Raw genomic sequence first — 113,220 nt, forward strand, 5'->3', positions numbered from 1 at the left:
AAGCCGCAAGCTTTAACGAATTTGGTGGGGAAACTTGCTACGGATTCGTAGAATGTATTCTACAGATACAATATACAAGGAAAAAATTTGTAGTTTATTAACGGAGGAATTTTCAATAAGAATTAAACAATAACACAAAACCCTTTCTGATACATATTTAAAAGACTAAAATACATAAAGGACATCTACATCTTTGCGAATATTCTTCCGATTCTTCAGCGGAATACCTTAAATGATTTGTAGATCGATTCGTCAATCTGCATCAAAATCTAGAAACAGTTTTTTTTTTAGATTTTTTGTCAAATTTTCTAGAGGGTCCCCTGCAAAATTTGGAAAGTACATGGAAATGCCATTATGACCCACAGTGAAGGCCATATATTTGCCAATATTCATCCGATTCTTCACCGGAATAGCTAAAACGATTTGTGGATCGATTCTTCATCAATCTGCATCAAAATCTAGAAACAATTTTTTTTTTGAGATTTTTTGTCAAATTTTCTAGAGGGTCCCCTGCAAAATTTGGAAAGTCCATGGAAATGCCATTATGACCCACAGTGAAAGCCATATCATTGTCAATATTGTTCCGATTCTTCAGCGGAATAGCTTAAACGATTTGTGGATCGATTTTTCATCAATCTGCATCAAAATCTAGAAACAATTTTTTTTTGAGAATTTTTGTCAAATTTTCTGGAGGTCCCCTGCAAAATTTGGAAAATGCATGGAAATGCCATTATGACCCACAGTGAAGGCCATATCTTTCTCAATATTGTTCCGATTCTTCAGCGGAATAGCTTAAACGATTTGTGGATCGATTCTTCATCAATCTGCATTAAAATCTAGAAACAATTTTTTTTTGAGAATTTTTGTCAAATTTTCTGGGGGTCCCCTGCAAAATTTGGAAAATGCATGGAAATGTCATTATGACCCACAGTGAAGGCCATATCTTTGTCAATATTGTTCCGATTCTTCAGCGGAATAGCTTAAACGATTTGTGGATCGATTCTTCATCAATCTGCATCAAAATCTAGAAACTATTTTTTTTTGAGAATTTTTGTCAAATTTTCTAGAGGGTCCCCTGCAAAATTTGGAAAATGCATGGAAATGCCATTATGACCCACAGTGAAGGCCATATCTTTGTCAATATTGTTCGGATTTTTCAGCGGAATAGCTTAAACGATTTGTGGATCGATTCTTCATCAATCTGCATCAAAATCTAGAAACAATTTTTTTTTGAGATTTTTTGTCAAATTTTCTAGAGGGTCCCCTGCAAAATTTGGAAAATGCATGGAAATGCCATTATGACCCACAGTGAAGGCCATATCTTTGTCAATATTGTTCCGATTCTTCAGCGGAATAGCTTAAATGATTCTCTCTGGAACGACATACTCCACAGTTCCTCTATATCTGTCATACCTAAAATGTTACACCTGTGAAATAGTTGGGCCAGGTTAGTTCTTTGTTTGTTTTCCCCTTTTCTCTTAGTGCATAAAACTGATAAATAAATATCAGACCGGGGCGCGTGCACTGTTTGTGAACTTTATCCATTAGCAATTAATCATTATTGAATTCGAAAAAGTATTACATTTGTCATCGTTTAATATGCTCCTTCCTTTTCAAATCGAATTACGAACGAACGATAAAAATCCAAAATATTTTTTAAAGTTTAATCAAGTGCACGATTTTTTTCTGAAGATAGCTATTTTTTTACAGAGTTCTGGAAACTCTGAGATTCTAGGTATTTACGGGAAACGGGATTCGCAAAGTCAGTACCACATTTTTTTTCTTTTATTTATTTTCTTATCGTTGTCGTGTTAACAAAACTAAAACAAATAAAAAGGGAAACAAGCTGAGTTAGCTACAAAAATCTATGGGAAGATAAGCTATTTATAGAAATGCAATCCAAAAAACGTGTTTTAGTTTACCCATTAACCAAATACGATGATCACTCACTCATTCTTAGGTATTTCTCATCTGAGTTTCATCTTTCGGTATAGCACGATCCAAAAAGTATCTTATTATATGTACTGGGAGGTAATTCAAATCCTTTTCAAATATGATATCTATATGAATTTTATATAAAAAACAGGGTCTTGAATTTATAGGTATACTTTCAGAACAAAATAATTTAAAAAATGTTAAGCCTAGGTTTCTTAGAAAAAGATTTCTATATTTATTATTTTTAGATTACCAAGTAATGTAGCTTTTGAAAAAGAATTCCCTACTCAGTTGCTGCAATCTATCTCGAACAAAAATTTGATGACCTATCACATTTTTGAAAAATTCCCAGAAACTTTAGCTTTGGGACTCGGATGAAAATATTATAGAATCAAGATTCTTATATTTTATTCGTTATGAAGAAAATCATTATTAGTAATACTTAATCAGGTTACTATGTATATTACGTTTGAAAAAGCAGTCACTCCTTAAGTGCATGGCTTTTCCGTGGTCATTCATGGCCCAAACGGTGGACGCGTGATTTTTGGATTTTCTTGGATTGTTTTTTAGCCTTTTTTTGGCGATCGGTTTTCCGCCGATTTCAGCAAAATGACGATGACGATGATGGAGTTCATTGAAAGCAGAAACCCTCAGGAGGGTGGAGAAGTGAAGGAACCCCCCCATACTACAATATTTTTATATGTGAACTTCTGTTTTGGTAGAGATTTGTTTTTATTTCATTTTTTTTTTATTATTATTGTTTCTTCTTCTCGTTTGTGTTATTTACGAACATTCTTTTTAGACACAAATACAAATACATACAATAATGTTTTCATCGATTCTTCTTCGTCTCATTTTTAAAAAACTACTACAAAAAATGTTTGTTGTTTGTTTGTTTGTTGTTGTTTTTGTTTGTTGTTGTGGTTTGCTATTAGCGCTTAAAGATCTACAACATATAGCATTCTAGAGCATACATATTATATAGGTATGTATGGGTTAAATATCTATATTGTATGTATATATCCATATAAAAAAATACAACAAATTTGCAATTCGTTTCACATTTAGTTTCGTCGTCGACTTCCATTGTTTTCATTTTTTTTTTTTTTTGTTTTCGTTCTTATTTTTTTTGTTTTTTATTGAAATTTAATTTTATTTTTTATTTTAATTCTCCTTGTTCCGGGCCTGGGCCGAAAAATGCAGACGCCAAGCAGAGAAAAGCGAGAAAAAAAATTCACAAATATTTCCATCTAACACTTAGGTATGGCAAAAAGTCATCATCATCATCTACATCATTATCATCAGTTATCAATTATAATTGATATATCGGATCAATCATATTTAGAATACATTTAATCTTTCACACATCTACTTGTTGGTTTTGTTTCTTTGTGTTTTCTTTTCTTTTATAATGTTTGAAACGCATATTACAAACTATATTTAAAACTTATAAATACTACAACGTACGAGATCCTCCGAAATCTCATAGAATTTAAGCAAAAATGAAACACACAAGTTACAGGTAAATAAATTAAATTAGAAGTTACACAATAAAGTATAGAATAATATTTTTTTTTGTTTTTTTTTTATACATATATATATATATTTAAATATATATGGTATTATAGAAATATCTGAAAGACGCGCCAGTGTTTTTTGTGTGTGTCTGGGTGTAAGTGTGATCGATTCGATATCGATTAGGGAGAATAATGCAAACAGGAAGCACGAAAAGTTTTCAACTCGCTTAGAACATTAGGGTGGCACAAGAGAACTATGTATTTGAAGCAAAACATTGGGGATACCCTTTCCCAAAAAAAAAGATTACAATAATATGATCGGCAAGCTAGTTTCGAAATTGCACAACTACTCTGTTAAATATTACTTATTAGTGAGTTTAGTTTGGTAAATTTTGGGAAAGGGTATCTTCCACAAAAAGAAAAAGCTGGTGGGTTAAACATGCACTCCTACATATAAATGTTAAATATCAGTTTTGTAAAAGAACTTAAGCAGCTTGATTTTTTTTTTTGCCTATTGCAGCAGGGGTTATATATATTTTTGTTTGTTGTATATAATGGTTTATATATGGGCAACTTTTTTGTCTTTTTTTCCTGTTTCTTTCCTTGTTTAAATTAACAAATGTTAAAAATTTAATTATTATATTTTCGATTGCACTTTGTTTTTGTTTTTTTTTTTTGCTTGTTGCTGTTTGAAGTTCTCTTGATTTTTAATTTTTTTTTTTTGTTTATATTTCCTTTGTACATTTATTTTTTCTTTGTTTAAACTCTGTGTGTGTGTGTGTGTTTTTGTGTATCTGAGGTGTTTCTTTTATGGAAATTAAGGCTTTCTCTTATTGTTGAAAAAAAAAAAAACATTGACAAAAAAAATTTAATGAAAATTACTATTTTAGCAACAATCAACTGATCACATCGAGTAAACGTACGTATTTCTTTTTTCACTTAGAACTACATTAAATCAATCATAATATAACAACAAATATTAGAGCAAGGGGTTGGGGTGGGGGGCCTAAGAGGGGGGTGGTGTGGGGCGGTTATCAAAACCTTAACCTGATTTCGCAAAAACGTATGCGGTTGCTCCTTTGTTTCGATTATTTTTTTTTCTTTCTTTTTAGAATATTTACATGAACACGACAAAATTGTGTTGAAGAAATGCAGAAAATTTCTTCACGATTTCCAGTCACACTCCTGCTCCTTTGTTAGCCACCTACTTTACCACCCACTCACCAACCCACCTCCCTTATGACAACGCGCAGCGTGATAACAATAATTGCAAGGGATGTGGGATGTGGGGCTTTTGGGGGGAGAGTGGAGTTGGAGCAGGTGTGGAGTTGGTACAACAACAGATAGATAGCTTGACTTATCAATTATCACGCGAAATGCATTATTACAAAGTATATAATATACACAGATATATGTATATACATATATACGTGTATGTGTATGTGTATGAATATAAAAAATTAATCGTAATTAATTAATAAGATTTCTTTCTCAATTAGAAAAAATTGTTTCGTTTCATTGACAAGGTGGCTTCTAGCAAGCCGCCATCATCATTTAACATTGATCACCCAAAAAAACATGTTACTCGTTATGTTTCATTTTTCCATTTCCGGTTTCCGGTATTCTAGTTTCCGGTTTCCGAAGCCTTCTGATTCTGAGGGGAAGGGCGCTGTTACTTTTGGACAGTTCAACTGCCAGCGCCATCCATATCATCACACACAAAATAGTTTTCAATAATTTTATGATCCACATACTGCGATTGCGGTCTAAATAATAGAAACTGCAAAACCGGATATTGCATTTAAGGTTTACGATATCTTTTTCAAAAGAAAATTTTTTTGAAAAACACTGGCTATGATGGGTAATATGTCTTAATTTTGATCAGAAACTGATTAGATTTTCAAGAATGATAGTTCTTCGATCATCAGAGATAGCTTTATAGTTTACAGTCTAAACTACCATTTGGACCGCATTCGCTGGTACAGATATCGAGAGATATATGTATATAGAGAGTTAGGGGGGGGGGGAGCAAGAGTTAGAGAGATAAGATAGCTAGCCTGAGGTGGAGGGCCTGGGGGAGATTGGGGGCGGGTCGGGGGCATCCTACTGCGAAGTGCTAAAGTTCGAGGGCGAAATGGAGGCGGGCGGTGTATCAGTTTCCTGGCTACCCGCCATACCATCCACCTGGTCGTGACTCGTCGTCCTGGACCGACTCGTCGGTATCGGAGCACTGCTGCTGCCCATCATCCCCAAGTGCGGCGGCATCAGGCTGGCCGCCTGCTCTCGCTCCAGCTCCGCCTCCTCCTGCAGCTGGGCCAGAATGTGCTGGGAGTTTTGCTCCCAGAACAGCACCGGCCAGCGCAGCGTCGTGGTCAGCGTGTCGTTGTGCTCCTCCAGTGAGTTGTTGGCATAGTGCTCCACCAACTTCTTCAGCGTTGGATAGATGTTGTACGGAGCAGCGAATCCATATCCAGTGGCTGTCTCATAAATGATGCAATGCTGCACCGTATTGGTATCCTTCACCGTGCAGGCAATGGACAGGGCATAGTTGCCGGCGTCCCTTACCCGGATGAGGAAAGTGCCGGGCGGTGCGTCCTTAAGCCGCTCTTCGGCATCCCGCCGCTTGGCATCCTTGAGTAGCCACAACGCCTCGTTGCTGTGCGGCTGATTGGAAGCCGTTTCATGGTGTCGCAGCCACTTGACAAAGCCCATCTCCAGGATCGTCTTCAGGTCGTCCTCCTTCAGATTGTGGTTCTTCAGACGTCTGGAATAAGGGAATAATTGAAAGTGGAGGTTAGTTAGGGTCGTTTAAAGGATATGAAGTGGTAATTACAAAAGGAATTTGTCCAAAAGAAGATGAGACAAGGAGCACATGCTGCCAGGAAGTTGGCTTTACGATTTGAAACTCACTTTATTTCACAATTATTTTTATTTTTTATTCTGAGGGGGGGGTTGGCGTACGTGACTTGAAAGGCGTGGCCCTCTGTTTAATTATTTTTAAAAAAGAGGTCCAAATATATTATATAGATATCTAGCAAGGTAGTTGAAACTTCTATTAAGTATGACGTGTCCAACAAGACCTCTTCCCTTGGGGTTACTGACGCATCTTAGAGGTGACTAGATGGCTACCTGGCTAACCAGTCATTAAATTCGATTTCTCCCGATAACCGAAGCAACTGCGTGCAATTTCATTTGGGGACGAAATCCACCCACCCCCCCTAACCACCCCCCAAACCACCACCCACCAGATAACTAAATGCGATCGCTTCCATCGGTTCGAGCCGCCAGCCGTTAGCCGCCGTTCGGTCTACGAGTGACTAGACCCGGAGGTTTCCTCATCACCCACCTCGGTGGCGATACCTACTCTCTTGCCACTTGGCTGGCCACCAGAACCGCTACCCTAAGCTTTCAAGCGCTATCTACGTGACTAAGTATCCCCCAAGAGCGATAACCTTTTTTTTGTTTTTTGCGGTAGTGGTGTGATATCATCATCAATCTTTAAGGCTGGGAATCATCATCACCAAGCAAGGCCTAATCGGTAATCGGTATACCAAGATATATCTTTATCACTATATCTCCCAGTAGTTTTGTTACAAAAAGAACCTTGGGGCAGCATAGAAAGTGTGTGTTTGCCAAAAAGCTCACCACCACACACTCTATAAAGTATGTATATATAGTCGTATATAGTCATATTTGTGGACTGAGGCAAGTATAGAAATATTAAGCACTCGGCATAATGCCTCCTGATAAGCGTGGCTATCTTGGGCAAGGCGCTAACCTTATCTGTTCGCTTCGGTGCTGGCTTTATTCCGCTTCCTCTATCACTTGCGATTTTTTGCGATTTTTTTAAGGTATAATGAAAGCCCGTAGAAACCAAAGAAGTAAACCCATCCAACAATGACGTATTCCAAGAATGTTTGTAACCCAGTTTGGTGCCCTGTTGCCAGGCAGGGTCTTAGATAGTCTCTCACCCATCCCCATGTGGTCGATTGCGTCGGGGCATAGGGGCAAGTTGTAAGAAAAATCCAAGAGAAGGTATTGGTAGATAGTTATAGATGTGAAAGCTATGGCATATCTTCCTTCAATGACCTTGAAGCTTGCCCCCTCCCCACGACCAATAAAAGTTATCCAAATATTTGAAAATATATTACTCAACAAATAATAATATATATTTGGCAATTCCTCGTTCTGGTGACCAAAATCCAGATAATTTCCTATAAGAAGGGGGGGTCTTATCACTGCCCCCCCACAACTCGAAGTGATATCTAGAGTAAGCTTTAAAATTGAAACAAACAGAGGCATTACTTGACGAATATTTGTCATGAGATTTGAAGTTTCTGACATATTTGGCTCCAACCTAGATCCCTCAGGGTCTTTAAGGAAAATCTATGGACATTTAATTTGGTCGGATGACTTCAGAATAGGTTTCTGGTTGGGAATCGGTGGTTTCTGGGAATAAGTTCCAACGAAATAGAGCTAGACTGCCAGCCGGGCACGTAGACGACCGGCTGGCGTGGCTAATGCGATGGCTAGGGGTTCCAGCAGAGGGGGTATAGCCACTAACAGTGTTATGCCATTATTATCGGTTTCGGTCGGCAGACGAGCTGCCGACAAGAACCCCCAACTGAAGAATGAACGATCAGCCGAGCGGGTTGCGTGTAAAATGAGCCAGAACCATGCGAGAAATTCTAAAAATTCCAGACTATGATGCACTTACTCAATGAATTTGTCCTTCCGAAACTGCAAAGCCTGAAGCTCCGGCTTGGTGGCATTGATCTGGCGTTCCAGCAACAGTTCATCCTTCTTCTTGCCCTCCATGTAGATGTTGAGGGCCTGCAGCTTGTTCTCAATGATCTCCAGTATCTGGAGCAGTCGATGCTGATTCTCCAAGAGACTGGACCGAGCCTGAACACCCTGGACATTGTCGCCGCCGGCCTCCGCCGACTTGGAGTCGTTGGCCGTTTTCATGAAGGATTCGTTAAGCTTGATCTGATTCCGTATCATCTTCTCGGCATTGATGAAGACGGTCTGGTGCATCTTCTTCTCCTGCAGCTCCTCGCGTATCGCATTGAACGAGTTGCGCTTCTGCTCCAGCGTCTGTTCCAAGGTCTGGAGCATCTTGGACACACGGATGAACTCGTCGCTGAGCAGCTTGAGGTCACCGTGCGGCTGGGAGTCGTCGTACTCGCAGGTTCGCACTATCGGATTACTCAGCGTTATGTCCAGCGCCTTGTTGTACATGCTCAGCGAGTTCTCCTTGTAGTAGTTGATCATCATCACCACCGAATTGAAGGTCATGGTGTCTATGAAGCCGTACTTGCGATCTATATGGCTGATCTTGATCAGCTTCTCGCTGCCGTCCTTCATCAGGGTGAGGGTGTATTCGCCCTTCTTGGAGAGGGCGTCGCGCACCAGGAAGCTGCCATCGGGCTTGCCGTGCAGTATGCCCTTGGCCTCCTCACGGGAGATGCGGCCCCAGTACCAGGGGGCCTGGAGTAGCTCCTCCTCGTTGGGATCGACCAGCGATCCGGGCGCTTGCGGCCGCATCGTTGAATAGTGAAGCGGTGAGGGTTGCACTAAAAATTAAAAAAATGGATTATTAATTAAGTTATTATTTGGGTTATAATTAGGGATTAGCTACTATCTTTCATACTAATTAGGTTATAATTGATAACTAATTATTTTTTTTTAAATGACTAAGAAGTCAAGATATTTGTTCTAATTTTAGCTTTTTTTTTTTGATAAAATATTATGGTTTTGAATTTAAAAACAAACATTAAAGCTGCTTCTTATCGTTTATTATTTACGTTTCTTTTTATTTTGTATATAAAGATAAAAAAAGTTATTTAAAATTTTATTTGAGAAAGAATTTAATTTTGAAATTCTATTTCCTGCCAGAAAGATATTCCTAAATGGGATTAAGATTTTAAACCAAATATGGTAAGATTTTTTTTAAGAATAAATATTACTTTTTTAAAATGTACTTTATCCTTATAGCCTCCCCTCTATATCCTCCCAAATCTGTTAATAGATATGGGCCATATATCCCCCACCAGCAATAATAGCAACAACAACTACCAACTGCTCTCTTGACACAAAACGAGCCATGTAATCGCTCGGCGTCCCGGCTCTCTCTCACTCTTGGCCTGCTAGCCTGCCTTGCCTGCTTGCCTGCTCTCTCTATCGCCCCGTCCCCCGCCACCCGCCACCCACACTGAACCCCCCCGCTCGCTCGCTCTCTATGGGTTTCTCGGGCCTGTTGCCAAGCGCTCTGAATCCGAAATTCGAATCTGAATCTGGGAGAAATACTTACTTTTGTTGGTCTTGGATTTAGCGGATTTGAAATTCCTGACGATGAACGGGGATGCTTCTATGATAATTCTCGGTTTCGGTCCTAGGGTGCTACTCGCTCGATTATATTCGCGTGTGTTAAATAGCTATAGCTATAGCTTATAGCCTATAGCTCGCACATCTTTCTATTCTCGATTTCGCACACACACACACACACATAAAAAACGCACATACGAACATACACGCAGCACACACGCACCAACACCACAATACGGTGGACACTACGACACACTGGTTTCAAAAAAATGGTTGGCTTGAGGTTCGGGATTTTAATGAATTTTGGTGCTTTTTGCGCTATTCTCGTATGCAGTTAATAACTAAATAGATTAACGATTTTGTCTCGGAATGGTTGGCGGCTTAAAACATTCTCGTACGGCACTTTTGGACGACAAAAAGGGAGTTAATCACAATCAGCACACCGTTTCCATTTCCATTTTCTCGGGAAGAAATCGTGCGGTGTTGGACAGCGCTGGTACTGTTGCTGTTGTTGCCATGCCACTTGCTGCCTGACTGCCAGCGTTGACCAGCACTGGACGCTTCCTGTGTTGGCCAGGGCCAAAAAGTACGTAAGGCCAGGCGAATGACGTAAGCACCAGCATCAGGGTAGCCAACTGGTTTCCAAATAGAATTAATCCTTTCAATAAACTGCGCAATTAGATAAAACGAGTTTAAATCTGTATTTTTTTTTCCTATATTCAAGTCAATACGAACAAAGTGGTAATGGGCAAGCTATCAACTAAATTTACTTCCTTAAATAATCCATTGCATTCCAAAAATGTTAAACAAATTGTAAATAAATTTATACATATTATATTTTTTTAGATAATATCAAAGAAAACATTTTTTTTTAATTTATAATTAAGATATTTTGTAAGAATCCTAAGCATATTATTTTAAGTTTACAAACTTTGGCTTGGAACCAAAGTCTTGGCAACACTGACAACGTAAGCGCCCGATTTGTTAGCCTAGTGTTGAAAACCGACAACTGCAAAACTTACCGCGCAATTCAAATGATAAACAAGCTTTCATACCATTCTTTGACTCATTTATTTTACATTCAAAATCTTATTTTAGAGCTAAGCTACAGCATAGTTATTGTAGTAAGAAAATAAGGACCTTGACGTTGGAGCCTACTCCATCCGTCTGCGTAAATCAACTAGGCAGACATGTATCAATGATTTTATATTCTCGTTTTTTTTTTAATAATTCTTTAGTTAGTTGTAGTTTATCGTCGTTCGGCGTTGAGGCGTTGCGATTTCTAAGGTAATAACGTTTTAGCATTAATTGTGGCCCGTTTCTTCGAAAAAACGATATTTAGTTAACCAGCTTAAAGTGCCATAAATTTTTGTATAATGCATAGTATCCGTTTTTTTTTTGTTTTTTGTCTCCTGAATGTTTATCAATATGGTTTTGTGTGTGTGTGGTGTGTGTGGGTGTGTGAGAGTGTGGGTGTTAGTGTGAGTGGAGTGCTTAGTGTAGCTGAATGATGCCCGATTCCAGCAGTTTCATTATCTTATCGGCGATGGCTGGATTCTGCAAATGGCTGCAAAATAAAGGTAAGGTTTTGTCGTTAATTAAAATTGAGTTCAACCACTTTGCAGCCCGGTACTCGTGCGGATAAGGGGTGTGTTCTATTTTCAAAAAGTATATTTCTATTATAAACAATCAAAACTCCCAAATATTCTTTCGTGTATCTGTCATTCACATGTTGATAAGGTTCTGGCTGCGCGCCTATACACCAGAAATCTTAAAATAGGCATAATAATCATAAAAAGTAATATGCTTTTGGGGTTCAATTTTGGTTAGATAAAAAAGTAGAAATTTTAAAATAAGGTATGTTCCTATTTCTAGAAGAAATATAAGTCAATATATCAGAAGCAAACTTCAAGAAAAACCAACATAATTGAAACAAGTTTTTCAAATATTTGAATTTTGTTCAAAGTCCCTATTACTAGTCCCCAAAAAGCCTGATTTACATAACCTTTTTGTTTTGGAACATGAAAGTTCTAGAACTTCTTCGGAGAACCCCTTAAAATTTCCACACTCGAGTATCGAACTGCCCTATGGATTTAAATTAATTTAAAAAATAATTAACTTACTCTTTCACCGCATTGGGCTCGTTCTGCATCTGTTCGAGGATCATTCGCATTGCCGGGTCTTTGAGGATTTGTTGAATCTCTGGATCGGACATGGCATTCTTGAGCACCTCCTGGGGATTGCGCTGGAAGTTCATTGAGCACTGACGGTAGCCTTCAATGGCCTCCGCATTGTTGGCATCGATTTCGAGAGCCTTCTGATAGGCCGACTGGGCTTTAGAAGTCTGCTGCATGCCCTGGAGAATTTTGCCTTTGCGAATGTAACCCTTGATGAATTTTTCATCCAGTTTGATGCAGGTCTCACAGTCCTTCAGACCGAGATCAAAGGCGGCCAACTTAGTGTAGCAGGCAGCCCGATTACTGTACAGCTTGGGATCATCAGGATTGCGCTTGATTGCCTCCGAATAGTGCTTGACAGCTGTGCTGTAGTCGCCCTTCTTGAAGTACTCGTTGCCCTTTTCCTTCTCCTCCTCGGCCTTCTCTGGATTGATGTACGCCATGCGCTCCTCCTCCTTGATCTTGGCCTCCACCTCGCTAAGAGAGGTTTTGATCTCCGGTGTGCGATGCTCGGACATGGCCTTCTCATAGTAGACCTTGGCCTGCTTGTAGTTCTCCAGCTTGCGGTAGGTGTTGCCGATGCGAGCAAATGACTTGGCAATCAGCTTGAAGTCTGAGCGATTCTCGCGACCTACTTCGATACCCTTCTCGCACTGCTTTATGCACTCTTCATACTCCTTCCGTTCGAAGTGCACGGCAGCAATGTTGTTGTAGAAGGTAATGTCGTTGGGATCGTGAGAGATGGCAGCATTGTAGTGTTTCAGAGCAGTCTCAAAGTCCTTTTTCTTGTATGCTGCATTGCCCAGCTCCTTCTCCTCTTTGGCAAAGTGCTTTTTTCGCTCCTCCTCTGTCATGTCCTCCACTCTCTTCTCAGCGGGCTGGGATGGCTGAGCCGGCTTGGAAGGGGGTGGAGAAGGTGCTCGCCTGGGGCGCGCCTGCGGATCAATGTCCATTGGGAAGTCGCCCTGCGATTGCATGTAGTTCAGCACGGAAGCAGTGATATCCTGCCGACCCCGCAGCAAGATCTCATTCTGAGGATCGTACTTAAGACCTGAGTTATAGCCAAAGTGAGGTTAGGTAATGCAGTTTTGATGATTCATTAAGGAGTGACCTACCCTCGTTGTAGGCTTCGAAGGCCTTCATAAAGTCCTGCAGTCCGGCAGCAGCTGCTCCCTTGCGGGAGTAACCTTTCGGCCATGAGGGATTTAATTTGATCGTCGTTTCTGCATCCTCCAGCGCCTCCTGGAATTTGCCGGCCTTGGCGTAGGCCGCGGAACGGTTGCTATACAGCACATGGTTTTGCCCGTCTAGTGTGATGGCTTCTGTGTAGGCTGCCACCGCCTCGTCGTACTTCTCGGCGTTCAGCGCCTGGTTGCCCTTTTCCTTAAGTTCGTTCACCTGCAGCGACCGCAAGGGTTAGAGCCCACGTTTTCCTTTGTCTCGGCCCCCAGGCCGCACGGTTTTTGCTCACCTTGTCCATATCTGCTGGTGGAGAAGCTAACTAGGGTTAAGAATTGCTCTTAATCTCGGTTAACTGCTGGTGGAATCACGCTATGCGCCTAGCCAGGTAAAGATGCAAAAAAATGCCGACTTTTCTAGAAGCAAAATCGCTGTCAAACAACGGTGTTACCAGACTCCTCGTTGAAATTGCAAATAGCGCTTACTGCGATATTTATTCTGGAAAAACATCGATAACTTCGATCGTTTTCAGTCAAACCGCCAAGTTTTCTTTTCATTTTAAGAGACATTTTGTTTCATTTTTAATTTTTATAAATCGTTTAGGATTTTTTAAACGTGAAGCTTGTTTAGTGTTTGTATCCCGATTTTTTGTTTACTTATCTATCCCTCTTATTAGACATCCCTGTATTTATTTCAAAAAATCTACACTCCTTCCTTACATAATTGCATTTTTTTTTTTTAATTTACTCTTAAAATAAAAAAGAACAATAAGAGATATAAGCATAATTGCTCAATAACCCCCCGAACACCGATATATCTCCAGCCCTGGGTCTAACCCTTAGCTACTATCGATAGCGGCGCTTGACAACCCTGTTTTAGAGCTGGCAACGCTGTGCAAAATACAACCAGACGCTGCTTTTTACGTGCGGCAAAACGAAAAATAGCCGAAAATTGGCAAAAATAGACAGAGCAAGCGCAATTCTGTGGCACGAAAGCGTCTGATAGGCGAACAGCGTGGAGCGAAGTTGAGCCCTTTGGCAATTAAACGCGCGCAAACTAGCCGAACTGCGCCACCATGGCCGAGTATTTGGCCTCCATTTTTGGCACAGAAAAGGACAAGTAAGTCGCATGGTTTTTGGGCACCCCATGGGTTAGTTTTTCCTTAATTACTGAGTTAACCGGTGTCGCGGGCAGAGTCAACTGCTCGTTTTACTTTAAGATTGGCGCCTGCCGCCACGGCGATCGGTGCTCTCGGATCCACAACAAACCGACCTTCTCGCAGACGGTACTGCTCCAAAATCTGTACGTCAACCCGCAGAATTCGGCCAAGTCTGCGGATGGATCGCATTTGGTGGCCAATGTCTCCGATGAGGAGATGCAGGAGCATTATGACAACTTCTTCGAGGATGTGTTCGTCGAGTGCGAAGACAAATATGGCGAAATTGAGGAGATGAATGTTTGCGATAATCTGGGTGACCACCTCGTAGGCAATGTGTACATCAAGTTCCGGAACGAGGCTGATGCAGAGAAGGCAGCGAATGATTTGAACAACCGCTGGTTCGGCGGCAGACCAGTATATTCCGAGTTGTCGCCCGTCACCGATTTCCGCGAGGCATGCTGCCGGCAGTACGAGATGGGCGAGTGCACCCGGTCTGGCTTTTGCAACTTTATGCACCTGAAGCCTATCTCTCGGGAGCTGCGGCGGTATTTGTATTCCCGCCGTCGCCGCGCCCGATCGCGTTCTCGCTCCCCCCGCTCGCGCCGTTCCCGCAGCAGATCGCGCTCTCCTTGGCGGCGACGTGATGGTCGAGGAGATGGAGTTGGTGGCGGAAACTACGGAGGTGGAAATGATCGTGGCAACGATCGTGACCGTCGCAAGGGTGGCGGCGGCGGCGGTGGTGGAGGCGGCGGAGGCGGCGGTGGTGGTGGAGGCGGCGGCGGCGGAGGAGGCGGTGGTGGTCGTTACTAATCTCCTGAATGATTTTCGATTCAGTGGCAATTCAGAAGACGGGATGATAAAAGAGAGAGAAACGGACAAGCAACTCCAAGTATCGTGTATTTTATTCTCGACGTTCATTTATCCTTTTATTAATCTCTTTTTTTTTATGGAGAAGAGTGGAGTAGAGGAGGAGTGGGGTGTTCCACCACCACCTATGTACAAACCCCCCGCTATATACTTTACCGAGCGCCCATTAGAATTGTAATTACTTATAACACACATTCGTAATAATAAAATTGAGTAATACTATATACAGATGACAAAGCATATTGGAGCTTTAAATGGAAAATGTAGTTTAAATATTAAAATATTTAAGAGTTTGTTCTTGGCCGGCAAACTAATCAGACCACGTGAAACTATGAAAATATTGCATACATTATGTACTTTTTAAAAAATATACAATATAAATTAAAGAAATCAATTAATGTGTATTTTGTGTATTTAAAAACTAATTCAAAATTTTAATTTACGCCAGACTATGTAAAAATATTTATCGGAATATGGTAAAAAATTATTGTTTTGAAATGTATTGCATTTTTTTAAACGCATTTAGATTTTTAATAAATTGATTAATGTTTAAAAAATATCTTCTTAAAATATTATCCGTTATATTATAAATGATTTTTTAACTTTATATTTATTTTAAAGCTTTTAATTTTAGTATATTTAGTGCAGATGTATTTTCTGTAGTTGTTTCAAACTTATTTTCCAATAACATGATCATTAAAATTCTAAATCAAGTAGAAAAGACATAACAAATGCAATATTTTAATCGCCAGACCATGATCTAGATTTGGGTTTGCATTTCAGATGAAATGGGATTCTCCAGCTCCAGCTGTGTTACAAATTTTGGGTAGTCTTTCCCAGAATCAGACATCTTCAGTGCTCGTCTTGACATTATCGTTGGCTGTCTCGTCCTCCGTCTGTGGAATAGCTTCTGCTGGTGCTTCGGATTCCTCTCCTGCCCCTGACAGCTGGTGAGGCGGATCCTGGCTTTTAGGAAGCTTCGCCTTTGGTAGTACACCTTTTGTGGCATCAGACTCCAGCTGGATGCTCTTGCGTGATGGTGTTTGGGTGGGTGGCAGGGGAGTGGTAGATGCATTTGTGGTATTGGATGACGAAGACACATTGGAGGTGGAAGCCTCCCTGGCCCTCAGTTGCTTGGTCATGTCAATCTGTTGCTGCAGCGTATAGGTGTTTTCGTGTTTCCGTCGCTGCTGACGCTCCACATCCCGCAGAACACCATCGTGGAGTTTTAACCTACAAGAACATTTATAGCTAATAGTTTCTTTTACAAATTTAGGGTAACCACTTACCGGTCAGCAGATTGTTTATAGTGCACATAACCTATGATGGCGGTGGAAACGGTGACTGCCAGGCCCAAAGTTATCCGCGAAGCTGCCGACATTACTGGGACTTGGAGTCCGAACGCAAACTGGACAACGTGACCTGATCCGGAAAGGCATATACTGCGAATTTGGATGTTTGTGGATCCTTTATTGTCGTACTGGGTTACGACATGTCCCCCGGTTTGAAACAAAAACAGTAGGGTTGTTGATATAAAAATATTCATATCGATATTTCTTTCGATATTTTATAATATTTTTACCGACAAAATATTGACGGCTAAAGATTAAACGGCTTTAAGTTGTGTATTAAAAATAATATTTATTAATTTTGACCACAAATATAAAAAATTTAATAATTTTTCAAATATTTAGCAATTTAACAACCCTGGCGCACGAGCCAGTGTGACCACCAAAAGCTTATATGTATAATGATTCGAACGGTCTTTTTGGCGGGAGAAGTTTAAATGTCTTTATAATTTAAACAGGAATATCTATATATTTATATGTATATTAATAAATATATAATATTTTGGTTTTGACTTAGTAATATTCAGAAAATGTATTTTGTTAGCTTTGAACAGAGGCGTATTCCAATTAAATTTCTAAAGTATTATCATTTTCAAAGAAGTTTTAAGTATTTTAATAATAAAATCAGTTCTTTAACATTATTCTGATTATTTCCTTATTTTCGAGAGCTTATTGACATCTTAGACTATTGTGGTGTTTTATAACTTTTTATAAAAAAAACTTAAAATAGTTTGAAGTTAATCTTTTGAAGGAAAATCGTTTAAAGGGAAATCTTTTCGAAAGCTTTTATCTATTAATTTAAGCTAAAAATAAACTTCAAGTAGTTCTTAGTTATATTTTACTCTATTAAGGTAAATATTCTTATCTTTGGTTTGACGCACTAGCAAGTGTACTCGCCAAAAATAACACAAGATGCTTATCATGACGCAGAATTATCTAAAATTGCAGGACCAGTGGGGCCTCTAATCTGTGCCTTTCTGTACAAAAGCAACAATACAAATAAGTGAATGGGCTGCAGAGTCGATTCATTCAGGTGATTGGTCATCAGGAACGCATAAGAACGGAGGCTCCCATCCGCCCGGATCCGCCATGTGGCATCCGGAATGCGAATTCTGGAATCCGGACATGCGCAGCACGCACCTGAAGCGAAACAACAGAGCACAACCGACACCACAAAACCGAAACCTGAAAAAAAAACCGAAAACCGAACCGAAACAGAAGCAACAGCACAAGTACGAGTACAATGCAAAAAAAAAAGCAAAAGAAAAAGCGTTAAGCACAAAAGCAAGACGGCAGGCAACGCGGCGTATGAGCGATATCCAGTACGACTCCAGTTTTCCATACGCTCTGTTGTGCCGCGGTAGTCTCTAGTAGGTGGGAAAGACCCGAAATTAAAATCGAAAATTGGTCAATCCTCTTGAGTAAAGAAAAATCAGGAATAAAAAAAAAACATACGTGCGTGTGCCGATTTGTTTAAAGAGTAAAAATCAAATGTGAAACAATCAACAATTTCTCTTTAAATGGCCATAAAAAACCATCAAATTATGAACATAATTTAATTATAAACATACGCAAAAGCCACGGGAGGATATTTAGGTTTAGATTTTATTGTTTTTGTTGTGGAATTTCCTGAGTTGCCTGAAGGAATGGGAAAGAGGGGCCCTTAAATATTTATGTCAGTGACGCAAATATTGATTTAAATTTAGTGCGCGCTTTGGGTTGACTTAACACGGAGACGGAGGTGTCTTGCCTCAAGAGGAAAAACACCTTGACAAAGTCTTTTTATGTACTTATTTTAGTACTACTATACTACACAGAAAGAAAATCACTTCATTTTGTAAAGAAAAATGTGAATTTAAAAAAAGGACATACCAGTAATAGTAGTATTCAGTTGGTTGAGGGTGTTAAAAAGTATCTCTTATTTATTTTTAAAGAATTAAAGAAATATGTTTTTAAAAAATATAGCCAAATCACTAATTTAATAACAAAAAACTGTCTATTTTTCTATAATTCCCCTCTGTGTTATCCCTTGGCTTTTGTTCGTGCAGGATTTTTGTGAGAAAAACAAAACTTCAAGATGACCAAAGTGGAGCTCTATAAGTCGCGTGTCTTTGTGACAATCATACACCTGTGCGCCCTGGGCCAGTTCGCCTACGGTCTCTACTACAGCTCCTTTGAGATCCAGCGTAGCTACAAGCTAAAGACCAGTCTGAATCGTCGCCTCGTCCCGGAATCGCTGCCCCAGAAAATTAAATTTCTGGCCTATTGGTCGCTGGTGAGTTGACGGATTTATGTTAAAGCCAATTGAAGGCATCACCAAAAGTATATGTATTGTGAATTATTACAAATTTAAAATCAAGGATGGAATTGCGGACAGATATCTGGGGAGCGGGTTTCAAGTGTGGAATATGGACATATGTACATATGTAAAAAAAAAATGAAGAAAATTATTCTTATTATTATGGCAGTGTATGTTGTTGTGTTCGCATTTATGTCTGCCATATGTTTGTTTATTTGTTGTCTGCTCGTTGGGGAATCCGGCGACCACACGGGTTCAACAACTGCAAGATACCGAGAGTATCTGATAGATACAGATAAAAATTCCATCGTTTGCACTGCACTTTTCCTTTTCCTGGTCGGTCCAGTGCATCCACTTGGTGTGCAGCTTCCCTCATTCTTCACTGATTATTCCCGATTTTTTTATTGTTCTCTCCAAGTATGATATTTATTTGCTCAGATGTTTGCGGTTTTTTTATTTTTAATTTTTTTTTTTGTGTGTGTGAATTCGCTTGCAAATTTATGGAACTGACGAATGCCAGATTATCTTATGGGCGCCAATGTAAATATGCCATACCGGGCAGTTGGCTTCGATTTGATTCGAGACACCATTTGGGTGATTTAACGAGGGGATTGGGAGGATCTGAGGTTGTTTTCTGGCCCAGCCACTGGCAGGCGTCACAACTCATTTACATATCGTTAAAATTGTTTAGAAAATCGATCGGCTATTGCATTTTTCTCGCAGCTACTTGGCAACTATTGAAAGCCAATGAAAACAATAGCAAATAACTTGAAGTGGTTGTCATCATGGAAAGGCGAATTTTTCATTCAGAGAATGGTAAATAAATACCAGATGAGATTTGACCTATAAACTGGGAAAATTTCCAACAAGAAACAGAGGAAAATGTTAATTATGCAAAAATAAATTATATGACACACATAAAAACCCATTACCTTATTACCACCTATTGAGAAAAATACCATCACCTTATAAACATTATTTTCATTTTATTGTAATGCCCTATAAACATATTTTAAAAAAACCATAATAATTTACCTTGAAAAACTCCATTAAAATTTAAAGCAATTATAAAATGAGATCAACAAAAATATGTAAACTACTTTCCTTAAATCTACTTGACCTCTTTAAATTACAAAATTTATGTCTTCATTAATGGTAAAGGATAAAATCCAAGTATGGTATTTATCTCGCAGATACTAAAATTCTTTAAAGAACATTTTTTTAAAATATGACAATTTTTTTAATCAATTTTTCCTCTCACAAGAACATACAAACATGTGTTGGTAATAATTAATGTACTTAAAATTTCCATTTCCGTGTGGCTTTTCCAGTGAAGACTTTTGGTTTATTATTGCACGACCTTGCGTGCCCTTGATTAATGCCGCCCACCGCCCATTGCCCACTGCCCACCTCTCACCTCCTACCACCCACCTTCCACTACTTTGATCTGGCTGGTGAGCATAAAGTGCTTTATATCTACAGATCTGCAATTGCTTCGATATTTTTTTCATTTATTCTTTGGCAAATTGCTTTTATGTAGAGCCACGAGTATTTTTCGGTGCCATCCGGTTCAATTGTTTTTGTTGCTGTTTTCCTCTTTTTTTTTTTAGTTAGTTGCCTTTCTTCAAGGCATTCCAAAGGCTTCCGTCAAGCAGTCGGATGGAGGGAAAATTGTTTATATCAGCACAATCAAAATAAAAAAATAAACTTCAACTATTTTCCGACAAACAATTGCATTGTGGAAACGTATGTTGGAAAATCTGTGTAGGTTCTCCAGTCTCACATTCATATACAATCTGTACAACAGATACTATATACTATATATTTATAAAAAAACGTCGATGTTTTTAGGTTGATCAGTTCGATTTTAGGTGATTTATTAGTGCTATTTTTTGGGTGATCATTTATCAAGCGCGTGATGCCAAAATTAAAAAAAAGACAATTGCTTTTAAAACTTTCTGGAAACAATAAAAAGTTTAATGAAATGTTTGAAAGATTTAATTTTAGAAGCATATTTAGGGAAACTTTTGAATATGTTTGTAGAATTTCCCTCCAATATCCTCTATAAAACCTATTTTTCACCAAATTTTTATTTAAAACATTTTTTATCTTAAATTATTGGCCAGAAATTTTCAATTTATGATTTCCTAATCTTAAAATATTGGTCAGAAATTCCCAACAATATTATCCATCAATGAAGACCATTTAAAATTCCGAAAGAATAAAAGATAAATCTAGTGGAAGATTTGTTTCCTCCATGTCTGTGTGATTTTGTTTACATCGGGCCGTGCCATTCATCTGGATCGATTTGGGTTGTTATCTGGAAATTATTTAGATTTTTGTGGAACGTTTAACGCCCCCAATTGAAGAGAAATGGCCTGACAAGTCACACAAATTCAGTTGAAATTCCGTTGTGTAGGCATCATGAGGTCGTTTCTCTGGCTATTTATCCCGATCCAGGTGGCTTGGGCCACCAAGTGGTACAGTGGCGGAATGGACTTCAACAGTCCCTCCTCGTGGGTGGATGATTACATGCCTTGTGCTGAAGATTTGATTGTTTTTCCGGAGCATTATCCTGCAGTGCTGCCTCTGCCAGAGGATATCTCCGTAGATGGTGTGGTTTTTCCCAAAGATGGGGCCATACTGTTGGCCGAGGAGTCCACAATAACCTTCGGTTCTAAAGAAACGAAATCCAACTGTGAAAGTGAGGAAAAGAAAGCCTATTTGAAGCCACCAAAGACCAGCAAATGGTATGATCCTGCCACCTGGACGATTAAATCCAAAGAAGTAGCCTTGTATGTGCCGGAGCTGGAGAGGATCCCCTGTGACAATGAGCAGGTTATAATCAAGGGTCATGGTCCCCTGGCCTTTGATCTGGAGAACGTGCAGCATCTTCGTTTAGGACAACTAATCCTGGCTGGATCTTCCATATCAAAGTACTATTTGGAGCAACTTCTCACCCAAGATATCGGACGGTTTTTGTTCCACAACTCGCAGGATGTCCAGGTGGAATACTATCGGGGTGAATTGTGTGGCTGTCACAAGAACTTCCAGCGCTTGGTGGAACCGGTGTGTCACAATGTCGAGGAAAAGTGTGAAATTCCCCACTGTCATTCCCCGATCCTTCCCTACGGATCCTGCTGCCTCATTTGTGGGGCCAAGTTCACCATACACAAGGATCACTGCATCGAAGCGGATAAAAAGAGCCTGGAGACTAAAATAAATAAGCTAATCAGGGAACACGATATGGAGGACCATCTGGAGGCCCATGTGTCCTTTGTGAGTGACCAGGGATTTTCGAATGCCCTACAAGCCGTGATTACAGATCGAAATGGTTATACTGAGAATAGATTTGAGTTCCTGCATAGTCTCATATCAGCAACTAAGGAGAAGGTATCCTTACAAGTATCTGGAAGTCATTACAATCCCAATGTGAGCTTTACTTCGGTTGTGATGATTCTGTTCTGCTTGGTCCTGGTTGGATTCGTCTCTGTGGTTATTTTGGCTCACTTTATGCCCGAGAATCCCTACTTGAATCGCGTTCCCCAGTGGATCCACGATCTCCGTCGCTGGCGGTGGCATCACTTGGGCGTTAGAATACGCCGGAATCTGCTTTTCAATAGATTCGATAATGCTGGAGCTGGAGCGACGGAGGGAGGATCCGTATCTGGCCTGGACCGTCTGGGCATTATGGCCTATGATCCCGAGAGTGGGGAGGTTCGAGAACGGCGGGCTTTCGATAATCCCATGTTCGAACAGGGAGCTGCTGTCGAAGAGGCGGCTGCATTGGATGCCAAGGAGCAGGACGAGAACCTAGTGGTGCCCAAAATGGAGACGGGTGACTTAGACGCACCTAGTCAACAGGATGAGCAGGAGCTAACTGAAATCAATTTGGGTGCTGGGGGAGAAGGAAGCGACCTTGAGGTGGAAACTATTGAATGAGTGATCTAAAGACAAAGTAAAACTAAATCTTTTAGAGTAATTTTAAATAAATTATATTGTTCCAAACTTCCCATTAAATCTTTTAAAAATCTTTGTTACTTATATTATATCCATAAAAAATTTACATAAGTTTAATTCCAAAAATACAAAAGCTGGAACGCCTACCAAATGATGACTATGACTCCCACCAATCCAGATGGTTTTATGAGCCATATAATGTTCTACATACCTCTCTAAAAGGTGGGCCTCTCAATGGGTATATAGGACTACCCGTCTTATGACGACATATTTCTGGACATTTCAACAAACATATCAATTATCCAAACGCATAATCGATAAATGACGTGTAACAAAAGCCCAAAAATAACAAAAACAAACAGAATACCTTGATAATGATATCCCGATAATGAGGTTAGTGGTGACTTTTGGGGGCGGTGGATGGCCTTTTGCCGTGACCTTCAAACGAATGACTCCTGGTGGGGGGGCCAGTGGAGGTGGTGGGAATCGATAGTTGCCATTAGCTGCGCAACATATTTCTGAGAGCCTTTGTCTCGGCTCATAAATATGAATGATGCCCGTGTATTCGCATCTATTCATAGAACAATCCTACTAGGTGGCATACACAGGGCACAGGGGTAGGGAAAGTGGGGCTTTAAAGGGGAGTGCCTGGTGGTGGGGCAGATGAGGGGGCAGTTCCGATGCGGATTATGCTCCCATTTCAGGCTTTTTTTTTGTAGCTTCTGCCAATTCATTCTCGAGTGGCTATACTTTGTACCACGGCGATAGATAAGGGGGCCTTATCAGGCTCAAAGTGAACGCAAAATACATACAGTGGGTACTTGAAAAAAAGGAAATGCAATTAGGAAATAAAATACTCTACTATTATCAGGTTTTAATCAACAAACAGATCCGACAAAGATTAAAATTGAAAGTAATTATGAGTATATATTTTCCAAACTCTAAACTTCCTAGTATATCCTATAGCTTTTAAAACAAAGCTTCACTCTTAATGACTACCCACTGTTATCATTAATACAAACATTCACATATAACTGCCGCTAGTGAGTGGACTCTGCCTATACTATAATCAGTACATATCTGGATCTGGTACTAGTAGGTTCATTATGGTCAAGCCCAAGACAAAGTCAAAGACCAAAGGCTCTACCTCGCCGGGTTTTAACAAGGCGGTGCAACTGTTGCTCCACTTTACGGCCGTATTGCAGTTCAACTATGGCGTCTACTATTTCTACCCCCTCGAAATGCCCAATACAGTGCCTTTTGCCGGAAAATGGAAATTCCTGACATTCATCTGTGCGGTAAGCCGGCAAGAGTATTTATATATATTCATACATATATGTGTATCAAAAATTATTAAGGAAAATTTGAGAAATATACGATTGTAGATTGTTGAGTCAGGTTACCCCACCCTTTAAGATCGCTGACATACAGACAGATAACTTAATCGCTCGGAAAAGTTTTATTATCGGTAACTTTTACCTTTAGACTGATTGGAGACATAAATGAAATATATATATAATATATGTCGATACATATATGCTTAAAAAAGATAAGAATTTGTTTTAAAAATATGAAAATATTTTTATGATAAGCTATTCGTTTTTACACTCATTTCTGTGAATTTAAATTTTTATTATGAGTAACTTTGAAATTATCTCGCTTTCGTTACTAATTCTTTTTAAGTAACGTTTTTTAAAATGTATGACTATTTTTGAAAACGGAAATATTCTGTACAATTTTTAAAACTTGAGAGAAATAGGAAAAGGTATTAAAAAAAATATTTTCCAAACAATAAAAAGAGTCTAGTTTAGAGTTGTCTCTAAACGTTGTAGCCATTTCCAAACCACTAATTCTTCTGTACAATTTTATCCATCACTTCGAAAAAATCTATTTAAACTCTAACTATCAAAAGAAACTATATTTTTAAATACACCAATTCCTTTTTTCTTAAATTTGTGTAATTTTTGTATTCAATAAATTTCTGTAAGACTCTTGAAAACTTGAAAAAAAACTAAGCAAGATCATGTTTTAGCTTTCACAAATATTGTAATTTTTAAATAGTGCGCTCTACTTGTCTGTGAAAGTTCCACATAAAACCCTGCTGAGTGAGATAAAAAATAATAATATCCAAAAAAAAATATTCTTCAATTTTCAAAAAACGCGCAACCCGTGTTGAAAATATTCTCTACATATCCACACACCTGGTATTCCCCGGTTCTCGAAACTTGTTCACACTGTTTCGTGGGCACTTTGGGGGTGGCTATAGCCTCTTCTCGCCGTACATATAGCCATTCAACGTTCCAACGGCCGAGGGACCGGTTTGTTTGTGTTTTGGTTTGGTTTTGGTGCCGCCGTGAAAAATCAATCGAGAGTCCGAGCAGCAGCTTCATCTGGGAAAAAATGGCATCGCCGCGCAAAGGAAACTCCGTGTACCAGGGTGTCTATGGAGCACTACGAACGCTGCTCCATCTGACAGCGGCCGTACAGTTCTCCTATGGTATATACTACGATTATACCTATGTCGAGTTTCCCACCACCGAGCCAGAGATGCGGCTGCACCACCCATGGGGGGGCAAATTCAAATATCTAACGTTCCTGGATGCGGTAATCTTTTACTCATTAGATACACGAACATATACTACGTAACTGTCGGGTTTAAAGTTCAAAATCAGTCTGTGTTGTTGTTGTTATTTTTATTCTTCGTTTATGCACGCTTCGTTTGTCTAACTGGTTTATACGCATCTATTCCACACTGAGATAAAATATCTCACGGGTCGGGTCGTTAATCTTTGACAGTGATTAGTGGAAACATGCTTCCAAACTTGCGGGAAATAAGTTACATTTTAAAAGCATATTTTACTACAAAAATGTATAAAAATAATTAAAGTATATAGGTACTTTTATTTAGAAGGTTTCTGCTAAGTTCTTAAAATAGCAAACACTCCCCAAAACTTAAATGAATCGCGTGCTTTGCATTCAAATTAAGCTTCAATAAGAATCTATTAGTTTAAAAGAGATATTGGTATTTGAAAACATTTGTTACTGTGTATTAATTCCTTCCACTTCAGTTGTATCCGATAGAACAACCCTTCAGCCACATTATCTGAAACACACGTCTCCTCTTCAACCTTTACAGATAATACAGGCCCTGTACTATATCGTTTCCCTGGTCAACGATTTTGTGGGTACCAATGAGCTGGCTCCCAAGAAGGCACCGGCTGTGCGTCGTTTCAAGGACTGGTTAATGGCCACTCTGGCCTTTCCGGTGGCCATTAATGTCGGTGTCACCTTCTGGACTCTGTACGCCATCGACCGTGAGCTCGTCTTCCCCAAGGTGCTGGATCCGGTCTTCCCTAGGTGAGATGATCTTCAAATTTTTTGATTTTTTTTCTGAGTGGAGTTCAAAGGGGGTATATAAGACATTTTGGATCTAAAAATAGCTCGAATCTAATGAAAACAAACATTTCTGAATGTTTATTTGTTTTGTTTATCTAGTCCTAAGGAAAGTATTCCCAGAATTTATTTTTCTAGTTAAAAGAACTTAAAATGGCAATAAACAAATCACTTTTTTTACGTTTTTGTTATATAATATTTGACCTAAAGAATGCTTTCTTATTAAAAAAATTATGGCGCTTAAAGCAGTTACTCCATAAACTCTGGAGTCAGCAATGAGTGACCTGAAATTCCATTGCCCTAATCCAGAAATGTTCAGCTTTTTTCGACAATTAAAAGCTGAAATTGTTGGCACATATTTAATTTTTTTTTTTTTGTTAAAATGTTTGCAAACGTTTCTCTGCGATGTGTTTGGCATACTAATTAGCAGTTGAAGCTTACAACATTTTTGTTAGAAAGCTTCAAAAAAACTTTGAATCCACTAGATACAAAAAAAAACATTTTAAAACATTATTTTAATAAAATATTTATCTTTTCATAGCTGGCTAAACCATGTCCTGCACACCAACATTGTGGTCTTCATCGTCCTGGAATTGTTCACCTCGTACCGTGCGTATCCCAAGCGTAGCCAGGGCTTGGCCGGACTGGCCACCTTTATGGGCGCCTACCTGGTGTGGATCCATGTGGTGAAGCACTATTCCGGTGTGTGGGTATACCCAGTGCTGGAGGTCCTGCAGTTGCCCCAACGCATCCTATTCTTTGTCGCCGTCATCGGATTTACACTGTCGCTGTATCTGCTGGGCGAGTTCCTCAACAACACCGTCTGGGCCAAGGAGGTTAAACTGGCCAAGCGCAAAACCAACTAAGATTAGGCTGTGACCCGTTTCTGTTCCGTGTAGTCGCGTTTAATTAGTCACAATATACAAGAAGAAAATGAAGGAAAGAAAGGACCTGCTGCGGTTTTTAAATTCACATAAGTTAGATGGGACTATATTTGTGTTTTTACTAATTTTGGGTATTTAAAAATATTTCCAAAAATAAAATCTAGAGAGAGATGATGAGGAAGCTAATAACTGCAGCATACCTTTTGATTAATTCGCCAATATATATTTTAAATACCTTAATGAATTGTGAAAGTCTTTAAACGTAATAGAGAATACAGTTTGCTAATGATATTCATTCTATTCTTAATACAAATTGCATTGTACTTGAGATTATAGCCGTAGTTTACATTCGGTTTATTAGAAAAGTTGAGAGATCGCCTTCTCGATTGCAAACAACCTCATATCACAAGGCACATACCACACAATCTTTGAATACCTGCGTTACAATCTGTAATTCAATTCTAGTATCGTAATAAAAACAAACTTCGGTTTAAACAACTTCAAACTGTTTATTATTTTTTAAAGAAAAAAATAAGTAAGTAAGTATTTTTATTATAGAGAATACCCAGTTAAAAACATATAAATAATAGTTTTTTTATCAAATAGATAAATTACTACCCGGTTAAACATTTACTAATTTAATAGATTTATACCTTATACCTCTATTATACCATAGGTTTAAAATCCTTTTTGTTTCAATTGTAGTACATATATACTATTTTTTAAAACTTTTCAGGATAAGCTTTCATCTTTTGACAAACTTTTAAACTTTAAATTTTAAAGTTTGAAGCTTTAAAAAAATTTTTCAATATAAAGAAACTCAATCACTACTGATATTTCTATCCTGGCTCACTAAGCCCATCATAGTTTTATTAAAAAGTTTTTAAAATAAAATGGATTTTTAAAGTTATATTGTTTATTCACTAAAAAGTCTATTTGATGAACCTTGAAGTCTATTTGAAGTCTATTTGAATTTGAAGTTAAAATATAAGCAAAGCTGCCAACTCCCATTTTCCAGCAGCCCCAACTTTTTGGAGCTACCAACTCGTTTGGAGGCCCTCCAATAAAATCAGCTGTTCGCTTGGCATTTATTTGTTTTGATTTGTTCCGGCGGCGTGTTGTCGTTCTCCAATATATATAAACTTTTTGCCGGGAAGAAAACATGGCCAAGATGAGGAAGCAGGTGCGAGAGTTCCAGGCGGCCAAGCAAGCGGAAAAGGCCACAAATGATCAGCTGGACACGTGGAACGATGCCTACACTAGCGGTGCCTTCAGCTACCTGAGATTTTTGGTGCACCTGCTGGCGGCGGCTCAGTTCTGGTATGGGATGTACTATCACTATTTCCGGGTTCACTGGCCCTCGGATCTGCGCGACGAGGATGAACTGAAGGCACGCTGGGGTGGCAAGTTCAAGTATCTCACCTTCCTGGACGTCATTCTGCAGGCCATTTACCATTCGTTGGCCCTGTTGAATGATATTTTTGGTAGCAATGCCGTCTCCCTGAAGTCCACATCCAAGTTGAGATCCATCAGGGACTATATATTCGCTGCCTTTGCCTTTCCGGTGGCTCACAATGTGTGCCTGTCGTTCTGGGTCATCTACATCTGGGATCGTGAGCTCATCTTTCCCTCGGCATTGGATGCTATTTTCCCCAGGCAAGTTCAAAGGTTTTACGATTTTGTGGCTTTACGTGGCAGTTAGATAGTGTACAGTAGAGATTCTAATCAATGAACACGGAATATTTACTTAAGAAATTTAATAAATTTTATTTATTTTTAAAGATATTTGATTATATTTATATTTTTAAACTATATTATTTATGTATTTTATAGATAGTTTACTAGCTTTTTATATCTGATTAGCTATCATTATTGTAGTTTTAATTTATTTAGACTTTAAAGTTTAAGGTTTTTTGTTTACTTTAAAACAGGTTCCACTAGGAACTCAAATATTTAATTTTAAAGATCACCCCTGAGCATTCCTCAGACTTTATAAGAAAGTGTTAACATTTACCTGTAATTTTCTCATTCTTCCCTCAGCTGGCTGAATCACGTTGTGCACACCAACGTTGCCCTCTTGGCCATCATGGATCTGTTTACCTGCTTCCGTCGCTATCCGAGTCGCCTGGCAGGAGTCACTGGAAACATGGCCTTTATAATTCTCTACATCATTTGGCTGCACATAGTGCGTTACTTTAGCGGCGAGTGGGTCTATCCCATTCTTGAGGTGCTGCCCCTGCCATTGCGCTACCTGTTCTTATCGCTTCTCGTGGGCTTCAACCTGGTGTGTTACTTTTTGGGCGAGTTCGTTAACAATATAGTCTGGAAACCGGAACATAAGCTGCTTGAGGAGAAAAAGGTCAAACAGGGTTGAGGGATTTAAAATCAGTTTATTAGTTACACAAAAAATATGAGATATTTTGTAAACTTGTAGGCACTTTTCGAGGTACGATCTCCATATATGGCCAGAGAGGCTATAAACCGTCGTACACTTTGTATATTCTTAGAGTCTATAATTTAAGGAAACAGTCACACAGATACACATGGAGATTACAAACTAAATGGGGGGATATTTTTTGCAAATTATAAAATATCATTCGCGGTCTATTACCTATGAGTATTTGTAATTCGTAGCCGTCGTAACGTAGTTTTGCTTACTTGCTCAATAAAACAATTAAGGGGAAACTTATAGTCCTTGTAAACTATATAACTATATATCTAACTTAGCAGATAGTAGTTGCTGTTCTGGTTTAAAAACTTTGGATAGGAACGAGTAAGCTGGACTTGACACTTTTGATTCCATGAAACTAATCAAATATCACTTTTCTTTAATATTTAAGTAAATAAAATATCTCATTTCTAAAAAAAAAACTATCAAATTTCTTTGTTTTCACAGAAGGGTTCAAAAGACAAATGAAGCCATATTTGAAAATAGGAATGGGATTTCCCTATAGAGTGTAAACTGTAGTAATATCTTTGAACTTTGGTGTTACAAAAAGTAGTTTGTACTTTTCATGAAATGCATTGTTTTTTTTTAGAATAATAAATGCACGGGAATCCTAAACCAGAACAGCTACTTTTCATTCTTAGAAACAGCTTTAAAGGACCTTCTATTTGAGTTTCAGAAACTTAAGTAAATGCATCCGGAGTATTTCGTTGTTGAGTCTATTTTGAGGGCAGCAGCAACATCTTGAGCTTGTCGGACTCGCTCATAAAAGTGGGCTCTCTGTGATGTCTCGAATGTCCCAAGAGGGACTGTAACTCTGTGCCGCCACAGTCTTCATTGGCTGCCTCGTTTCGTTGCCTGCTGGCCGCATTTAGAAGTCGCATCGCCTGCTGAAGCTCCTCGTCACCGTAGGCGGGTACTAGTTCGAAGGGATTGGCCTGGATGCCCACGTCACAACTGGTCTTGCTGTTGCGGCTATGCGGCTTGCCCATTGACATGCCGGAATAGGAGCTATTTAACAGGCTGCCCCCATCCAAGGCGACATCTAGTTCTACCGAAGACAAGCTCAAGGAATCATTGGAACGACTCTTTATATAGTCTCTCTTATAGTCTAGAGCTTCCAGGGCAGTGCTAGTCTTGGGATGGCTCTTTCGCGACTTTCGGGACTGGCGACTTCGTGTGGAGTTTCTTGAATGACGGTTGCCATTGGATTCATTGGACTTTTTCATGTTCTTTATGAAATTTTCCAATGCCACCTGCTTGCTATTTGGCAGCTCCACGATCTGTGGTCCATCTTGGTCATCCTCATCCTCGCTGATCTCCTCTTGCTTGACAACCACATTGAGATCCTGGATCTTGAGGGACGCATGTGAGTTCTCGCCCTCTGAACTGGAGCTCATGTCCTGGTTTTGAAGGAAGGGAATGATGAAATTTCCATTCTTCTGCAGAAACTCATTTAGGATGGAGGGATCAAGGCCGGCGTTTGCAGTTCTCCGTTTCATGGAACCGGAGGTATAGTTGTGCTGCTTCTTAGAGCTGTGATGGGCAAACACGCCAACTTTGTGACTAGCATTCGGATAGGTGGTCTTCTTGAGGGCAATTACTTGGGACTCTACCGATGTACTGCTCTCCCGTCGCCGGCTACTCCTTCCAGTAGCGGCTGCTATGTAATCCCTTCTCCGCTGATTTCTCTTACTACCCGATGAACTGCCATGCTTTCCACGCGATCTGGATGCCACTTTGGTTTTCATTTCGGCTATTTTCACCGAAACTTGAGAGTCCACAGAGTTCCGTCTGGATTCCACCGATACATGCCTGACGCTCACACTAATCTCCGAGTCCAATGAGTTCTTGCGAGGTCCTTGACTGGAGGAGTTCGCCGTGGCAGCCCCGGTCAATGCCATGCGACGTTTAACACACTGGGGCAGGTAGTGCACCCACGTGGAGCTGATCTCATTGGTTTCCGAGGAGTTCAAATCATTGACATCGAAGTTAAGACCCACGGGATCGGTATGGGTGTTGTAAAGAGTTATGGAGAGTCGACCTTTGTCCTCAAAGTCCTTTCGTTTGGCCCAGGTCTGGGCAATAACCTTGTGCTTTGGCATTTTAACCTCCTCCACGACCTCCTTTCCGTACTTTCTGTGGCATTATTTATTATTAATAAAATAGTACACGTAATGAAGGGTATCATTTTATATACATACTTTCTTATATACCGCTTCCAAGTCTCAATGGATGAGGGTGTCCAGCACCAGGTGGACATTACAATGCCAGAGCTAAACAGGCAGAGTAAATGCAACTGCAGGATGCCCACACTAGGACGATTTTGGATGAGACAAGTGCTTTTATCCTCGAAAACGGACGATATTTTGCAGCTGCACAAAGAAATTGAGTTATTTAGGAAAATTTCAAGAGTTTTAAAAGCCCTACTTACATTATAAACTCTCTGAAGCTGAGTGACCATTCTTTGGCATGCCGGAACTCCGTGACATGACAGGCAATGGCAACCAGAATGAAAACCAAAGTGAGCAGAGCGCATACTCCCATTCGCATGATTATCAAATGGATCTTGTTGCTGGCCGATGTGGATTTAATATCGTTGGCAAAGTGCTTCAGTCCAAAGAGCATTACCATGCCCCGGGTGATGAAGTAACCACCAATGAGGATTACACCACAAAGAGGTCCCAGTAGCAGGCCCGCTCTCATCGAATGATTTATGTAGCCGACGAAGCAGATGCCAACGATACTGTTTCCGTCCACCTCGCTGAACGCCATCGTGGTAATCGTTAGCACTAATGGCAGTGACCAGGCCACCAGGTGAAAGTACGAGCCCTTCTTGTCGATCCGATCTTGCACATGACCCATTGCCCGCCAGTGCCAGGCGTAGGTGAGAAAGACGAACCACACCATTCCCGCTGTGAGAAAGTAGTAAACCAGCACAAAGATCGCGATGCAGGAGAGATTCTCGCCTGTTGTGGGCTCTGAATGACGCAGGGTTCCGTCCTTGCGACATACAATGTCCTCGCGCGATCCAGAAGTGAATTGCAGGAGCCATCTTAAAGTTTAAGAAATTTTTTAAATGAATTTCCAAAATAGTTACTATTTAAAATGATAACTTACCCAACACAAGCTATCAGAAAACACAGATTAATGTAGAAAACAATAACAGCCGGATACTTGTTGGCATTCTTCCAATCAATAATAAACGTAGCCACCACGAAGAGATTGGACAGCAGGCACAGGCTACCTGCCCAAGCAATCAACTTATGGATCTGGCGATGCTCATCGTCCGTGTACAGTGGATCCTTGCACCTCACTCCGCAGCCTTCGATGCCAGGATAGTAGCTGGCAGCCGTATCAGTCGGCACCAAAGGACTTAAACACTGGCCGGTTACATTGAATTTCATGTCTCGCGCTCCATTTGTGCATTTCGCTGGAAATAGCGTTTCATTGCAGCGCAGGAATTTCGGGAAAAATGTGGTGTTGTACAAAATACGACACGGTTCCAGGGTCATCCGGCACATTTCGTAGGAGGGCAGGTAGACCATGTCCTGGCCGTTGATATTCTCGCACTTTGGTTTAAAGACGGCGCACAAAAAGGGCTGTAAAAGATGAGGATAACTTTTAGTTAATCCGAAAAAGGTTCGCCTTTAGGAGTTTAAAGAAATTCAAGAGTTAGAAATCTACAAATTGTTGTATATGTTTCTGAACCTAAACTGCATACAGAATACAGAAACGAATTCAATTAGCAATTTCTATTGCTATATTCAATCCATCTATTTAGCCATATCGAAACATCCCAAGGTTAAAAATCAGAAAAACGAGCAGTAGCTCATTAAGATCCATTACAATTCCTCACCTGAATCGCAGCCCAACACTTGGGTACATGCTTGAGGGCTTGGTAGTCGTTCAGCTTATCGTTGAGCTCCTTCTCGGTGTGGAAGTCGGTGAGATCGAGGCTGCTCATCTCGTGTGGGAACTTGGAGCCGAAGCATGTGTTGGTGAGGTTGGTGGTGGCATAGCAGCGAGCTCGCCGGACGCACTGGATTTGCCTGCTATCGAGGCCATCAAACCAGGGCTTGTCGTCTTTTCCCTGTTTGGCGTAGAGGCGGAAATTGAGGGTACCATTAATGGCCTCCAGCTCCACGTCCGATTTTTTCACGCTTGCCGGCGTTGTGCTACTAAATTTGGCCAAACTTGAGGCAGTGCCTCCGATGAATACAACGATGCAAAGTAGTAACAGTTCCATATTTTTCCTACATATACATTAAATTTTATGAATTATATTACCATATTTAAGACTTTAATACTTACATTTGCGACAATTTTAAAGACTTAATAGTAAACTTAAATGGAGACTTGAAAACTCCAATGCCGCTCCTTTATTTTTTGGAGTTCCGATCCTCCTCCTTATAGTTTGTCCCACCCTTCACACCATTGTGTTAAGCCTTTGTCCGATGTTTCCTGTTCTTGGAAATCCTTGAATTGGTTTATAGTATTTTTAAAAATAAAGAAAAACACAAAACCGTAGAGGAAAACAAAAATAAACTCGCGAGAAGTTGAAGCAACAGATGAATACTAGAGATGGAAATAAAATAGATGCGATCGTCAAAGAGAAGGAAGAGCCAAAGAGATACATTAGTGTGACCGTATTAAAGTGGTACGGGTTTGGTATATACTAGATTTAACAGAAAAAATACTATTTTTCAAATTTTAAATTTTAATAAAAAAAAGTTGTTAATAAGAAACTACTATATTTAGTTTAGCCCTTTTACTACATTAGCCCTTTAAACTTATAAAAATTAAACAAAAAACTTAAATCTTAAATTTATTTTGATTTTAATCCAATTTTCAATGTGTCTAACCGACTTTGGGCATTTATGATTAGAAACTTAAGCAAATCTTAATAGGATTTCGTTTAAGATTCTCAATCATAGTTACCGCACAATTTTATAGAATATATTTAAGCCGTTACGTCGCCAGCATCTGGCTGCCTGGTCCCTAGGATTTGGCCGGTAGCAGGCCCGAGGTCTCACATCTGAACGGCTGGTATCGGAAAGATCACCCCTTTGATAGTACAGACCAATGGAATCTGTACAACTGCCAGTTTCATGGGGAAAGCAGTTACTGGAGTCGTACAGGACTTTGACTTCGTTATCCTCTTGGTCGCAGGTGTCACAAGGTAGTGTGAACTTCACTGTCGGCTGTGATGATCGTCTAGGCTGTTCCTGGTTCTTCTTGAGCTTTTCTGCAGGATCAGGTTCGGAATCTTCTTGGTTCTTACAGGCACATTGACATGGAGTATCCTCCTGGTTGTTGTTGGCGGAAGATTGTAGGGGAGTTTTCCCACAACGGCAGGACATTCTCGGTTCTTCATACTGATCTGATGTTGGTGATTGCCTCCTATTTGTTTTGGTTTTTGCGCAGTAACACTTGGGTCGAGGCTCTGACTCCAAAGACCCTATCTCTACCTGTGGATCCTCTTCCTTTTGTTGAGGACATTTCCCACAACGGCAGGACATTCTTGGTTCTCTATCCTGATCTGACGTTGGTCTGATCTGACGATCTGTTGTACAATAACACGTGGGTCTAGGCTCTGATTCCAAAGACCCTAGCTCCTCCTGTGGCTCATCTTTCTTTTCCTTTTTCTTCCAAAATTCACAGTATACTCTTTCTTTTCGAAGATCATTTTCTTTTGGTGGTTTTGGCTCCTTCGGCGGTTCAGACTCCTTTGGTGGTTTCGGCGGCTTAGGCTCCTTTTCCTTCCTTCTACAGAAAAAGAACCCACTAGACTTGGAGGAGGTTTTCTCTTGGGGTGGCTTGGGCTCCTTTAGTGGTTTAGGCGGTTTGGGCTCCTTTGGCGGCTTAGGCTCTTTTTCCTTCCTTTTACAGGAAAATAACCCACTAGACTTGGAGGAGGTTTTCTCTTTGGGTGGCTTGGGCTCCTTTTGTGGTTTGGGCGGATTGGGCTCCTTTGGCGGCTTAGGCTCTTTTTCCTTCCTTTTACAGGAAAAGAACCCACTAGACTTGGAGGAGGTTTTCTCTTTAGGTGGCTTGGGCTCCTTTTGTGGTTTAGGCGGTTTGGGCTCCTTTGGTGGCTTAGGCTCCTTCCTTTTACAGGAAAGAAACCCACTGGACTTGGAGGAGGTTTTCTCTTTAGGTGGCTTGGGCTCCTTCGGTGGATTGGGCTCCTTTGATGGTTTTGCCGGCTTAGGCTCTTGTTCCTTCCTTTTACAGGAAAAGAACCCACTAGACTTGGAGGAGGTTCTCCCTTTGGGTAGTTTTTCAGGCTTCTCTTTCTCAGGTTCATTTTCCTTAGTAGATTCTATGGAACTGGTTGATGGCTTTGATTTCTTTTCCTTCGGGGGCTTTGTCTCTCTCTTTTTGAAACATAAAAATCCACTTGAAGAGGACTTCGGCTTTTTGGGTTCCTTAATTTTGACTTTCGACTCCTTTTTCTTTGGTTCCTTGATTTTTGGTGGCTTGGGCGATTTATTCCTTCGACAACATTTGAAAAGGGAAACCTTTGACTTCTCCTTCTCAGGCTTGCAATGGCAGGGAACATATACCACTTCCTCCTCACAAGTGCAATCACTGGGAGTAGTTTCCCCGTTCTCTTCTGGCTCTGTCTTAGTTGGTGTCTTGCAATAGCAGGACATGGGTTCATTTCTTTCCGCCTTGTACTTTTCAAAATTGTCCATTATATTCATTTCATAACTATTTAATTGCGATAGAGTCATGTGAGGATTGTGACGGGTCTTACGAGAAATCGCTGGATGGATACCCATATACTTGGGGCATACTGTTTCATTTTTACGAATCGGATATTCGGTATCCTTCTTAAATCGTTCGCAAGGTCGGATACGGTCGGATGCCAGTGGCATGTATGAGCGGACCTTTCTTTTGACTAACTTTTTTTCGAATTCTGGTCTATAATCCGATTTAAAAGGTCTATAAAACTTGGCAATAGCTTGACGATCACGCAGTAGGGGAATAAACTGATCCGAATTGGTTATAGACTTTCTTTTGAAGCGAAGGAAGTCATTACATTTAAGCTGGATTTCTTCTGAAACTTTGTCATCCAATTGGTCATCACCACTGCTCTCGCTGGAAAAAACATCAGCTCTTCCACTTCCCTGACGAGCCCGACTTTTCAAGATTTTTGGCCCATCTTCACGGGAAAAATCCGCACTCCTACTATTAAAGGAATGGCCACTATAGGAGGGTTTTGTTAGCATATTATGGGATGATTTTATGGACGGTTTTCTATTTTCGAAAGGTACTCTTTTTGTTGGGGATTTTGCCCTGACATGTTCTCGATCCTTATTCGGCTTTGATGTAAACAGTTCATAGGTTGCGGGTTTAAATGGCTTGGGAGATTTCGAGTCTTCTTTAAAATCTCTTTCTCGATTTAAGCCTCCATCAACAAACTTTTTATAGCTCCAATTTCTAATAGTTAGTTTACTGAGTCGCTGTGTTAGGCTAAGCTTTTTCTTTGATTTCTTGTCGTGCTTAATACTACTGCAAAATTGCACAGATAGATCCCTTCTGGAAGAACCTTCATCGCCACCCGTATCATCAGACTCAGATTTAGAAAGAGATCTCTTTCCTTTGGAAAGAGCACCACCTTTTTCATCCTGATTGAAAGGCTCATAATCACTGGAACCACCGCCTTCTTGATACCTAACCTCTTTTTTAAAAGTGGAATAACAAATAGGACTACATAGACTGGCCTCGCTGGCTTGGTTTTCTTGGGATTTATAATTTTGTTCTTCATTAAAATCCTCTTGACCGATTTGGTTTTCATCGTTTTCAGTTTTGAGCTTTTTTTTTAAGGCCCCCTGTAACTTCTGACGTGCCGGGCAAGAGGGAACATCACATACTTTACCTATAACTTTGTTATTGGGGGACCTGTATAATTTTTGACTTTTCTGACAAGAGGAATCCTTACAGGTCTGATCTGTTTGTTGCTTGCTGGGAGATCTGTATAAGTTTTGAAGTTCCGGATCAGGGGTAACATTACTTTCATGTTGAGATCCGTACGATGTTGTAGGTTCTGGTTCGGGGATTATTTCTTGTTTGAATGGAGACCTGACCTCTGGAGAACAAGGGGTAGAACAAGCTTGAATGGGCTCATAATAACCTGGGGGACTTCCAAAATTGTTATTAGTTCGGACATCATAACTTCTATTGGGGTTTTCAAACGATATACCTTGATTTGGTTGATTATTCTGGACTTGGCCTCCAGGTCGGTTATAACTAAAGTCTCTATTGGGATAGATTTGAGGTTCTACAATGTATGGTTGAGTCGGGACATAGTCTTCCGGTGGAGATCTGTATAATTGTTGTCGTTCCGGTTGATCCGTACGTTGGTTATTTAGAGACCAGTATAATTTCTGACGTTCCGGACAAGAAGGAATATCACATATCTGATCCGTACGTTGATTATTTGAAGGCCAGTATAATTTTTGACGGTCCGGTTCGGAAGGAAAATTACTTTCTTCTTTATATTGAGATCCGTACCATCTTGGACGTCCTGGTTCGGGATTTATGTCTTGTCTGTTTAGAGCCCTGGGTTCTAAATAACATTGAGGAGAACACGCTTGAATGGGCTCATACATAACCGGAGATCCATTCGGAGGAGGAGGTCTACTTCCCATATTGTTTCTCCCATAAGGGTTTTCAAAGGATCTACTTTGAATTTGTACATTATTTTGGGCTTGGCCTCCAGGTCGCTTATAACCAATGTCTGTATTGGGATACATTTGAGGTTCTGGACCAGAAGCATCGGGATATCCAATCGGTTGAAAGCCACCTGGACCTGGAAGAGGTCCACCGGGAGGTGGTCCATAATTGAATGCTGGATACTGGTTTGGTTGATTGTATTGACCTTGCTGGTACGGATTTGGAGCACTATAGGCGCAGGTCGTAGCACAGATATATTGCGGTGGATAGGGATTTCCTTGTGGCACGGAAAAGCTCTGTTGATAGTTTACGGGGACTGGACCTTGGTGGTTAGACGGTTGTCGCGATACTGGGTTTTGTTGCTGTTGACCTAAACTCTGTTGGTAGTTTACGGGGACTGGACCTTGATGGTAAGACGGTTGTCGGGATACAGGGTTTTGTTGCTGTTGACCTAAGCTCTGGTGGTAGTTTACAGGGACTGGACCTTGATGGTTAGACGGTTGTCGCGATACTGGGTTTCGTTGCTGTTGACCTAAACTGGTGGTACTTTCGAAGCCCTGCCTCTTATTTATTTCCATCTCCAGACCAGCCACAGTCTTTTGAAGGATGTCGATTATCTTAGCCACATCACAATGAGGGTGTACCACATCATCATCCATATTTTCGTAGTCCATTTCCGTGGGACTATCGTTCGGTGGGGTATACTCCGTTTGTGGTTTTTTGGCTTCTCGGCTTCGACTAGACCGTCGTGAGCTTGAGGTACTTTTTTTCTTTGGATAAACGGCCGGGATTTTTCCTCCGTTCTTTGGACTACTTTTGGTAGGTTTAGGCTTACCCAACTTGGATTGACAGGGTATGCAGGCAAAGTCACAGTCTTCTTTTCCACAAGGAGCCTCACTTAAATCGAGCAGCTCTGAATCGCTATCCGCCTTTCGACGAGAAGTAGACTTCTTTGGCGACGTTACCCGAAGCTGGGAGTTTTGGGCCTTTGCTTCCATTCCACGTTTGTTCGACTTTTTATCCACGCTACTGGGTCTAGATCGTCGGGGACTTCCGTTCCTTTTGGCTCTATCATTACCCCGAGCAGCTCCCATCCCATCCACAGACAGTCGAGTTTTGGGTTTGCCAGAATATTGTTTTGAGTTGCCATCTGTACTACAAATAATGGGGATTACTTAAAGTAATATTGTGTTTGGTGGAAAATAATATTACCTAATTTTTCAGTCTTCCCGGGAGACATTGGACCATCATTGGACATGGAGTTCAAGCATGGACATTCACTCTGAACCTTTGTAGAGGAGTAGCCATTGTCCATGTAATCTGAATCTCTCCATCTTGTGTCTCTACTGCTCCGGCCATCGTTTTCCGCAAGTTGGCTAACATTGTCAACGCTCAAGTACCGTCGACTTCTTGTTGAAATGAAAGGACATTCAGGATTGCCACAGAAGTCATCTGCACCTCTAGGTGAGTATATTTGATTTCTTGATCTCCCTTCGTAGTCTTGCCTTTGCATTTCTCGTTGTTCTACATTAAAGGGACAATTGGGATTCGGGCAGTACTTCCTATCAACAGAAGGATTCCTTTCATCGTAAAACTGCCTTTGCCGACTGCGCTGGGACATGTGGCCCCAGGACTCCACAGATCCCATTGGCATACCATTACCACTCCGATATTGTCTAGCTTGTTCGCTATAATTTTCATAAGATCTTCGCGACGGACAACTGGGGTTATCGCAGATACCTGATCTATTACGTGGTGGCCTCGAGTCGAAAGGTTCTTGAAAATTCTCGCCTTCATTCCCACTCCTTGATCCTTGACTTCTCACATAATTAGAATTTACCAACAAGAAGCTTCCTTTAATCTTGGGAGTCTCCTTTTCCGACTCACATTTTTCTTTTCGAAACGGGGAGTCATCTGCCCTGAAGTCCATTTCATCCGTCTCCGAATCCTCAGAGGACTGATTGTCATCCACCTTTGAAGAACTGGGCTCATCACAGGGCTTGTCGTATGTGTTGCCACGACTGGTCTGGGACATATAGTATTCCATTTCCGTATTACTGGGAATTTGAAGGTTCCACTTTGTCTTCAATGGCGGGGGCTTGCTAATCTTATCGATTTTGTCCAGATGTTCGGAGGGCCTATCGCATTCATAGTCGCAATCGTTATCCATTTCATCTTCAGTGTCCGACGGGGTATAGCCGCCATAGTTTTCGAATTTCTGTGAACCAGGACATCCGGTCTTACATGCAGAAGATGGATCCTGACACACGTCCTCACCGCTGTAGGCTCTCTTCCAAGACTTCAAGAGTCGTCCGCTTTTCTGGCTGGTCCTGCTGGAGCTTCTTTTTCGAAACTTCTTTCTTAACAAGGGCAGAGGGTCTTCCTGTTCGCTTGAAGAATCTCTAAACGTCTGAGTCTGAGCCACCGATACAACTTTAATCTTCTTGGCCTTTGGAGGGGCTCTCTTCTTCTTAAGAGTGCACTGACAGGAGTTGTTCGACTTCAGGGGCTTGTTCAGCTGGTGATCGTAAGGAGTGCGGTTGAGGCAAGCACACTTGCTCACTTCCTCCAGGGATCCTTTACAGTTTAGATTTGATTTGTCCTTCGATCGACTCACATCCAGTTTCCAGCTAGACGGGTAGGTGGAGGAGCTGTGACGAGATCGGGTGCTGCCTTTGGAGCGAATGCTCTGCTTCAGACTATGGCCAGATCGGTCACTTATGTTAAGAGAGTCTTCTAAAAAAATAGTAGTGTTTAGAAGTTAGCTGATCCATAAATTTCGTCCAACCCACCTTGTGGCTTGTTGATCCTCCATGCATCATTGCGCAGGACCTTTAACGCAGGAATTTTCCCAGCTTTTTTCCTCTCCGTAGGAGTCTTAAAGGGATTGGTGGCCAGAACCCTTTGCAGCTTCTTCACAGCCCGCGACGACGACCTCTCCTGGCTGCGTTGCATAGCCTTGACCAGTAGGGGATCTCTGGAAAGCGATGGCAGCACCATGATGCCACCGTTTTCTCGGTCCCTGCAATCCGGAAACGCGATGGCATCATGGCTCCTGCCAATGCTCCTGCTCAGAGCTCTTCGCAGAAAGATTTGTTGGGCGGTGCGACGTCTTCTGGCCAGGCCAGTCATCTTAAAGCAGTGGGAACAGCCGAGGCAGCTCAGAGGCTCAGTAACATTTCGGTGTAATTTTGACAGGTTATAGAAAGCCTATCATATTTATTTCAAAGTGAATGTTAATTATTATGGGCCTTAGGTTATTTTCATTATTTTTAATTTCAACAAGAAGTGTAAAGTCTATCAGGGATTATTAGAGTAGATTTCGAAGTTAAAGTTTTGGGGATAGATAGGTCCTTGATAATGGATTTGGTTCTTTTTGGATTCTCTCGCTGGATGTCTCGGCTGAGACGCTAAAGTCTTTCCTGGATTCTGGAAGGGCTTCAGCCATCAACAGACTCCTTAAGCCCCAAACACATATTCCGAATTACCATCCACAATTGTTGAAACATGGGAAGCAGTTTCCAGGAGAGCACGAAGGATAGCAACAAGGATTGCATTTGGGTATGGGATTTATGACAAACGGGGGACTGGCAAACCGATCATAGAACTTCTTGGGAGCCCATTTCTTCCTGCGCCTGCGACGTCGCTTCCTCAGGAAGCACTTGCAATAGGAATCGGGGAGCAGTTCGCGCAGGAGGCGCTCCAGGTTGGTGAGATCGCACTCGCAGCCGAACTCCTCCCCAAGTCCATCGTCTTTCACACAATTGCACTTGCCCTGGGGATTGCAGGTGCACTCCTTTTCCTCGTAGACATCATCCTCGTTAGGGTTTCGAGCGACGGCACACTTGCAGCACTGGCAGCATCCTTGCTTCCCAGTCGTAATGCAGATGGGCACCTGAATATTTAAAATAAAAAAAGGTTTAAAAAAAGTCAATTAATTAATATGAATTATACTTACTGTAATACACCGATATGCCGTCTTATTCTTATCAGCTACAACCACATTCCTTTGATCCTGATACCGCTGAATGTTGGGATTCCATCGCACCCCGTCCTCATCTCCCTCATTGTTACTCATCCCATCATTCATCGTATTTGGTGGCGTGCCCCCGAATTCTCCGTGTCCTCCATGATGTCCATCCTCCGAATCAGTGCACTCGCAGACTCTGGGATGTGGCTCATTACTTTGCATTGAATAATCCTCATCACTTACGCAGTTACAAGTTTCACCCTGACCCTCCGTTCCATCCTTATCGACAGGATTCTGATTCCCCTTGTCACATCGACATACGCGTCTGCGGTTCGAGCTTACATTCCTGAAATACTATTTAGTTTTTAAAGGTTTCTTTTTGAATTAAAATTAAGCTTACTCTCTGGGAAATGCTCTTCGATCGTCTTGGAACCTTTATCAGGAAATAAGTTATGAAATTAAGGATACCTAAGGACTTTTGGTACCTTACCCATTTCCCCCATTTCGATAACCATCACTGCGGATTTTCTTACGATTTTGGTTAGGAACGCGATCATTGCTGGAGGAAATACATCTATAATTCAAATTATATAAAATTTTTATTATTTCCTTACTAGCGAACGGGGTTTTGTGGGTAGGCAGGTCCTGGAGGACATCTTCTTACTCCGTTTCTAGGCGGTGGTTGGTAATAACTTAAAAGATAGAGATTTAAGGAAAGAAAAAGGCAAAGAACCAGTACTCCTACCTGTTAGGATATCCGTCCTGACCAGGATAGCCCCTGTATCCACCAGGACCTGGATAACCTCTTCCCGGATACGGTGGTTCTGGCTTGCTGAATTACCAACAATAAAGTATTAGTGAGTCAGGAAGTGTGGAAAGGACATGCTTACTTGACGACTATCAGCAGGATGGTGGGCTGGGTCGGTGCCTGAGGCGGTTGGGCCCCTGGTGCTGCTGATGGTGCAGTCGAAACATGGTCTGCCCCGAGCAGCTCACCCGGGCTAACGGAGCGCTGGGCATCGAAGGCATGCGCGTCGGTGTCATCGTAGTTCCTCGTTTGATAGGATTCGCCCGGATGAGATTCCGAAATGGTGTACACACTCTCCATTGACTGAATGGTGCGGGAGGAGTTGCGACGACTGATACCTGCCGGGTCTTCGGCGCTCTTGTCCTTGTGGGGATCGGCCATCATTAAAGACGGAGGAAAGGTTAACCAGGGCTTAGTGTCGGGGTCTCGAAGGCAACAGTTTCCGCAGCGGCAGAGTATTTGTTTCTTAACAACGTTGTCGTCGTCACACAACATACTTCGGCAGGACCTCCTCCAACATCCCTGAAGACTCTGTTCCCCAAGCCCCCGTTTTTGGGGGTCCCTGTATGGATCTGGGAAGCTAAAATTTTGAAAAAATTATCCCAAATAAAGCTTTGGCAGCTCAAGCAAAGGATGTTATGTTTTTTTTCTAGAAATCTAGAAAAGAGGCAGCTATTATTACTCATCCTGCCAAAAAGTGGAATAGTCTAGCCTGGACTTGTGACTTGAAGATCGATTTCTAGATCCCTCCTGCCCTCGATTTCTGGTATTATTATCCTTGAACAGAAAGGGAGTGTAGTCGCTACTGGTCGAACTTTTTCGAGGATTCTGGTTCTTCTTTGAAGATGATTCTTTGCTTCGTAGTCTAATCGGATTTGTGCCAAAGGATCTCATCTCAGGGCCAACCTGAACTCCCTCGGTCTGAAGGATTTTCTCAAACTGCACCTTATTGGCTCTCGATTGGTGTCCACTTTTCATCCGATATGGCCTTCTTATCGAGGATCTCTTGCATACACTAAAGATCAGCACTGGCTTCTTGACTCTGCCTATATTATTTATGTCCGAGGTACTAAGTGCTTTATCGGTGGTGGCTATAATTTCCACAGAGCTAGAGTCATCCGATATGCTCGGATCGGTCTGAATTCGTTTATTCTTGGTGAACTGGGATCTCCGAGTCATCTCCATTTGCAAATGGTATTGTTGCTCCTTTTCCCACTCGGATAACTCTTTACGGCTATTGTTACTCCAATCATCTTCATCGATAGAGTCTTCTGACCGATTTTCTTCCTGATGCTCCTCCTCCTCTTCCTCCACATAGGAGTAGGTCAGATTTCCACCTCCACTCGGACAGTCACAGGTGGTCAGAAGGCTGGAATTTGGTGGGGTGCCAGCCACGTAGATGGATCCACTGGCCGGCCGATATAACGCTTTTTTACTCGATTTAATGGGGTATTCTACTTCAGCCTCCTCCTCGGATGATAGCTGACTAGGAGGTGGTGCCTCTACTGGGGGTGGATTGAACGTATCCTGTTTGGGGGGGTCATTTGGAGGAAGCATTTTCTTTACACTAGGTATAACATCCAGACTCTTGACCACGCCGCAGCACTTGCGGCAGCATTCCATTGGGCACCACATGGTGGTCCCTTCATCCCTACATGTTTGACAAGCGGTTCCAAAGGTATCTAATAAACATATATAGCAATAATGAATGGGTTTGGAGCTTGAACCTTAACCTCTTAACTTACTACACATTTTTTTAGATTTTGTAGCCTCCAAAATCTTTGGCAAGGTATCCAAGTCATCTGTGCTGCTCCCCTTATTCTGCGTCCGGACATTATCGGTCGTTTTTGGAGGACGTCTTCTTGGTTTCCTCAACCAGGGCAGTCGCTCCAAATATGGTCTTTTCACAGAGCTGGGTTCCAGGTCAGAGGCGGACTGGTTGAGGTTGGAGGAATTTAAGAAATCAGCGTTGTGTATTATCACAGGCTGAATGGGCAGCTGAAGGATGTAAGGTGGCATCATGGGAGGAAGCACTGGAGGTGCTACCATTCGGTCCATGTGGTTATTGGGCAAAACCTGCTCCTGAGAGTGATGGGCCAAGTAATTGTTTAGCTTTTCGACGGTTTCGGACATGAACTCGGTGAGAACCGAGATCTGAGAATCTTGGGTAGGTTTGTGATCTTCTCGAGCTTCCTTTTCGGACTCCATATCGGCAGAATTCTCTTCGGAAATTCTTAGCTTCTCCGCTGCCAAATGGGTCTCCAAGCCATACAAAATATCTTTAAGATCGTCTATGGCCTGTTGGCCGCTGTTTTTTTTAAAGGACCTCATTGGTGGCTCTTGGGGAGGATCAAAGCTTTCTCCAGAATACATATCAAAGCTATCAAGACCTCCAAATGGATAATTTCCTTCAAAATCACCCGCCGTTAAACGATCCATGAAGTTCCCTCCATTTACAACATTATTCGGATTGGAGTTGAAACCCCAGGGATTTACGGCCTGCATGGGATTGTACATCATTGGCATGGGCATGGCATACGGATTTAGGAGCTCTCGCCTCCGTCTTCGTCTGGGTCCCCTCGGAGATACTGGGCCATTGGCTTCGATGTTGAAGGTGACACGTCGAGTCCGTCGCGTCATAGTAGTCCTTGCCGGCACCGAAACCAATGGTTCCAATCTCAACTGGGATCTGCGACGTCGCTCCAACATGCTAGCACTTCTTAACCTTAAATCTTGCCCAGAAATAGTCTTGGAATTTTAAAAATCTTTAAATCGAATTTTGACAGCTAACCAAAAAATAGAGAAATTTCCTTAAAAAAGACCACAATTTCCATAGAAATTTTCCAACGTATATTTGAATTTGAAGAATGAATCGAAATAAATACAGAAAAGTGGAATCAATGAGTGTTTTTATGGGAATTATCGATTATCGAGCTGCCGTTGAATATATATAATCTTTATTTCGGATACTGTCTGTTGCGGGCTCCGAATCGGGAGCTCAGCTTGGGAAGCTCTCCGGGTATTTGGCCACGGAAGTGGGCCCACTCCTTCTGGTAGTATTGGTAGAGTGCCACTGGATCAGTGTGTCGGTTCTTACGACGTCCTGCTTGGAAAAGGGATGATGAGTTCAATATTTCCAAAAAATATAATTCCAAGCCTTACCTGTTGGGGATCCACGACTGGCACTGCGAGCCCGAGACTTGCTACGGCGACGTCGCTGTGCCCTGGCACGTTCTGCAGCATGGGCATCCGATTCTCCACTAGATGGAGGTGGCTGCCTGCCGGATGCGCTTCGACTGCGCCGCCGGTTGGTTGGCTCCGACTTGGCCGAAGCCTGCCTCGAGTTTTGCTTGGGCGGAAAAACCGGTGGAATGGACGCCTCCATCAGTAGCTTCTCCCGAAACTGACGTGCCAATTCATCAAAGTCAGCGCCAGCTCCCGAACGGGCATCCTCCCGATCAGTCTTGAACTCCTTCTCCTTCACGAATAACGCCGATGACGACGAGGGACCGGGGGCAGTGTTCTCCTTGTTCTTGTCCCCATCTCCACTTAGTTTGGCACGTGAGCTGGCGGTGCTGCGCTTATGCAGGCTGCTGAAATTGTCCTCCTTTGCGTTCTCCGCCAGACGCTCCTCATACTTGATGAGCTTGCGCAAGTCTAGATGGGGATGGGATCGGATCAGAGAGTCGGTCATTAGCAGGGAAAATGGGAGGAGGTGACTATATATGGGATGAGAGAAATGGCGGCAGGTGCAGGATGGAGAAAGGTGAGGGAGAAGTATCTATCTTCGGAGAGAACCAAGACACTACAAAACCCAGATTTATAATCTTGGTCTTAGATTCTAAAATTAAATTAATGCCAATTTAATAAATATATTATAACATAAATAAATATTTTAATTTGGAAAACAAATAATTGAAAAATTGTACCACTTCAACCACAAAAACTAGCGTATATTTTTAATTGAATATTTAATAATATAATTTACTCTTTGTTTTAATATTTTTACAATTGCTTTTGGTTTTTTTGTTTTGTTTTTAGTTTAGTTTGTATTAACTTTAATTTATTTCTGTTACATAGTAGTTTAGTTGCCTTTTTTTCTTGAATTTGTTTTGAGCGTTGACTTGATATTTAGTATACATGGCTAAGAAAATGATAACATCTGAAGGGATAAACGGAAACTTGAAAGGATCTTTACTACTTAATGGCTAGGATTTGAAAATGAGAAGATTTTTGGAATTGTCCGAAATAGTTAATGTTTTTGCTGGGGGGGGATGGGGGTATTTGAGCTAAACTAATATTAAACTAAGACTTATTTACGTATCGCTGTTTGTTTTGAATTTAAATTATGCTAAATTTTAGTGGATTGATGGGTCGGCGGAATCTGTTCCCACTTCATTTTCAAATTAACTCTTAAATGGTTGGTATAATTTTTTTTAAAAAAACAAGAATAAAATAAGCGCTTTGGAAACTGTGCATCGAATAGAAAATCCTAATGCTTTGCAGTAATGGCAGTGGCTAAACATAAAATCATAAATATAATATCTCCTCACTTCCGATAATCCGAAAATTGAATTGGGAACAGACGGGGGGAGCGCGCTTTTGGATCGATTTTTGGAGGGAATTGTGGCCTAAAAATACCTATAAACTGAAACTTATTTTCTCATCGTCTCTGTACACACTAAAATCTAGAAAGTGATTGGTGCTGAATGATGCTGAATGCTCGTGGGTGTGATTCGAGGATAAATGATGGTGATAGATGGAGGCGATGGTTCAGCGACGGTAACGAAATCTGCGAAACGGTGCGCGCAGCCGCCGGCAGGTGACACGCACCTCCTTCTTGAGGAACTGCGAAATGGCCAGGGACTTGGCCGCCGCGGTGGCCGCTTCCGCCGCACAACTGCTGGCCGCCTTGCCATTGTTCGGCGGTGCATACTTGGAGATGTCGAACTTGCGCTTTGGTGTCGTCTGCTGCTGCTGCTGATGGGGACAGTGTTCGTGGGAGTCGCCCGCCTGGGTGTTGCTCAGATCCAGATCAGTGTCCAGACCATCTGAGGAGACGGTAAAGATGTCCGAATTGTCACCCAGTTTCTCGCTTGGCGATATACAGCTGCCCAAGCTGCCGTTCAGCTGGGGCGTCCGTCTCTGAACCGGACCGGAACTGGGCGTGGACGTTGCCTGGAGTCGCTGGCCGTTGTGCAGGGTGAGCAGCAGCTTCTTGCCGGGAGTGGAGCGATCCTCTGGTGGCGTAGTCACCGATATCGATGGTATTCGGGCTCTCTTCTCGACCGGCTCTCCATCTTCCTGGACCTTGCCGCTGGCATCCTGCTCTTCAAAGGCGTCTTCGAACACATCCTCCTCTTCTTCCTCGTCCTCCTCCTCGACATCGGCATCGGTGGCCTCGATTTCCGCCTCATCGTCCTGCTGTTGATCCACAGAATCGGCCATGGTTTCATCCTCCTCGGGAAGGCTTTCGTTTTCGTCGGCCTCCGGCTCTGGCTCATTGTCGACCGTTTCATCCACGTCGGTGGCCGGTGGCGTCATGACGGCGCCCTCTCGAGGATTCTGCTTTCCATCGGCCGTTTTCCCTTGCCCACCTCCGCCTTCATCCCCCTCCGGACTTCCACCACCACCTTCATCGTCCTCATCTTCTTTGCTTAGAAGCTTTTCCCGGGTGGCCGACGTTGTGGTTGTCGTAGTGGTGGTCTGCTCCTCCTCCGTTTCCATCGGTTCCTGCTTAATGGGTCGCATTTCCACCAGACCCATTTTCTGGAAGTTGATCCTCTCCTCTGGCATGGAACGATTACCGCCGTATCCTCCAGGGTTGCGTCGCCTGTGAGCCTTCGGCCATCCCGTTCGGTTGGACTTCAAGCTCTTCCGCTTTTTGTAGTAACTGGAATACAGGTTGAGGCTGTTCATCCGCCGACTAGTGCCCGGTAGACCACCCTTGGTGGGATCCTCATCGTCGTCACCACTCCCCGCACTGCCCATCAGCAGATCGCAGAGGTCGAACTCGCTTGTGAAGCAATCGGTGGGCGGAGGTGTCTGCGGGTTGGATTGCCTTTCCTGGGACTCGACTCCCGACGACGACGTTGGCGGTTCTTCGACCTCCAGATCGTATTCACGGCCAGCCAGCTCGAGGTACTTGTCCAGCTGCCAGGCAGCGAAACCGGGATTACTGTACTGCATGGCCTGATCCAGAGCTTTGAAGGCGGAGGATTCCATCTCGTATTCGAGCAGACCCTTCTTGCTCGGCAGCTTCCGAACTCCGCGGAAGGCGGGAACGCCGGGCTGCTGTTGTACGGTTTGCAGTGGCGGACGCCCAACACAACCGGTGCCCTGGGCATTGACTCTTCTTTTTCGCGACGCCTTCGCCTCCCTACGATTCGTCGTGGATGCGGCAAATTCCAAGCGGCGGGAGTAGCTGTGGCTGTAGCTTTGATTGGCGGCGGAGGGCGGAATGCGACGACTCCGAACGGGTGACGCCGTCGCTGGAACCGGTGCTGGCGGGGAATGATCGTACTTGTTTTGGCCGCGCCGCATTCGCTTCACAGTCTCGCTGATTTCGGTGGCAAAACGCAGCTCCTCCACTGGCGTGGCGGCCTGGGACCGAGTGGTCCTCGGCGATGCCGGCGTAACCACGGGCTCCTGTTTCAAGGGCGTCTTCAGCTTGGGCGGCTGGACAACCACCGGAGGAGGAGGCGGCTCTTCCGCCTCGGAGTTCGTTTTGCTCTGCGAATCCTGCCGCTGGCGGATGATGCAACTAACCAGGGCCAGAGTGGAAGCATGCTCCCGTGGCGATTTTCTGGGCGGCAGCTCGGCAATCCTGGCCAGCTGCTTATTCCGGCAAGTGATGCCGCTTTTTTGGCTATTACTACAGCTGGAACTGGAGGTGCTGCGAACCCGCTCTATCAACTGTACCCGATCCCCCAGAGAACCCGAGGCGAACTCCCGTTCGAGGAGCTCCGGCGTGCTGGCCTTGCTATCACATTTGGCTATGGCAGTGGCTAGGGGATGGCCCTCCAGCTGCTGCTGCTGCTGGAGCTGCTCCTGTTCCTGCTGATAACGCTGGAGGAGGTGCAGCTTCTTGTGCTTGTACACGGAGGACGAGCACGGGGACTGGCCATCGTCCTCCGTTTTCACTTCCTTCTTCGGCTGGGGTTTCTGCTCCTCTGGCTTCTCTGGCGCTGCCTCCACCTCGGCCTTTCCCTCGTTGGCTTCCCGGCACAGGGAGCAGGTGTGAGCCGGCAAGGTTCGGGCCATGGGTATGGGACCCATTTCGTAGGGCAGCTTCCTGTACCGGGTGCTACCGTAATACGTATAGTAATGCTCTTCGCCCGCATCCTGGCGTAGGAACACCCGATTCCAGAGCTCTCCGCTGGGCAGGGACTCGAAGGTGTACTGCATCTTCTGCAGCCGCTCGCTCTTGGCGCAGTCGAAGATCAGATCCACCGGTGGAGGTTTGTTCTTTGGCTGCCTGCCCTTGGGTGTCTTCGTGGGGCTCGCCGTTTTGGGGGCTGCTCGTGTGGGTGAAGTCTTCGCTTCAACCACCGGCTCCACCTCGCCTGCACTCCGATTTATAGTAAGCCTCGAGCGCCGCCTGGCTGCCCTCTGCTCTCTGGTATCTGCAGGCGTCCGAGTTTTTGTAACGGTTGTAGTTTTGGTGGCTATGTAGTCCTCATCACTGCCCTCAGAGGTTACGCTGCTCTCCAGGTCCAGCTCCAACTCGTCCTCGAGGTCTTCCAATAGCACCTCTTCGAACTCCGCCGTGTCTTCTTCCGCCTCAGCTGGAGCTTCAACTTCCTTGACTTGTTTTGTCTTTGTTTTTTCTGATTCCCCCATCCGATCCTCCAGTTTGCTGGCCCATTTCCGGCTGGTCTGCCTCAGTTGCTGCTGCTGATGACGACTGCTGGCAGTGGCGGCTGTTACGATGGCGGTGGCAGTGCGACTGCTCTTCCTGGTGGCCACCACTTGCTGCTCCTGCTTCACCTTCATCTTCATCTTTAGCTGCGGCTGTGGCTTCTCCGGCTTTGGCTCGTCCTCTGGCTGGATGGGGGCGCTCGGAAAGCGCTGCTGGTTGCTATTACTACTGCTACTCCCGGTGGACAACTGGCGCTGGAGCACCTCTTGCCCGCTTCCTCCTCCACCGACCTTTCTCCTTCTTCCCACGGCCTGTGCTCTCTTCCGTATGCTGGAGTTCGCCAGACCGGAGGATTCTTTTGTTTCCGCTTCGCTGGTGCTCGTGTCCAGGCTTGCCGAGGAGATGCTGCCCCTGCCCCTCACATCCGAGGTGGTTTGCCTGTCTATGTCCGTAGGCAACTCGCTGCTACTCCTCGTCGTGGATGCCGTCGTTCGCGGGAACATAAAGTTCTCAGCCTCGCCGTTCAAGCGCTGCAGTTCCGTCTGCCGGACTTTCTGGAACTTCACTATCAGAGAGGGGGAATCCACCTGATTGGCACCGGGCCTGCCTCTCCGAGGCGGAGTGGCGCACTCCTCGCGCGTCTCCACCACTTTGTACAGCGACGAAGGTGGCAGCATAGCTCTAATTGGAGGCGATAGCCCAGAGTTCTGGGTTTTCCGCCGTCCAGTAGTCGTGGTGGGAGTAGCGGCCGCCGTGGTAGGATGCACCTGCCGCTGGAGCTCCGAAAGGCTACCGGCTTGCTGTTTCTTTCCGCTGTTGGCACTTCCGCCACCGCCACCCGCACCGCCGCCGCCGGGTGAAGGTGTTTGCGGGGATGCAGCCGAAGCTTGGAACTTTTCCGACGAATGCTTGCCTTTGGTTATGCGCTTGGATCGCTCCCGCAACGCTGGCGATGGCCTCTTCTGCTCCTCATTACTCATTGACTCGTCCACATCCATGTCCAGTTCACACTCAACGGGAGGCTGCTCTTCCAAAAACCGATTCACATCCGCCGAACTACTTATGAGGCTATCCAGTGCCAAGAAATTCTCAGAATTCTTGGCGAACAGCTCGTGATCCTTGCTCTGGAGATGGATGTTCAGAGTGTCGTACTCCAATTTACAGATCTCGCACACTCCTCCCTGTTTCTCGCTCGAATCTTTCGGCTCCCGTAGGTTGGAACGTGGACTATTCGGCGGGAGAGTCGATTGCTTCTTCAGCTGTTGCAAGGCTGGATGCTGGGGTATCTTTTCCTTGTCTTTCTGGGATGTGCGCGAGCTCTGGGACTTGCGGGTCATGCTCTGCTCTTGTTCCTTTTTCTCCTTTGTCTTCGACTTGGTTAGCAGTCGAAAAGCGCCGTCCTCGCTGCTAAGGTCGATCTTTGGCCAGTCGTCTGGCTGCTTAATTAAATGATAGTACGGCCGATAGTTTCGCTTGACAGACTCGATCTTCACATACTGCTTCTTGAGCTGAATGTGATGGGGGCTACCTGTTGCGCCGCCAGATCCCGATCCTCCTGCTCGGCCGCTCTCCTTCTTACCCTCCAAGTACTGCTTAAGTTCGGTTTGGATGCGCTTTATGAAGCGCTGGGCGTAGTCCGTCTGCCAGATGGTATAGCTACGCTTTATGGATGTTGTGGGTGTGCTATTGACACCGCTATTGGGCACCCCAACTGTTGTCCTGCGGACGCGACTTAGTATGGCATCAGCTCGGGATTGCCGCTGATTCGGTTTTCTGGCCGACGAGCATCCATCGTCCTGATAGTGACTGGTGGGTGTGCCGGGTGTGGATGGTGTACCAGGTGTTCGGCCTGTTTGTGTTCCGCTACCGACCTCTGGCTTGTCGGTTATAAAATGTGTGATATTGTCGCTCAGGAAGAACTCGAGATGTCCACCCAAAGCTTTAATATCGGACTCGATCCGAGTGGCTAGCTGATGGTCACAGATGTCCAAATAGAACTTGAAGTGACACAGCGGGCGTTTGCTTTTGATGACCTTTATTTTAGGCGGAGTTGTTTTTGTGGCTGTTGTTACAGATGCTGTTGCTGTTGCTGCTGCTGCTGATGTTGCTGCTGGTGTTGCGTTGCTAGTTGTTGTTGCGAGTCTGCTGGCGCCTTGTTTGTCCGACTGCGGTTGCATACCTTCTGGCGCAAATTAGCTGCACAGCCGGCCCAAGAGCCCAGAATAGAGAAAGAAAAGAGTGGAGACAAGAGACAATTAATTACAGATAATGCAAATCCAATATCTTACAGTCAAACCCCCATATATCACAAATACATTTAATGATAAATTACGGTATTAATTTTATAATATTTAATGGACATTTTTAAACAAAAAAACACTAATGCAAAACAATTATTTTTTGTGATTATGGAATATTTGACTGTAGTTTAAAAAATCCAAACACCAACCGCATTTACAAACTCCTTTGCCGCGAAAATTAAATAATAAGTAGAAACAGTTAAATCACTGCCCAGAGGTCCTCCCGCATCTGCTTCTGCTTCTTCTTGCTCCTGGCTTGCTTGGGTTATGCAATTTTGCATTCGGATACACAAAAATCAAATCAATAATTGCATTCCACTGCATTTCGGTATGTATTGCTCAAATGCCCATCGTGTGCCGAGTGTGAGTTAATATAATTTTAATTCCAAACTAAAAATGGGACGACTATCAACCAACCCAAGCGGGTGGAAGAAGAAGAAGAAGCAGCAGCTGTGCGGCAATAGAGTGCTACCAGATTGGGTAATAGTCTTAGCACGTTGCCACTTTCAAATATATAGTGATGATACAGCTGGCAAGGCAGGGGATTAAAAACCAGTTTTAATTTGAATCTTAAAGGAGGGAAATTAAAAAAATCTTACAAAGAATTAAAAAAAAGAATTTAAAAAATATTTTGGCAGTATAAAATGAATTAACCCAAATTACTATTTAATTAAAAAATCATTATCATTATGTTTAAACAATTATCATACTTCTGATTCATCTCAAATTATTAATTAAAAAATATAATCTTAAAATGTTCGTGTTTTTCTTTTTCTATACTTTTGTTTTTATACTTTGTTCTGGGTCATTGCTTATCGCATTTCGTTATGTTCCCCACCTTCGTTAAAAAAGAATGCGAATGAGCCTGCAATGGCATAAAGACCGATGACCGATATCAATTAGGTTTTAAACTTATCTGGCAACACCCGCCCACCCACTCCTAAATAAATGAACTGCCCAAAAGGCCCCAAAATCGACATATAACCTGAAAAACAAGCAAAACAGCAAGCTGCGCTGGCACTTTTTCCCCCCATCCCCCCCTTTTTTTTTTTTGCCATTACAAAACGAAACTTAGTCGCAAAGCGGAATGCGGGAGAACGACGAGTGGCAACCCTCAGCAGCAGCAGCAGCAGTAGCAACACCAGCAACAACAAAATGATAATAAGAAAACGAAGACGGCAAAAAATAACACACACGAAATAAAATAAGAGCAAATGGAAAAAAACGCACAAAACTCAAAGATACCGAGGGAGGGAGAAAGAGCGACAGCAGCCGCAGCAGCAGGCAGCAGTGGCGGCGGCGGCAGAAAAGGGAAAAAGCAGGCACACACGCAGTACATAAATTTGTACGTTTGTGGAAAAAAAAAATTCATGTGAAGTCGCGGATGAAGCTGACAATGCGGTGGAGGCCGAAATACACACACACACACACACAAACAAACAAACATAGATACTCGAACAGTGAAAGATACAAACAAGCAGAAAAGCAGGCCCAGGGCAACAACAAGCAACAACAAAAACACGAGAGGCAAACTTTACACGCCAAAGCTTCAAATACCCTATACAAGATGGTTCCTAAAAATTCTTATCTAATAGAACTGGTTTCTGGTCTATTTACTATTCAGATTGTTTACTTTTTACGCTTTATTTATTTTTTACATTATTATTAATATTAGTATTAACTGTTGCATGACCACACTGGTAGTAGTCACTAGTAGTAAGGGTATGAAAACATAGTCATCCTACAGTGGTCACTCAACCGCCATGTGTTTGGATATACCATTGGAGAAATATTTTGTGTCTAGAAATGTGCCTTGGAAACGTATAGTGTGTTGTTTGTTGTTCTCCTGGGTTGCCGGTTTTGCTAATTGTTCGATTATTCCCCCATATAGCCCTCTATATGGTATATGGGTATATGGTATATGATGTGTGTTTGTGTGTTCCTCGAGTGGTGAGGAGCAACCACTGTGCCCAGTAGAGCTACATATGTAGCCGAAGTATCTACCTCGCCACCGTATATTTCTCAGTCGTGTGTTATTCACAATTTCCGAGTAATACTCGTTTTTTGTTTTTTCTTTATTCCATTGCACTGTATTTCTGCTGTAGCTTGCTCTCTCCTGCGCTTTACACGTACGTTCGTTGGCAGCGGGCAAGGGAACACAAAAAAAATAAATAAAAATGGTGACGAATCATTTGAAATTTAGCCGAAAAGCCGAACTGTAAAAAAAAACTTGTGCATAAAATAACAAACATTCACACACACACACACTGGCACACGCACAATGGGGCAAGGGCGGAAGGCGGTTGGAGAGACAGGGGGGAATAAGCTTGCTTACCTTTCAGAAATTCACGGAGTTGCTCAGCGGATATATTCCTATAGCCTAATTCATTTAGGTGCTGCAGTATGGCCCGTGCATCTAATGGCAAATGTGACATTTTCTATGACTTTTCGCCAATTGTTCACGATTTTTTTCGTATTGTTAATTTTTTGTTTATATTCCACTCTCACATACACGACACACATACATATGCACCCCGTTTCTTGTCGTTTCTCTTTCTCGTTTGTTTCGGTTTTCTGGCTACTGCTTCTTCTTCCCCTTTTAGCTACAGCTTCGTGCGCCGACAATCGACTCAAATTTTCACTGTACTTTTGTTCGTTTTTGTCCGTTGGCACCGCGTTGGCCGTATTTTACTTGCATTTAGTTGCGTCGAATTAATTAGTTGCAACGCTAAATATACACACAACTGTATTGGAACGATCGGGTGAGCGTCTATCGTTCCGTTGCATACGCCTTTGTTATTTTACTGATTTTCACCCACTGTATTTTTGCAGGGCGTCGCCAATTTGGTTGTGCACGCACAGTTCATGAGTATAAATGGGCTTTTTCAATTTTCACATGTTTTCCAGATAGTTTTATAACAATTTTCACCAATTGAAAATAAAGTGTACACGAACAGAGCAGCGCACACACGCTCGACCAACAAATTTTTCGTCGTGTTATCGATAGGCAGTGGTCATGAGAGTGGTGGCTAGGGATGGGCAACATTGCTGTTGGATATGGTGGTGAACTGTGATACTGTGAGGTGAACAGTCACGATTTACTTCTAGTAATTAACCTTTAATTTAACTAACTAGTTACTTTTACATGTATAAAAACCATTATAAATATAAATTAACAGTATTCAGCATGATTAACTAATAGTAGGTATTTTCATAAGATATCAAAAAGCGTTATAACAAACAAAAACTGTCTTTACAGGCTGTTTGAAATTTAAAAGTTTTAAAGCGGTTATGATTTTTATTTCTTTCATGTATTCTTTTAAAGTTTAAAATCCCTTGTTTATCAAAAGTCGTGACCGGTCTTATCTAGACTACAGGATACTTTCGTGTTTCACCTCAAGTTATCGATAGCTAGGTTCTGTCATCGCTGCCACCTACACACCGAAAGGCTTTTCATTGTTGCTTTGTGTGCTCTGATTCTCTCGGTTTCTCTGTTCTGCGTCTGCGTCCCGTTTGCGTGGATAAAAAGATAGAAAAAAGAAAGAAACGAACGCTATTCGGTCAGATCGTATACTTATAAAATGTCTCGCTGTGCGTACCTGCTTTGTTTGCTGTTCTTAGGTGAGTGATATTCGCGTGGAGAATGTGACACAGATCTTTGAGATATTAATGAGATACTCGTGTGATCTGGTTTTCCAGCTTCCAGTTGCCTGATTTCCAGTGCGAGCGCAGGGCGAAGTAATTATGGCAGGAGATACAAAACGACCGAAGCGCCCACCACCACCACGCCCCCACCGACGCCAAAGGAATATCTCGACAGTCGGGCAGGAATCTCGACATTCGGGATCATCGCCATTATCTTCACTGTAATAGTTATCTGCCTAGTTTTCTACTACGGCATTATCTGCTACCCCCTGCTCTGTCGGGACGAGAAAAAGTATCGCTTCATGGACGTGTCCTCTACAATTACGGCGGCAACCTCGCGTTCCATTCAATCTATAGAGAACTATCCGGACCAAAAGCACCACCATCAACTGGCCTGATTTACGATATATAGGCTTCCGATTTAGTTGTACTTAAAAAAAAAAAGACTTTGACATCCTGCAAGTAACGAAAGCATAAATATGCTTAGCGATTTCAAGCTTCAAAGTATCTGACAAGAATCTTTTTTCCTTACAGTAATCCTTCATAGAAAATTTAAACAATAGAATAAAAATAAGACCTGTTTCAATATTGAAATTTGAAAGTATTGAATATTATAACAGGTCAGATCCAATCAAATATCTCAAGAAATTAGGAAAGAAATTTCACCCTAATCTACTTTAATCAAAATTTTTAGGTTCTTGTCAAATCTTTTGGGGACTTTTAGTGTTAAATGTAGCCATAACCAGTCGAGCAGTTCACTGGAAAGGGATTTAATCATTCATAATTGTAAATTGTGTTCCCAACGCATCCACTGTTTCTTTATCTGTTGCTTGTATAAATCCCTATCCCTATCCCAGGCTCAGGCTCAGGCTCAACAAGTTTGGCCAGTCCTCCGTCCCTTTTTCCTTGGCTCTGGCCTCTACCTTCGAGCGATACTTTTTATTTCATTTTATGCAGGTAGTTTTACCCGACTGTCCAAAACGTTTACCCACCGCTTTGCTCCGTCCGTCCCCGTCCACTTTTCTGGTCTCTGATATTGTATTTTTGTTTTGGACAAAGCCAAAGTGTGGCAATTGAGTCACGTTGCTATGGCTGATTCATAAGAAATCTCACGAAATTTGCCAGACTTTCTGTTTTCAATTAAATCGCTGATCCCTTTGCATGCAGAACGGATCGTATTACCAGATGAAACGTTGATGATGCCTCGAATATATGCCCTCATTGCTCGAAAATAACTTCAATTCCGAAATGCATTTAAATGCCCCAAACACACACAGGTTGTACTTACATAGATCGAAACCAAGTACTTAATTTAAAATATCATGCCAATCATAGTTTAAGCCCAAAACTCTGCCGTCGAATTAAGCAATATGGAATTGTGCATTTAGCTTTTAAACTGAATCGTGTATTATTACGCTTTGTGTCAAATTGTGTTTCCTAGAATTAAGCAAATTCACTTTTTTATACATATACACCACTTTTTGGAAATTTTATGCGAATTTTTGCAAAAAAAAGAAAGAAATAAAATAAATACAATTTTAAACTTTAAAACATTTATAATTTTTCAGGTTCAACAAATAAAGGAAAGTTTTCTTCGGTCAGAGTTGATATACCCTTGCCAATAATGGCAGTTTATGTTTTAAGATAATATCGGATGGGATAGATACTGCAAACATTGGATCACTGGCCCACTGTGATGGCCATATCTTCCCCAATTCTCATCCGATTCTCAAACGGAGTACCTTAAACGATTTGTGGATCGATTCTCCACCATTCTGCATCAAAATCCTGAGACAAAATATTTTTTAGATTTTTTGTCCATTTTTCGTAGGGGGATCCCTTTAAAATGAGATTTTCCCCTGAAGGGTCCACAGTGATGGCTGTATCTTCCCCAATTCTCATCCGATCCTCATGCGGAGTACCTTAAACGATTTGTGGATCGATTCTCCACCATTCTGCATAAAAATCCTGAGACAAAATATTTTTTAGATTTTTTGTCCATTTTTCGAGAGGGGATCCCTTGAAAATGGGATTTTCCGCTATAGGGCGCACTGTGATGGCTATATCTTCCCCAATTCTCATCCGATCCTCATGCGGAGTACCTTAAACGATTTGTGGATCGATTCTCCACCATTCTGCATCAAAATCCTGAGACAAAATATTTTTTAGATTTTTTGTCCATTTTTTGTGAGGGGATCCCTTGAAAATGGGGTTTTCCCCTATAGGGCGCACTGTGATGGCTGTATCTTCCCCAATTCTCATCCGATCCTCATGCGGAGTACCTTAAACGATTTGTGGATCGATTCTCCACCATTCTGCATAAAAATCCTGAGACAAAATATTTTTTAGATTTTTTGTCCATTTTTCGAGAGGGGATCCCTTCAAAATGGGGTTTTCCCCTATAGGGCGCACTGTGATGGCTGTATCTTCCCCAATTCTCATCCGATCCTCATGCGGAGTACCTTAAACGATTTGTGGATCGATTCTCCACCATTCTGCATCAAAATCCTGAGACAAAATATTTTTTAGATTTTTTGTCCATTTTTTGTGAGGGGATCCCTTGAAAATGGGGTTTTCCCCTATAGGGCGCACTGTGATGGCTGTATCTTCCCCAATTCTCATCCGATCCTCATGCGGAATACCTTAAACGATTTGTGGATCGATTCTCCACCATTCTGCATCAAAATCCTGAGACAAAATATTTTTTAGATTTTTTGTCCATTTTTCCTGAGGGATCCCTTAAAAATAGGGTTTTCTCCTATAGGGCCCACTGAGATGGCTATATCTTTCTCAATTCTCAAAATAATAAAATAAAAATTATTAAATTTTGTTACACAGTTTATTCAATTCATGGTACAAAATTCATATGTTCGATGGTTTCAATTCTCTATAAGCTATTTGAGGATTGGTAAAAAACGCGCTAGTATAGTACTCGTAGTTTTATTTATATTTAGATACGCTGGCTGACCTTAGAATATCATTATCATTCAGAATGCAAGTTATCATTATCGGTAAGTGGAAAATTGAGCTTGAGCCGCACAGTCTTGATGGTAGGTGGTGTATGAGTTAATCTCCTACAGCTCATCCTTGGAAACATCGTCTAGGTCGATGTCGCTCAGATCGATGTCCTCTTCGGTGGGCAGCTGGCCGTCCTTACCATCCCAGGGATCCACGGACACAATATCGGGCTTCTTTGCGCCTCGAACGGGAGCAGTATGGCCACGGCCGTAGGAGATGTCGCGCAGGAACTCATTGATGCCGTCCTTGGAGAAGGAACCTTTCAGAACGGAGAATTTCATTTTCTTGAAGTTAACAACAGCCATGGCCGGGTAACCAAAACCGCCCACTTCAAGGGATTCCTCAAGAGCCAGCTGCTGACCACCTTCGGCCCAAGCCCAGCCCCAGAGCTTCTGCTTGTAACTCTCTCCCAGGGTACGGAGAGTATCCAGGAACTTGTTACGGCACTTGGCATCGCAGTCCAGAATGTGGGGAAGCACAGAAACCACGCACAGGGGCTTGCCCTCACATGCGCTATCAAAAGTTGATTCGTTAGTGATTTCTATCAGTTCGGGGGCTGGAACATTGGCCACATGCTTGTCGCTAGCCCAGGACACAATATCAGAGGCAGTGCGTCCACCATCGTACTCCTGAGCATCGCTGGCGCGCTTAGATCCAGCCGCGAAGAATTTAATAGTTGGATAGCCGCGAATATTGTACTCGGCAGCCTTGCTCTGGTGGGCGGTGGCGTCGAGAGCGCCCAACTTGACCTTGCCCTTGAGCTGTTTGGCAGCACTTGCCCACTCTGGGGCCAGATTCTTGCAGTGGCCGCACCACGGGGCAAAGAACTCTACTAGCCAGATGTCGTCCGAGTTGAGGACCAGCTTGTCGAAGTTGTCTTCTGTAAGTTCAATGACATCATCACCGGATGAGCTGGAACCGCCGCTGGAACTGCCGCCGCCAAAAGCAGCTTGCACCTTCTTCTTCGCCTCCGCTAGAGCCGCCTCCGCAATTGCCTTTGCCGTGCGTTGGCCATTGTAATCGGTGGGCGTCTTTTTATTGGCGCCGAAAATCTTGATGGTGGGAAAGCCACGTACACCAAACTGGCCGCCTAGAGAGCTATCAGCATCGGCATTCACGGAACCCACTTTAACGACTCCCTTAAGGGCCTTGGCCAGCTTCTTGTATTCCGGCACCAAGCTCTGGCAGTGACCACACCACGGGGCATAGAACTCCACAACCCAGATGGCGTCGTCTTTCAAAACTTCCCGATCGAAATTTGAGGACGACAGCTCCACAACTCCATCTGAAGGGGAGTAGAAGCCATAGGCGTTGCCGGCTATGAAAGCCAGTATTAAAATAGTCGCTAAAAAATATAAAGTTTAAATTTTAATAAAATTCGCACATATTAAAGCCATTATTGCTAAAACTTACACAGCTGTCGCATTCTGTTTTTTTGTTGTGCGTAGAGCTTACGTGTCGCTCGGCGTTTTATCTTTCAGATTGATTTGGTCTTTCCTTAATCAAGTGTCTGTCTTTTTTAACTAAGTATAGAGAAGCGGTGTGATGCGGCTTTTATTTCTTAACAAAAAAGAAGTACACGTCACTAGAAACGCGAACTATCGGCTAGCGGTGTGCCGGCTTCCCAACGACGTGACTGCTCATCTCTAAGGAAATTGCTCATCTCTAGATATTTGAAATTTAAATTCTTTTCCCGCGTCGTTTTATGTCGTTGCCAGACTAATGATCAAATGTCTACTTTCTTCTGAAAATATGGCAGCATTAATTTAAATTTTAAGATTTCTTTCAATCGGAACTTCACAAAAGTATATAGAACTATATTTGCCAATAATTTTCAACTTGAGGTCGGTTATTAATTTAAAAATCTGACAGATATGTGATATGTTTAGTCACATAACATAATATTTTATTACGAACAGAAAAATGTAAACTTTGAGCTAAAATTTTAAAACTTATAAAAGCTTAAGAAGAATAACCAATTTGAATCCTGTTTGGTAAGGTAGAAATACCCTTAAAGGAAGTATTTAGGTAGAGTTAAGTATTAGTATTTAAAAAGCTATTTCTTGACGATTAGACTTTTCTATTCCTCCTACAAATATTTCAAAAATATGTTAGAATGTTTTATTTCAGCATATCAGAAATCTTATTAAAGTTTTTTAATATCTTATGTTTCTTTATTTTCGTTAGATTTGGTAATTTGTCTTGGTATTTTTCCTAGCTTTACTTTAATTTACTCACACATTGTTTTTTTGGGGAACCAGAATGTCCAGTATCGTAGTCCAGCCACTGTCTTCCTTTCCAGCCGCCCTCTTCGTCCTTGCTGGGGTCTTCGTTTGTTGCGTGCGCATATGAGATAAAATATGTGGTCAATTTTACTTAATAGCGACTTAGTAGTAGTGTTGCCAAGATTTATGTGACGTTCATATTGCCACAGTAAGACAGAGCAAAACAATTTAGTTTTCTGGTAAATCCCTGTAACCCCCAACACTTCACCCACCCCCATGTTATTCAAGGGTTAATTGGGGGGAGTCCGGCGGGTTCAACTTTCCCTTCTACGATCTGTATGTTATTTTTATGATTATTGAATTTTAATGCATATCGAATGCACACATAAAGATTCAATGACACATAGTCATAACTTCTTGGGGCTGTAACGAAAAGTTGGGGGTGTGGCCAACCCTTCTTTTCTGGCAGGCCGATTGTAATGTTTATGCCACATTTGGTTTGCACTTTTTGCTTTCAGCATAAAAAGGCGTAATATTTGTATTATCGTCAATGGGAAAAGTCTTGACACTGTAAAAAAATGTATACAAATTTTTAAATCAGTAATTGCACAACCCATTTTATTTTTTTTACTTGAGGAGTATTAAGTATAAACTTATAAAAGTATAAAGAATAAATTTATATTATTTTGTGTTTGGTTTACTTTTTCTTTTTCTGTGTATTGACTTTTCCTTACTGGCTTATCAAACAAATATTCTTATGCTCAGCGGAGCGATCTTTTTATTGATACGCTACGGTAAGGGTGCGGCGAAAATATTAACCCCTTGTTACCCCCAATATTACTGGTTGCTCCTGTTGTTGTGTCTGCACTTCTGACTTGTCCTGACGTCCTGTCAAAACACCTTTCTGCGAGGATGTGCGTCTGTCAGTGACACCAACCTTTCAGATTTTGGGTGGTTATGAGTGTGTGCACTTAAAAATATTTAGCCTTCCTTATTTAATTTTTTAAAGTTTTAAAAAAAGAATCCCATTATAATGCCTTGTTTAAAAATATGTAGACTTAAACACAAGCTATTATTTTATTTAAAATATTAAGATACTAATTGACTATTCGAATTTAAAAATCAGTTTTATTTAGCTTCAATCTTGGATTACCTAAAACTTTTTTTTAATCATTTCCGAATTTGGTTTGGAACACAAATTTTTATTCATTGTGTATCTTTTGGATTCCTTTTTTTTTATCGTCAAATGCCATTTTGCAACGTGTCATATTTACTTTGCGGATTTGTCCCATTATTCACTTGACAACACCACGGAGATCTGAGTACCCTTCAATTTTTTTTCCGTTTGATTCTCGAGTGCCTTGTGTGCGGCTTAGTTTAAAGTTGATTCGCTGCCACGCGCTTTCCATTTACCATTTCCCCCCCTTGTTGCATGGGTATTCCTTTCGGCCCTTTTCGGTTTTTGTTATTTTTGCAAATTTTACTTTATCTATTTTTCTATATCATTGAACTGTTTTTTATGGGATTTTCTTCTTGATTCGGCTTCGGTTTGGCCCGGAGTGGGGTTGGATGGGTGGTAAGTATTCTTGATTTTTGGTTGATTTGCAGGCCTTACTGACTTCTTATCGAGTGGAACGTACGTACGTCTGGGCATATGTGTGTGGAGAGTGAAATGATGATATGTGGCTTATTATTGTCAATTTTTATGGGTTTTTCATGTGTGACTGCATTTTGGTAGATGGGTAGACGGGTTTCTTCCCGAGAATATGTTGAAGGGAATGTGTTAGATAAGAAGGCGCGAAATGGTGGTGTGAGCGTTTGAATGGGAATTCGAGATGGGCAGAGGAGATTGGATTACTGAGATATTATTTTGGGAGTCAATTTGGTTAAAAAATCATAGAGATTTTTGAATAATATCTACAAAAACATGAATCCCTTCTAGGTGGTAAGAAAGTTAATTTTTGTTAATCAAACAAATCAAGTGGAACAATAATAAGAAAACCTCTTTTGTTATTTTACTATTTTATAATCCCCTTTTTATTGTTTATCTCCTTAAGTTTTTGCCACCGTATCCCTTAGAACTCAAAACCCATTTAAACAATCAACTTCCACCAGCAAATAAACTTTGCAACAGAACGTGATCAACCATAATCAAAGAATAAGGTACACTACTCGTACCACCACCCCCTAGGGAGGACACGATTGAGGAGGAAAAACTATCAGGCGTGTGTCTCAAAAGGGACGAGTGAAAAACCTTATAATTTTCTTATGAAATAAACTGCAAATAAAGTGAATTTTATGCAAAATATGTTTAATAAACAAAATCAAGCCATGGGGATAACAAAACAACTAAACAACCAAACAACCAAAAAAGGAAGAAAACGGGGACAAACTGGCAAAAGGACATCGACGACAGTGTGAAGATTTTTAATTGCCTTAGGAAAATGGGTGAGTGTGTGTGTGTGTCTGGGCGGTTGGGGGACGGGACTTGAGATGCCAAGCCAAGATAATAAGATTGTAAACTATGAAACGACGTTGGGGAATGGGGTTGCAGAAGAATTATCCCTAGCTCGGGTTAAACAACATGTGTGTTGGTGGGTGTGTGACTTCTACTTCTGGCTGGTTAGTGTCCATAAGGATGTGGATGTCCTTTTTGCTGGGTTTTGCCTTTTTAATGTCATTTCAGCTACTTTACAACGAGATATTTCAGTAAGGTAAACGGGGTGAGACCCGTTTGCAGAGCCGGAAGATTGTGTGTCTCAGACAATTTCAGAAAATGCCAACTCATTACAATTTGGCCCTCGACTCTCGACTCTGCGGCAACTTTCTTTCCTTTTATCCAGCAAAAGTTGTCGCCACTAGAATCTGGCTACGTAATTAATGATATACATATATACACACTCCTCCGGTATCTTATTTCTTCCCCTTAATCTTATTGAACTCGCCTCGGTTTTTGGCTTTTTTATGCTGACGCTAACTCGAAAATAATTTGATATTTTCAATTAAAGTTTTCAATAGCTTTTCAAAATGTTTTCTGGGGGGAAACAAAACAATAATTGCATTGTAATTGGCTTTTGATAGTGTTCATGTTTTGTTGGGGGTAATCGAGTGGTTTTTGGGGGGTAAGGTGAGATAGCCAGGAGGTTTTGCGGTTAAGGATAGGGGTTGGTTGGCAATGAATTTGACTTTCAAATTGTTTCAGGTAAGGTCATGGCTTGAAACAAAGCTTATTTTGTTCAAATAAAATCTTAGTCTATACAATTTCTGAACTGTATATCATTTATTTAAATTCTAAGATAGGTCTATCTTAGGTTTCTACTTTCCCCTACTTCCAAATAATTTCCTTTCATCAAGGTTTCATCATCATTTTCCATTGAAATATTTTGCCATTATTAATTAATTTTTTGATTTTGTCTTTCAATATTGAGTTCTTCTCCTCCCCAAGCTTTTCTCTCATTATAAAAAAATGAGCAATGCCGACAATTTTAATTTACACCCAAACACATAAAACGTCCTGCAGATCCCCTCACACCGCTGGCCCATAAAGCTAAAAATAATTTGCAGCAAACAAAACAGCAAAAAAGGAAAACTTGATTATTTTATAAAAATATTTTGTTACGTTAAAGAAAATTTTCCCCACATTTCCCTGGCTCTTTTTACCTTCCCCATCCCATCCTATAGGTGGCTTTCTTTTATTTCTGTTTCGTTGGTGCTTTGTCGATATTAAACGAAAATAAAATATAAACAACAAAAAATGCGACAAAAAATTGCAAGTTTTTCGTTCCCTGTTGGGAGAATACCTGTACAGGTGCCCAACACCGGGAGCGGGTGGGTCTGTGTGGGGGGAGTTGGGAATTGTTATTGAATGCCATACTCGGGCAGCTCGACAATTTTTTTTCCATTGCATACTTTTAAGCGCAAAATCAGCTTAGGGGCTCATTATCCCAGCGTTCGTTCATTCATTTAATTTTTAATTAATTTTCCCAACGCCCACAAGAATCGAAAAAAAGAAAAACAAATTAATATAAGAAGGAATATGCATATATAAAATGTGAGCTTGGGACGCGTAAAGGGATTTCTGTTGCTGCCATCAACACTCGCTAGCTTTTGGCTATTTGTGGGCTTCTTTGAGACCTCTCGCCCACCGAAAAAACAAAAAAAAAAATTGAAAAGAGGAGAAGAGAAAGGAAAGAAAGTTGCGGAAAAAATGCAAGAAAGTGGCACAAAGGGTTCAGTGGGTTGGTCTCTACTGGAAGGGGGGGTTTTAAGGATGTGGGTGGCTTCTTTGGCGAGCTGCCTTCTTTACTATTTAATTATTTTCGTTGCTCTTTTGAGCATGGCCTTTTGGTTATAACTTGTAAAATACTTATATAATAAAAATAATACACACAGTCCAACAAGGCAAGTATATAATTCAAGACATTTAAATACTCTTGAAGATATTTTTCCAAAATGGTTTGTATAGATCATTAAATAAATATGGACTGCGTTGGTATAAAAATATATTTTATAAATGATGTTTTAGTATTGAATATTATACTAAGATTGTAAAAAGTTTACTTTAAAAAATTCAAACCAATAGTAGATAAATTTCTAAGAATAAGTAAGTTTTCCTTTTTTTTTTTTTAATAAAAACAAAATTTATTTAATAAAATATCATACACCATTTTTTAGGTAGGGATTATGTTTTAATAAATTCATATTAAATACACAAATAAATATTTATTTTTCTGTATATTTGGAAAACCTGTATATTTAATGTATATTTATAAAAAAGTACCAATTTCCAGTTTCATGATTGGTCTTAAATGTCTATTTTTAAAAGAAAGAGTATTTGAAAGAAACAACCTGCTAAAAGCAAAAAAAAACAGAACCAGGAAGCGTTAATTGATTTTGTTTTATTCTTTCTCCTAAGCTCGCCACACACTGCCGGAAGAGGCTGGAGTTGGGAATGGGATATTTTTTGGGGAAAGGAGAGGAAAAACAAAAAAAAAAAAACTGAAATACAGGACGAAAAAGTAACAACCCTTTGCCAAGTTTTTCATTTCCTTGAACTGAGCTTGCTCGGCTCCTTTTATGCTTAATTAAATATTCATCAAACACACAATGGAAAACTTTTAAATACTCATCAAGTTTGCGGGCATCGTCGTCTTGGGAAACACGAGGAAAATCGTGGGTGGGTTTGAGGAAACTGGAATGGAAGCCTGGGATGTAGATGAAGCCAAGGATGAGCTCTCATACGTTTTCGTCTGGCTCTGTCCGCTCTAATCAATAACAACAAATCGCCGTTTACTTTGTATTTTAAATCTGTTCAACTTGTAGCTATCTCTATCCCACATATGTGCTTTTAGCCCAGGATTCTCAACATATTCCCCTTTGGGACATTAAAAACTCATTTCCCCACCCGTGATGAACCAAATCTAAATCTCAACCCTTTCTCCATCTTCGAGGTAGTATTCTTGTTTTGTTTGTTGTTTCATTATTTCAACATATGCAAAAGTTTGTGTTGTTTCTATTGTACAACCACCATGGAGAATATTCTTTGTGGACCAGATAATAACCAGAACCGGATTCTAAGGTCTACTGTTCACTTGGATAAACTTTAAATAGTTTTCAAGTATGTGCCAATGATTTCTGGGTGGGAATTGGGGTTGATTAGGGAATCGGTGTTATAATACTTTGATTTTTCGTACTTCTAGTATTAAGACTATTTATTAGCTTCTTTAGAATCTATTCTAGTTAGTTTCCTTGTATAAAACTTGCCCCAAATTTATTCCTAATTAATTTCTAGCTTATAAATTCATTATTATTCTCCTCAAGAATCTAGAAACCAAGACAAGTCCCCGTTCAATCGAAAATCCTCATCTCTGGGCTCTTCGGTTCGTTTCGCTTCGGTTTGGTTTGGTTCGCCCGATTTAATTGATTTCCGTGGCTCTGTGACAGCTCGAGCCAATCGACAGCTTTTGGTAATTGCAAGCCGAATAACCCCTTTTTGTTTTTGGCCTTTTGACGTTCGCATTTTGCCAGAAAGAGTCTGCGACAAATGCAATTAACCAGCCGTAACGCCCACACACATTAAGCCAGAAACAGAAACCCGGACGGAGGAGGGCTTTTGATGTCACTTTTGGCAAATGAATTTATATGGATGTGCCGGGTGCCGAGTGCTGTGAGCTTTGCCAGAATTCAGAATGTAGAGTATGGAACGGAGGTGGATGGATGGTTATGAATCGCTGGGACATCAAACGTGCGTTGTGCTCATATGTGAAATATTCGAAATATCATGAGTTTGGCTTTCACATCTCTGGGCCTGGCAGCAATTACACAAATGTAATTTGCAGCTAAATGGAATGTTTTTAATGAATTTATATACCCTGACTGACAGCCAAGGCAGTCCAGGGAGCTCTGTCATTCCCAAGAACCAAATGAAATTACCAACTTCTATTTCTAGAATCTAGATTCTAGGATACATGCTCCATGATTAGAATTGGATTAGGCCCAAAATAGAGTTATTGGTCTTTCACTATTTTTAATCACACTTGGGATAGGTCATTGAACCATTATTTAGTATTATTTTAAGGTGAATGTTCTCCAAAAATATTTCATTCCTACATTTTGGGGACTCAACCTTAATGTTGGGGAGTATTCTTATACAATTTTTTGAGCGCTATCTTTATACATATATTATTGTCCAATTGGAGGCTGGTACACTGTTCATGAAAATTATGGTAATACGGCGAGGAATTCACTTCCAGGGGTTTGCTCAAGTTCAATTGCGATTTACATGTCAATAGAATGTTACGTATTCTTCAAGTCGTATTTGTATAAAGGAAGCATTAGCTAAGCTCTATTGACCTAGAACTTGAGCTTTCGATGTTCGATTTTAAAAGATAAACTTGAACATTGTTTATTTCAAAATTGTTGTTTAAGAAACCGTAAAAAAATAATGCTTTGAAGGTCTTATACCTTTTTTTTACTTTGCTTATAAGATAAAAACAATTTTTTGTTTGCAAGTGTAGTTGAGCGATAATGCTCTAGCTCTCCACACTCACTCACTTGCACTGGAACCGATAAAATTTTTTAAGCTTTAAAAATAAGTAATACAAAAATTACCCCGGCGTCATAAGCTGGAGAGTGAGAACAAAAAAAATTTGTGACGACATCACAGATGTAGCAGCGTATATAAAGCTACGGATCGGTTGGAACCGCCGATCAGTCGCCGCCATGAATCAGGCCTCACTCTATCAGAACGCCAACCAGGTGCAGAGACACGATGCCAAACTGATTCTGGATGAATTCGCATCGACGCTGCAGTGGAGGTCCGACGGAGAGGACGCCCTCCTGGATGTCGGCTCAGGATCTGGAAACGTGCTGATGGACTTTGTGAAGCCCCTCCTGCCGATTGGCGGCCAACTGGTCGGCACCGACATATCCAGTCAAATGGTGGGATTCGCCAGCAAACACTATCAGGGCGAAGAGCGGACCAGGTTTCAAGTGCTGGACATAGGATGCGACAAGTTACCACAGGAGCTAAGGGGTAGCTTCGATCACGTAACCTCATTCTATTGCCTCCACTGGGTGCAGAATCTAAAGGGAGCCATGACCAACATCTACAACCTGCTCAGACCCGAGGGAGGAGACTGTCTGCTCGCCTTTCTAGCTTCCAATCCCGTCTACGAAGTGTACAAAATCTTGAAACTGAATGATAAGTGGTCGGAGTATATGCAGGACGTGGAGCAGTTCATCTCTCCACTCCACTACAGCCGAAATCCTGGCGAGGAATTCAGTCAGTTACTCAGTGATGTGGGTTTCATTCAGCACAATGTGGAAATACGAAATGAAGTGTTTGTTTACGAAGGAGTCAGGACTCTAAAAGGTGAGTAACTTGCTCCTAAAATATGTTCTTCGTTAATAGCTAATATTTTTCAGATAATGTCAAGGCCATCTGCCCTTTTTTGGAACGTATGCCTCCTAGTTTACATGAAGATTTCCTCAACGACTTTGTCAAAATTGTAATATCCATGAACTTGCAACAAGGCGATGACAATCAGGATCAAAAGTTTATATCACCTTATAAGTTGGTGGTGGCCTATGCCCGCAAGACTCCTAATATTGTGAACCAGTTTTTGGATGATAAATCAAATCATGTTACTTTTAAGGGAATTAATTAGAGCCTAATATTTTAAGTACAAGAAAAGGGTATTTAATTATTTTTGCAAAGAGTCTATATTATTTCTACTTAAATAGTGTTCCTGACCCTAGCCATTAATAAAAAGGGAAATCTTTATAATTTAAAGATAGGCATAGTACATAACTTTAAAATACTAAGGGCATACATATTTTCCGCTATGCATTACAATCTGGTCAGATATTTAAACAATAAACCTTGTTACAAAAGTTGGCGCAACTTGAGATTAGAATATCTAATCAAAAATTCTATTTGATATAACATTTATAGAGAGGCTTAGGCATTGTAATTGCTGGTTTTGACAGAACCAATTACAAGTATAGCAGCCACTCTCGCCGACTCTCACTCTCGTACTCCCATTCAATTTAATCTATATGGTATACTATATAGTAGTTATAGTCAGTAAGGGGTTAACTTGTACTCTCGCTGAAAGTTTCCATCTGGCCGAAAGCTTAGCGGCGAAAACCGCGTGGTTTCCCCTCGATTTTGATGAATCAAACTTAACATCCGACGGAATGCCACCCGTGGATATCCGATTTAAGGGATGGGGTTTCAATCCTTAAAAGGGTTGAAAATTTGTGCGATTTCGGATCTTAGAACAATTTTAATTGTTTTTCCAGCCATTTTTTCCGCCGATTTGTGTATGTTAGAGGTTTCTGTGGAATTTTCAAAATGAGTTATTAACGCGATGTCTACAGAATTTTGGGGCCAACAAATGCGCATTCATGTCATTTATCAGTTGGGCTGCGTTGGGGGGGAGTTTCGGCTTAGTCCTTCGAAAGGGAAGGCGTGAGCTTCTCTAGCTTCCAGGCAATTGGCAGTTCATTCCCGGAACTCTCCCTTTTCCCGCTGGTGGCTTAAAAGTAGTAAATGTTTGTCTTAATCTTTGATTTTTGTTTTCGTTTGCATTTATATCCGACTTACCCTTGATGGATCCCTTCGTCTCAGTCTCAGTCTCAGTCCCAGGACTTTACTTTGTTTCTGGCAAATGTAAACGACAGGAATTAATTTAGATAAATGATTTCTCAAGTGCGCTGGCTGAGTTTCCGACGATTTGCCGCCTGTCAGTCAAATGGATTTCTCATCTACCCCCCAGCCCTGTTTCTTGGCTTGGCTTTGGGGCGTGGCATTACGTTCCTCCTGGCCCTCTATCAAGCCTCCAAGATACCAAGAACTTATAGCAACCCGTCTCAAAATTGTTTTCGCAAACAAATTTTCGTATTGAAATTTGATTTATTTGTTAATTTGTTTGTAATGAATTTTCCGTTTGCTTGGTTGCCTGCCCTAGAGCTCCAGGAATCGGCTATTGGGGGGATGGGATGGGAGGTTGGTCCTTAATTGCCTGTGCCTGGCATTTGCTTTTCCTTCTCTGCCTCATTTGTTTAGCTAATTTTCTCGAGACTTGAAAGTCTCTTTTGGTCTGAAGGTTGGGGGACATTTTTGTGCTTTGGTTTGGAAAAAAGAATTGGAAATATTTTTAATTCCAACTTTAAAAAAATTGTGAAAGAATTCAATCCCCTATTGAAATTGATTACTAATCTTATTTGGTTTTAAATGATTCAATGTTGATTTCTGTCTTTGTTAAAAAAATTCTTCGATAAGTTAAAATTTATAATTGTTAAATAAATATTTTACAATGCTTTGTTTTTTGGAATAATCTTATCTTTTACTTTTTCTAAGAAAATTACAAAAATCAAAGCTGAATCACAAAGAAATGACTAAAGTTTATTCAGTCTTTTTAGATCCTAACTTTTCTAATCAAAAATGTAAAATACTTTATTATATCACCTCTCTAGTTAGCCAACCACTCTTATATCTTGAATATTTCGTAATTTTTTTATATTTTGCTGACCCAGCAATTGTTTTTGCTGACCCACCCGACTCCGGCCATTTGATTCCGGAGGCGTAACCGCAAAGATAAACACCGGATAACGGAACTGAATGTCGTGTATGGGTTTTTTTGTTGTTATTGTTACGGGGGCGTGTGCATTTGGTCAAAGTTCAAACAAATGCGTCGCCATCGAAATGAAATGTTGGGATTTTCAGGTGGACTTTCCACCATAATTTCTCCCTCTGGCGGGCGACTGACCATTCTGTTTGAGTTTACTTAGCGGTTTTGTTGACTTTCGGGCGTTTTTGGTGGCGTTTTGATTGCGTTTTCCATATGCAAATGTGAAAAGGAAAGCTCCAAAATCGAGGCTTGCCCGAGTCTATCTATTTAATGGCCACCAAAACGCAATTACACTCACATAAAATAACAAAAAGAGCAGACACCAGTGGTTTGGGGGTGAAGAAGATGGCGAAAAATATGCCTCATTATAACAAATTATAGAAGGAATATTGTAATTTACATTTTGACTCGGTATCATTTGCGGCTTTTTATTAAAAATTCAACACTAACGAGGCTCTTTTGTTTTTATACCAGAAGCAGTTTTCTGCTATCTCTGTCTCTCTCTATGTATGTGTGTCCTTTATGTCCCTCTCTTTCCAGCCAACTCCTGCCATCTTCCTTTGGCTACGGTCCTTTGCGTTGCAAATAAGAATTTTAATAAATTATATTGTAATATGACAAAACGGTTTCGTAGTCTGTCAGCCACTGGCGTAGCTGGTTTTCAGTTTCAAAAGGGGTTAGTTTTAAATTAAATAATAAACTCCTTACGAAATATATTATTCAAAGGTATAATAGATTGTAGACCTAACCTTATAAATAACTTTGAAAAAAGGATATCCAAAGAATACAATTCTTGTATGCAGTCCTTCTGAAACTCATGAATTTTTCAATAACAAAATATTACTTTTCTAAAAAAAATTCTATACAAAAAAATTTGTAGAAAAATGTCTCGAAAAATGTTTGTTAGCCAACTTGCAGCTAATTATGGGCATCAGGGGAAGTTACTGGGATCTGGAAACCCTTTGGGATGTCGAGTTAGCCCATGTTTAATCCTTTTTTTATTTTTTTTTTCGTTGGAGTGGAGTGTTTCCGTACTTCATTACGTTTGGCTTCAGCTTTGGTTTATTTTAATTTCATTTTATGATTTAACTTTACACCTGCTTGAAAAACGACACACACCCATACTATGGGCTGTACTTCAATTAAAAACCGGAGTCCTGGCCAAGGCACTTAAGTGCTTTTTACTCCTTTACCCCGATCCTGGGGTTTGGTGTGAGAATATTTCTTTTGCCCAAATTATTTCAACATTTTCCACTTCAGAGGGTTTGAGGGAAGTAGCCCCCCAAAAAAAAGGGACAACAGTAATATGAAGAGTTCTCTCAGAAGAGTTTCTGGCATGTCGGGTCAAGGGTTTCCAATGGGTTTGGGTTCAGGTTTATTCTCGGTACGAGGAGGGATACGCAGTAGTCAACGTCCAACACTTCGTGGGCCAAATCTTCGTGTAATCGGATAAGGTAATTGGAGGCTTTGTCTAGACATTAAGTGTACATAGTAAATTTTGTTTTCCCCAGTTTTGTCCGAAAGATGACTGAAAAGGTTATAGAAACAAATTTTGAACAGTGGGTCGGAAGATGGAAATAATTTGAGCTTTTGGAAGTTTTCAGAGGTTGACAGGAATGTTAATGTGAGAAAGTAAGCGAGTCTTCGTCTTCTAAGATAAGTTTTATTATTTATTTGATAAACTATTAATAATTTCCCACCGTATCACCTTCATACCATCAATCAGAAATTGCCTTCGCCTTGGAAACCTTTCCGCTGAACGGAAACAAAAGTTTTGTGCGGCAACACATGTTCCTTTCCGTTGTTGGCAACAAAGTCTTCCCTTTTGGGACAATCACATGAAGGAACAACTGCGACGGCTCTTAATAAATCGATTTAAATTTCTGATCATATTTTCATCTCTGGAGAAATTTAATAGTTTTTCGCAATAACATTTTATGTGCGGACACATACACAGGATCTCCAGCATCATCCACTCGCCAATGGGGAGTAGAGCAGCGCTGGGAGAGAAACCTAGAGAAAACTATCCAACTAAAATAATAAGAGTGGCAACAAACTTGGGGCCCAGCACGTTGGGCCAAGTCCAAACAAAGAAACTGTAAACTTTACGGGTCACACGATGTGCCAGGAGCTCTACGGGATTCCCCTTTACTCTCTTGCTGTGCCCCATTCTCTTTTGGCCCTCTCCTTTTTGGCCAGGACAACGTCGTCGTCGTCATCGTCGTCTAGGCAGCTTCCTGTGCATGGCAATAAAATTACTTTAGCCCATAAGTATGCTACAATTTTACGTACGAGCTCCCAGCTTTTGGTCGCAAGTGCAGCAAATAGTTTTGCGCCACGCCCCCCCTTTGGACACAGAACGCCCATTTCTCCCCCTAGTTACCCCATCCTTCCCCTGCCCCCGCACCCAGACACACATCATAATTAATGCAAAGCTGGCAAATGTATGCAACACCTGCGGTTTGTTTAAAACGACCGCAAGCATTCCCCCACTATAGAGTCCTTCCTCCAGCTCGTTTGCCAGACAATTTTGGTTATTGAAATTATTCGTCCAAGTCGCTGACATTTTATGTTTATTTAATTGCTGCCCAGAGCTAAGGGAATTTTCTTTTATTAGTTATATAAGCAATAAATAAAATATTCCTCCATTTATATTTTATTTAATTGAAAGTCTGCAACCTTTTTTCCATTTTCGGTCTAATCGAATTCCAATTTCATTTCAATCATTTTCAATACGCTTCGCTTTTCGATTTTAATGCCGAAGGGTCATTGAAATTGGTTTTTACATTTGCCCTGGCCTATTCCAATGCTTGCGGTCAAGTGACCAGGACCTAGGACGAGAAACCCCTCGGAAAAAACCCTCATATCGAAAGACCTCGACCTTTAATCGGCAGCCGTTGACATGAGGACGACACAAGTTGTTTGCGGTTAAGTTTTTCTGTCGCATCATGCGGCGAGGTGGCTGCCTATAATTAAATAGTTTTCTCTTGCATTTACCATTTTCTAAATGATGATATATTTTTTTTAATTTACCATCTCTGTTCTGTACTGCTGTTATCCGCTAATTGTAGGCCTTTTGTTTTTAGCTGACATGCAAATGAGTTGCTTGTTTTTAGGCATTCAGTTGTTGACCTCAACATGTCAATTAATTTGCTTCAGATGTGTGCTGATCACAGAAGAATAACCCCCTGAATGGGACTTAATAAATGAAAGACTTTTAAATGACATGATATGTGTCCTTTGCTTTCGTAAGATAGTGAATAATCAACTAACGAGCTAGCAGTTCACTTTAATAAAGTCCTTAGATATACATTTTTTCGCAGTCCCCTTTCTAACTTTAATTTAATAAAAAGTAACTTTATGAAAGAGTACCCATGCCACGCCAATATCATCAGTAGGGCAGCAAATGAAACCCGACATCGATTTTGTTCTCGAGTTACACTCGCTTTTGTTTACACAAAAATTATGTTTAATGAGCAGCAACCCCGAACTTCACGGACACATCTTTCGGGTATTTTCTGGGGTTGGCACAACTGACAATTATAATTACAAGGTCTTAAGTTTTTCGTGAAAATTATTATTTTAATTACGGTTTGCAGAGTGGCGAGGGTGGAAAATCGAGGACGAAACGAAAAAGCAGGGCACAGACGAAGCTCTAAGAAATTCGATACATTTATGACATTGCGACAGATCATAAATTCAGCGATTTGAGTGATGTGTTTGTCGGACAATAAACTAAACGAAATACTCCGGTTTATGTGACTGTCTCTCTGGTGTATTAACACCAGAAATGGAATGCTGGAGCTCACAAAAAAAAAAAAAATGTTCTAATCAAGTAACATAATCAGTTTTTATGGGTACCAAGGCAATCATAACTTTTGCTCATATACCCATACGAGTTGTATCGAGTTGAGTTTTATTTTCGCACGTTGATAATTTTTATTTCCTGCTGCTCCGCAAGATAACTTTGGTATGCGTATGTCCAGTGCAAATAAAATACATTTTTGTTGCGCTTTTATTTCCCATCACTTTCACTGCCAAGAAGTCGCTCTTGCCATCGCAGTGGTGGCGACATCCCCCTTCGTAATAATCATTTATTTAATGTGCCCAAACATTTATTATTTCCGCTGACCTATCCCGCTTGCTAAGTCCTGTCCTTTTTCCGTCTTTGTGTGTATGTGTGTGTCTGTGCTTGGGGAGTCCTTGGAATGGTCAAAGTTAGATTGGACACTTGCGCAATTTTCTTCTAATGAATCTAATTGAGTCTAACAAGTGGCCGGCAACATCATGTTAATGCTAATGTTGTCGCCCCAGTCTCGGTGACCTTCATGCTGTCTGGTTCTTTAAGAAAGGGCCTAATAATGTTGGTTATATTTTGGTAGAAGAGAGGGTATATTGGATAAACCTTTAAGGGTTTTACCAATTTTAATAATAATTATTTTGTGATTTTTAAAATAAAACTCATAATGATTGCGGTCGCTGTTCAAAATACATTTAATAATTAGGATCAAATATTAATTTATACGATCAACTATTAAAGACTTTAAAGGAGTAAAAGAAAAAGATCTGAAGGCATTTCTTCTGACGATTAAGATCATATTTATATTTAATATATATGCAATTCTTTTTATTTCTATTGTATTTAAATTTCAGAACGAAATGGCTATGGAAAATAATTTAGTATTAGAGTTTACAAACTATTTTCCAAAAAGGTTTCCAAAAAAAGGAGGTGGAGGTAGAGGAGGTGGAAACGGTAGGATAGCAACAACAGCTGCATCGGCATTTGGTAAGTTAATAGAAGGAAGAGGAGGAAGAGTAGGAAGTGTAGGAAGAGGTGGAAGAGTAGGAAGGGCCGGAAGAGCTGGAAGAGGCGGAAGGGGTAAAAGGGGCGGTGGTGCGAATGGGAAGCCTGGTCGATTGTAGTGGTGATGGTAGTGATGATGATGATGCTGTCCATTCGTAGTACTAGTAGTGGATGTTGTTACTTTTTCCGTGGTTGATGTGGGAATAGCTGTGGATGTTGTTCCCGTGGATGAAGTTGGAATTGCGGTGGATGTGGTTCCCGTGGTTGAAGTGGGAATAGCTGTGGATGTTGTTGCCGTGGTTGAAGTGTGAGTAGCTGTGGATGTTGTTCCCGTGGTTGAAGTTGGAATAGCTGTGGATGTTGTTCCCGTGGTTGAAGTGGGAATAGCTGTGGATGTGGTTCCAGTGGTTGAAGTGGGAATAGCTGTGGATGTTGTTCCCGTGGTTGAAGTGGGAATAGCAGTGGATGTCGTTCCCGTGGTTGAAGTTGGAATAGCAGTGGATGTGGTTCCCGTGGTTGAAGTGGGAATAGCAGTGGATGTCGTTCCCGTGGTTGAAGTGGGAATAGCAGTGGATGTTGTTCCCGTGGTTGAAGTTGGAATAGCGGTGGATGTGGTTCCCGTGGTTGAAGTGGGAATAGCTGTGGATGTTGTTCCCGTGGTTGAAGTGGGAATAGCAGTGGATGTTGTTCCCGTGGTTGAAGTTGGAATAGCGGTGGATGTGGTTCCCGTGGTTGAAGTGGGAATAGCTGTGGATGTTGTTCCCGTGGTTGAAGTGGGAATAGCAGTGGATGTTGTTCCCGTGGTTGAAGTTGGAATAGCAGTGGATGTGGTTCCCGTGGTTGAAGTGGGAATAGCAGTGGATGTCGTTCCCGTGGTTGAAGTGGGAATAGCAGTGGATGTTGTTACCGTGGTTGAAGTTGGAATAGCGGTGGATGTGGTTCCCGTGGTTGAAGTGGGAATAGCTGTGGATGTTGTTCCCGTGGTTGAAGTGGGAATAGCTGTGGATGTTGTTCCCGTGGTTGAAGTGGGAATAGCAGTGGATGTTGTTCCCGTGGTTGAAGTTGGAATAGCAGTGGATGTGGTTCCCGTGGTTGAAGTGGGAATAGCAGTGGATGTCGTTCCCGTGGTTGAAGTGGGAATAGCAGTGGATGTTGTTCCCGTGGTTGAAGTTGGAATAGCGGTGGATGTGGTTCCCGTGGTTGAAGTGGGAATAGCTGTGGATGTCGTTCCCGTGGTTGAAGTGGGAATAGCAGTGGATGTTGTTCCCGTGGTTGAAGTTGGAATAGCGGTGGATGTGGTTCCCGTGGTTGAAGTGGGAATAGCTGTGGATGTTGTTCCCGTGGTTGAAGTGGGAATAGCTGTGGATGTTGTTGCTTCTGCAGTAGTTGTGGTAGCTGCGGTGGTTGTTGTTGTGGGGACAGCTGTGGATGTTGTTGCTTCTGTAGTAGATGTGGCAGCTGCGGTGGTTGACGTGGGAATAGCAGTGGATGTAGTTGTGGATGTTGTCGTACTTGATGTGGGCAGAGCTGTGGAGGTTGTGTCTGATCCGGAAGTTGTGGAAGTTGCCGTGGTACTTGTTGGACTAGCTGTCGATGTAGTTGTGGATGTTGTCGTACTTGATGTGGGCAGAGCTGTGGAGGTTGTGTCTGATCCGGAAGTTGTGGAAGTTGCCGTGGTACTTGTTGGACTAGCAGTCGATGTAGATGTGGATGTTGTCGTACTTGATGTGGGCAGAGCTGTGGAGGTTGTGTCTGATCCGGAAGTTGTGGAAGTTGCCGTGGTACTTGTTGGACTAGCAGTCGATGTAGATGTGGATGTTGTCGTACTTGATGTGGGCAGAGCTGTGGAGGTTGTGTCTGATCCGGAAGTTGTGGAAGTTGCCGTGGTACTTGTTGGACTAGCAGTCGATGTAGATGTGGATGTTGTCGTACTTGATGTGGGCAGAGCTGTGGAGGTTGTGTCTGATCCGGAAGTTGTGGAAGTTGCCGTGGTTCTTGTTGGACTAGCAGTCGATGTAGATGTGGGTGTTGTCGTACTTGATGTGGGCAGAGCTGTGGAGGTTGTGTCTGATCCGGAAGTTGTGGAAGTTGCCGTGGTACTTGTTGGACTAGCAGTCGATGTAGATGTGGATGTTGTCGTACTTGATGTGAGCAGAGCTGTGGAGGTTGTGTCTGATCCGGAAGTTGTGGAAGTTGCCGTGGTACTTGTTGGACTAGCAGTCGATGTAGATGTGGATGTTGTCGTACTTGATGTGGGCAGAGCTGTGGAGGTTGTGTCTTCTCCGGAAGTTGTGGAAGTTGCCGTGGTACTTGTTGGACTAGCAGTCGATGTAGTTGTGGATGGTTTCGTACTTGATGTGGGCAGAGCTGTGGAGGTTGTGTCTGATCCGGAAGTTGTGGAAGTTGCCGTGGTACTTGTTGGACTAGCAGTCGATGTAGATGTGGATGTTGTCGTACTTGATGTGGGCAGAGCTGTGGAGGTTGTGTCTTCTCCGGAAGTTGTGGAAGTTGCCGTGGTACTTGTTGGACTAGCAGTCGATGTAGTTGTGGATGGTTTCGTACTTGATGTGGGCAGAGCTGTGGAGGTTGTGTCTGATCCGGAAGTTGTGGAAGTTGCCGTGGTACTTGTTGGACTAGCAGTCGATGTAGATGTGGATGTTGTCGTACTTGATGTGGGCAGAGCTGTGGAGGTTGTGTCTGATCCGGAAGTTGTGGAAGTTGCCGTGGTACTTGTTGGACTAGCAGTCGATGTAGATGTGGATGTTGTCGTACTTGATGTGGGCAGAGCTGTGGAGGTTGTGTCTGATCCGGAAGTTGTGGAAGTTGCCGTGGTACTTGTTGGACTAGCAGTCGATGTAGATGTGGATGTTGTCGTACTTGATGTGGGCAGAGCTGTGGAGGTTGTGTCTTCTCCGGAAGTTGTGGAAGTTGCCGTGGTACTTGTTGGACTAGCAGTCGATGTAGTTGTGGATGGTTTCGTACTTGATGTGGGCAGAGCTGTGGAGGTTGTGTCTGATCCGGAAGTTGTGGAAGTTGCCGTGGTACTTGTTGGACTAGCAGTCGATGTAGATGTGGATGTTGTCGTACTTGATGTGGGCAGAGCTGTGGAGGTTGTGTCTGATCCGGAAGTTGTGGAAGTTGCCGTGGTACTTGTTGGACTAGCAGTCGATGTAGATGTGGATGTTGTCGTACTTGATGTGGGCAGAGCTGTGGAGGTTGTGTCTGATCCGGAAGTTGTGGAAGTTGCCGTGGTACTTGTTGGACTAGCTGTCGATGTAGTTGTGGATGTTGTCGTACTTGATGTGGGCAGAGCTGTGGAGGTTGTGTCTGATCCGGAAGTTGTGGAAGTTGCCGTGGTACTTGTTGGACTAGCAGTCGATGTAGATGTGGATGTTGTCGTACTTGATGTGGGCAGAGCTGTGGAGGTTGTGTCTTCTCCGGAAGTTGTGGAAGTTGCCGTGGTACTTGTTGGACTAGCTGTCGATGTAGATGTGGATGTTGTCGTACTTGATGTGGGCAGAGCTGTGGGGGTTGTGTCTGATCCGGAAGTTGTGGAAGTTGCCGTGGTACTTGTTGGACTAGCAGTCGATGTAGATGTGGATGTTGTCGTACTTGATGTGGGCAGAGCTGTGGAGGTTGTGTCTTCTCCGGAAGTTGTGGAAGTTGCCGTGGTACTTGTTGGACTAGCTGTCGATGTAGATGTGGATGTTGTCGTACTTGATGTGGGCAGAGCTGTGGAGGTTGTGTCTGATCCGGAAGTTGTGGAAGTTGCCGTGGTACTTGTTGGACTAGCAGTCGATGTAGATGTGGATGTTGTCGTACTTGATGTGGGCAGAGCTGTGGAGGTTGTGTCTTCTCCGGAAGTTGTGGAAGTTGCCGTGGTACTTGTTGGACTAGCTGTCGATGTAGATGTGGATGTTGTCGTACTTGATGTGGGCAGAGCTGTGGAGGTTGTGTCTGATCCGGAAGTTGTGGAAGTTGCCGTGGTACTTGTTGGACTAGCTGTCGATGTAGATGTGGATATTGTCGTACTTGATGTGGGCAGAGCTGTGGAGGTTGTGTCTGATCCGGAAGTTGTGGAAGTTGCCGTGGTACTTGTTGGACTAGCAGTCGATGTAGATGTGGATGTTGTCGTACTTGATGTGGGCAGAGCTGTGGAGGTTGTGTCTGATCCGGAAGTTGTGGAAGTTGCCGTGGTACTTGTTGGACTAGCTGTCGATGTAGATGTGGATATTGTCGTACTTGATGTGGGCAGAGCTGTGGAGGTTGTGTCTGATCCGGAAGTTGTGGAAGTTGCCGTGGTACTTGTTGGACTAGCAGTCGATGTAGATGTGGATGTTGTCGTACTTGATGTGGGCAGAGCTGTGGAGGTTGTGTCTGATCCGGAAGTTGTGGAAGTTGCCGTGGTACTTGTTGGACTAGCTGTCGATGTAGATGTGGATATTGTCGTACTTGATGTGGGCAGAGCTGTGGAGGTTGTGTCTGATCCGGAAGTTGTGGAAGTTGCCGTGGTACTTGTTGGACTAGCAGTCGATGTAGATGTGGATGTTGTCGTACTTGATGTGGGCAGAGCTGTGGAGGTTGTGTCTGATCCGGAAGTTGTGGAAGTTGCCGTGGTACTTGTTGGACTAGCTGTCGATGTAGATGTGGATATTGTCGTACTTGAGGTGGGCAGAGCTGTGGAGGTTGTGTCTGATCCGGAAGTTGTGGAAGTTGCCGTGGTACTTGTTGGACTAGCAGTCGATGTAGATGTGGATGTTGTCGTACTTGATGTGGGCAGAGCTGTGGAGGTTGTGTCTGATCCGGAAGTTGTGGAAGTTGCCGTGGTACTTGTTGGACTAGCAGTCGATGTAGATGTGGATGTTGTCGTACTTGATGTGGGCAGAGCTGTGGAGGTTGTGTCTTCTCCGGAAGTTGTGGAAGTTGCCGTGGTACTTGTTGGACTAGCTGTCGATGTAGATGTGGATGTTGTCGTACTTGATGTGGGCAGAGCTGTGGAGGTTGTGTCTGATCCGGAAGTTGTGGAAGTTGCCGTGGTACTTGTTGGACTAGCTGTCGATGTAGATGTGGATGTTGTCGTACTTGATGTGGGCAGAGCTGTGGAGGTTGTGTCTGATCCGGAAGTTGTGGAAGTTGCCGTGGTACTTGTTGGACTAGCAGTCGATGTAGATGTGGATGTTGTCGTACTTGATGTGGGCAGAGCTGTGGAGGTTGTGTCTGATCCGGAAGTTGTGGAAGTTGCCGTGGTACTTGTTGGACTAGCAGTCGATGTAGATGTGGATGTTGTCGTACTTGATGTGGGCAGAGCTGTGGAGGTTGTGTCTGATCCGGAAGTTGTGGAAGTTGCCGTGGTACTTGTCGGACCAGCTGTCGATGTAGATGTGGATGTTGTCGTACTTGATGTGGGCAGAGCTGTGGAGGTTGTGTCTTCTCCGGAAGTTGTGGAAGTTGCCGTGGTACTTGTTGGACTAGCTGTCGATGTAGATGTGGATGTTGTCGTACTTGATGTGGGCAGAGCTGTGGAGGTTGTGTCTGATCCGGAAGTTGTGGAAGTTGCCGTGGTACTTGTTGGACTAGCAGTCGATGTAGATGTGGATGTTGTCGTACTTGATGTGGGCAGAGCTGTGGAGGTTGTGTCTGATCCGGAAGTTGTGGAAGTTGCCGTGGTACTTGTTGGACTAGCAGTCGATGTAGATGTGGATGTTGTCGTACTTGATGTGGGAAGAGCTGTGGAGGTTGTGTCTGATCCGGAAGTTGTGGAAGTTGCCGTGGTACTTGTTGGACTAGCTGTCGAGGTAGTCGTGGATGTTGTCGTACTTGATGTGGGCAGAGCTGTGGAGGTTGTGTCTGATCCGGAAGTTGTGGAAGTTGCCGTGGTACTTGTTGGACTAGCAGTCGATGTAGATGTGGATGTTGTCGTACTTGATGTGGGCAGAGCTGTGGAGGTTGTGTCTGATCCGGAAGTTGTGGAAGTTGCCGTGGTACTTGTCGGACTAGCTGTCGATGTAGATGTGGATGTTGTCGTACTTGATGTGGGCAGAGCTGTGGAGGTTGTGTCTGATCCGGAAGTTGTGGAAGTTGCCGTGGTACTTGTTGGACTAGCAGTCGATGTAGATGTGGATGTTGTCGTACTTGATGTGGGCAGAGCTGTGGAGGTTGTGTCTGATCCGGAAGTTGTGGAAGTTGCCGTGGTACTTGTCGGACTAGCTGTCGATGTAGATGTGGATGTTGTCGTACTTGATGTGGGCAGAGCTGTGGAGGTTGTGTCTGATCCGGAAGTTGTGGAAGTTGCCGTGGTACTTGTTGGACTAGCAGTCGATGTAGATGTGGATGTTGTCGTACTTGATGTGGGCAGAGCTGTGGAGGTTGTGTCTGATCCGGAAGTTGTGGAAGTTGCCGTGGTACTTGTTGGACTAGCAGTCGATGTAGATGTGGATGTTGTCGTACTTGATGTGGGCAGAGCTGTGGAGGTTGTGTCTGATCCGGAAGTTGTGGAAGTTGCCGTGGTACTTGTTGGACTAGCAGTCGATGTAGATGTGGATGTTGTCGTACTTGATGTGGGCAGAGCTGTGGAGGTTGTGTCTGATCCGGAAGTTGTGGAAGTTGCCGTGGTACTTGTTGGACTAGCAGTCGATGTAGATGTGGATGTTGTCGTACTTGATGTGGGCAGAGCTGTGGAGGTTGTGTCTGATCCGGAAGTTGTGGAAGTTGCCGTGGTACTTGTTGGACTAGCAGTCGATGTAGATGTGGATGTTGTCGTACTTGATGTGGGCAGAGCTGTGGAGGTTGTGTCTGATCCGGAAGTTGTGGAAGTTGCCGTGGTACTTGTTGGACTAGCTGTCGAGGTAGTCGTGGATGTTGTCGTACTTGATGTGGGCAGAGCTGTGGAGGTTGTGTCTTCTCCGGAAGTTGTGGAAGTTGCCGTGGTACTTGTTGGACTAGCAGTCGATGTAGATGTGGATGTTGTCGTACTTGATGTGGGCAGAGCTGTGGAGGTTGTGTCTGATCCGGAAGTTGTGGAAGTTGCCGTGGTACTTGTCGGACTAGCTGTCGATGTAGATGTGGATGTTGTCGTACTTGATGTGGGCAGAGCTGTGGAGGTTGTGTCTGATCCGGAAGTTGTGGAAGTTGCCGTGGTACTTGTTGGACTAGCAGTCGATGTAGATGTGGATGTTGTCGTACTTGATGTGGGCAGAGCTGTGGAGGTTGTGTCTGATCCGGAAGTTGTGGAAGTTGCCGTGGTACTTGTTGGACTAGCAGTCGATGTAGATGTGGATGTTGTCGTACTTGATGTGGGCAGAGCTGTGGAGGTTGTGTCTGATCCGGAAGTTGTGGAAGTTGCCGTGGTACTGGTTGGACTAGCTGTCGATGTAGATGTGGATGTTGTCGTACTTGATGAGGGAAGAGCTGTGGAGGTTGTGTCTTCTCCGGAAGTTGTGGAAGTTGCCGTGGTACTTGTTGGACTAGCTGTCGATGTGGATGTTGTCGTACTTGACGTGGGCAGAGCTGTGGAGGTTGTGTCTGATCCGGAAGTTGTGGAAGTTGCCGTGGTACTTGTTGGACTAGCTGTCGATGTAGATGTGGATGTTGTCGTACTTGATGTGGGAAGAGCTGTGGAGGTTGTGTCTGCTCCCGAAGTTGTGGAAGTTGCCGTGGTACTTGTCGGACTAGCTGTCGATGTAGATGTGGATGTTGTCGTACTTGATGTGGGCAGAGCTGTGGAGGTTGTGTCTGATCCGGAAGTTGTGGAAGTTGCCGTGGTACTTGTTGGACTAGCTGTCGAGGTAGTCGTGGATGTTGTCGTACTTGATGTGGGCAGAGCTGTGGGGGTTGTGTCTTCTCCGGAAGTTGTGGAAGTTGCCGTGGTACTTGTTGGACTAGCAGTCGATGTAGATGTGGATGTTGTCGTACTTGATGTGGGCAGAGCTGTGGAGGTTGTGTCTGATCCGGAAGTTGTGGAAGTTGCCGTGGTACTTGTCGGACTAGCTGTCGATGTAGATGTGGATGTTGTCGTACTTGATGTGGGCAGAGCTGTGGAGGTTGTGTCTTCTCCGGAAGTTGTGGAAGTTGCCGTGGTACTTGTTGGACTAGCAGTCGATGTAGATGTGGATGTTGTCGTACTTGATGTGGGCAGAGCTGTGGAGGTTGTGTCTGATCCGGAAGTTGTGGAAGTTGCCGTGGTACTGGTTGGACTAGCTGTCGATGTAGATGTGGATGTTGTCGTACTTGATGAGGGAAGAGCTGTGGAGGTTGTGTCTTCTCCGGAAGTTGTGGAAGTTGCCGTGGTACTTGTTGGACTAGCTGTCGATGTGGATGTTGTCGTACTTGACGTGGGCAGAGCTGTGGAGGTTGTGTCTGATCCGGAAGTTGTGGAAGTTGCCGTGGTACTTGTTGGACTAGCTGTCGATGTAGATGTTACTTCAGTGGTTGTGGAACTTTCCGTGGTTGATGTGGGAAGGGCTGTGGAGGTGGTTTCTTCTCCAGTAGTTGTGGAAGTTTCCGTTGTCGATGTAGGAGTAGCTGTGGAGGTGGTTACTTCTCCAGAAGTTGTCGAAGTGCCTGTGGGAAGAGCTGTGGATGTTGTTAGTTCTTCGGAAGTTTTAGAACCTGCGTTTGTAGTTGTGGGAAGGGCTGTGGAGGTTGTTTCTGTGTCCTGAGTTGCCGATGCTGTCGAAGTTAAGGCCCTGCCTAATAAGCAGATCGGTAAAAATGGGTTCATTGTGCATATTGGTAATGCAGATGTGTTAGTTGCTTTTCCTTTAGCAGGTTGCATTATTAGTGCACCGCACAATAAAAGAGCCAGTCCCAAGGCTATCCTCTGAAATCATGGTCAAAATAAGACCAAGTTAAATAAAATAGCCTGCAAGATTTGTTAATGTAGAACTTACCATCCTGAGTTCTTTGCAGGCACTGAACATTGCACTATGTGGGCAACTATTTATGTACAGCACTGTCTTGGTTTTTCTTTGTTTCCTTATTGATAAGTAAATTCCATGGATTTCAAGGCACTTTTAAATGTATCTTGAAAGTGCTTTACGATAGCAAATGTCTGCCCATTTTTATGGGAATTTGGGTCTCTTTCTTAGGATTTTTTGTATCTTTTATAAAAGTTATGAGCTTCACTTACCTGTCGTTCAGTTTCGATGTTAAGCGCAGTCATATAATTAACGTATGGTATGCTTAGTAAAATATAGTATAATATATATAGATATACTACTGAAAATATATTGTCAGCATCGGTCAGCACATGCAGGCGTTTATCCTGTGGAATGTTTCCCTACCAGCTAAGGTAAGTGATTAGATATTGATATGTTTATGTGATCGTTATTTCAATACAACCTAGGTACATTCCCAGCCCCTTAATATAAGGCTTAGTGGTAGCATAAGAAAATATCTGTAGCCAGAGCTTGATCAATATATGATTTAAAATAAAGAGTTTGAATTATAAAGTAAACTCTTGGAAACCTTATTTGAAAAATCCAAAAAGGTCGAAACCCACACTAGGTCGAGCCGAAAATAACCCCGGGACGAGCAAAACTACCTAAAAGCTCCGAGAGCCAACACAGGCACGCCCCAATTTTTAAGATCCTCAAAATCAGACAAAAATCTAGGGAGACCTAGATTGGGAAGACAGACCTTTATTTTCGCAAACGTCGGAAGGAGCTCGCCTTAGAAAGGATCATGAGGAGAAAAACTAGGAGCACCAGGACTAGCAGTTTTTTGATTTCCAGATCAATTTTATTTTATTTGTATCCATTTTATATCCAAACAAGAAAAAGAGTAAAATATTTTGATTTGAGTTTTTTAATTTTTTGATATATTTGTAAGGGTAAAATGGCTGGTTTTCAAATGTCCCAAGTTTTACCCTCCAGATAGCCAATTCAATAGTCTCTGCCAATTTATGTTCAAACATGAAATAATGAACCATTCAACGTGGGATCAACGTGCCGCCATTCCTCATTAAATACAGCTTAAATATCATTTTTTAGTTTTTTGATATTTTTCTAAGGGTGAGTTTTCTAAATATCCTAGTTTGCCTCCTTAAGATAGCCACATCTCTGCCAATTTATGTATATCCAAAAAAGATCATGGCACATACACTTTTCTAATTAAGTTTAAAAATACATTTTTATGATCCACTTTTATTGATAAAAGATTTTAGAAAAGGATCTGAGGTCATTTCTTCAATATTTATCAGTTTTGGTCTAATAACGAAACAATTCCTTATTTATGCAGTTCTTATAATTTTAATTGAATTGAACTCGAAATGGATATGAAATATAAAAAAGTAATACAGTGTAAAAACTATTTTCCGAAAAGGTTTCCAAAAGATGGGTGACGTGGAGGTGGGGGTGGGGGTGGTGCTATCAGTGGAGGAAAAGGTAAGATTGCAACAACCTCGGCATCAGCAGTAGCTAAGTTGATAGGGAATGGAAACGGTGGTGGGGGCGGAGGAGGCGGTGGTGCGAACGGAAAGCCAGGCCGATTATGGTAGTGATGGTGTTGATGGTGTTGATTATTTGTGGACGTTGTTGTCTTAGACGTCGTCGTGCTTGTACTGCTTTGCAAGCATATTGGTAACAATGGAAACTCGTTACATGGATACCCCACAGTTGTGGAAGTAGTTGTGGAAGTTTCCGTGGATGATGTGGGAATAGCAGTGGATGTGGTTCCCGTGGTTGATGTGGGAATAGCAGTGGATGTTGTTCCCGTTGTTGAAGTGGGAACAGCTGTGGATGTTGTTCCAGTGGTTGAAGTAGGAATAGCAGTGGATGTTGTTCCCGTGGTGGAAGTAGGAATAGCTGTGGATGTCGTTCCCGTGGTTGAAGTGGGAATAGCTGTGGATGTGGTTCCCGTGGTTGAAGTGGGAACAGCTGTGGATGTTGTTCCCGTGGTTGTTGTGGGGACAGCTGTGGATGTCGTTGCTTCTGTAGAAGTTGTGGTAGCTGCGGTGGTTGTTGTGGGGATAGCTGTGGATGTTGTAGTAGCTACTGTAGTAGTTGTGGTAGCTGCGGTGGTTGTTGTCGGGATAGCTGTGGATGTTGTTGCTTCTGTAGTAGTTGTGGTAGCTGCGGTGGTTGTTGTCGGGATAGCTGTGGATGTTGTTGCTTCTGTTGTAGTTGTGGTAGCTGCGGTGGTTGTTGTGGGGATAGCTGTGGATGTTGTTGCTTCTGTAGTAGTTGTGGTAGCTGCGGTGGTTGTTGTGGGGATAGCTGTGGATGTTGTTGCTTCTGTAGTAGTTGTGGTAGCAGCGGTGGTTGTTGTGGGGATAGCTGTGGATGTTGTTGCTTCTGTAGTAGTTGTGGTAGCAGCGGTGGTTGTTGTGGGGATAGCTGTGGATGTTGTTGCTTCTGTAGTAGTTGTGGTAGCTGCGGTGGTTGTTGTGGGGATAGCTGTGGATGTTGTTGCTTCTGTAGTAGTTGTGGTAGCTCCGGTGGTTGCTGTGGGGATAGCTGTGGATGTTGTTGCTTCTGTAGTAGTTGTGGTAGCAGCGGTGGTTGTTGTGGGGATAGCTGTGGATGTTGTTGCTTCTGTAGTAGTTGTGGTAGCTGCGGTGGTTGTTGTGGGGATAGCTGTGGATGTTGTTGCTTCTGCAGTAGTTGTCGTAGCTGCGGTGGTTGTTGTGGGTATAGCTGTGGATGTTGTTACTCCTTCAGTAGTTGCGGAAGCTGCTGTGGTTGTTGTAGGGATAGCTGTGGATGTTGTTCCCGCTGATGTTGTAGCGGAAGTTGCTGTCGTTGATGTGGGAATAGCAGTGGATGTTGTTTCTTTTTCAGTAGTTGTCGATTCAGTCGTAGCAGCGGTACGGCAGCTTGGTAGAAGGGGGTCCAGTATGCATATTGGTCGTTCTGTTGTGGTAGTTGCATTGGCTATAACAGGTTGAAATGCAAGTGCACTGCACAATAACAGGATCAGTCCCAAGATGTCTCTCTGAAATCGTGGCAAAGTAGGGACTATTCTAAATAAAATTTCTTTGAAGATTTGTTGATTTAGAACTTACCATCCTGAGTTCTTGAGAGACACTGAATATGGGTTTATGGGGGCAACTATTTATGTACCGAGCTATCATAGTTTTCTTTTGTTTCCTCATAGATAAGTACCTTTTCTTTTACTAGTCCCATGTCAATCGAACTTAGAATACTTTTTTAATGTATCTAAGAACGGTTTTACAAATGGACAGGAAGTGGCTGACCATTTGTTATCGGTCTCTTTTTAAGGTCATTTGTACCATTGATAACCTTACTCACCTGTCTTTCTGTTATGCTGATTAGTACGCAGGTATGTAAATAGCATATGGTATGCAAAGTGCTTTTGAAATAAATTTTAACTATTGAAAGGATATTTCCTTGTAGCTCTTTTAATTAAAAAGAGACCCTGTGATTGAAAAACCCTCATAGGCTTTCTAAAAAGCAGCTAGAATCAGAACTCAGGGGTTAAGCCAATAGCAAAATATTAAATGAAAATATTTCCGACCCATTGATTGCCCCAATCTGTTTGCATATTTGTGTGTAAGGAAAAAAAGAACAATTCTGTGGGGGGTGTATGCTTACTGTACAGTATGCCCTCGGAGCTCAGTCTATGAAATAATGAACGCATGAATGATTGCATACTTTTTGGCTGTTTGCCGCTTAACATTTTCATTGTCATTTTCTCGTTTTTCTATTTTTCCCTCATATATGAAAAAATACCGAAATCGGTTAATGTTTATTGAAAAGGCATAAAATTCGTTCTACCAGAATGGAAAATATGCTTTTGATACAATTATTGTGCCTATCTGCAGGCGCCGGTCCTCAGAACGCACCCCAAACCCAGCAAACTGAATCCTCCCCCCCATTTTTACAATTCCTATCTGAAATTTTTGGCTGTTTTTTAATGTGTTTTTTTTTTCGTTTTTTTTTCGTTTGAGTTCATTTTGCCCTCGGCATGCTGTTCTTTTGGCTCTCAGACCCCAAAGGCCCTGCAGTTATATGGGTCGCTTGCCGTTGATAAAAATCCTGGATACAATATGCGGCAGCCAGCTGAATCAGAATGAATATCCATTCTGATGTGACTGAGTTTTCGGTGCAGGATTGCAAAAGCAGAAAGCAATTTTCATGGCCACGAGGTGGAACAATGTCGGATCGAATGGAAACAAAGAAATATGCTTACAAAATGCGTATCTTAAGTTATTAGCATAAATGGATAAATTTCCCTTTGAAAGTTAAAGTTTTACATTTTATTCGCTTTAAATACATAATCTTTTATATCCTATCAGTTAACCAATTTTCGATTATAATTTTAATGAATTTTGAACGGCAGAAAGTCTTGGTAAGCCAGAGGAAAAAAGCTGTGAAAATTACATTGCTTTGATATTCAAATGCTCTTGCAAAGTTTCATTTGCCTTTTACAACCGCAACTCATTTTCACAATTTTCAAAATTTCGTATTTTATGCATTATTCAAAAGTGCTGCCCCAAAATTTTGTGTGTGGGTCCTTGGTCAGCGAAGGGTTAAGGCAGAGAAGATGGAGTATGGTGCCAGGACGTGGGTCTGTAGATGCTCACGAAACATATTTGATATTTCATGCCCAAATAAATGCAATGAAAATTCATCAATTGACTCGACTCAACTCAACTCGCCGTCATCGCCTCAGTTGGCATTCGACACTGTAGCCCCATTTGCATATAAATTGCTTTTGACATCGTTTGTTTGCCAAACACTTTCCGCTGCTCTCCCGAAAATTTATGTTTTTTTTCCTTTGGTTTTTTCATCTCCTGGTCATGTCAAGTGCTTATCAGCCTGTTGGCATCTGTCCGGAAAAGCAATTGCATAACTCTTAGAATCGCTTTTTAATTGCCACAATTTGTGCTTAAACGTTCTGCCATTTCAACCAGAGCCTGCAGCATTCCACCTTAAAAAAAGAAAATAATAAATAAAGCGAATAAGCGACATCCATGGTGACAATTATATAGAGCAGTTCAGTTTCATTCCGTGCTTTGTCGGCTAAGGGACGGAAACTGCCCTGGGGGCAGCATCGGAGGCTTACAAGTTGGCCCATTAGAGCCACGCGCGATATCTGAAAGACTCTGTTGTGGGGCAAGGTTGCATTGGTGGGCGGAAATGTCAACTTAAATTCTCAACCAGAGCCATTCATTGGCGGGAGTTACTTCAAGTCGAAATTGTATTACTCTATGTATTTATGTATTAAAAAACATTTTTTCAAATCATTTTTATAGGGACTTTTTAACAATTTGATAGTTTTATTTTTATTTTTTAAGAAAAAGACGTGATGAGATGTATTTATTGTTTCCAGAAAATAGGGCCTATTCTTCAATAAATAAATTTTAAAACTCGAAGAGAAATTTAATATTTTCTTGAACCAATTCTTCGAAATTAAATTTTAAATTAAAAAAAAAAATATAACTGACATTTTTAAAATATAACCTTATAGTTTCATTATTTTAATTTCAAAAGGCAAACCATCTACAAATTCGTATAAACTCAAACAAAACCCAGCTAATTTCTTCGCCTTGGGGGCAACATGCGGCGTTGACACAAAAATTCGTTAGAAAAACCCCAAAGAACAAGACGTTTGGAGAATCTAAGAAAAGTCGCGGAAAAAATAACCAACGATGGCAACTGAGGGTGACATTATTTTTCATGTCAATGCCTAAAAAGGACCAACAAGAATAATAACAAGAAAGGAAATGTAGCGGCGACAGACTTTTGGCGGTTTGTTGTTTGCCTTGGCTGGCTGATTCTTTTGCATTTTTTATGGCGCCAGCCACGCCCCGTCTTTACCGCCTCGTCCCTGTCCACCGTTGACCCCCGGAGGGCAGGTGTGGCGCGCTTTGTTTCTATTGTCATCAAGTGGAATTGGCTTTTAATGTTGCCGCTGAGATATCTTAAGAATAATTGTTTTGCGTGTTTTTCTTGATTTCCACGGGCTCAAGCATTTTTGTATAGGCCCCGCAGGTGTGTTTTATTCCAAGCCGATGAGATTTTTGGCCCGAGTTTTTAATGTTTACTTAGGGTCATGTTTTTTGGGGAACGCTATCGGCTGGAGTTTGGAACTGGAGCTCCTGGCAATGGTCCGGGGAGTTTAAAATTGGGAAAGAGGAAAGAAAGTTTTGGAAGGAACCCATTTATAGAAGGTTTTTAAAAGATGTTTTTAGGAAAAAATTAAAAAGATCTCTGGGTAATAAGTGTATAAAATTTTAATGAGGACCTTGTCTACTTGGATAATTAATTGATTTTATATTAGGCTTAAGTTACTGTTTCTATTAAAAAAATACACTTTTGTTCAAAGATATTTTATTGTTTATTCTTAAGCTATTTTTAGCTTTATAAATAGTTTAACTTGAACGTTTTGGAAACCAGTTTGAGGAGATTATTCTCTTAAATATGCAAATCCCAGTGTGTGTGTGCATCATTTTCGATTTAAATATAAATTAATATTCTAACACGCTTCAGTTAGGTTTTGGCGTTTTTTTTTTCCTCTCTTTTGGGAACTTAATGAAGTCGGCGAGGAGCCAGTCTGGCTGTGATTTCGATGCCTGAGCATCCTGTTCATTTAAATTTAAATCCATGCGTGTGTGTGTGCTCCTTTGCTCATTTAATCTTAATTAAAAACCGGTTTTCGGGTTGCTGCTGCCGTTCCTGATACATGGATATGTTTATTTTTTCGCTCCAGCTCGGTGCCCCAAAAAGTATGCTACCGAGCAGAGAACTGTTTCATTTTATTGTATCCGAAATGGCTGGGATTTTTGGGTAGAAACGGGTTAAGAAGGATATGTATGTGGCTCGTGAGGCAGCCTGGCACATTTATTTAGTATTCATCATATTTCTGATTTATTCAGTGGCAAATGGGCACGCGTATTTATGCTTATAATTACATCCAGAACCGATCCGAGAAGGGAAAGTAACCCCAACCTCGAGGGATGATGTAATGCGAGCGTGTGTGAGGCTGTTTATTCATATGAAAATTGTTGTTCTTTTGGTTCGTTTATAGTTTACGCATTTCACGGTTGAATTTACACCTTTGGGATTAGATTAGTGCCGAAAGGAAGTTTTGGTATTGTGAGGGTTGAAATGGACTTTGAGATTTTTTCCGAAGAAATAGTCATAAGCTTGTCTCTCCAAAAGATCTATGTAGGTCAAATCTAGGTAAATGATTACTTAATGTGTTTATTATTTAATATCACTGTGGATGGCAGTAAACGTAGGTGACGAATCGGAGGATGAGTAGGAGTTGAATGAGCGTTCGTCACTGATAAATAATCAAGAGATTTTTTATTTGATAAATAATATGAACCATTTCTAAAACAACTCTTCACATATGTAAGTATTAGTCAAAAAACAAGAAAGCAAAGCTAACTTCGGGCGGAGCCGAAGTGGATATACCCTTGCAGTTAAAACCGGATATATATCGCAAACATCGGATATAGTTGGCCGATCCTTATGGGAATAGGAATATAATTTCCAATTTATTACAATACAAAATCTAAAAAAAGTCCCAAACTTCTATCTTCAAAAATACGAAAGTTGATATTTCTACCAAATACCATTTCCGATCGTTCAGTTATATGGCAGCTATAGGATATAGTCGGCCGATCCTAATGAAATTTGGTAGGTCGGATCAACTGACCAAATATATAATCTGTACCAAGTTCCAGCTCTCTATCTTCAAAAACACGAAAGTTGGGTCATTTCCGATCAATCAGTTATATGGCAGCTATAGAATATAGTCGGCCGATCCTTATGAAATTTGGCACGTCGTAATGTTTTGCCAAAAATAGCTCTCATGTCAAATTTGAACTCTCTAACTCTAAAAACACCAAAGTTATACCATTTCCGATCAATCAGTTATATGGCAGCTATAGGATATAGTCGGCCGATCCGGGCCGTTCCGACTTATATACTGCGTGCAAATGAAAGAAGGGTGTGTGCAAAGTTTCAAGACGATAGCTTTAAAACTGAGAGACTAGTTTGCGTAGAAACAGACAGACGGACAGACAGACGGACAGACGGACAGACGGACAGACGGACATGCTCATATCAACTCAGGAGGTGATCCTGATCAAGAATATATATACTTTACAGGGTCTGAGATGTCTCCTTCACTGCGTTGCACACTTTTGACCAAAATTATAATACCCTCTGCAAGGGTATAATGAGTACCAAGTTTAATAATTTCACATAAATCTTTTATTTATGTAAATTTTGTGGAAAAATGTTGAAAATCTAATGTTTTTAGCCGGTTGTTGCTTAATTCTTTCTTAATTTAAGACACAATTTAATACATTTCTGTCGTCAATTCACAAGTACTTATATAGGTTAATGTCTTAATCTATAAAGAGTTCTTAGTTCTTATAGTTGGATGCAAGTTATTCTTAAACTTCAACTTGTTCAGTGCAAACAGCATATGTAAGGTTACCAAAGGTGCAAAGGTTATGCACCTCATCGTAATAGGGATGCGTTGGGGGACACATATACCTGTAACCATCCTTGGCGCAATATTGGTATATTAAACATTCAGAGTTCACAGTGGCCATAAATAAAGCATCCACATTACCGCACCGATTGTGGGGACATGCATATGTGGCTGGCGAGACACATAGTCCAGACTTTGGATTGAAGTGGGTGCCAGTCGGGCAAGAGTTCCAAATACCAATACTAGACTCGGTTGCACAGTAGTAGAAACCATAACAGGTTGAATTGTCGGGAACAAATCTGTACGCTCCAGGTCCAGTGACTTCTTTGGCATTGGCCCAGCCATTTTGACAAGCTGTGTCACTCGTGTCTCCGACCGAAAACTGACCATCGGTGGCGGTGCCACTGTTCGAGGAATCGCATGCATTCGTCGATTGGCAACTTCCAGTTTGCAGGTTGTAGGTTGTTCCATTGGTACACGTGCCAGGTGTACCGGCGCCCTTAAAGCACGAGATATATTGTCCACAATTTTCCGGATCACCAACAATAATATCATTCTTCATGTACTCGCAAATGGAGTCCTGGGGGCATGTGGGCCCCCAGTCGCACTTTGGCACACTGGCAAAGAAGACAGCACCGGTGCCACAACTGAACACTTGCATATTACCCTTGCCATCGCAGTTATAGTACTGGTTGCAATCGTCCGGATCGGCCACATACATGAACGTGGTGGCAACCTTACAAGTTTCCACTGGATTGGTCTTGCACGGAGTCCTGTAGGACCAATCGCAGATTCCCAGCTGGGCGTTGAAGGTTTCGTTCTCGGCACAAGATCCCCACGATACCAGTTTCTGGCCCAAACAGTAGCCCCAGCCTTGGCAGTCGGTGGGATTACCCACGTATCCTTTGTCCCACCATTGGGCACACATTTCCTCCATTGTGTAGCCGGCGTAGGTCTGGGAAGCCACAAGCAGGCAGGCGGCCAGGACGCAGATCCTCAAGTTGACCGTGGTTACCATCGTGGTTTGGTAAATATATCACTTATACGCACCGTGTAGATTCTTTCACTAGCTCAATCGCTGGCAGGTCTGGCTTTTTTATAGTTTATAGACCTTTCTCGACCGGAGGTAGGTCTTAATTAAAATATTCTCAGCCAGATAAGTCAGTATCGCAATTAAAATTCCGAATGGAACTCCTCTTGAAAGCGATAAGGTTCTTGGTAAGAGAATCTCGGTAAAGCCCTACCATTCTTTGATTAACTGCCTTTCAAAAGCCTCGGACATTAGAAGTGCTTATAAAAACCTCAAACCCCTTGGGTATATTTTTTCGGATAGAGCCAGAATGTCAGATTATCAGGCACTGATTGCTAGTGTCTTTGTTTATAATGGCCTTTTAATTAAACAGCGGCAATTATCGGTGTGATCGGTACTAGTATCTAGTCTACCCACTCAAGAGGTTCTTTCCTTTGATTAGATTATAGTCTAATTTTTGCAAATCACTTTTTTACACCGAAATATATTTTTATTGTGGCTTAAACTGCTTTATAGATAAAACCTTTTGCATTAACACATTATACAGCTTGAGCGGTGATTCGATATATATTTTTTTTTATAACCAAAAAGATAACCATCAAAAGTGACTTTTCAACAGCGCCATAAAAATTGATACATGCACCCTCCACATACGATTTTGCAGCATCTGATTCTTTTTTGCGTTAAAATTTTCAATAATTCTGAAAATTCAAGCAGATATTTTTGGGGGAGGCTGTTCCAGAGCTTGGGAAGTATACCATATATGTATGTTAAGCGCTACCTTTTGACGCACTTAATCTGCCAATAAAAGTAAATCAAAAGGAACCAAAAAGGCACCCCGAACAACCCCCAAGCCGAGAGCAGTTCAAGAGGCATTTCCTGTTTTAAATTGAGGTATGCCATGGGATATTGCCGATATGGATATGGGATATGGCAAAAATTCCTTGCCTATTTTTTTGCTTCTTTTACTTTCGCATCTCATCTCTTTCTGCTTTCCGCCAATAAATTGCCGTTGTTTCTGTAGGATGGGGGAGTGTTCTGTGTTGAAAAGTGTAATTTTAAAAACTCATAATCGCAGATAAGTGCGGTCTCAAATTGCCAGAGCCGGGCGGACCCGAGTAAAAATGCCTGACAGAAGGCCATTCATTACAACGGCCAACGACTCATCAGGGTATGGGGGGGGGGATGGAATGGCCGTACCCATACCAACATATATAGTATATCTCATATGAGTGCTCTTTTTACACAACTTTTGCCTATAATCCCACCGCCCACAACAACAAAAGGAATGCAGAAAAAAAAAGCATTGCAGAAACGAACGATTTACCAATTTTCATTTCAAGTCCATTGTTACCGCTCTGGCTGCTTAGCCCCCTCGGCCCATGCCATGATGTATGTTGGTATTAAAAGTTATTGAAAAAATTGCTGACAAAAGAAGTATAAATATTTACGCAAAATACTATTTGAAAGTCAAGAGGCAGACAGGATTCGGTAGGCTAAAGGGATGGGGTACTGGTGGCAGCCCCTTTGGCTCAAAAGCCGATTTCAAGGATTTTGAAGAGCGAATGCAAATGATTGGCTTCTTTGATGTTATCCTGAACGAATTCTGCATTTTTTGGCTTAAGATTTACAGTAGATTGAGGTGGGGGTGGCTTGTTTTAATTAAAATGGCTTAGAAACTTTAGATAATACTTTACTATTTTTTATTTGAAAAAAGAAGTACTAGTCCTGAACATATCTAATTTTTTTTTATAACAAAAGTGTCTGTATATCTTGTTGCACACACACCCATAAATTTGAATTTAATTAAAAACTCCCAAACAATTGAAATCCAAAAGAAGTTGAGCCAGCAAAACAAAAGTTTTCCCCAACTCGGGGATTATACTGGGAGTAAGTATCTCCCTAGAGCTTCTAGGTGTGTGCAATAGGATATAAATAAAAACCGAAAATGCTATAAATTTTATGTGGAATATAATTGCTTAATGGCGATGGCATTGCCCTAGCATAATTGCCACATTTCACACATTGGGAGCAAAGTCCTGGAAATAAAAATTAATTTTAATTTTAGGCAGCCTGCCAGTCAGCACAGAACAGAACAGGAACAACAATAACAAGACAATTACACACCGCACACACGAAATGAGTCCCAGGCCCAAGAAAACAAGGACTACTGTTCCCTTTCCACCTCTGTACCCGCCCCTCTGTTCATCAAGGACTAACAAGGACACCGCACCGACAAATTGTTGCCCGCCGTTTGTCGAGTAGAAAATTGAAATTAAAAAGAAAATGCACAAAGGCAAAAAAATGTCTAAAATGTTAACAGCATTTCCCATCGCGGTGCAGGGGTAGGGGTAGGTGGGTGTTATGGTGGTGCTATGTCATCCCGGTGGAAACTGTGGGAAATTGTCGCGTCTTGGGCGATAAATCAGGCAGGTGTCGTCGGCGGTTGGGTGTTAAGCATCTTTTCTGTTCTTTTCTCCGTGTGAGATGTGGTCGCATTAAAAATGCAGCAAAGTTGCCAGAACAAGCTACATAAACCACCCAACCACCAGCCAGCTTTTTTCCATTCCCTCCCCCCTTTTGAACCACCATCACCACCACCATCCCCCCATCTTATGGCAACATTTCAATATTTCATGCAAAAAGGCGCAAGTAATTAAATTCAAGGAAAACTAACGGCAAAGACCGCACTGTAAAAATGCCATAATTATACGCGACTGCATGTCGTGTGGGCTTAGTGTACCGCCCTTAACCCAGTGTCTCCCATTAACCCCCAACCGCCCCGGCGGACGACCTGCGGAGCGTACATACGCCAGCCCATTGGCGTCATAACCTTTTACAGCCTTAGACGAGGTCTTCTTGTCGACATCTTCATCTTCGTCTTGGTTTTGATTTGGTTTGCATTAATACCCTGTAAAAAAAAGTTAAGAGAAGGGGTTTAACTTTGTTTCATTTTAATTATTAGAATATTTTTTTAATAAATATTAACAGAAATATAAACTAAGTTGCATATTATTGTATTGCTAGATTCCATTTTAATAACTTATAGATTCTTTATGGACTAAAACAATTGATGGTTCTTAACTGAAGCCCGTTGAATTTATTTTATTAAGAAATAAAGTTAAATTTTAATATTTAAATGTATTTATAGGGCTTAATTCTATTTCACCCTAGAAAGTATTGCTCCTTACATAGTAACCACATTTTTGTAGCACTTTTCATGTCTGCCAACCACGGTTTCGTCTACCCCTGACCCAACCACCCACTCGTTTTGAACATTTTCGGATGTGGGGTTGCGTCTTAATCCTTTTTCCATTATTATTTTCATAATTCTTATTTACATGACGCCAAACGTCTTCGTCTTCGTCTCTCTGTCTCGGTCTCGGTTTTGGCGTCTTACTTGCTGAGATTTTTGTCTGTTATTGTTGTGGGCGGGGTCCAACCCTCTTTTCTTAAAATTTCCACAAAACCCCCTCCCCTGAAACAAGGCCATCCAGGAGCGCAGCACAAGTGGGGAATGCTTAGCTCCCCCAAAAAAGTAATTATTAGCTACGCTCCTGGTACAAAACCAAAAGGGTAGAGCTTGTCTCCTTTGCTTGACGCTTTTTTAATGTTTGGCGAAAAATTATTTTCTTATAACTGAATTATTCACTGATTACATGCCGTTGCCTTTCGCGCTTCTCCAGTGTCCTTCGCTCTCTTTCGTTTTGTGTGGTGCTGTCTCTTTCGGTTTACCCCGTTCACCTATCTGCCAGGCCAGGCCAGCCCAGGCCGTGCTGGGCCTGTCGCTTTCGCTTTGCCAACCCCTTATCGTGCTTTACAAATTTATTACTCATACGCCCCGCCCAACCAGCCCCGAGTCCTTCGGCTTGCCACTTTTCCGGACAGACCCAGTTCGGAATGATTCGCTTGTTTGAATATGTGGGGGTGGCCCGGGGGCCATCTGGGGGCGAAGGGGAGTGGTTATATAAAAAAATAAGGCGGGGGTGCGCATGTGAGAACTGCATAATTATGAGCGCAAAACGGATTTAATTTTTAATTAAAGCGCATTTGAGTGTCTCCGCCCCAGGGTCCTTGTTGCTTTTGGACGAGCTTTTGGTTAATTTTTATATTATATTTTTGTTTATTTTTGGGTTTTACGTTGTCTGGAGTTTTCAATCAAATAATATCTTTTATGAAACTCATTTTCATTGACTGATCGGATTTTAATTATTATTTAAGTCGTCTTTTATTTTTTGAAAATTGCTCCTAAAGGATCTTAAATTTTCATTCCTTTTGATGAATGTGCAACCAGTAGCTCTACTTGATGATGGCCACTTGTAATTGTATCTGCTTCCATGGCTCCCTTCTCCTGCCGGTCGTCCACCTGCCTCGTGCGCCCAATATTATGCTTTCATTTCTGTTTGCCAAGTGTTTGCATAAAGCGCGCGTTGACTGACCACGCACCCCTGTCTCCCACCCTTCACCTTCTGGAAGCCTTCTTCGCCCTCAACCTTATTACCATCCCCCTAGTCCTGCTTCCATCCTCCGGATTCATCCGTCCAAGCAGCGGGCATCGATAATGTGTCGCCTGTTTAACCAGAGGTTTGTTCTTCCCGAACCGGGACTGCAGTGGGAAAAATGAATAGGTTTATTTTAAATAAAATATTTAATAAATTTAATTTACAAAATCCGCGTCAAAACTTATCTTCTTCAAGGAGATCTTAAAATTAGTCCGATTGATAGTTTCCTTTGTTAGCTACCCTTAATATTGCCCTGTGTACTCCTGCTCCAGTTTCAGTTACTGATTCTGCTCCTGTGTACTTCTCTGGGCCCGTTCCACCTTTCTGGTGCCTGCCCCTCGATGATGCTGATGATGACACTCATAACAATTGCGCGACGGCATTTTACCTGAACAAACTTTGATACATGCCTCGCTTGTTGGGCCGAAGGGAGGACCTCCACCACCCGCTAGTGGAGTGGGTGTGGCGGGTGGACTTCCAGCTAAAGGCAATGGCCAAAACCAAACCAAACGTAAACGCAAATGAAAGCAAAATGCAGCCATGTCAGCAGTAGCAACAACAACGAGGACGATGATAGCGGTGCAGTGGCGGCTAACAAAACAACTGAAGGGAAAGCTGGATGGGTGGACGATGTACGTTGGTGGGGGTCTATGGGGGTGGTACCTTGGCCATTTGGCAGTTGGCACTCGAATGCAATTTCAGTAATTAAAATAAACAACAGACGACGGGCCGCTGTTGCAGTTTGACTCCTGGCAGTGGGCTATTCGATGTCCGCCCACGATGACAACAACATCCTCATCAAAATCATCATCATCGTCAGGGACATATCATTATGGTGCAATTCTTTGCATCCATTTGGGCCAATTGCTTTGTCAAAATAAACAGTTGACGTTTGGCTTGATGGATTTAATCAAAGCTAAGTGATACTCTATGTTACAAAATGTGAATAATGATAAATTTTATATATTTTTTAAAGAATAATAGATTATAGATTAAAAGGATCAAAAGTTAATTTCAATAATATAATTTTAGCTAACTTTCCCCAACTAGCATAGACACCATTTAAGTTATAAAGGGTATCTATCCAGATAGACCATACCCCACATTTAGGACATAATAAAAGGCCCCAACGAAATCAGAATAGAAACACGACGGTGTGCTGCGGATTTTGTGGCCAGAGAGACAAGTCCGGGAATTGACTTAATTAAATGCAATTTTCAATGCGTTTTTCGCCATTTGAGTGCGCAATTTACGGATACACCCCATGGAGTGACAATCCGAGTGCCATGAGGTGGGGTCTTGGCATTGTCACTTGGTAGGTTTTTATGTTTGTTTAATTGTCGGAGATGCGTTTCGCTTTATGCTTATTTATGATTTAATTAAATGCAATGCAGTCCGTAAAATGAGCCATGTTAGTGAACTTCCAGGGTTCGGGGGAAAGACATTCAAGAGTGGTGATGGAGTTGGAGTGTTTATTTTCGTTTCGAGACGTTCTTTGTGGCCAGAAAATGACCAGAGAAGCTCATTTAATTAAGCTGCCAGCCCATAATGAGGAAATTCATTGCCTCTGACCAAGGGACGTATAAATATGTATTTTTATTTATATTTTATACGTATTTTTCCAGCTTCAAACTTAAAAAAAAGCCAACCATCAATCAAATTATAGGATGTTTCATGAGGAACATTTGGGCAGCACTGGCAGTTTAAGAATTATTTATAAAAATTTAAAATAAAAGTCCATTTTAAGTCCAGCCTTTTTTTCGTTTCACATCGTTTTAACCCTAATCTATGTATTTCCTCCTATTCCACCTTACCTTCATGTTGTTTTCGGCTTTTGAATAATTGAATTCTTCTGCTTGGTGAAACACAAAACTCAAATGCACAACCGAATGAGTTGATCAATCAATTTGAGGGTTTTTAGGTGGGTGGCCTAACCCTTACCGGATATGTGAAATGCAGAGATATGGAGATTTGTATTCCGAAGGAAATAAGTTGAGACTTCATTAGCTTTAGCTCACCTTTAACGAAGTTTTGTGAGTAAATTATGGAGTGTGAAAATTTAATTTTAATATTAAACAAAAGAAAACAAAAAAAAAATGTATATAAATCATTCGTCATTGTAAATGAATTCCAATGAATTCCAATTATATAAATCATTCGTCATCATAAATCCAAACACCTGCGGAAGGTTCTATAATAAAAGTTCAAATATGTTTCAATTGTTAAATGTTTGCAACCAAATTTCTATTTACCAAACCATGGTGCTAGTGCAATGATTGCTAGAAAAGCTGTAGTCCAAGACATGATTTATTCTTCAGTAGCCAATGTATTAAACAAAAAATTTTCCATCGTTCTCTTTTATACTAAAAATTGGGAATGCAAGTACATATATAGAGTATTCGATATGGATAAGCTTTAAAGCTTGAAAGTCAATATTTCATTTCAAGGTTAAGTTTATGTGGCGAATCAATTGAATTCGGTTACCCGTTAATGATTGGAAAAAGAACAAGAAAGGAGGGCTAACTTGGGGCAGAGCCGAATTGCAGATTGCAAAATGCAGTATTATATAGAATTTATCTAAAAATCGAATAAGGTATTCCTCTTAAGGATCGGTTGACAATTGGAAAAGATATGGCTAACGCTGTGGCCCCCATTACCCTCCCCATGCATTTTTCAACATTTTGAAGGGGTCTCCCCAGAAAATTTGACAAAAAATCTAAAAAAAAATATGTTGTTTCCAGGTTTTATAACAGATTCATGGAGAATCGATCTACAAATCGATTAAGGTATTCCGCTCAAGGATCGCATCAAAAAATGCAAAGATATGGCCATCGCTGTGGCCCCTATTGCCCTCCCCATGCATTTTTCAACATTTTGAAGGGGTCTCCCAAGAATATTTTTATATATATTATATAAAAAAATATTTTGTTTCCAGGTTTTTATAAAACGGCGTTGCTTATCAGGTTCTTTTTTATGCTAAAACAAATATTTTAAAAGGAATTTTAGTAACGGATTAACCTTTTTTACCTTTAAAGTATGAACCTAACTTGAATACTGCATATCAACTGCATCGCTTTTTTTTTTTGGAAGACGCTCTTTTATTATTTTTATCAATTGGGCTAAAATAAACATTCTAAATAATGAAAAGAAATTAAAATAAAACTTCGAGTACTTACGTAAAAAAACAATTGTAATTAAAAACGTCATTAGGAAAAAATAAAAATTCCGTGGCATGTTTTTTCTTTTCAAATTATAAATAAAAATGGAGCATTCGAAATACCTTTTTTGCCTAGGTTATTTGGATTTAAAGCAATGCATATCGATTTAGTATGCTATTTTAAAGATTAAAGATTATTTAAAGATTAAAATAATCCGTTACAAAACCCCTTCTTATTAAAAATGAAATTTTGAGAGCAGAGATGGGGTTAATAATAATCTTATCCAGTTGGGAACTGGAGTCTGAAGTTTTCCTGAATTTTTCTCAGACTCAGTTGTGCTTTTGGCACTTCATTCATTTGTGAATGTGACAAGTGCCGAGTGCAGAGTACCGAGTGGGAATGGAAATGGGTATGGGAATTGTTGCCTGTCGTTGGCTGGGTTCGCTGACAACGCTCAACTTTATGTTGATTACCTTTTTTGATTATGTCTGAGTGTGTGTTTGAGTTCTTGGCACACGGCGAAAAGCCGGGATAAAACAATAAACATAAACCAAATGACGGGACGACGACGACAACAACGACTACGACGGCGGAGGGCATGAAATATGATTGAAGTCGAAATGAAAGATCCAGAGCTGGGCCACTTGAGAGGTGGCTCATGTGGAGAGAAACAATCCTGAGCCACTCTGGGGACACGAGTTGAAAAGGTGCAGCTGCTGACAAAAAAGGACATAATCACTTTTGCCGGCAACGGCCAAATTAAATCCAGCGAATATGCAAAAACACACTCTCCTCAAGCCCATCGTTGGCTGGGGCGGGAGTCCCCAAAAAACATTCTAATTGCAATAAAAAGCAACATTAACTGAGCGCCCCAGAGGGTGGCCCACTCAAAAACTGTCTCCTTCTTTGTAATAATCATCGAATAAATTATGCAAAAATCATTTCCATTGTTGTAAGTGGCTGTTGTTCGTTGTTCCCCGTGTGCGTTGTCAACGCGGTTCTCATCTGGGTCCTTGCCGGAGGAAACAATATTCTAGTATCGTATTACAGTAACCGGCTTTTTGGTGGTTTGGAATCCTTAAATTGGCAATACTTGAAATTTTAATAAGCTTTACAAAGGTATTTAAAATTTATTTTGTTTGGTTTCTAGGGTTGAGCTTGAAAAAGGGACTAAGTTTTCTTTTAAGGAAATATATTGAGAAAACTTATAATTCTAGTTGTTAAAAAATGCATACCAATTCAATAAAATAAACTCTTTTATCATAAACATTGACTAAAGCCCAATTACACAACCTTAATAAATCCGATTTCGGATTTTCCAATGTCAGAATTATCTCGTTAAGTTACTGAAACCCAAAAAGGCCAGGGAACAAGTGGCCACCCTTGGAAATACCTTTTGTAAGCCCGGCCAGGAGTCAGAAGACCGGAGACAGGAGGGGTGGCCAAGATTAGCCGAGCATTTTATTTTCCACTTTGCTTGTATTTATTTAAATTTGAGCCTCGGCGGCTATATGGGCAGAAAGATATAGCCAGACAGAGGCTTTGGACCTTGGGCTTATCGCTCGCTCAGCTTATTTGCACAGGCGATTGCCGAAAACCAATCGGCGTAAAATTGAAACCAGCACCGGGGATCGACTTCTTTTCATTTTTGTATTTTTTTTCTTGGTACTTTTATTTTGGGGTGTGCCGGGGCATAAAAATGAAAAACAAATAAAAGGGCATCCGAGATACCGTGGAGAGTGGGAAAGTGTCGAGCTAGTGGATAGGAAATTTCCAAAAATTAAACATGCCCGATGCGCATCGATTGATTGACGCGCGATTTGACACGTGGAAAAAGCATAAAATATGAAAATAGGAAATACGGAAAAGCCACTCGACGTATTGGCAAAAATGGGGAAAATATAATAGCATCTGTAATTGTTGCAACCACCCTTGGCAGGTTTTAGGACTTTGACTTCTCCAATTTCGTATGCAAATCATCCGGCGAGAGGCGTTCAAAACCGCGATGTTAAGCGTGAAATTTGTTTTTCATTTTCATTTCGGTCACAAGTCGGCGGTTGACAGATACTCAAATCGAATTTTTGTCCTGCCTGGCAAGTCATAAGAAAATATTTGAATAAAAGAACGTTCTATATATATTTTTTTTCTTTGTTACCCTCAACGCCTACTTTAAATGGCCTCCCACTTTGTCAGGGGTGTGTCGCTTACTTGACGCTTGTTTTTCGGTACATTATGCAAAATAAACATGCAAATAAGATTTGCAGTTAATAAAATTGGCGTACAACCTTATACTCGTGTACCTCCAGTCTCCCTCTGGTGCCGGGATAAGTCCTGAAAGACACCCCTCGAAAACGAAAACGAAATCGACTTGTCCATATGCCACATTGGGGAACAATTATGTGAGATTTTAATTTTATTGCTAAGCGATTTTCTGGCATGGTTTTGGGCAACTGGGGGGAAATTTGAGATTAGCCAATTTTTAAAATCGTAAAAAATATTTCCTCTCATTTCTTTTACCAATAATTTAGAAATATTTTTTTAGTAGCCATTGCCCTTAAATCTGAATAGGCCTGTCTATATTTCATTGGCATTCTGTTGATTCCTGTTTCTTATACAATTTTTCTATTCGTTTCCTAGAAGTGGCTTACAAATGGTATGGAACTCATACTCCGTGGATAAGTAGCGTTAAATTGTGAGATTGTATTACATTTCCCCCGATAACAGTCGGGATTAAGATTTGCTTTTGGGGATGCTTAGACAGGGGATCAGACAGACAGAAATAAATATAAGTTGGAGGTGGTCAGGAGGGGATATTTTTAACTTTATTAAATAAAGGATTTCTATTTTGTATAAAACCGATAAAATTTCGTACAATATCTATAAAACTAGCTTTAATATATGTATTAAACATATACAATATATTATCAAGTAATATCAAGTATGCTATATTATTTATACCATTTTGGTAAAACTTTCTTTCCGACAAACATTTTGTATAAATTGGCTGACCACTTCCTGTATTTGTCAAATTTATTGATAGCCCAATATATCAAACTCCAATGCCCCTGGGGGAAAAAGTCCTTTAAAGAGGGTACAAAATTTCGTTCTCCTTGGTTCATTTTACGGACAGAATGTTGAAAACTTTGATTGATGCATCGTCGATAGCGGCGAAATGAAAATTAATCAAAAAATGCAAACTGTCTTGCGACAGCCACATGCCGCACAACTTGTTCGACTTTATCTCCCCGCAGTGCCACCCCGTCGCCCTTTCCTGCTAATAAATTTTTATTTAAAGTTCATAAAACAAACCGTGCGAGATAATAAATTATGAGTAGAAAAAAGCCAGAGCCGGACGCCCCGCAACATCTGCGCCCATGAAATCAACATAAAAAGTCATTTGTATATAATTTTTTCTTAGCTTTGGGTTTTTTTTTTTGGTTTTTGTTTCTTGTATTTTTTGTTGTATAATTTTTTAAAACAAATTTTACACAGTTGCTGCGGCTTCACGCTTATTTCAAATGCTCCCCGAAAAAGTATGCAAAGTATTATATTTCCCCTTCTTCGACGTCTTGCTCGTAATTCGCATTCATTTATCTAAGCAGCCGTGTCTTCTTTCATATTTTTTGTAACTTTTCTCTTTTGTTTTTTTGGCCACTTTTGCTTACTTTTTTACGTGACTTGTTCTGCCTTGAGGGGGAATGAAATATAAGGTGGATCCTTTGGCTTTTGGGAGGTGGAGCATTCGGCAATACCATAAAGTATTGTCGTACTTATTAAAAAACATAATTTAGGCATTTTGTTTGTCATTTATTTTGATTACATGTTGTAATGGGAAATGCCAAAGTGGTGCCAATATTTTATATGAGGCTTTTAATATTTAAACAGCTAAAAAATATTCCTCCTAAAAATAAAATAAAAAAAAAAGAATTTAATTCCCCCAAAGGCTAAATACAATCCAGGGGGGAAAAAACCAAAACTGAAGTCACTCGACTGGGGATTAGGTCGGTCTCCTCCAATCAGCAACCCTAGACCTGTATCCTGGCTGTATCCTGTTCAGTCCTGGCTGGCAACCCTTTTGTTTTTGTGCTGGTGCCGCGACATGATAAATGACCGGTGTTATTCAAATTAATTGATCAAATCCGAATGTCAGACTCTGGAAATCTGCGAGAAATTGCCAAATTACGGCATCAAATGAATTAAGTGGCGACTGACACCAGGCCAGCGGATACGGATACGGATGTGGTTGGGTCTGTGGATGAGCATGGGCATGGTGGGCTGTGGGATTTGGTAATGGAAGGCAGTTGGAAATTTGCATGTATCATGCGGGTGACCGGGGCGGACGACACCCAGCGGGTACCACACACAAATTCCGGATGCGAGTCTCTACGGTTAACGGGTATATGTGTGTCAAACGGTATAGCTTCCGGTTGAATGATTGGACAAATGAATGGCTTACAAACGAACGCATGTCCGAACGGACGCAGGATAACCAGGACAACCGAATGGGGCGAAACCGGAGCAGCAGGAGCATCTCCCTCGAGGGCAGAAACACGTCGACTGTTTGTGGTTACTGCGGGCGCATCCATCTCTCACAGAAAGTCAAAATATTAGAGCACTCAAAGAAAAAGTATTGCATTTTAGATTCACTTTTATTTTTATTAATATAGTAGACTGATTTATTAATTGTTTGTGTTTGCTTGGCAAATAAAGTAAAGTTCCCTGGTACACCAGTTATCGTCCATGTTCTGGTAGCTTTTCAATGTAACACAGTCCTGATTGTTGTCGTTATTGGGTTCGCCCGGAGCCCACTTTAAAAGGGGCGCCCTCTTCCCGGTCGGGGCGGCAATGAACTCGTTTTCCTTGTCCAAATCGTTAATTCCAATCCAATAGGGATCTCTCGTAAGTCTTGCCCTGATGTCGTTCAGCTCCTGCTCATTTTCGATGGTGGCTAGATCATCGCCCAACCGGCGACAGAAATGCGAGGCCCCGAACCAGTTGTGTTTAATACTCTTATCAATATAAAAATACCTGGTGCCTATCTTTACAAAGTTTGGTGGTATCTGCTTTGTGACTTTGGACAATGTTTCCTTAACTTGGCTTTCTATTCGGGTCAGTCTCCCGGTAAGATCCTGTGGGATGATCTTTTGCCAATACAAGGTCTTCGTCTCAAAAGACTCCTCGACTCTAAGGCTTGTATTCTGGACTTCTGAAAGTTGTATTTCCGTATTTTTTTGCAGCTTTTCAAAGTTTGATCGATAGGTTTCCAAATATTTTTCTATTGAACTCTGACCAGCTTCCAGGTTGTCCAAAATGCTTTCCGCATTATTCCATCTGTCCTTAAAGTCCTCAGGTATGAGTTTGTTCCATGTCAAGTTATTGTAAAACAGGGAGGCTTCAATCCTGAACTGGGCATTTTGCAGAATGGCTTGTCGGCTTTCCAGCCAATCCAATCTGTTTTCGGTGTCATTTGGTTTAGTAGAATTAAGATTCCCAGGGGTTTCGACTATTAATGCTCCAGTTATTCTCTGAGGCAGTGCCCAGACTATGCAAATAATTATAGAAAGTATTGCGATTTTTATCATTTTCAGTGAATACTTTCCAATGCTGCCAGTTTTGAACTGAATGTTGGGGGGGTTATATTAACACTTTATATAGCTAGCCCCCTGGTTTGTATAAAAACTCACCATATCTGCTTTCCAGGAAAGTCGGTATAAGTGAGTCTTCTGCAGCATGTGGGAGATAAGACTATTGGTTTATAAGAAATATTTTATATAAAGTATAACAATAAAAGAAAAATAGGTTAATTAAATATTTTTGTAATAAAAACAAGAAAGGACGGGTATACTTTGTATTCCCGACTGTATGATACCTGGTACTCTTTTCTTTCACCTTATGCACTTTTTTTTCTCTGTTCAAACAATAGTCTTAAAAATAATTAATTTACAAAGGCAAATTTTTAAAAAATATCTATTAATACATTCGCATGAACAAAATATACCCTTATACTCCAAAAGTACCTGGTTTAATAATGACAACCGCTGTGCATTTTTGTTATTTATTTAATGATATATTTTACTGCCACTTTTGTAGGCTTAATCATAAACATATAATCTCTAAATCTGAAGCGTGTGTTCCTTATCTCATAAAAACGAAAGAATAACAATAAACTCTGGTATTTTTTCCAAGTGTAGAGCAAATGCCCACTGGGCATATTTTTCGGAGCAAAAATTGTGCTGAAATTGAAATCGGAATTGAAAATTATCAGAACCAGTAGCAAAAGCAGCCGGCAACGATTTATTGCCTTGCCTTCGAAAATCTCCAAGCCCCACAGTCTTTTGGCAAAATCAAGAGAGTCGAATCATTCAGTCATTTGAGTTGGATTAATTGGTCGGAGTTGCTGGGAAAACGAGACGGGGTATAGACTGATTAATTTTGTGAGATTTTACAATTTGAGAGGTTTTTGCCGAATGATTGCAGAAAGCAATTAAATGCTTAAATTGAGTGCAAAGCAAACTGATTTTGTTGCACTCCCTTTTGGTTTGTGGGAGATCCTTTTGGGAGCTGGGGAAGGAAGAGCTTTCCCCATACCGTTTGCAATTGTAAATGTACTGTAGACTTTTCCCACATTCGTAGGAAAGTGACAAAGCCACTTAACACCTACTCATGTCACCCACACAATCCGCTTAGTTTAAATACCCAAAAGGCTAAACAAAAAACCCGGTAGCTGAAACCACCAAAAGCTACTCACCCACACAAAAGGAGAAAAGAGAGTGGATGGATCCGGTGGCTGGGGGTAGATATTTTGGTGACTTTCTGCAAAATTTAACAAAAACAACAAGGGTTCGCAGCTTCTTTTTCGACACTAAACGCCCCTTTTTGTGCGATGATTTTCCTCAGCTTTTTCGTTGTGGTGGGTGGTGGTCCTTGGGCAAAAGGGTCCTTGCTCAAAGGGCATTACCAACCACCAAAAAACTACAAACGAAAAGGCAACCGACGCTGAGGGGTAAGGTTTCCACTTTTCTGTCAAAACAAACCACCCATACTCACTCCAAATTTTTTTTATTTCAGCAACAAGTGTTCATTGGGGAGTGGATTTTTGTTATAAAAATCTTAAAATCTACTTCTGTTTTAGAGAAAATATTAAAAATAGTACAGAATTCTTTAAAAAGCTAAAAGAAAGATCTATATCTCTAAGATGGACTAGATCATGCATATTATAATTTAAAATCTCAAGCGGATAATGGAAAACCCACAGAACATCCCAGTCATCCCACTGAGCCGGAAGTATTTTGTGAAGTGGCTTTGACTTATGGCCAAGACACTTCCTCGAGGGGTTTCCTTTCCGTTCAGGGGCCTGAAGTTGTCAACGACATTGGCCAGGCTAAGCTTGTCGGCTTCTCCTTGCCTCAGATGGGATCAGCGTTTTTTTTCCGGTCGAGCAGATGGAATCCTGCTGACCTTTCAGCCAGTTGTCTGGCCACCATTGACTCTGTTTACCTTGGCATCAATTTCCATTTCCGAGCACTCCAGTGCAAAAAATATACAAAAAAAAAGAGTGGCTGAGTGTATGAATGAAATTCAAATTTAAAAGTGTTTATGGCAGCGAAATGTAAATTTGTATTTGTTTAAGCGCGTCATGCCGCTAAATAGCAGAGAGTGTGTGCAACAAAAAGAGGCAAGTGCAAAAAACAAACCAACAAAAAATTGAAAACCTTTTTTTGAAAACCAAGCAAGCCACCCTCGAAATATGAACCCTTACCCTGGATTTCGCACATGTGTGATGTATGTAGTGTCGTCCACTTCAGTGTCAAGTGCATATCGCTTACTTGGCAGCCTCCTTCAATTTTCGATTTCCCAGACCCATTACATTTTCCCAACAATATGCAAATAAATTGCCATTTAATAACAAAACTGTTATAGCCCCCATGCATGTGGAATATTTTAAAACAATGGCCAGCATTTTGTCATTTATGTACCTATTTCCATTTGGCAATTTTCTTTGCATTTCATCGGGGAGGCGGTTACCATTTCAATAAAAACAATTTGTGAGTGCAACATTTGCATTGAGTGCTAACGGCCTTTTTATTGTTGTTGCAACTGCTGTTGCACTTCATAAAACCAGAGATGGCTAACGGGGTGTTCTGGGTTACAGGACCTCAGGACTAAAGTCCAACAGGACATTCTCTGGTAACTTTAATCGGTTGAAATATATTTTCAGAACAACCATCCAGATCCCCGCCATCGAATCACGTTTTTGTGGTATTTTAATATTGGGCCGCCGCATCCTTGCAGGCGTGTTGCAACAAACCAGGAGTCAGAAATCCCAAAAGGGAAAATAGCCCCTCATCGGTGGCAGCTGCCGTTGGAATTGCCGCTGACAAAACATTTTGCTGGCCGCATTTAATTAATTGTTCAATAAAATTAATAAACATTTGTGGGTCCTTGGCTCGGCAAAAAGTCAAAACTTTGGCTCTCTGGCTCTTTTCCGCAATGAAATTCATGGCATTTTTTGCTCGACTGCAATGCCAATGCAACAGCCTGGACCTTTAGTGAAAGGATGAAATCAGGATGCCCCCAGGACGGCCGCTCCAGTGCAGTCTGTGCAATGTTTTTCCAATCCTCAGACCCGCAACTCGAGGGTACCCGACTGCATCGCCTGCAGACATGAATGCGACAAAGTCGTTTGGTGCAAAAACATTTCGTAAATTGCTTCATAAATATCAATTTGTAAAATAATAATTGTTGGTCTCTGCCTCTTTGGCTACTGGGGTTTTTAGATTGGTTTGGGATTGGGAATTTGGTAACTCATCTAGACTAGATAGGCTTTAAAAAAATATCTAGTTTGGAGCCAAAAAAGGACACTTAGGGGGTTTAATATCCAAATGGTTTGATTTATATGAAGAAGACTTATGATAACAAACTAACTAAAGAAATGACATAAACCTGGTTTCTTACAGTCTCTGATTTTCTTTAAAGTATTTTAAAATTCTTTTTTTAAAGAGATTTGATCTCTTGAGATTTAGTCTGTCATTCTATATCCTTAATACTTTCTATGTAGAATGTAGAATTTTCTTTATTTATTATTAACCATAAGCCCAAATTAAACAGCATTAAACCCTCATTAACTAAAGAGTAGAACAAAAACTACAAATCACAACACCCTCTCGCGTAGCCGCAATCGTCTAATATTGACTTGGCCCAAACCGCCGAGCCACTTAACCCGGCCGGGTCAAATAGCCTGCAGGATAATTGTGCCAACCATCGCCAGGATCGACACAAACACATTAATAATGCAGACTATTTATCGTGGCCACGTCCACGCCCACTCCCAGTTCCACGCCCAAACGCCTAAGCATCAAAATTAGCGCAAATAACAATTAAAAATGCTTGAATGCATTTAATTATTTTGTTCATTGTTAGTGCAAATATGTATGCTCAAATCGAGAAACTAATCAAAAATGCAATCGAAAAATACAGTTTGCACAAATTAATTAAAATTATCGAGGTGGGCGAGGATCAAATCAACAAAATAGAAGGAAAAAAAAGTGAAATAACAAATGGCAGAGGCAAAGAAACTAATTAATGAGTTGATTAATAAACAATTAGACGGAATAGTGCTGGGGAGGCTGCGGGAAGGCAATAGTTGTGGCATTGCGATGGCAATTTATGAGCTGGTAATTGACGCCCACACACGCGGATACAAAAGTGGAAGTATCTCGGACCCATAACTCAGTGTACTCCAAACCAAGTGGCGAGTGTTGTAAATCAAGTGAACCAGCCTTCCAAACAGCCAGGCAGTCAGTCAGCCAGCCAGCCAGGGAGCCAACTTGTTTTCGATTTCTTGGCATGCAAACCTGGCCGAAACCCCTTCGATGCCTCCTGCCTGCCTCATGCCACAGATCCCCCAACTAGATACCCGAAATTTTTTTTTTAGCTAGCACAAAAGTGGGTGGAGCGGTTTTGATCCCGGTGGCAGCCACTGCACTTGGCTTCTGCAGTTGCAAATTTCTTACTTCAACCGGGACACGCCCACGTTTTTTTTGTGGGCCTTTAGCCCTCAGGTTCCTTACTTTTTTTTGTTATATTTTTTAGGCTTACACATACACAGCAGCAACTGCTGATTGTTCCGATAAGTGGCCCACGACTATGCCTTTGGTTTTTGGCTTAAAACACT

The 113,220-nt window shown here is 41.7% G+C and overlaps 20 protein-coding genes and 2 long non-coding RNA genes across 32 annotated transcripts; 7 read left to right on the top strand and 15 right to left on the bottom strand.

Annotated features, from left to right (window-relative positions):
- Positions 1–3,021: 3,021 nt before the first annotated feature.
- Pi3K21B (phosphatidylinositol 3-kinase regulatory subunit alpha) lies at positions 3,022–10,314 on the bottom strand. Of its 2 annotated transcripts, XM_017231436.3 has the most exons (3): positions 9,766–10,314; positions 8,170–9,028; positions 3,022–6,216 (listed from the first exon to the last, which is right to left on the bottom strand). In XM_017231436.3, coding segments are annotated over exons 1-3 (1,521 nt in total). In that variant the 5' UTR covers positions 9,767–10,314; the 3' UTR covers positions 3,022–5,555. The 2 variants fall into 2 exon arrangements, with proteins under 2 accessions (XP_017086925.1, XP_070133795.1); XM_070277694.1 differs by lacking the exons at positions 8,170–9,028; positions 9,766–10,314 and adding an exon at positions 6,286–6,418.
- Positions 10,315–10,826: 512 nt separating this feature from the next.
- On the bottom strand, positions 10,827–13,595 carry Stip1 (Stress-induced phosphoprotein 1). The gene is made up of 4 exons (XM_017231439.3): positions 13,428–13,595; positions 13,072–13,354; positions 11,903–13,007; positions 10,827–11,346 (listed from the first exon to the last, which is right to left on the bottom strand). Exons 1-4 carry the CDS (start codon positions 13,434–13,436, stop codon positions 11,274–11,276), a joined length of 1,470 nt encoding a protein of 489 aa, XP_017086928.2. The 5' UTR covers positions 13,437–13,595; the 3' UTR covers positions 10,827–11,273.
- Positions 13,596–13,998: 403 nt separating this feature from the next.
- U2af38 (U2 small nuclear riboprotein auxiliary factor 38) lies at positions 13,999–15,401 on the top strand. Its single transcript, XM_017231378.3, has 2 exons — positions 13,999–14,254; positions 14,330–15,401. Exons 1-2 carry the CDS (start codon positions 14,211–14,213, stop codon positions 15,102–15,104), a joined length of 819 nt encoding a protein of 272 aa, XP_017086867.3. The 5' UTR covers positions 13,999–14,210; the 3' UTR covers positions 15,105–15,401.
- A 487-nt stretch (positions 15,402–15,888) lies between these two features.
- Positions 15,889–16,681, bottom strand: LOC108118616 (uncharacterized). Its single transcript, XM_017231380.2, has 2 exons — positions 16,451–16,681; positions 15,889–16,394 (listed from the first exon to the last, which is right to left on the bottom strand). Exons 1-2 carry the CDS (start codon positions 16,540–16,542, stop codon positions 16,004–16,006), a joined length of 483 nt encoding a protein of 160 aa, XP_017086869.2. The 5' UTR covers positions 16,543–16,681; the 3' UTR covers positions 15,889–16,003.
- A 1,877-nt stretch (positions 16,682–18,558) lies between these two features.
- LOC108118650 (androgen-induced gene 1 protein) lies at positions 18,559–27,544 on the top strand. 3 transcript variants are annotated; one of them, XM_017231432.3, is made up of 3 exons: positions 18,559–18,785; positions 25,906–26,126; positions 26,704–27,544. In XM_017231432.3, the coding sequence occupies exons 1-3, from the start codon at positions 18,588–18,590 to the stop codon at positions 27,026–27,028; spliced, it is 744 nt and encodes a 247-aa protein (XP_017086921.1). In that variant the 5' UTR covers positions 18,559–18,587; the 3' UTR covers positions 27,029–27,544. The 3 variants fall into 3 exon arrangements, with proteins under 3 accessions (XP_017086921.1, XP_017086922.1, XP_017086920.1); XM_017231433.3 differs by lacking the exon at positions 18,559–18,785 and adding an exon at positions 23,851–24,067; XM_017231431.3 differs by lacking the exon at positions 18,559–18,785 and adding an exon at positions 24,871–25,373.
- On the top strand, positions 21,201–22,783 carry Amnionless (amnion associated transmembrane protein). Its single transcript, XM_017231429.3, has one exon. The coding sequence runs from the start codon at positions 21,234–21,236 to the stop codon at positions 22,749–22,751; it is 1,518 nt and encodes a 505-aa protein (XP_017086918.2). The 5' UTR covers positions 21,201–21,233; the 3' UTR covers positions 22,752–22,783.
- A 545-nt stretch (positions 27,545–28,089) lies between the features above and the next one.
- Positions 28,090–30,116, top strand: LOC108118653 (androgen-induced gene 1 protein). The gene is made up of 2 exons (XM_017231435.3): positions 28,090–28,702; positions 29,087–30,116. The coding sequence occupies exons 1-2, from the start codon at positions 28,209–28,211 to the stop codon at positions 29,418–29,420; spliced, it is 828 nt and encodes a 275-aa protein (XP_017086924.2). The 5' UTR covers positions 28,090–28,208; the 3' UTR covers positions 29,421–30,116.
- Positions 29,417–34,085, bottom strand: smo (smoothened, frizzled class receptor). The gene is made up of 6 exons (XM_017231434.3): positions 33,807–34,085; positions 33,352–33,748; positions 32,613–33,094; positions 31,927–32,547; positions 31,697–31,867; positions 29,417–31,631 (listed from the first exon to the last, which is right to left on the bottom strand). Coding segments are annotated over exons 1-6 (3,093 nt in total). The 5' UTR covers positions 33,809–34,085; the 3' UTR covers positions 29,417–30,211.
- A 230-nt stretch (positions 34,086–34,315) lies between these two features.
- On the bottom strand, positions 34,316–41,309 carry LOC122321479 (uncharacterized). 5 transcript variants are annotated; one of them, XM_070277685.1, is made up of 4 exons: positions 40,970–41,309; positions 39,390–40,913; positions 38,662–39,327; positions 34,316–38,580 (listed from the first exon to the last, which is right to left on the bottom strand). In XM_070277685.1, exons 1-4 carry the CDS (start codon positions 41,307–41,309, stop codon positions 34,430–34,432), a joined length of 6,681 nt encoding a protein of 2,226 aa, XP_070133786.1. In that variant the 3' UTR covers positions 34,316–34,429. The 5 variants fall into 5 exon arrangements, with proteins under 5 accessions (XP_070133786.1, XP_070133785.1, XP_070133784.1 ...); XM_070277684.1 differs by having other exon boundaries at positions 34,316–37,635; positions 37,705–39,327; XM_070277683.1 differs by having other exon boundaries at positions 34,316–39,327; positions 39,390–40,910.
- Positions 41,310–41,435: 126 nt separating this feature from the next.
- LOC108118636 (uncharacterized protein CG42266) lies at positions 41,436–43,602 on the bottom strand. 3 transcript variants are annotated; one of them, XM_070277695.1, is made up of 7 exons: positions 43,038–43,602; positions 42,893–42,979; positions 42,762–42,839; positions 42,638–42,706; positions 42,548–42,580; positions 42,136–42,493; positions 41,436–42,072 (listed from the first exon to the last, which is right to left on the bottom strand). In XM_070277695.1, the coding sequence occupies exons 1-7, from the start codon at positions 43,448–43,450 to the stop codon at positions 41,662–41,664; spliced, it is 1,449 nt and encodes a 482-aa protein (XP_070133796.1). In that variant the 5' UTR covers positions 43,451–43,602; the 3' UTR covers positions 41,436–41,661. The 3 variants fall into 3 exon arrangements, with proteins under 3 accessions (XP_070133796.1, XP_070133797.1, XP_070133798.1); XM_070277696.1 differs by lacking the exon at positions 41,436–42,072 and having other exon boundaries at positions 42,179–42,343; positions 42,391–42,493; XM_070277697.1 differs by lacking the exon at positions 41,436–42,072 and having other exon boundaries at positions 42,203–42,343; positions 42,399–42,493.
- A 31-nt stretch (positions 43,603–43,633) lies between these two features.
- LOC108118634 (uncharacterized) lies at positions 43,634–45,711 on the bottom strand. The gene is made up of 2 exons (XM_017231408.3): positions 44,701–45,711; positions 43,634–44,637 (listed from the first exon to the last, which is right to left on the bottom strand). Exons 1-2 carry the CDS (start codon positions 45,662–45,664, stop codon positions 43,634–43,636), a joined length of 1,968 nt encoding a protein of 655 aa, XP_017086897.2. The 5' UTR covers positions 45,665–45,711.
- A 71-nt stretch (positions 45,712–45,782) lies between these two features.
- On the bottom strand, positions 45,783–55,593 carry Hyls1 (Hyls1 centriolar and ciliogenesis associated). The gene is made up of 3 exons (XM_070277700.1): positions 55,452–55,593; positions 46,118–46,612; positions 45,783–46,058 (listed from the first exon to the last, which is right to left on the bottom strand). The coding sequence occupies exons 1-3, from the start codon at positions 55,549–55,551 to the stop codon at positions 45,913–45,915; spliced, it is 741 nt and encodes a 246-aa protein (XP_070133801.1). The 5' UTR covers positions 55,552–55,593; the 3' UTR covers positions 45,783–45,912.
- Positions 46,912–55,589, bottom strand: chif (DBF4-CDC7 kinase regulatory subunit chiffon). Its single transcript, XM_017231406.3, has 2 exons — positions 55,452–55,589; positions 46,912–53,012 (listed from the first exon to the last, which is right to left on the bottom strand). Exon 2 carries the CDS (start codon positions 52,991–52,993, stop codon positions 47,729–47,731), a length of 5,265 nt encoding a protein of 1,754 aa, XP_017086895.3. The 5' UTR covers positions 52,994–53,012; positions 55,452–55,589; the 3' UTR covers positions 46,912–47,728.
- A 952-nt stretch (positions 55,594–56,545) lies between the features above and the next one.
- Positions 56,546–58,312, top strand: LOC108118637 (uncharacterized). The gene is made up of 2 exons (XM_017231414.3): positions 56,546–56,737; positions 56,816–58,312. The coding sequence occupies exons 1-2, from the start codon at positions 56,698–56,700 to the stop codon at positions 57,157–57,159; spliced, it is 384 nt and encodes a 127-aa protein (XP_017086903.1). The 5' UTR covers positions 56,546–56,697; the 3' UTR covers positions 57,160–58,312.
- Positions 58,313–59,578: 1,266 nt separating this feature from the next.
- Positions 59,579–61,357, bottom strand: CaBP1 (Protein disulfide-isomerase A6 homolog CaBP1). Its single transcript, XM_017231375.3, has 2 exons — positions 61,193–61,357; positions 59,579–61,124 (listed from the first exon to the last, which is right to left on the bottom strand). The coding sequence occupies exons 1-2, from the start codon at positions 61,203–61,205 to the stop codon at positions 59,836–59,838; spliced, it is 1,302 nt and encodes a 433-aa protein (XP_017086864.2). The 5' UTR covers positions 61,206–61,357; the 3' UTR covers positions 59,579–59,835.
- Positions 61,358–69,194: 7,837 nt separating this feature from the next.
- jhamt (juvenile hormone acid methyltransferase) lies at positions 69,195–70,398 on the top strand. The gene is made up of 2 exons (XM_017231379.3): positions 69,195–69,877; positions 69,931–70,398. The coding sequence occupies exons 1-2, from the start codon at positions 69,226–69,228 to the stop codon at positions 70,170–70,172; spliced, it is 894 nt and encodes a 297-aa protein (XP_017086868.2). The 5' UTR covers positions 69,195–69,225; the 3' UTR covers positions 70,173–70,398.
- Positions 70,399–76,632: 6,234 nt separating this feature from the next.
- Positions 76,633–85,862, bottom strand: LOC108130897 (serine-rich adhesin for platelets-like). The gene is made up of 2 exons (XM_070276946.1): positions 85,833–85,862; positions 76,633–85,762 (listed from the first exon to the last, which is right to left on the bottom strand). Exons 1-2 carry the CDS (start codon positions 85,860–85,862, stop codon positions 76,838–76,840), a joined length of 8,955 nt encoding a protein of 2,984 aa, XP_070133047.1. The 3' UTR covers positions 76,633–76,837.
- A 1,257-nt stretch (positions 85,863–87,119) lies between these two features.
- On the bottom strand, positions 87,120–88,991 carry LOC122321480 (uncharacterized). Its single transcript, XM_043211465.2, has 2 exons — positions 88,946–88,991; positions 87,120–88,875 (listed from the first exon to the last, which is right to left on the bottom strand). The coding sequence occupies exons 1-2, from the start codon at positions 88,946–88,948 to the stop codon at positions 87,250–87,252; spliced, it is 1,629 nt and encodes a 542-aa protein (XP_043067400.1). The 5' UTR covers positions 88,949–88,991; the 3' UTR covers positions 87,120–87,249.
- A 5,324-nt stretch (positions 88,992–94,315) lies between these two features.
- On the bottom strand, positions 94,316–95,374 carry LOC108130896 (peritrophin-44-like). The gene has a single exon (XM_043211466.1). It carries the CDS (start codon positions 95,372–95,374, stop codon positions 94,316–94,318), a length of 1,059 nt encoding a protein of 352 aa, XP_043067401.1.
- Positions 95,375–100,220: 4,846 nt separating this feature from the next.
- LOC108130900 (uncharacterized) lies at positions 100,221–103,185 on the bottom strand. Of its 2 annotated transcripts, XR_011442197.1 has the most exons (6): positions 103,065–103,185; positions 102,916–103,007; positions 102,141–102,251; positions 101,703–102,079; positions 100,299–100,816; positions 100,221–100,235 (listed from the first exon to the last, which is right to left on the bottom strand). It is a non-coding gene; the product is annotated as an uncharacterized lncRNA (long non-coding RNA). The 2 variants fall into 2 exon arrangements; XR_006246122.2 differs by lacking the exons at positions 100,221–100,235; positions 100,299–100,816 and having other exon boundaries at positions 101,612–101,824; positions 101,907–102,079; positions 103,065–103,175.
- Positions 102,420–103,025, top strand: LOC138925945 (uncharacterized). The gene is made up of 2 exons (XR_011442198.1): positions 102,420–102,481; positions 102,630–103,025. It is a non-coding gene; the product is annotated as an uncharacterized lncRNA (long non-coding RNA).
- Positions 103,186–107,725: 4,540 nt separating the features above from the next.
- On the bottom strand, positions 107,726–110,910 carry LOC108130895 (hepatic lectin-like). The gene is made up of 2 exons (XM_017249566.2): positions 110,873–110,910; positions 107,726–108,497 (listed from the first exon to the last, which is right to left on the bottom strand). The coding sequence occupies exons 1-2, from the start codon at positions 110,908–110,910 to the stop codon at positions 107,726–107,728; spliced, it is 810 nt and encodes a 269-aa protein (XP_017105055.2).
- Positions 110,911–113,220: the final 2,310 nt, after the last annotated feature.

Source organism: Drosophila bipectinata, chromosome 2L (assembly GCF_030179905.1).
Source record: "Drosophila bipectinata strain 14024-0381.07 chromosome 2L, DbipHiC1v2, whole genome shotgun sequence".
NCBI classification, from domain to species: domain Eukaryota; kingdom Metazoa; phylum Arthropoda; class Insecta; order Diptera; family Drosophilidae; genus Drosophila; species Drosophila bipectinata.

Excerpts from the sequence above, each read along its gene's own strand:
- jhamt (XM_017231379.3), top strand. The coding sequence starts at position 69,226 with ATGAATCAGGCCTCACTCTATCAGAACGCCAACCAGGTGCAGAGACAC. Across the intron at positions 69,878-69,930 it reads AGGAGTCAGGACTCTAAAAG|ATAATGTCAAGGCCATCTGC; the intron begins GTGAGTAACTTG and ends AATATTTTTCAG.
- Stip1 (XM_017231439.3), bottom strand. Across the intron at positions 13,008-13,071 it reads CTTCGAAGCCTACAACGAGG|GTCTTAAGTACGATCCTCAG; the intron begins GTAGGTCACTCC and ends GCTATAACTCAG. Across the intron at positions 11,347-11,902 it reads GAGCCCAATGCGGTGAAAGA|CCATTTGCAGAATCCAGCCA; the intron begins GTAAGTTAATTA and ends TTTATTTTGCAG.
- chif (XM_017231406.3), bottom strand. The coding sequence starts at position 52,993 with ATGCAACCGCAGTCGGACAAACAAGGCGCCAGCAGACTCGCAACAACA.
- LOC122321479 (XM_070277682.1), bottom strand. The coding sequence starts at position 41,309 with ATGACTGGCCTGGCCAGAAGACGTCGCACCGCCCAACAAATCTTTCTG. Across the intron at positions 40,914-40,969 it reads GAGGATCAACAAGCCACAAG|AAGACTCTCTTAACATAAGT; the intron begins GTGGGTTGGACG and ends CTATTTTTTTAG. Across the intron at positions 39,328-39,389 it reads CGGGAAGACTGAAAAATTAG|ATGGCAACTCAAAACAATAT; the intron begins GTAATATTATTT and ends TTTGTAGTACAG.
- smo (XM_017231434.3), bottom strand. Across the intron at positions 31,868-31,926 it reads AGCTTCAGAGAGTTTATAAT|CTGCAAAATATCGTCCGTTT; the intron begins GTAAGTAGGGCT and ends TTCTTTGTGCAG. Across the intron at positions 31,632-31,696 it reads TGGAAGCGGTATATAAGAAA|AAAGTACGGAAAGGAGGTCG; the intron begins GTATGTATATAA and ends ATAATGCCACAG.
- LOC108118637 (XM_017231414.3), top strand. The coding sequence starts at position 56,698 with ATGTCTCGCTGTGCGTACCTGCTTTGTTTGCTGTTCTTAG. Across the intron at positions 56,738-56,815 it reads GCTTTGTTTGCTGTTCTTAG|CTTCCAGTTGCCTGATTTCC; the intron begins GTGAGTGATATT and ends CTGGTTTTCCAG.
- Hyls1 (XM_070277700.1), bottom strand. The coding sequence starts at position 55,551 with ATGTCACATTTGCCATTAGATGCACGGGCCATACTGCAGCACCTAAAT. Across the intron at positions 46,613-55,451 it reads ACTCCGTGAATTTCTGAAAG|ACTTGCGCAAGCTCATCAAG; the intron begins GTAAGCAAGCTT and ends ATCCCCATCTAG. Across the intron at positions 46,059-46,117 it reads CAGTCGTGGATCCCCAACAG|GACGTCGTAAGAACCGACAC; the intron begins GTAAGGCTTGGA and ends TTTTCCAAGCAG.
- LOC108118636 (XM_070277695.1), bottom strand. The coding sequence starts at position 43,450 with ATGTTGTGTGACGACGACAACGTTGTTAAGAAACAAATACTCTGCCGC. Across the intron at positions 42,707-42,761 it reads CCACAAAACCCCGTTCGCTA|CAATGATCGCGTTCCTAACC; the intron begins GTAAGGAAATAA and ends TATTTCCTCCAG. Across the intron at positions 42,073-42,135 it reads CGGCATATCGGTGTATTACA|GTGCCCATCTGCATTACGAC; the intron begins GTAAGTATAATT and ends TTAAATATTCAG.
- LOC108130895 (XM_017249566.2), bottom strand. The coding sequence starts at position 110,910 with ATGGGTCTGGGAAATCGAAAATTGAAGGAGGCTGCCAA. Across the intron at positions 108,498-110,872 it reads AAATTGAAGGAGGCTGCCAA|ATTGGATTGGCTGGAAAGCC; the intron begins GTAAGCGATATG and ends CACCGAAAACAG.
- Amnionless (XM_017231429.3), top strand. The coding sequence starts at position 21,234 with ATGAGGTCGTTTCTCTGGCTATTTATCCCGATCCAGGTGGCTTGGGCC.
- LOC108118653 (XM_017231435.3), top strand. The coding sequence starts at position 28,209 with ATGGCCAAGATGAGGAAGCAGGTGCGAGAGTTCCAGGCGGCCAAGCAA. Across the intron at positions 28,703-29,086 it reads TTGGATGCTATTTTCCCCAG|CTGGCTGAATCACGTTGTGC; the intron begins GCAAGTTCAAAG and ends TTCTTCCCTCAG.
- LOC108118650 (XM_017231431.3), top strand. The coding sequence starts at position 25,170 with ATGGCATCGCCGCGCAAAGGAAACTCCGTGTACCAGGGTGTCTATGGA. Across the intron at positions 25,374-25,905 it reads ATCTAACGTTCCTGGATGCG|ATAATACAGGCCCTGTACTA; the intron begins GTAATCTTTTAC and ends CAACCTTTACAG. Across the intron at positions 26,127-26,703 it reads CTGGATCCGGTCTTCCCTAG|CTGGCTAAACCATGTCCTGC; the intron begins GTGAGATGATCT and ends ATCTTTTCATAG.
- U2af38 (XM_017231378.3), top strand. The coding sequence starts at position 14,211 with ATGGCCGAGTATTTGGCCTCCATTTTTGGCACAGAAAAGGACAA. Across the intron at positions 14,255-14,329 it reads TTTGGCACAGAAAAGGACAA|AGTCAACTGCTCGTTTTACT; the intron begins GTAAGTCGCATG and ends TGTCGCGGGCAG.
- Pi3K21B (XM_017231436.3), bottom strand. Across the intron at positions 6,217-8,169 it reads CGGAAGGACAAATTCATTGA|ACGTCTGAAGAACCACAATC; the intron begins GTAAGTGCATCA and ends CCCTTATTCCAG.
- LOC108130897 (XM_070276946.1), bottom strand. The coding sequence starts at position 85,862 with ATGTTCAGTGCCTGCAAAGAACTCAGGATG. Across the intron at positions 85,763-85,832 it reads CCTGCAAAGAACTCAGGATG|AGGATAGCCTTGGGACTGGC; the intron begins GTAAGTTCTACA and ends CCATGATTTCAG.
- LOC108118634 (XM_017231408.3), bottom strand. The coding sequence starts at position 45,664 with ATGTTGGAGCGACGTCGCAGATCCCAGTTGAGATTGGAACCATTGGTT. Across the intron at positions 44,638-44,700 it reads AAAATCTAAAAAAATGTGTA|ATACCTTTGGAACCGCTTGT; the intron begins GTAAGTTAAGAG and ends TATGTTTATTAG.
- LOC108130896 (XM_043211466.1), bottom strand. The coding sequence starts at position 95,374 with ATGGTAACCACGGTCAACTTGAGGATCTGCGTCCTGGCCGCCTGCCTG.
- LOC108118616 (XM_017231380.2), bottom strand. The coding sequence starts at position 16,542 with ATGTCGGCAGCTTCGCGGATAACTTTGGGCCTGGCAGTCACCGTTTCC. Across the intron at positions 16,395-16,450 it reads TATAAACAATCTGCTGACCG|GTTAAAACTCCACGATGGTG; the intron begins GTAAGTGGTTAC and ends ATGTTCTTGTAG.